Source organism: Trachurus japonicus, chromosome 21 (assembly GCF_045865225.1).
Source record: "Trachurus japonicus isolate A0001 chromosome 21, Traja_1.0".
Taxonomy (NCBI): domain Eukaryota; kingdom Metazoa; phylum Chordata; class Actinopteri; order Carangiformes; family Carangidae; genus Trachurus; species Trachurus japonicus.
This window is the reverse complement of record NC_140927.1, coordinates 13,086,143-13,230,321: the sequence shown is the minus strand read 5'-3', so window position 1 is coordinate 13,230,321 and position 144,179 is coordinate 13,086,143. Positions and strand designations below refer to the sequence as shown.

General features: G+C 41.5%; 1 protein-coding gene across 4 annotated transcripts; it reads left to right on the top strand.

Annotated features, from left to right (window-relative positions):
- The first annotated feature begins 31,915 nt into the window (after positions 1-31,915).
- epha3 (eph receptor A3) lies at positions 31,916-127,352 on the top strand. Of its 4 annotated transcripts, none has more exons than XM_085765895.1 (18): positions 31,916-32,056; positions 40,334-40,398; positions 49,040-49,700; positions 82,834-82,989; positions 85,586-85,936; positions 91,570-91,694; positions 98,410-98,572; positions 99,463-99,568; positions 100,051-100,115; positions 101,504-101,629; positions 105,041-105,226; positions 108,827-108,888; positions 110,931-111,140; positions 112,910-113,059; positions 113,519-113,712; positions 118,766-118,921; positions 123,062-123,179; positions 124,592-127,352. In XM_085765895.1, exons 1-17 carry the CDS (start codon positions 31,963-31,965, stop codon positions 123,141-123,143), a joined length of 2,952 nt encoding a protein of 983 aa, XP_085622021.1. In that variant the 5' UTR covers positions 31,916-31,962; the 3' UTR covers positions 123,144-123,179; positions 124,592-127,352. The 4 variants fall into 4 exon arrangements, with proteins under 4 accessions (XP_085622021.1, XP_085622022.1, XP_085622018.1 ...); XM_085765896.1 differs by having other exon boundaries at positions 123,065-123,179; positions 124,592-127,024; XM_085765892.1 differs by lacking the exon at positions 123,062-123,179.
- Positions 127,353-144,179: the final 16,827 nt, after the last annotated feature.

The window sequence follows — 144,179 nt, the reverse complement described above, 5'->3', positions numbered from 1 at the left end:
TCGTACTACGTGCTGGGACCCTGTGTGTACTATTGATGACATTTGGTGCAGTTCTGAGCATTATTTTGGGCAAATGGTGGCGTTTTGGTTGCGGTCAGACAGTGGATCCGGAGAGCGCCGTGTGTGGCGATATTGCGGTATTTGCTGAAGTTGGTGGATCTCGTGAATGTAGCGGTCGGGCAAATTGATCTCTCGAGGGGGGGTCTAACTCGGTGTTACGGTGTGTTTGACCATGGTTTACACTTACGCCGGAATTTCACTTTAACTGCCGGAGAAAACTTCTTTAATTGTACACTTGGAATACCATAATCAATAAATTTAAATTATATGAGGTAGGTGGGGAAAACAGATTTACATTTTAGGCTCTCAATTTAAAAATTAGAATATAAAAACTTTTAGAAATGCAAAGAGAATGCAATTAGGCACACCTGCACACCTCATCTAGACACACGCTCACTGTCTCTCTCTGATGCTAACCATATGATTACATGTTGTAGAACATGATCCAGCACAGTGTATGTGTGCAGACTATTGCTATGTGTATAGGGCAGAAGAAGAAAGCCTTGGCTTAGTGTTTTTAGCTGTGTGTTTGTGTGGCTCTAGGATACCATGTCCAAGCACAAGGCAAATAGGATTTTCTACCATCTTTCTCTCACTGTGTTTTTTGTGTGTGTATTTGTGAGTATGTGTGTCTGTGAGAGTGTAGAGCGAGAGTCTACTCTATATTGTAAGGCTTAGTTTCCCACTGTGGTCATCCAGATTGCCAGTCACCACAGCCTTGTGTACGACATGCTAGATAAATCCTGTTTGCACGCATACACACACACTCACACACACACACACACACAGGAGTGCGATGTAAGCCAAGAGATGTGGGCTAGTGGGTTCAGCTTAACCACAGTGAACTCTGGTTTGTCCAAAACAAACGAAGAAGGCCATGCAGGGATGGGGTTTTCAACAGGCTTTATCTGACTTACATATTCCATTGGTGTAGCATCATGCATTATCTTCCACCATTCATTTTGTTGTTGTAAAGGTTTCAACGTCTCCTTTTCTCTAGAAATAACATCAGACATGCATTGAGAAGAGGCATTTACATGAACTGAACAGAGCCCGCGCAGAATACACTGCACTATCCTTTTTTTTCCAAGCTGAACATCAACAATCAATTTACTCTTCTGGTTGCGAGTTCACATAATGCGTTCACAATCAGTGCCTCTCAGCTCCTGTGGCTTATTTAAAAAGTCGGATTGATTTATTTTGGAGTCAAGAGCTCCTCATATCAAAAAGACAATTAGCAGGCTCTTCTGTTGTTGCAGCAAACAAAGATCCTCGTCATTTTAATTTAATGAGCGAGGCCTGCCTCAGAACGAGAATCTCTGCTGGAATTTAATAATGGTTTCCACTTGGGTCTCGCTCTGAAGAAAAGGACTGAGGCTCCAGACTGATGTTGTCACAGTGTAAGGTAGCATCTGAGGATATTATGGGAAAACAGGCCCAGATAGACTCATTAGGAGATGCCCACACAGGCTGAGTTATGAGATTCATGACAATGCTAATACACAGACAGCGTGGCTAAAATTTCACTTGAATAATGGATGTTTTTGTTCTGAAGGGAGCGCATCACTGATGTATTTCTTTTTCACCGATCTCTATGACGCTGAAGTGTTTTGACTGATTCAGTTGTTCCAGTAAAAAGGGAGAAGCTCAGCATCCTCCCTCGAACAACAAAGAATAGGCACAGGCGTGATGCCCGTAATCCAGAACAGACGACTCTATTCTATCCCAACACACCAGTACATTTACACACACACACACACACACACACACACACACACACACACACACACACACACACACACACACACGTGATAATGGAATATAGGTGTCTTTGCATTATGTAAAAGGAGATGTGTGCTGCATGTGTTTGACATTTCCATTCTGATATGTCCTCAGTTGCACAGAACCAAAATGTGAATGGTGCTCACGCCATTGTTCATTCTGGTCTCATGGAAACCCATTCAAACAAACACATGTTGAGACTTAAAGAGTGGATTACTAACAGACTTCTGTGTGTGCTCCTGGCCTGCCTGCACAAGAAAAGCAGCCAGTTAGCATTTAAACTGAGAGCTATAGTATTGTGGCACTAATGGAGCATTAGATTGGGGTTAAGCGCCTGAATGGGGAGTGGCCCACTTGCTCTGGCCTGGGGCTACGCATACAGGGCCACCGCTTAGCATTAGCATAATTGCTGGACACCGGAGCACAGCAGAAGGTACTGAGAAATCCTCATTCCAGCTCACCTAATTCACTCTTATTGAGGTGGGAGGACTGGTGCTGAACTCAATGAAAGGCCCTGGGATGGGGAAAGAGGATGGATGGACCTTTTGGTAAAGCAGTTAGAGAGGATGCAGAGCTACAGGGATGAAGAGCATGGTGGTACTGCAGTGAATGAACACTTTCATTATTCACTGCTGGATAAAAATGAGTGAAAAGGGCAAATAAATAGGGCAACTGTAAAAGGAACAAGCACATGTCTTCTACTTATAATTATCCTCATAAAGACGCTTTACAACAAGTCTGACCCTCACTGCATCACATTGCTTGACGGAGAGAAAGACAAAGTGAGACTTCTCTATTTTATTTAAGTGACTGAGCACAATCGTTGCAATGGGCCTTTCTCTGTCCTTCTCCCCATCCCTTTTCCCTCCTACTCTGCGCATATTGGCTCCCCTTTTGAATTTGATCAAAAAAAGGGAGAAAAAGCGACACTGAATATGATTCAAATCGGACTCCAGAGAGTCCCAGAGCAATTTTTGTTGGACAATGGCAAAAACAAAACCAGAGATGTCTGCAGTACTGATGAATTGTAGGCAGATGGAGGAATAAAAGTGTGTTTGAGGAAGATGGCTGGAAAGGGACAAAAACACATTTTATCAGGAGAGTTTGGCCAGAACAATAGTTTGAGCAGTTTAGGAAAGCATGGCACTGTTGAAGGGGTTTGGATGAGTTTCTCCTTTGTCCTGGTTAGCCTGGTTCATCGTAAGCATGAGCAGAATAGATGTAAAATATTGAGACAAGGTGTTCAGATTTGATACGGAGGATTTTCCTGTGTGCTCCTGTTTTCTAGTTTCTTACTGTAATAAAAATGATTCACAACTTCTCTGAGTTTGCCCCAAGGCTCTTATGATCACAAGCTCTTCTCCTGCTTTGATGATGAATAAATGGGAGGTTAGCTGTGAAGTGGGATTGGTTTAACACCATGCCACCGAGCCCCATTTTCGCAGAGCGCCAGCCTCAAAGGTTCCTCGACTCAGGGCCAGTGCCCTCTACACAGCTCCTGTGAGGGTTCCCTGAACCCAGACAAGCATTGCCCCTCCCATCTAGCGCTATTGCTCCCCTCCCCTCGCCTTGGGTTCCTATTCAGGCTGTTTACCATGCCACCAGGCCTATTCAGAGCCCATTCGGCAGGTCTTCCAGAGCCTTACAGAGCCACTGAACTCTCCCTAACCTACTAATCAGACCTCTCCTCCCTTTCAGCCCTCGAACATAAAGCCCCATCTTGACCACCATTTTGTAGGTCAGCCAGTGTGGGCTTTGTGTAGGCCTTAGCACCACCAGAGAAAGATCCTCCTCCTATTGATGCATCTTGAGCAGCTAGCTGAGCCACCCAGACACCTCCTCCTGCAGATGGAGGCATCCAAAGACATCCAGTTTATTAAGCTGTCACTGTGCATCTAAATCTGTTCCCTATTGCAACGGTGCAGGCCTTTCTAGAGAGAGAGAAAGCCTTTGTGTGCCACCAAGGTATTCAAAGAGCTATAAAAAATCACACACACTAAAACTAATGCACACACACCGGTGAAATGAGATGCAAATCCAACGATTCACTTGGCAGTAAGAGTATGCTTTTCTTTGTGTTTATGTGTGCATCTTTGCGTGCGTGCAGGTGGCACTTGTAGTTGTTGTTGTGTGTGTGGGTGCGCGCGCACGTGTGTCTAATTCCGGTAGCATGGTCTCAATCTTCGCTGCCATAGCAGTGTCTGTACAGTTGAGCAGCCGTAACACAGTTGTTGGTAGGGGGGCATTGTGCAACAGTGGCAGGGAGAGAAATTACTTAAAGAGCCAGGACAGTGTCTGTGGTTAAACCAGGCTACAGTGAGGGGAGACACACACAAAGACGCCCACAGTGTAGGATGAGCCATACAGGGTTACAGAGAGAGAGAGAGAGAGGGGTAAAGAAAGGGTAAAGGCTGAACTGGATCTTGGTTAAGACTTCCAGCTTCTTTCTCTCCCTTAGACAATCAACACTCACAGATTGGATTTGCATGGCTAATGGGAGTTTAGGGCTGTTGTTTGTGCGAGGGGGCTTCAGATGGGGCTGACCCCTGGATTCCACAACTTCAAACTTAGCCCCAGCATTACAAGTGCAGTCATACTGTTTTAATCCCTGATAGAGCAAATGTATAGACATTAATTGCAGACAAGGGTCTTCCCATGTTCCTCCTAAATGTACATGCATTGTCCCCTGTGAATCCCTCGTGCACATGCTCGCCATCTGAATTGGCCCATAAATGGGGAAGGGGGCCCCTGCCACTGAAAATACCATCAACTACATATAGAGATAGAATACATTTAATTCCATAGCAAAATAAAGGCTACCTATAATTGGTTTCTAAAACTGTGTTTGATGTGATGAAGCTCCTCAGGGTCATAACTTTAACTTTAATTTACAGGGTGGCAGGGTGGCTCACTGGTTAAGAACTGCAAGGCTGGTTGAATTAATGGAGTCTAATCACATCTTCTCACTTACCATCTTTGAGAAAACTCCTTCCAGCCGAGAAAAATAATTTCTCTTTTGAGAAATGTATGAAATCATGAACTTATCATAACAATTAGCTCATGCTGTGGAACTGATAGCGTAGTAGTTATTTCTCTCTTTCTCTCCTTTCTCTCTCTCTGCATTTGGCTAAGGAGTGGAAATTAAAGGCTCAAGTGGTAAATGCTGGTCTTAGGAAGGGAAATGACCACTGAGATGTTCAATAACGCCCTCCCATCGTTAATGACCATTAACCAGGCTCAAGCATGGACGCAGTCTGACACACATGCACACACACACGTATGCACCTGAGTTAAAGCAACAGGAAGGGGAAATGAGCAAGTGATCCACTCCACCTTCTACTGTTCATTCCCACCAACATGTAAAGACTTTTCCAAACTCGAGGCTCATGTAAAGCTTGAGCAGGTTGTTTTGGACCAAAGTCGATCTTTTTCACCCCTAAACTTTGTGTGTGTGTGTCCGTGCATGTGCGCACAAGGGGAAGCCCCTACCTTGGCGAGCTGTAAGAAAAACATTTCACTCTGGTGTTTTTTAATATCATTAATGGACAGGTTTGTGCAAGTGTTGAAATACGACCCAATTAACAAGTGCTGCAGTTTTGTTATTATTTCTCCCTGAATTAATCTTATGGAAATAGGAGCTGAGAGTAAGGTAGATATTTCCCATGGCGTGGTTCTGTGAAATGGGTTACACATGTACACAGTCAGCCCACCGCTGCCCTCTCACGTTGGTGATCCGTTTCTCCATTAGCTCGCGCTCCTTTCTCATGTGGCTGCATGCTCGGTGCACAGAGAAGTGGCCGTGCTTGGTCACAGGCTAAACAAACAGTATTGCCTTTCTCCCTTGAATGTCTGTATTTGGTCTGGTAATAATTTCAGGTGAGGAGACTGAGAAAGCCTGTATGAGTGTTACAGATGGTATTATAACATGAAAATAGGCATAATTGCACTGTGCTTATAGTGCTGGTTAAGTAAACCTACAGTAAGGATCGGGTTGCGCTGCGTGGCCCTCCCATGTGCATCACTGAGTTAGTATGTGCTGTTTTAACTGAGACATAAGAGACTAAATACCTCATAATTACCTAGAAAGGAATTTGTTAAACTTCTGTGTGGTTGATGAGGATGACAAATTAGTTCTTTTGTCTCAGTTTATGTTTCATCAAATAGACAATCCACAGAGCTGCTCTTATTCAATCAAGCAAAATGAGTGAAACATAATAAGGCAAACTAATATCTTATATGAAACAGTTACTTATAATAAAAGCTGTTAATGTGTCCCTTTGAAAACACACATGAGAGAAATAATATGTGGTCATTAAACGTATACTGCAAGCACACAGCATTCAGAGAAACAATAACTTTAACGGCCAATTGTTTGTCGTTCTGAAAGATCTATTGCTGCTATGAATCACAGCAAGTTGGCTAATGTATTAGAAGTGCAAAAGAAATAGGCAAACAGCTCTGAGCTGCAAATACCAGACACATTAAAGGCTGGAACACTTCCAGTGAGATCTTTCAATTACACAGAGTGAATAACCACTCTGTTTCGAAGGGAAGATGGATAACTTGGAGAATGGGCTGTCAAAGAAGTAAACTACACTATAGATTTAATTAGAATAACACATCTGGGAGCAGTTGCTTGGACAAGGCTGCATTGTAACGGACAGGTGGACGGCAAATCAATGTTTCGACCAGGAAGAAGAGCTGTTTTTTATAAAAGCTGTGAGACAGAGACGGAGATGGAGGGACAAAGAGAAATGTGGATACTTTGAAAGTGGTCAGGGTCAGAGTCGGGGTTCTCGTTCTGCTTGAAGGCTCTATATCTAAAATCATTGCACTGGTCTATCACAAATGCAATGAGTTATTTGTATTTTCAAGCAACATTGACACCAGCACATTAAGCTTACTCACCATGGTTACATGTGTCCAAGGTTAAAAAACTTAAAAACTTAATCATTAAAAAAATTAATGAGCTGATGCTGGATTAGAAAATGAATACGTATTGCCTTAGTTTGTCACACTTGTTTCCTTTTGCTAACACACCTGACACTCTTGTTTATCTTAGATGGACAGATTCAGAAAACTGGACTAGGTATCAAGCTAAGGTAACAATATACCAAATATGGGCGGGGCTGCTCATTACTCCTTGACTACAGAGCCGGTTTGGACATTAAGACCTGAACCTTTGGTTTAGTCAGAATCAGTCAGGTATGATAAATCAACATACATGTAACAGATGAAATACAAAAATACATTTTTCTTTACACTTTTATTCAGCACTTCCTTGGTAATTGTGTGTCTGTGTGTGTGTATGCCTCTTCTTACAAACCCATCACGCCTTAGGAGTGACAGTATGCCCATCCATTGAAACAACTGTCAGGCACACTGAAGCACATAAACTCAAGGTGTAGGTGTGTTACATGTCGGTTTAATTGAATCAGGATGATCCAGACAGACGGAGAAAGCGGGTGAGTGTTTGTGTAGGTGTATGAGTGTGAGAGAAGCAGCATTGTCCAGGTTCTCATACATTGTGTTTTCATCTCTGCAGGGCTGGCGCTCCTCTTTAACAAGATTGCCAAATGTCAAGTGTATTAAATAACCACATCTCTCAATATCTTGGTAGATCTTTCCAAACTAAGATTGTCTGCCTCAGCCTTTTAGTCAGTGTGATGGTGTCCCTGCCAGGGCCTACAGCATCCTCTCCATGAAAGACCAGTCTGTCAGTGGATTCTGAAGCACTTTCTGCCAGACATGTGGTTCTTATTTTGCAGCCAGAGGAGCAGATTAACATAAAAGAGGGTGTGTAACAGTTCTCGCATTCAAAACCCCGCCTGGGGCAGGAGGAGGAGAGGCCGCTGCTGGATTACCTCATTTAGGATCCTTTAGAACGCTGTTTACCTTGCAAAGTGTGCATCTTAATGAGGTATTGCAGTGGCAGCAAGCGTAACAGGGTCAGTGGTATTAACAAACAGTCTCCACTGGCAGATAACCTAACTCGGCACATGGAGACAGGCTGATAGACGCAAACTGTATTTTACTGGGAATCACAAGGTATAAAGACTGTGACGGCATTTTCCCCTACGACCTTCAGGCTATAAAGCCACAATACAGTTAAAGACAAGTCATCTACAATATATCACAATATCTTCAAGACTGAATAGAAAGACAGACTTTCCGAGGCTGTAGCTGACAAAACGGTGTAATACTGATCTTTTCTGCTGTGAGCTTTTAAATATATCACATGATCTTTATCAGCAGGTGGAGTGTGCTTATTTCAAGCTCATTACTTTTATATTTGTCTGACATACTATGATGTGTTACCTGCGACCCTTATGATGTGCTGTTTCTGGCTTTGGGGACATTTAAATGTTTGCCAGTTGACCAAGCAGAACCTAAATGTTATCTTCCTATCCAGCCAGCTGCCTTGCTATGCTTCATGAAGGGATAGTGACACCAAAATATGACAGGTACTGTCCTCCCAAATAAAACAAAAATGTCAGTCACAATTCCCCACAGGCAATCCATCAGGAACAAAGGAGGAAGACTGGTTGTCGTTGAGCCAGGGTCAGGTTGGATGGCTATGATAGAGAAAAAAAACAAAACATGTAACTGATAGGTGGTTTCCCATTGCCTACCAACAATAAGTATACGTTTTTGGTGCGTGGCGCAGTGGTTAGAGCGGCCATGTAGAGGCTATAGTCCTCAACGCAGGCGTCCCTGGTTCGAATCCCGCGTTGGGCAGACATTTCCTGCATGTCATTCCCCCTCTCTCTGCCTCCCCCTTTCCTGTCTATCTCACTGTGCTATCAAATAAAGGCAAAAAGGCCAAAAAATATACTTAAAAAAAACCAATAAGTATGCGTTTTTGTGACTGTAACTGGAACCTAGTGGTTACTGTTTTAACCAAAGACAGCACAGGCTTTTTTGAACCATTTTTGTCATGGGACAGAGGCGGGAAACAGGAAAGTTAGGAGAACAAGAGAGAAGGGAATGACCTGCAGAAAAGGCCACAGGTCAGATTAGAACCCATGATCACTACAACTAGGGCCAAGCCTACATGGTACACACTCTACAGCGTGAGTCACCAGAGAGGTCCTCCAAGCTAAACAAAGTAGTGACAAATTACAAATTGGGTTAACATGACTAAGCCTAATCAAGAACTGTATCTATAACACAATTGATAACAAAAGTGATCTGATTTGTCACAAAATGTGGCCAAAGTAATCCTAGATAATCCAAAAAATTTTGGATTGTACTCATTTTATAATTTAGTTTGGAGGACCTGCTGCTACAAGTTATTATAAAAAAAAAATGAACACCTCCAACAGTGACAGGTTTGAAACATTGCTCTGTACTGATTGGATAGGGCCAAACAAAACACAATGGCAGACAGAATGACTGAAGTAAAACTAAACATCAATTAAGCGTAATTATCAGGCTAATTCTAATCTACTGCATGTCACTGACATCCACAAAATCTGTCAAATTAAAGTAAAACCAAGCAGTCATAGAAACTGTACTGGGACAAAGCACATTCACAGGTGAGACCCATTTTCCAGCTATTTCCCTCTGCTTGCCCTGCTGACCTGTGTAAGGAGCTACCGGCTAGCTAGGTTCATGTTCATGTCTATACATATCTAATGGAGCCTACGTCCATGTAGATGATTTAAAACAAAGCAGACATATGTAATTTACACAGTGTTTGCTGTTAAAAAACTGATTTCTGACCGCTGCTGGGTTTAGAAACATGGTATTAATAATGGAAAGCTGGAAGGGGTCTTTCTTTCTTACACGCATGTGGAGAATCAGATTTCAGGTTTAGGACTTCCTATACATCATGTTTTGATTCAATAATTAAATAGTCTAGATTCAATTATGCAAAGCCTCCTGTTGATGGTATTAAAAAGCTTCTGTCTGATTTGTAATGAAAGGCAGATACATCCCAATGATTAGGCAAAGGAATATTGGCTCAACTTTGGATATTAAAATCAGATCCTCTTTTTCTTTCTACTACCACTTCCATTTAAAGATCTCCATCCCTCCCTCCCTGTTGCAGGCCTTTACCTATCAGTACAGTAGTTTCTCGGTAACACCACTATGCTCATGCAGGCTCAAGTGGGAAAAGGCCAGATATGAAGGGGCCCTTTGTTGGAGAAAAATTAATATACTTTTGTGCAGTTTGATTAAATCATAATGCGGTAGGTAATGAATCTCCACCTTCGCTGTTTCATTACTCTGCGGCTTCATGTTATCAAGCCCTAAATATAGCCTCATTATAAATTCCATTTTTACCAGCCAAATTCAAAAAAAAAAAAGGAAGAAAGAAATGGTCCTTTCTGAACGTCAGGTGTATATTTCATTTTGCTGTTCATATAAGGGCCTCTCCCTCCCTCCTCTTCTTCTCTTCTCACTCGATCTGCCTGAGTTATAGCCACCACTCACATCTACCAACTCCAGATAAAGGGGGCCTTTGCAACTGGAATTGGAAATAGATGACAGAACCAGGTGAAGCACTTGGATGAAAGGTTCAATTATTTTGATGATTGGTCTCGGGAAATGTCTCACAATGACTCATTTAGTCCCAGTGGAGCCTTGTGGAGACTTATTTATTGCAAGCTGAAATGTCGTCCTCGCTGATATCAGCGGAGCCATACTGACGGTCTTTTTCCTTGAGTCTCCCTTAATTTGTTGAAATTTGATTTACTTACTTGAATCTGTAACTGTTAATCCATCTATACATGACCCATCCAATTAAACAAGGAAAATGTGTAATTAGGATGGTGCATAATGAACTTGACCCTCGAGGTGGGACAGATGATGTGCTAATCAGAGTCAATGAGCTAATCTATCTCGACAGAAGAGTCAAAGGTCACAGATGAGGCCGCGATAAGAGACAGACCTAATGAATAACAATAGGTGGATTAACAGGAAGCCAATCCCTGATAGAGAGGAGATTTGGACAATAATGTCCTAGAAATTTGCACAGTGAGAATGGAAGTTATTGTGTTCTGCAAACCGGACAATGTCACAGAATGTTCTCACAGGTTCATTTCCACTGTTTGGAACATTTTGATAGAATCTCATGGTTGACGGTTATTTCGTCCCACAGTTTACTGGTATTTTTGAAAGAGAACTATTGAAATAATTGTTAACTTGGTTGTTTACTTATTATCATTTACAAATTGACAATTCACTGTGCCATAATGACATAAAAAAAAGATTCAAAACTCAGTTTACTGCTGAATACTCTATCAACTAGACTGTTAGGCATTTACTGTATAAGAGGAAGATTACTGAATCAACCTCACTGTGTTGTCCATTTAATAGATAAAAAAAACTTCATAAGATAATGACAATAAGATACGTGCAAAGAATAGATACAATTTCTGAAAATGACAGAGTAGCAGTCATTGTTCATCTCTTCAGTAGTGATTCAGTGTAATAGGATGCAGCTGCAGGTGCAGAGGAGTTAAGTGTCTCAGCATGAGAAAACTATTTAATTTAGCTCTTGAGGGGAAGGCTGTGCGTGCATCCTCCAAAAGTCCAGACACTATTAGAGATACTTAGAGATAAATGTCTCAGAGATGATAACCAAGGTACTGTATTCTTGGTCAAAAATATATAAACTCAGTTCATATAAAAGGCCACAAATGATTGTCTTTACTATGAGTGTATGTTATTGTTCCATTTGCAATTTAACTAAATTGATTCAGATTAAAACAACCAAACATTTTCAATAGATGCTATGGGGTTATATGCATTTACATGTATAAGTTGCCAGGTATGTTTGTAGGACAACTTCTTTATAAATCATAATTACTCACTTATTTACAACTATGACTATCACTAAGTTTAGTATGTGTGTGCGTGTGTGTGGCTCTGTCCTGACTGGATATCCTCCCTGGGGGTTTCCCCTGCTAACCTCAACAAAGGTCATTGTGGGGGAGGCACACAGCCTGCTTTGACCCCAGGGGTCAGACGAGGCCTGTATGATGGAGATAGCTAGAGAGGGTCAGATAATAGAATGACAATATATGTGTTGTGTGTTATGAGCCTGTGAGCCTGTCTTGCATACATGCATGAGTCTCCCCATTCAACGTGTTTGCACACTGAGCATGCATGCAAGCATTTTGTGCACAAGTGCGTGTGCTGATGTGTCTGTGCTGTCTGTTGGCCTGTGTGTACTGCGCTGGTAATGGTCAGTCCACTATTAAAAGCTGAGCAGTTTGCCCGCGGCGAGGTGAATGTGCAGCAGATAACTGTGTTTGCATCTCTGTCTCCACACACACATGCAGGAGGAAATCCTTGTGTCCACAGCCCAAATATTACTTTCTGTTTACCCCCTGGATTATATACTACAGATAATTGGAGATAACAGGGTTGCACAGAGCGCCTGTCAGTGTTGCTTCCACCTGGCTGTAATTCCATTATCTATTCCATTTCAAATATCAATATTTGTTTTTGGACTTACACAAAAAGACCTCATGAAAGACTTAACAGATTTGAAAATGACCAGCAGCATTGTAAATAGATTATTTTAAGTATTCATTTTCAATTTTAGGTGCAGTGTTTGAGCTTAAATCCGTAAATGTAATGCAAATAGGAAAAGGAAACAGTTTCATACAATATGTTCTTCAGCTTTCTCTTTGGTTTGACCTGCTACAGACGCCTGATATGATACATAATTTATGTCCTGAAGAGTGAGATAAATGTAGTGTCTATAGAGGCAGACACAGTCAAGACACAGACACACACAACCACACGTACGAGGTAGAGGAAGTGTCTTGAAATAACTGAGAAATGTCAAATAAAACAAAGACGACAACGAGTGTGAAAGGGAAGACTGTGAAAGTGAACTGAAACAGTGTAATTATGATAAGTGGAGAGAAGCGAGGAGTAAATGAAAAACAGTTATAGAAAAATGAGCCTCATTTAACTTGATTAAATGTCTCGAAAAGCAATAACAGAAAAAAGAATAGCTACCTGCCACTGACATCAAGTTTGAGGTACATTGTGTTTTCTCACTGAATAACACCAAATCTCCCATTTTACTTTGTCAGGTTAGTGAGCCTCACTCTATTGTTCTCAGTCAGTGCTGTCATCAAAATTAAGTATTGTGGATTCTTTTAAAGAAGAAAGGGTCGTGCTCAGCTGCTTCTTTCCGTTTTGTTAAAAAGTTTCTTATTGTTAATTATTTACATAACACCATGTAAAGGCTAACTCACTTGTCATTAGCTGTGTTTCCTTTTCCCCCATTTTTCCCCATGTGCAGATTACATACTGTAGGTTTTCTTATTGTTTCCTATACAATAATCTCAGAAATAGGCCAACCACTGAGGATCTCATTGGCTCAGAATACCTTAGGCTATGTATGAAACCTGAGGGAAGAGCGGAGGCAGAGTCCTCTCCGGTCTGCAGGGCCCACCGAAAACTCTAGTCCCCAGTCGGCCAGAGGAGAAGCCTGAAGTTGTTGATGCGCATGAGTGTAATGATATTGCTGTATTAGACAGGGAACAGAGTGGAAATCTTGAAATGCTCCATATCCAGTGGTTAACTGGGCAGTGCAATGTGTGTGTGGGTGGGTGGGGGGGGGGGGATACAAGCAGAAACTGTTTGACTGGAGACCTGTCCTCAGTTTTGTCTTGCCTTTCACATGATGCACGCTGGGACAAACTCCATTTTATATTTGTGACACTGTTTGGATGTCATTACACTTGTCTTCCTGTTTGTCCTCAGGTGTCCACCTCCACAGTTTGCCCATCTCTATTGAACTATTTTATCTTCCAGTCCATCAGTCAATTTTCTACTTCCCTATACTCTACATGCCGTATCCTGTTCCTGGCTGGAGCCAGTCAGTTGAACCCTGGACAACCATTACACTCACATTCACAGTTTTGGTATAGTTTCCAACTCACCTAAAATTGTGAGGAGAAAAGTTCCAGAAAGGAAAAACTCACTGGCTTGAAGAGAAACACCCTGAGCCAGCTGGTAAATTCAAACTCATGACACTGAGTCACCTTTTTTTCCCTCCAAAAGTATTTAGCCTTACTAAGTAAAAAGTCTGTTCCTTAACTCTTCAGATAAAAGTCCTCTATTCTATCCTATTCTATCTCCATATGTTAATAGAAGCTTCTTGTATTTATGAGAACCATAATTTTTCCATATAGTTTTATGTCCAGAGTGAACAGATTTATTTAATGAGCATAAACTGAGGGCACTTTGTAAGTAGTAAGTAGCTAATATTTAATATGGATGTTGTGTCTCAGTTTTACTGTTGCATTAGTCACAAGATGTTTTGTCTGCTAAACAAAGATCAGCATTTTCCTTTGCCTCCCACTTCAAACACAGATACACATACAAACACAAATGTCGGACTCATGTTGGTCTAATTGCAGCACTGGAGCCCTGAATCATCTCTTAGACTGTTTTTCAGAAAACTTAATCGTGTGGACAGGCAGAGTGAACTAATTATCTGCACGCTGTTTTCCCAGCCAAAGCTGGTAATTTAGTAGCAATTGACCTCCTGCAGTTTGCCAGCGAATGAAAACATGTAGGCCAGTCTGCTAACGAGCGGCCGGGAGACCCCGGGGTTCGGCCGGGCTCTGCTCTGCACAGTGGACACAGAACCCCTCACTTCAGCTCCAATTTACCTCTTTACCACCTCCAGGGGAGACGCCATCGTCCTCTCACTGTGTAGTGACTTAATCTAACCACAGCAGAGGAAAGGCCTGTTGGGGGAACAACTCAATGCTGTGATTGTCTGAAAAACAGGATGTACTCCTTTCCAAGTTAGTTCACTGATGGCACGTGGCCTCAGAGCCTCCAGCTGGACTGTGCCTTTTAAAACTAAAGAGTAGCTCTACCATCCATTACATTTAATGCAACATTTCTGGTTGGGTTTGAAGTTATACAAATTTGGATTATGTTAAATACTTTTCATTGTTTGAGAATGGTACTCTTAGTGGGTTGAGAAATCCACCATTTACCACCATTTACAACATCATAGGACAGAACCTCTTCAGTGAAAACCAAACAGGTCAGCGGCTATGTCAGTGAACTGTGGCATCCTATGTACACTTCAACAAGTTGACCAGAAAACAGCAGGATAGGCCATCACATGTTTTGATTATCTAATTTGTCAAATACCTACATGTTTTTCATAGGCAAAAAAATCATAACCAAACAATACAAATACCAGTCACATGAACAAAAAAAAAAAATGTGCGAGAGGACCGTGCATATATCAGAGGAAGTGTTTTGTCTTGCTGCAGGTGGGTTGGAAGTAAGTGGAAGTGAGATAAGTTCAGATGTAGGACTATGCATAGACCTAAATGAAAATAGGACTAGGCCTACCAGGAGTGCAGCCTTGGATACAAATGTGGGAGGGAGAGGAGGGGGTTTGTTTTGACTAACGATGTAGAATGAACGGAGGAAATTGGCATGTGTGCATGCACGCGTGTGACTCTCCACGCTGTGCAGTCAGTGAGCCGATCCGTCACAGAGAGATTCCAAATCTTACCTTGTCTATACTGATACGTCTACTAATGCAGACATCATTGATAACAAGCAGTGATTACTTCTTTGACCAAATTTGTCATCTTGTTGCCATACTGTCACATTTGATGAAATTTCAAAATCCAAGGAGTAGAAATCAAGCTCAACAAACCTCAGATGGGATTTTTCTTTCCAGTGGCTTTATCCAAAACGGATGTAACATTTAAGTTTCCCACACCCACACTGTTGTCCCCTTAAGGATAATCATCATACAAAGTCTAAAATATAGAAAGCCACAGCATCCTTTCACGGCCTAAAATCCAGAATTAAGACGCCATAGGCTACATCAGCTAACAATGCTGCAGTTGCTATAGCAGTACAGCGGTTTGCCGCTCAGCAGATTTCTTGTGAAACGTGATCATTTGTTGTGATAATCAACCTTTTTTTAACATTCAGCTTTCACTGTGCAGCTTGTATTGCTAATTACACTGTATTACACAGTGTAGTGTGCAACCCAATAAACAACACCCTGCTGAACAGCCCGGTACTTTAGTATCTTGGCAGTGGCTCAGCCAGGTGAGTCCGTCTCTGCTCTTCTCAGCCTCCAGCTATATATCCTGTTTTCACATATTCTCTTTGGTCCGCTTTGTTGTAATCTTACAAGAGAAAATTTTGTAGATATATCCCCTGAAGTGATTCAAGTGTTAGAAAGTGTGTGTGTGTGTGTGTATACATGTGTGTAAGGGGAAAAAGAGATAAACACACAGGAATTTAAGTTAATTTCCTTTGTGCGGTTGCTTAAGTAAACATTGTTGCTTTATGAAGAGTGAGTAGCTGCACCGCCGTGATGTGTTAATGTGTATGTTTGTGTGTGTGTGAGAGAGAGAGCGAGGGGGAGAGAGTACATTCACCGCAGAGTTAATGGTACAGTTACTGTGACTATATTTTATTACCAGCAGTTTGCGATGCCAGTAACAGGCTGAGACAGAGGACATCTGTCGTCAACATGTTTGGAGCCCACTAACAATGAGGAAGGCTTAATGAATAACCTTCAGTTTAGAGAGAGACATTCATTCTGCTGCATTTCACTGGTCCCACTTAAATCATGTCTTAACACCTCCAGCTCCACAGGATACACCCAACCACAGATTTTCAGAGAAAAACATACACCCATACAGTATATGTTGCACCTCTGGTAACACTTAAAGGTCCCATATTAACTGATGCGTATATTTTCCATTCTTTTAATTAATTACAAAAAATACAGTGCACATTGCATCGTATAGTTTACTCCCTTAACTGTTAATCAAGTAGCATCTTGTAATCGCTTATCATTACTTTATACCTGAAATAGCTCATTTTTTGACCACTTGGGGGCAACAGAGACAATTTCTATACAGAATATTATTATTATCCCCTTTAAGTTGATATGTTGAACTTTTTTAGCAACTTTTTAGCTTCTATACTCATACAGCAGTCATAGAGCAATAAAGCATTCATTTGGAGTCATGTGTCTGGCCAGTCAAAGTTCAGTTTGGTTTGCCACCCAACTCCTGAGGGAAATCTGGTTCTTTAGCCAGTAGCTGCTAAATGCTCCACCATGTTCACCAGCTGGTCATAAACAGTCTCTGTCCGCTGTTGGGTGCAGGCCAGGTAGTTTAAAGTCGATTTAGGAGCTTTTTACTTAAATTCTGACAGTATGAGTGCAGTGACAATGAACCAAAGCAGTGGCATTGTGGATGGGACGTGCACAGAATGAGCTGAAGCTGAACAAAAAGCTTCATATACCTATTAGGAGAACTTTGGTGAAAATTTTCTGTAAGCTCATCCCTATATTTGACTTTGATACACTGTCCTTCGAAGTATATTGATCATAACCACTTTAAAAAGGACTCCTGAGATAGACCTTATAGTGAATTATACATACTTTACGGTATAATAGAAAACCTCTTATAAAAGCTTTAACTCCCTTGACAGTGCTTCCTCTCCACTGCTACCCCATAATCCCTTAATTACTTCCTCTGAGGTATTGTGACAGTATAATACAGCATTTATTTTTGGCCAGTAACCATGGTGCAAACACAATGTAAAGATGACATTATCTTTAAATACATCAGTGGTCAATAATCCACATGTTGCAGTTTGGACATGTCTGCTGTGTTTTGCACTGTAAGGATGGAACGAAGCTGCTGCTGCACAGCTTCAGCCAAAACACCGCCTGAGTGTTTCCAGCCAGTGTTTTCAATGTCAAAGTAAAACATTGTTCATCTATTTCCCATGAAAGTCATTGTTCACCGTGGGCTGCTCAAGGTAAACATTTGTACACTGAGCTGAGACTAACAGTGAAACAGATTGTATACAGTGTGTCAGGCTGCTATTGTAATCAGGATGTAGCTGCATCCTTGTCAACCTGCGGACATATTCCTTATGCTTGCCCAGCCTCTGCTGCATCGAGCTGCCGTTTCTGATTAGTTTTGATTGGTTTCATTTGTTCCTCTGTGTTTAGACATCAATCATTGCCTTCCTTGAGTTGATCTCTGCTGTGTCCCAGCTGGTTGTATTTTTTGTGTGTGTGTGTGTGTGTGTGTGTGTGTGTTTGTATATGTGTGTGGATGTGAGAGAGGGTTGCTGTCGGCCTGCTTGGTTTGTGAGCCTCGCAGGTGGGACGCTGTAAATCTATAGGTGATCAGACAGAAACAAACAGAACATAAATGGCCATGAGGTGTGATGGTGGGAGTCTGGATGTATCTTGTGTAAAACTGTCTCACTTTTGGCCCACTGTTCTGGCACTCTGCCTGTGTGTGTTTATGTAGCTGGTTTAGGCCAGCATATCAGCTTGCCAGTACATCAGGCTAAATTTACTTTTTAATAAAAACACCAGGCCTGCATGCTGCCATGTAGCCTACATGTGAGTTTATAGCTATGGAAATTACAGGGGTTGTGAAAACAGATTCATGAATGAAATTATGAGCACAATTATAAATGTCATTACAAGAGGTAGTAGCAATATATACCGGTAGTAAGATCTTGAGTTTCAAATGAGTTTTTTCATGTATTTCTATTCCAACCTAACAATGACAACAGGGCATGTTTTATGCACAGAACTATAAGAAAAAGCAAAGTCCGCACACCAACAAAAAGCTCCAGAGCAGTAATTTATTATCACCCAAAAGAGGAGTGACGTTTCTGGTTGAAAACCCTTCCTCAGATCATTATCATTTACTTGTTTTGTCCGGCACCCAGCATTTAGATTTAGGGATGTATGTGCTTTTTCTATTTTATTATGCACAGAACTACAAATGATGTTTTTACTTTGACTGACAGACTTAGTATTTATTTGAGGCCAGCAGAGGATAGCATAGTAACTCAGTATCCTCTGAATCCTTGAGCAGGCATCCCAGCTGTCAAGACTGCTGTGATTGCTGATAGGTATGACACAGGAAAGAACTGTACAGCCCTGCCCAGATTGTCCAAAACAGGATTTATTGCTCTTCTAAGAAGTAAAATAATCCATCTTGAAAACCTCTGCTACCCCTGTTTGGCATGATTGAGACGCAATGGAGGAGTGTTAGGATGCAGCTTCTGGCACAAAAAAAAGACAACTTTCCATGAAAGCCTGTGGGAGGATGAGGTGGAGGTTTGGCAGACAAAGAAGAAAGGGAGGGATAGTGTGTCAGGGTGAGATGTCTGACATGCGGCTGAGTTCTTCGCCCTGGCAGGGCCTGGAATGGCCTTGGCTCTGAAGTACAGAGAGCAGCAAGGGGGAGGGATGGAAAGGAAGACAGGAGAGATCATGTGTGGAAAAAGGAGGATGGTATCGCCCCTCCTCATTTAACCAGACAGGTCAATAGAGAACTTTTTTCTCTTTCTCAGTCGGCGCAATTACAGTGCTGTTCTCTCTGGAATTGCCCATGTGGTTCTGCCCCTGGCACTCACTCTACTATGGTTGGATAGATGGATGAAGAGGAGCAGAGGAGAGATGTGAGGACAGTGAAGTGTAAGCCTGGGTGGGTTGGCAAAGTGAGCAGAATCTAAGTGGTGCAGGGGCAGCCTGGCAGACAGCATGGCACCTCTAATCACATTCAATCAATCCTGTGTAGAAGTCCCAGGCCAACCTCAATACCAAACCCTATCAGTCTCTCACCTTTTTCATCCATCTCTCCACTTCTCTCAGCTTACCTTTCCCCCTGCCAGCTACACTACATACAAAACAGGAGGTGCTACACCACCAGTTGCACCAGCTGTTCTTAAAGAGGACATATTATGGAAATGTCACTTTTTGAAGGCTCTTTAACATATTATATATTTGGGTGTTTGTCTCGCCTTCAGGCCCCCAAAATGTGAGTATTGACAAAAAACGTAATGTGCAGGCTCGCTAGGTTGAAATCCATGTGGTTTTATGAGCTGTTCCCTCAGATGTCTTCCAGTGATGTAACTAGGACTCAAATTTGCATAATACCACCCTACCTGGGGCCGGTAGAAGGGACATTTAAAGGGACAGGCACTGAAACCAGCCGTTCTAAACAGGGCTGTTTTGAGAGGATGAAAAGAGCTGATGTTTGATCCTTTTGACCAAAGCATGTCACAGATATGTCTTTAAGACACCTGGGAACTATTTTAATTTGTGGAAAGGGGGGCATAATTTGTCTCCTTTAAAGGAACATGGGGCAGGATGTAGTATGCAGTATACTGTACAAACAAAAACAAAATCTGCACAGTACATGTCGTATTATCAACAATTATTCAAAATGTACAGACCGTTAACAATAGCGTGGATTGACGAGCCGCAACACGGGGTTTCAAAAAAAATATTGGCAAGGAAATGAAACTTGGGAATTCAGCTCTGCGCATGCGCAAAACCACAAAGTAGCAGTTCTCAACAAGTAGCAGAAATCGACAGAACATCGGCCCATGAGCTCAGCAGACGGGCTGCTGCCTCTGGGAAGCCCCGCTGCACGTTCACTGCTCATGGTGCCTCTTCACTTCTCTGAAAACAGCAAATCTTCTAACAGGCGTTATTTGGATAATCAGACCACAGGTGAACTGATCGATGTGGTGCTTTCTGTACATACAGAGCCCCGAGGTAGCGCTGCTCTTCTGTCCAATACACACCTAAGGCTTTACTTTTCATTTAAACAAACAAAGCGGCTGCCTAGCATTTATCTCCCCCAAAAAATTAACATATCTACCCCATAACAAAATGTTGTTTTATTACCATTAAACTGGTGCAATGTCCTTTTTATATTTTACAGAAACAATATAAAAAGTTTGGTTGGTTAAGTTAGCGTATTTACAGTACTAGCTTTGAAAAACAATTTGCTCTACTTGCATTCATGAATGAAGCAATATTATAATTGCATTTTGTAGATAAGTATCATAATGTTTTTTTGTAAGTTATGCTACAGCTTGTGAGGCTATTATTTGTTTATGTTCAGATCTCCTGATTTGGTAAAGTATTATTTTGTAATGTGTTCAAGGTATGGTCTAATTTATTTGCTGCTGAAGGCCAAACTTTATGAATGGTGTTTTGCAAATGAGAAGTCTACATCATGCTAAGAAAGTATTTTTCGCTCTGGCAACTTTGTAACACAGCCTCTCACTCTGCTGTGACAGATCAGCTGAGATGAAAGAAACTGTACAGTAAGTGTCCTTATTTGTGAATTCCACCCTTGGTTAGACACTCCACTGACCTGAGATAATCGCTTGAGAAGGGGCACAATAGTTATGTGCATTGTTGTACAGATTGTGAAAAGAATGAGCATGTTTGGCTCAAGGCCAGCCACGATGGGTGACAGCAAGACTTAAACTAAATTAGTTTTTTTTCCACCCAAGTTATGAATCATACTGTGTCTCTTACAGCATCTCACTCGACTGGACAACGCAAGGTTTCTCCGCTGCACTGGGTTCTGCTGTCCGCTGTTACTGGAAGGATCTGGAGAACAAATGGTCATGTGGAGGTAAGGGGGTAGGGTGATACTAAGTGTGTGTGTCAGTGAAATTGTGCCACTGGGCCTGTGTCACAACACTTTAGACCGCCTAACAAGCATGCGTGTATACGTTGGCTGGATTGTACACGCAAGCCGAGCACCCCCCAGGACAAATTGGCATATTGTGTGCTTATGTATAGTTTGTATGCATGATAATTGCAAGAACTGTGTGTGTTTCTCTCTATTCCTGCTTGACATTCTCTGCTTTTGCCCTCTTTGTCAACAATGACGCAACGTTCCACTTGTCGACTAATGTGAGCTATTTATACTTTTTGCAAGCAAGGTTCTTACTGTAGGCATCCCGCATTGTGGGTTTCCTATCCCTGTTCTTCTTTAAAGGGATATTTCAACATTTTGGCAAATTGGCCCATTGCCATAATCCCTATAGTCTTAGGGGTAGGTTCATTACCTTGCAAGCTGTCTTGAGATCCGCGGGGCAGACGTGAGCTCTGCATGGCGTGTGGTATTTCTGGGCCCTCGTCAAACTCATCAAATACACAATCCAACAACTCCAAGATAATAATGGAACGTTACAAGACTGAGTTGTTTTCGAGGTAAATACATAACCAGAACTACATCCCAGACACGGCTGCTTGGCAGAGTGACTTTAAAAGCGAAAGTACTGTACTGTAGTTCTGAGTATTTGCTTTATTATATATGTGTCGTAATGTTACAAAATTATATGTTATTATTTCATAGCGTGGTGAATGTGCAGGTCACAACTTGTCCACCAGAGCGTTTTGGAGTTGTTGGATTGTGTATTTAGTTTGATGAGGGAAACGTAGAAATACCATGAGCCTCCGTTGTGTTGGCTGAGCAGCTCAGGTCTCTGCCCAGCTGATCTCAAAACAGCTTGCACCGACAATTAAAGGTAACGAATCTACTCCTAAAACTATAGGGATTATGGCAATAGGCAAATTTGCCAAAATGTTTAAATATCCCTTTAAACAATAATGAGACAATTGGACGAGAGGAAGGATGGTGTTAACTACCTGAAGGCAGCACTCTGGTGCACACAGCAAGAGTAACCTTCAGCCTTCGGTTCACTGCTGAATTCATATAATCAATTAATATTGTGAAATTTCCACATATTCTTTAAATTTGTAGTAAAATTTTGGGCTGCACTGTGGACCTGAACCCTAGATGCGTTTCATGCTAACTGCTTACCTGAACAGGCAGCTAATCAACCATAGACCCACAGAAACTACAGAAAGCAACGCAAAAATATCCCCTAATTGGGCACAGTTGCTGTAATTTTCGTGTTTGTTTGTGCCTTGCAATTAGGAGCATTTCAGCTGCCAGTTGGACTGTATAGGATGTTTTTGAGGATGAGTGCAAGCTTCATAATTTGAATCGCAGTGTATCGCAATCATCCATATATTAGAATGGATCAAACAACCTCTCCTCCCTCGTAGTTCAGATGTGTGAGGATAACTTGTTTCTGAATTCATCTGAAAGAGCTAAAAAGTCAAAAATACTCCTTCATACGCAGCTATTGCTCTCATAAGTGGCGATGGGGAAATTGTGTGGTGGTTCTTTTCATGGAAATGTTTGCTGCGCCATAGGAGGTTGGTGCCAGAATTATGCTTGTTGATAAATTCCTATGATGAGATTCAGAAACAGCTGGCTGCTCAGAGTAATTTTCTGGGCCGTTGTTTCCTCGATGCTCCCTGCACTCTCAGTATGTGCGCACACAGAGATAGAAGACGGAGGAGAAGAGTCACGCGAGTCAAGGTGAAGTTCATCTCTGAAATCCCCCCCATTACTGGAACACGCGTACACACTGCTCTGTAGATTCCTTCAGCGGTTTAGTCTACAGCTATCTTAGCAATTACAGCAGTTTCCCACGGGCTCCAGCAAAGGGTCTGTTAGCTAATATGCTAATGAAGACAAATGGAGGTGATCTCTCTGTTCTCAGGATGCAGAGGAAGAAAGTTAGAGAGACACAGAGAGAGGTGCTGACAGTTAAAAGACAGCCAGAGGATAACATGGGTTTACCCAGAGCTTCTCTGCTTTTTTTTTTTTTGCCACGTCATAACCCCACCTTCGCCATCAAGTCAGACAGATAAAAGCCTGACACAAAAACACTGAGCCTTACACCGCTCAGGCCCTGTGCCTGCTTGTCAGTAAAAGCATGTTAAGCCTTCACCAGAATGCAGCGTCTGAAACAGGGCAGGAAGAGCATCAGACACTCTTCACATGAAAGACAGCCCCTGACGACTGATGACTGTTTTACCGTTCAGTATTACAGTGTTTTAGTCGGATGTGGTACAAACTCTGTGCCATTTAGAAGACTGTGTGTGTGTCATAAAGAGAAGCATACATAATGACACGGGCCCATTACACATGGTATTTAGAGATTAGACTAACACTGTGGTTTTGTGGTTGGAGTCGTGTTGATGGTAACCATGTGTGGTGGAGGATACACATACTGGGACTGCACTGACAAATAATGGGATAATGGATGCCAACATACCTGGTCCATGATGAAGTGCTGGCTTTTACGGGAACAAGGTTGGTTATGATGAGCAACGATGGAGTCATATTGGGTTTGAGCAGCACTGTTGCTTTCATTTATTCATAAACTATAATGTAGAGCATGCATTATATTAGTTAGGTTGGTTAGGCAAGGTTGGTTTATTTGTATAACCAGTAGTCACTCTACTCAAGTCATAACACGCCATCTAACAACCAAACTAGTTTGAACTCCCAGAGTGGAAAAGTAAAGTAGATAAGTGATGCTTTCAAGAGCTCCTGTTACTATAACAGACTCAGATGGAACAGCACTAGCTATAAGGTGTCATTGTGTTGCTTGAAGCATGTGGACACATATGGCAGACTCACTGTGGGCAATAAAAAGTTGACACTGTGTCTTATTTCATACGTGGGTTTTTTTTTGTCTCGGTGTGCAAATTTATTTGATGAGCATGCGATTTGGGCATTGTCTGCAATGTGTAATCACTAATGTGACAACCTCTGATTATGAGTTGATGTGATTATTTTCAACCGAGCAAACATAATCATTCCCAGTCCAAAAAGCACACATAATTGTTCACTTGCGCGCATCAGCAGCAGCAGCTCGACATCACTTTCCTGTGACATTTGGTTTTCTTATACATGAATACAGTCAAGTGAACTCGGAGCAGTTTCTATAAAGCTTTTTAATGCTCTATAAGCTCCTTGTAAATACTTGTTTATTACTGCACTCGAGGCGGGAACCTGATATGTACTGTAAAAATATGGGTTTAATACTTTTTTTGGCCATAGCTGTCTTTGAGGATGATAGTTCACCTAACAAGTCGTGTCGCAGTTGTTACGAGAAAAAGTTTTTTTCTCTGCTTGTAATTTGCCTTTTTAAACACATTGCATATTGACGGAAGCATTTCTTGACACAGTGGTTAAAATGCCTTGTGGTTGAGATGTTAGTCTCGTGATGTTTGACTAATGAATAGCTATATTGTAAGAAAGAAATGTTTTGCTATTTTTCCAGTTGGCTGGTAATCTGCATATTATGCATCATAGCACACTTAAGGAGTGTTGCCACAAACAAAACGACATTCCACTGAGGCTTCCAGTGAGGATTTATCCAGCTCGCTCTGATGTTTCAACAGAAGGTCTTACAAATGCTGTTGGGATTATGTTTGTAGATGTGTGCCACACCCGTAGCCTTGGTTTTCACCAAGCTTGCCAAACTGTTCAGCTCCACAGGCGAGGCCAGAAGCAGAAGAGAGAAACACAGAAATCCACATTAGGGTGGTTTACAGTAGGAGACAAAGACATTACTATTAAGATGTTTGTGTTCCATTCAGTTCTGTTTTAGTTTTGGCTTGAAACTGGTCAATCTCAAAGCAACACGTTTTACCTCATCCATCTGCAGGGCACATTAATCCTCATGTCGTTCTGTGTCAAAGCCCCATGTGTTTTTCCTGCACAAATAAATCAGCCACATACCCCTGATGACAATGCTGTGTGTAGGCCGAGAAAGTGTAATAAAATGAGTAGGCGCTGACATAATCATATTAATGTAATATAATTAGCACGTATGCTCGGCTGTTCAGTGTCACTCGTCGCTTCAGCTGCATTTTCTCTCCTGCCCGACTGCTCGACTGTCACTCAGATAACCTTAGGTAACAGCCATGATTAATGAAAAAGGAACACCTCATTTAATAGCTTTGGCAGGGAGTAGGCAACAAGTGTGTCTCTGTGTGTGTGTGTGTGTGTGTGTGTGTGTGTTTACTGTGTATGTGTGCGTTCATGCCTCCTAATTCCACAGTGTCTTCCATTTTGTCTCGTCTTCCTATCCCGCAGCACCAGAAGTAAACACCAGTCTGTCACAGTATGGTGAGTGGCTGCTTGTGCACTCCTGTCTACGTTTGTGTGTGTTTGCATGTTTGCATACGTGTCTATTCCATAATGTGCAGAATGGATACATATACACACATGCTGTACACAAAATATGAAAATATAAATATGTAACATCAAGAAAAAGGTGCGGCACACAGATGTACCCAATGAGAGTGGGAGACAGGGAAACATGATGCTAATTAGATGCTATTATGAAAGCTGTGAGATACTGTCTCTCTCTCTCTCTCACACACACACACACACAACTTCAGGGCCTGTACTCCATCATCTGTATAATTAAGGTGCTTTTCTCCTGAATATTTTAGTTAAATGTCTCTGCAACAGTGCAGCAACAGACCTGACCGTCTTTGCGATGCAGACTGCTGCTCCTCTCTCACTCACTCACACACACATTGTTACAGTGACTGATATCACATCATGCCATGAACTTCATGTTTTCTCATTTGGGGCTATTATTGCTTCATCATTTTTTGAGTTTTGACCAAATAATACATATAAAACATACATATCCTCTTAAAATGAGTCAACATTCCCATGTTTTTACACCATTTATTTAATTAATTAATTAATTTTTTTTAACATTTTTTTTTTGCAACGGGTCACATTATGTTCATATGAAAGTTTATGAAAAAAAAGCAAACACTAGATTAGATTTGTTAACGGAAGTCAAGTGCATCTATGCCAAGTTCTTATTTGGCACACATTGTTGTAAAACCCAGGCTTGTGTATGTGTGTGTGCGTGCGTGCATGCATGCATGCGTGCGTGAATGTCCAGGAATCTAATCCTAAAGCAGATGGAGGAGGAATAGTATCCAAGACAACATTGGCAGAAGGGATAGCTGAGGCAGTGAGATGGGGCGGTGGGCGGTGGGGGGTTAAGTCACTGTCCTTCAAAGATTGATGAGCACTGATTCCATGACGGAGGTCTTCCTGTATTAAGACAGAGTTCCTTCACAGACAACACAGTACATTCATTCACTTCATCTGATCACCTCAGGCCTTAACTTGGCTCTGACGCTCATGTTGCAACACTATGAAATGCATTCATTATTACAGTCAAACAGGAGATCAAGTATTCTGCTCCCAACAGTTATTTTTCACAGTTAAAATAATTAATTGTTTTGCATTCAAAGGCAGAAAATGACGACCGATTTCAACTCTACAGAGGGAGGGAGAGAGTTTCTTTCTACTTGTTTGCATTTTTGTGTGTCTCTTTGTGACAAAACCTCAGTGGCAGCCATCAAGGAGACCAAATGTTGTTTCCTCCCTCTCTAATTACCAGCTCTTATGGTTTAGCCATGTTTAGTTGTCCTCCAGTAAATAAACCCTCATGTCAGACTGTTTTGTTTCAGGACTTTCCCCAGCCTGCGGCCTCAGGGGCTAAATGTGTTCCCCAGGTAGGACGGTGTTGTACATTTCTTACAGGGATAATCAGAAACATATTCACATATATTAAAATGTGTGTTACTCTATTCTCTGTCGCTGACTGTAGATGTAGGAAAGTAGAGGTGGAACCTTTAACCACCTTATGACTTCTTTGTTCTGGTCAGTGTTTCCCAGGAAAAGCCTCATGCATGTGGGATGTGGGGAAGTTCCGTGTTTTGCTGGTTAACTAGTTTGAACTGGTGGGTGAGCGTGAGCAACGATGTCCACCCTGGCTGAACAAGAACAAAGAAAAGAGCAGCATCTGTGCTGATTAACTAGGTAGGGATCTTGATCATGTGTAACAGAACCAATTGAGCAATAAATTCCTTATACAAAGATGGAGGAATGTGAAGATGATCACTTTGAGGCAGATGCTTTTCATTTTTATGTTGATATTGGAATCTGCTCAGCTTTTACGTAACATTTTTAACACAGTAACAAGCTGCTTTTACTTTAGTATAAAGGATTTAAATTGTACCTACGACTCAGTTTTGCTGTGCTGTTGCTGCTTTTCCCAGGGAATAACACAGCTATGCGCTTACACCGCTGTCACTCACACAGACACGTGTGTGACCAAAGATTTGACCAATGTTCTTGTGGGGGCGGAGGAAAAAAAATTGAAGAAAAAACATTTTAAACCACAAATCACAGGAAACAAGGAATTTAAATTAAAGGCATGTTGTTTTTTCCATGTTCTATTGAGTAAAATCATTTAAATAGAGGGGTGTGGTCCATTCTTTCAATAGTGGGCGATAATCCCATCTTTTGTATGGAAAAAAAGGCCATAACAAAAAAGAAATCTACGCCCAGTCTACTTCATACTCCCCCCTACCAGCCAGTCTCTTCCCACTGCACCAGCAGCATGATGGGACATGATCGTGGCTGAATGTGGAAAGAGAGAGAGAGTTGTTCATAGTGGGAGGGAGGCCCAGCTCCGTCTCACAGGACCCTGTTATGGCAGGTCAGTCCATCCTATCAGAGCAGCCTCCCACTTGCCTCTCTGAGGGTGAGAGGGAGACTTCGCCACATGGACCATAACCCAATTAATCACTGGTGCAAATACAAGATATATAGAGCCACTTGATTTCTCTGTTTAAACAGACTCAGTCAACTAGGCACATTCTTCATGAGATAAGAATAAACACTTCTTGTGTGATGATGATGATTTTAGCATCTGTTTCAAACTCGGTCCCGTCTGCCCTGATGATGAATCGCAAAACTTGGGCCTGAAATCGGTTGCAACTGTGCGGAGAAAAAGGCTCTGACTTTACTTTAACTGCTTTCAATCTATTTGACAATATCACTGAATTCCTGAAGGGAGATAAGCACAACTGTCCCTCCTGAATGTTGCTGAATATATTGTGCGGAGCAGTGTGGTGCTTCCAACAGACCCAAATAAACACTGTATGTTTATTCAGTTTCTCCGAACAAAAAGAACAAATGGTTCTGTCTGACAAATATTAGTGTGATAAGAATTATGATTATTCTCGCTGAATAAACATTAAGAAATTGTTAGAGTTTAGTTATAATACACAGGGGTGTGCTGAAAATATAAAAAATAGTTCTATAATTGTGCAGAAATGAGAACAGTGAACAGGGCAGTGCAGTTTTCTTCAGCTTTAGAATCCCCTGTAGTGCTGTAAGAAAATAAAAGGACAAGGGAAAAGGCTGAAGAGCAGTGGTGCTGGCAATGGTAAGAAAGCGTCTCTGGTATGATGTTTGGTGTGGGGGGATAGAGTTACATGCCAGCAGCCCGCTGACTTCTCCTCCTTCTGTATGCTGCGAATATGGAGGAATGTGCCGTTTCAGAACCACAGGGAGGAAGAGGGTACTGACAGCATGCAGTAAACACAGTCAGCCTATCTGTTTGTTTGTTTGTTTGTGTGTGTTACGGTGTAAGGAGGCCAGGCCTTGGCAGTTTCAAAGCTGCTCCTAAACAACATCTGTTCTGTGAGTTTGGAGCTCCACACAGCCATGTCAGGATACATCATGACTTACAATTGCAGCTCTAAATCAATATTTTCCTCCATCTCATACTGGATTGTTCCACTGGCCCAAGTTCAAGAATGGACAAGCGCTCATTGAGAAGAGGGGAAAAATGTTGGAGTGGATAGACAGGAGGGACCCGTCGCATTTTTCCAATTCACCACAATCAGAAACAGATTTTTAGCAATTAGTCTGAACCAACTTGCAGGTTTATTGACTAAAAAATGGTGACAGTGCCTCTCAGACAACCAAATGAAAACAATTACTACTGATTATATATGATTGTCAGCATGAAGTTCCTTTACAGACCATATTATAATCACATTCAGCAATACTGTCTTATCCAGGATGCATGTAATCACTTTTTTTTTCTTTGTTGACTGTCATTTTTCTTTACTGTATTGCTGCAAATATTTTAATTTTGGAACATTTAGTTTCAATTTAACCTCAATTTTCAGCTCATAATTGTTTCAGTTTTTCTTAGAAAAAACAAGTAAAGCATAATATTATTCAAATTAAAATCAAATGAGGCACATAAATAATTCCTGAATGCCTGATTTCATTTCAAAATCTGGCTTATAGCCTACACAAGTCTATCAGTTCCCAATGAATATGCTGCACAGTGTGTTTTATAATCAAATTTAAAAAAACAAAAAACAAAAAAACATCCATTTGTTTGCTTTGAAAGGGCCCTACTGAAACTAAATCCTCACAGATACATACTGCGAGTCCAGAACAACCAGCCTTTGAATTGATTGTTAGCCATGGGCCAATCTATTTCACAATGTAATAAGTGAATTAGTGGGATGTAGAAGATGATGTACGATGGAGGCTGGCACGTCTGAAATCTGCTGTAAATCCACACGCCACTGCCACTTAATAATGTGGCCGGAGACCTCCTGGCATCATTATTCACTGTATGCACTGACAACCTGAAACTCATAAATCTCTCCGCATTAAGACGCTGCTCTGAGTTTGCTGTTAAGTCATTTGTTCTAAAATATCTGCATTAGATGCACTGTAAAAAATGCCTCAGTTAATTTTAAAAGGACTTCTGAGCACACTGCCGGCTGCATAGTATACGGAGCATGACAAATAATAAAAGAAAAGACTTTCTTCTGAAATAGCAGTAGCGTGACCAAGCAAAGAAGCACACGTGTAGCAATTTTTCAAAATGTACTATATAATTTGCATAGTCGTAGAAACATTTCCACAAATTAAGCCATGCTTCCTATTTCTTAATGGTCTGAAAAAAAGTTCATTATGTAACTTAGTAAGAGCATAACATAAGCAGTAGTTAAACAATTCTACTATGACTTCTGGCAACACACATTGTTTTTAAAAGATATGGAAATATGCCAAGTATTGAAATACGCAAATAAGTTACAATTTACAACGAGGGCTTATTATAATGCAAGAGAGACTAGTCTTACTGAGACCTCCTGCTGCAGCTTATCGTAAATTACGTTCAGGAAATTCAAAAGTAATTTGAATGTCTTTACAGCTCCTACAAATGCATGTGTAGCTGTGCTGTTGGCCTCGGTGTCTGCCGTGTTGTTTAACTTTTTCACATACGTCAGATGCCTTCCCAAACTCCAGCCTCCAACCCCCCACCACAACAGCTGGCATCTCAGAGACGGCCCTGACGTTACACTGCCACCCCAGCCTTTCAGCGTGGATCAAGTATTGTGGTGTCCGGGGCCCCTAATGGCCTGCACAGAAAAATGCACACCCAATGCAAACACATCATGTATGTCCATTCACACACCAATGGACTTTGTGTTTCGGTTGGCAGTCATTACAACATGGAAATCAGCAATATGTATTTTTTTTTCTCTCTTTCAAGTTATTGGTCCTATCTTGTACTTTGATGTGAATTATATGTGAAATGGTAACAAAAAGGAGAAGAAAATAAACCAAAAACAAAAGTTAAGTGGAACAGCTAATAAGGGGGGAAAAAAACTATTATTGTCATACGTTATATTTTCCTGTATGCTTTTCAAAAAAAACCATCGTGAAATAAAACAACTAGGTTCTATTGAATCCAAAATAAGCTTCTAAACATGCCCCCTCCTGGCTCTTCCAAAATCAACATTACACATGACAGGATCCTGCTGGCTGATCCAGGTTTTAGATTTAAAGCAAATGGGCAGTATTAGTTGTTCCAAATAAAACCAAGTTGTTCCTTATGCATGAACAAAAATCACAGGCTACTTTTGGCTGTCTTATTAAAAACATCAGGTTCTGTTTGACTGTTCTACAGTGTTGGTTGAAAAAATAAATTAAAGAAAGTACATTTGATTTACACTCCCTTGTCGGAGGAAAGGCCTTTATACTGGATTCATCTGCTGCAGGCTACTTTGACTGGGCCAAATAAAGCCGGACTCATTCTCTGATATAACAGCATATTTCCCACACCATACCACTTTTTTTTTATTTCACTAACTTCCTGGGAGAATAAAGCAGAGAAATACAGTAAGTGGAGAGAGAGCACTGTAGGTAAATGTGATTGAATTATTACAGTAGGAGGTCACAGGAGCATATGGTATTACCCTTTGTTCCCAGATACATTTCTAATAGTTCTCTTCTGTTTTCTATTTTGGATTGACCCAGGCCGTAAAATATGCTGAATAGCCAAGTTTGTCATTCACGTCAAGAAGACGCCCGTGGTAGAGGAATTAAACTGACCTGTGGTGAACTTGCGGGCTGTGTTTGTGTGCTGTCTGTCAGACTCTGTAGGACCCAGCGGAAAACTGCTCCAACCGGAGGGAGACGGAGCAAGAGAGAGGGAGAAAGCTGAGTGGAGAGAGGACGCTCTCAGATCAGTCAGTGGCTTCATGGAGTTATGTACCTCTGATCCGCCGCCATGGATTGCAATCCGCGATCACTCCTCTTCATTTTACCTCTTTTATTGCCCTGTGTTATTCCTGCGTTTGCCATCATCTATCCCCCAAATGAAGGTAAGGAAACTCTCCGGCTGCGGAAATGTGTGTGTTTACGTGCGTGTGTATGTTAGTTTCTATGCACGCTCTCGCGTGTATGTGTGTGTGTGTATATGCGTGTGTGAACGGTGCGCTACGGTATACACATCGAGCCCGGTGCCGTGCGCTCGCCGCGGACTTGCTACTTGTCCAAATTCTACAGTGATAACAATAACAAGCTGATCCAAAGCGCATGGCGGTGCCACTGCGGATCACAGAGCCGGCGTCTGATCACTACACTACACAAATTAGATACTGAACTTGGAAATGGGTCCAAACAAGGCAGACGAGGCAGCCTAATTTGGGGGTAACATCGCTCACGGTGGGTTAAGAGTTGTTTAAATTAGAATGAATAAAACGGCGGCGGCATGTCCTGAACGCGCCTGTGTTGGAGTTATTACGCGGCGGACTGATGGAAAGAAACTCCGCTGTCTTGTGTCTCCACGAGGGGCTCGTGTTGATGTGTTTTATCCCAGAACCCTTTTGGGGTAGACGCCCCAGTTAGTGCTCGCAGTCGCACCGACTTAAAGGCAATAAATAGAAGATGAGCACAATAGAAGATGACCTGAATAAAAACCAAAGCAGTTGACTCGTGTGCCACTGAGGGGGATTTCGTAAACTGTCCATCTCACAAGTCGTGTCATGTCTGCGTTTTATAGCCTGAAAGATACATTCAGATCCAATGTTTTGGGTTAAACGAATGAATAAAGGGGCGGCGGTGTTGAAGAGATAAATTCACTTATTTCCAGTGCAAGTTTTACTTGTTTATTTTCAAATCGGGCAGAATGAGGCAGAGCGGTCCTCTCCCTGCACACTCACTTCAGGAACATGTGAATCTGCGCTGGAAGCAACTTCAACACTCTCCCCCTTTACTTAATCATTTGTTTAGCTCCCTTATTGTTACTTTATTTTTTTATAATATTGCCACTTTTTCGCACTGTAAATCATGACAGAGGTTAAAGTATTTTTAGTGGCGGGCTCAAAGTAAAAAAAAAATGAAGCAGGCTGCTCTGAGGTTAAAACTACACACAAAATACACTTGAGTTAAGATTTGGGTCACACTGTCCAAAGGGACATAGTGTGAGACATCACAATATCCTCTGTAAAAAAGAATATTTAACGAATAAATAAAATAAAAGTCTGTGCTCAGTATTGTATGATATTTAGCTAAATTAGTCCGATAGACCCTCACAGATGTGAATGGTTTAAAGAGTAATGCCTATAAAGTGATTAAATGAATCAGAGCGATCCTTCGTGGCGCCTAATCTACTCTACAGTAATTAAATGTGTGCGCACACACACAAGTGAGGTTTTTGGTCGTCTTGCGGCCGGAACAGTGAGAAAGAAAAGTCACAGGTCAGTCATGGTGATGGACGATGAGTTTGGAAAGTTTGGGTGTACAGGCCCGGGCAGAGGAGCAGCCCATGTCTGATAGAAACCACCCTGAGTGTTGCGGCCGTTGAGTTTATTTATCTAATCCACACTGATGAGGACTCCTGTAACTGATAGACAGAAAACCAGGCATCTGAAGGCTGTTTTATTTTCTTTTATTGTGTCACAGTCAATCTAAACCCGATTTCCTCCTAAACCCAGATTGTTTTGCCAAGAACATTTCTTTGAAAACTTTTTTATTCATATTTCTTTCTGAACGGCTGGCTGGTTTGCTGTACGTAGACCACTCATCCAATATTGAAAAATAACGACTGTTGAAGTTTTGTCTTGTACAATGTAGCCTGTGGCCTGTAGTCCTGCTTTTTTTGTCTATTAAGTTCCTGCTGTGCCAGAGATCAATGGGTTTAATTTGCGATAGCCTATGAAGCCTATTAATCGGAAGTCAGGATAAAATGTGCCATTCTGTGGAAATAAAGTCAGCCAAGGTCAACCAGGCCTACTGCAAATCTTTCCTCTGCCCCCAGAAACTTTGGGATTACGTAACTGAGAGGATGAGAGTAGTTTATTGAAATAAAAGTCTGATGGACACAGAGCATCAGCGCGCTCAGCTCCGAGGAAGAAACAGGAGCACATAGAAAACACATTATCCTAACAAAATACACCGCTACGAGTGTGTGCGCTGGAGAGTGGATCAGAGACGGAGAGGGGAGTTTGTGTATGTGTGTGTGTGTGTGTGTGTGTGTGTGTGTGTGTGTGTGTGTGACAGGGGGAGAGAGGAAGAGAGCGTAGAGAGATGAGTCATCTCACCGTTGCGACGTATCAATAAGAAAAAAGACAATCGGATATTTCAGTTCACCTTTCCCAGACATACATCTACCAGAGAGTGTCAGTATCGAGTCGCTGCGTCTCTACATTATAGACGAACTCATAGTTCCTCTCTCACACTCACACACACATACACACACTTAGGCACACACAATAAGGATATCCGGGAGCACACATCACAGTTTGAACTTTAGATCTGATCTGGTTACACACCTAACAACAGTGGGTTTAGGCTCCAGTCTCCAGCCACAGTCAGAAAGGTCCTGATGTTAATGTGCACCCACGGAGAAGCGGCGGAGTGGAACATGAAGATCCAAACTCAGTCATGGATCAAAGTAAATAAAGGGACACTGTAACCTGTAGTTGTATCTAGACCAGTTGTCTGATGTGGTTCTTGAGTTGAGAAAAAAAGTGCAATCAGCAGACTTTGATTATGGGAAAGTACCAGATCTTGGATTGATTAACTATATGGACATGCGCTCCCTTTGAAAATTATATTCATGTTTAGAATTAGTCACGGTGGCGAACAAATCAAGGAACCTCACTCATTTTTCTCTTTTTTCTTACCTCACCCGGATCGGTTTGCCTGTGCTGCACTGTAGGTCAGAGTTCACATGAGTTAAAAATAAATTAAATCTGTTTTTTTTTTTTATATTTATATATTATTTTCATATGGCCAGGCTGCTGGGGATCAGGTCCAGCCTGCAGGCGCGCAGCAGATCAGGAGTGGCTCTTTGTAAACTTTCAAATCGATGGTCATAAACTGATGTGTTGTAAATTCGGGTGGAGAGTTTCCATGAAAGCTATCAGCGAATTAGGAAATGAATCAAATGCCTCATTAACCACAGACTTGCAGGGTGATAAATGCATCCATCACTTACTAAGTGAAGAGAATATTTTTTTCATGGAAAACAAACCTCAACTACGACAGCAAACTTTCGTAAGTATTTTATTATCTTCCTCCGCATTTATAAGGAGACCAGAAGTCTAGTTATAGTTCCTTCAGTCCCCCCCCCCCGCCCTCCCAACAGTCGGCTGTGTGCCTCCACCATCATTTTTTTTTTAATAATAGCATTTCTGCTGTGTGGCTTTCATTAGGGCGCAATGATCCTGTGTAAAACTTTTGGGAACAGTTGGTGGAAATACAGAGAAAATCCCCGAAAATATTAGTGGCGAGGATTCATTTCAGCTTTGGGCACATATGAGATATGAGAGATTGTTTGTTTTCTCCATATTGAATCGAAAAAACAAAAGGACAAAGTTGTTCGCTGCGTTTTGCTGTGGTGAATGTGCCCCGCTGCCTGGAGTGACGTTGGCCCTCCGCGGGGCGTCCGGAGGCCTCTGGTATTTTTAGCCGGCGGTCGGGAGGCTTGGCCCGGACAGCCCGGCGCAGCGCTCCCACTGGGACGAATGGGCGTTCGTGAGCGATGGTACCTTCCAAAGGTGCTTGAAATGTGCTTAGACATGACCCACCTTTAAAAATACAACCCACACACCTCCGCTATGTACATACACTGTAGGCCTATATTTATTTGTGTGCCTTGACCAAACAGTGAGCTGAGGATCGAGAGTGGCATCCTCAGTTGAGCAGCGGGTGGGCCAGGCTCCAGAGTTCTGATTAAGGTGTTTTGTGTGCCGCTGTGTGAAGGTTTATACGTAGAGATATAAGATTATAGAGTAACCTTTGTGTGCTGGAGTGCTCTATGGTTATGTGAGTGTTACAGTGTTGAAGTGTGCTTATACAAAACATAAGTATAAGGTAGGTAGAAAGAAAGAAAGAAAGAAAGAAAGAAAGAAAGAAAGAATGGGGGCAGAGGGGTTGGGCAAGCAGCAGCAACATCAGACAGAGCGACTCTGCACTTGAATAATTCATAATGGGAGGTGAACACTTCACCCTTTAACACAGACACAAGTCGCCTTGCTTTGCCTGCACTGCGGCCTGCCAGCCTTCACATGCTCAGAGCCAGGCTGCAAAGACAAAGCCCTATCCACTTTGTTCACTGGTGGAAGATATCAGAGGAGCATGCCCATGCTTCTATTCTATTCTATTCTATTCTATTCTATTCTATTCTATTCTGTTCTGTTCCATTCTATTCTACCTCAGCATATCCGACTGACAGCTTCTCCCTCCACTCATCTCTGGCTGAGGATTAAATTTCCATGTGCATCTGCTGGGAACCAGTTTCTTTCATCATATTTTACTGGGGGCGTGTTAGTGAGTGCCAGGCAGTGAGGGAAAATTATGAGTAGTATTGATTTAAACTTTGCCCAGATACTCATAATGGTGAACTTAGCCGTTAAATCATGAGAACAGAGACATCAGAATTGGCACCCTGTGGATCTTTGCTCTAGTGTTTCATGTTAATATTTCAACATATGCTGTGCCAGGCGATACTAGGTCACTAGCAAATGATAAAATGAGAATTAATGCCACATGGCAGCGGTCTTAAACTGTGTTTGCAAGGTGCTCATTGCGTTTACTGGCTGGATGGTGCAGTATCGGATAATTTCATTATAGAAACTTGCAGGACATCCCGGTGGCGATGTGTCACCTATTGTTTTGTAGGTGGTGGTTTACGTGTGTGGGATGGCAGCTTAGTATGTGGCATATTATTGATTCACCTGTTTCTACCTCTGATGTTTTGCTCCCTCCCAGACAGGCTGGCTTGGTTTGCTATTAATACTCCTAGTTCCCGTTTAGAGGCACTCCCTGATGGGGCAGGGGCTATATGCTTGGCTGACGCTAGCTTGCTAACTGACTGTGTGTGTGTGTGTGTGTGAGAGAGAGAGAGAGGGAGACGGGGAGTGCGAAAGACTGTCAGCAAATGTTTGTGTTTGCTCTTATTTCGTCCCTGCTTCATTGCGCATGTGCAGGAACATGTGAATGTTTTTTGTGAGCATCTCAAGTGTGCATGCATACAGTATGTGATATATGTGGGTGCAAGCATATAGCCTACTGTGTGTGCGTGCGTCTGTGTGTGTGTGTGTGTGAGAGAGAGAGAGAGAGAGTGTGTTTTTCCTTTGTGTGAATCATTTTTGTGTATATGGATATGTGTTTACCCGACTTTGTTTCTTGGACAAGGCTACATCCTTGAGTGTGACTCTGTCTTTTTCTTTGTAGAAGCACAAAGAGTGTTTATGCATGTACAATATTTGTGCGTATGTGTGTGCTGGCGTGCGTGTGTGCTGATTTCCCCAGCCAACTGCAGCTGGAGGGGGCTTTTTCCTCCTGCGATATGAGAGCCATCTAATTTTCTGCTCTCAAATTCCCCCGCTCGGCTCAATTTGAGTGGTGGGCTCGGCTCGTTGAGAAATGTAAATTGGAAGCAATGGCCCTGGATGCTGAGCTGCTATTATCTGACATGAACAGATAGCTTCATTAGACTCTAATAGGAATGTGTCTACTGCCACTCAACTGGCTGAGTGCCTTAGCACAGCTACAGCTCAGGTGAGCCTCAATTTAGTGGCTTTTTGAGGCTGGAATTTGATAATAAGCCTGTACGTGTCTGTGTGTGTATGTCTACGTCTTTCTTTCCTTCTTTGCTTCCCTTTTAGGCTTTTTTTTTTCTTGCCACGCTGGCTGATAGTTATCAGACATGCCTGAAGAAATTGGTGATTTCCATCTCAGCCTTTATTCTAGTGTAAAACAATGAGTTCACAGAGCAGTGAAATCACTTCTCCGCTAATAGAGTTTGTGCTGCTCGTGAGGAGTAAAATATCGTGACTAAAACAGTTTTCACAGAGCCACATCGGCCCTTCGTTGCCCACAAGTCCTCTCAGTGACTGTCATCGGACATGTGTACATACTTGCCCATGACTGGGCTTTGAATGGGAGAATAAAGGGAGGTTTTATTCTTCATATTTCCACAGTGAATAGAGTTACAGCTGCAGGGCCGTACTGCACTGCTGCTCCATTTTGCTGTGAATGTGTGTGTGCTTTCTTGCATATGTGTGTGTGTGTGTGTGTGTGTGTGTTCGTGTGTGTGTGTGTACTAGTCTGTGTGAGTCTTGAGCTGTGGACTGATTTGCTCTCAGCAGGATGAGAAGAAAGAGGCTGAGTCAGATTCAGGTTTTAACTAAAAGGGAACCAGTGAAACTTTATTGCTCTATATCCAATTTGTCTTCTCTGATTTATCCCCTTTGCTCATGCAGATCACTGTGTGTGTGTGTTTATAATTTTAACCTGCATTTATTTTATTTTTATTTATTTTATTTTATTTTTGGGGGGTGATACCAAAATCATAATGGGTCACCCTGAACATCAATTAATTATTTAAAATTTAAGGACCCAGAGAGGCTTTGGAAAATTATGTTTTCAGAAAGATTTTTTTTTTTAATCTCTTTTTTTTTTTTGGCTTAATAAAAAAAGCCATATTAAAGCTTTATTAAAAGAAAAAGGCAAAATAATAAAATAAAATAAATAAAATAAACAATACATATTTACAATGCTTGTATCACTTTTTAAAAAAAAAATTTAACCCATTGGTTTTTTCTGTTCATTGACACAACAAAAACAAGAAAATCACATTGGACATTCATCTTAAAATTATTTCGAGTAATAAATATTTTCAAGCGATTTCCATCACTTTAATGACGCTTTTGTCTTCCGACGGTGAAGGCTGTGAATGTTTTTCTACCTTCCAACCCTGTCCTAGCCGACTGCTTTTGCACGACTAATCTGGGGAGATACATTCCCTCCTCTCACGGTACTTCCAGACCAAAATGCTAGCAGGTTTTCGTTTTTTTTGTGTGTGTGTGTTTTTTTTAATGCAGTGGCCCCCCAACAAGCAGTGCCTCTACGTGGCACTCACATTTTGAAATTATGGAAAGTGGTTGGGGACCTTTACGGCCCTTAATGTCTCTCACTTAGACAAACTAAAGCAAACACACAATTCGGACACAAATTTAATTTGGTGGCGTACCATTTTAATTTTATTTTGACTTGGACTTTACCACTTTCTTACCGCAGAGGCTGAAAGCCTTAACGCCCAAAGTACCGGAACCATTCTCACAAGCCACTGCAGAAGAGGAGAAGAATCTATCGAGCATAAGGCTGCCTCCACATTCCCCAGTCATGGCCCATCTGTCAGTATGTCATGGCCTGTGCTGACAGGTGTACTCGATGACAATAATTCACACTAGAGCCATGTGTATACACTAAGAATAGAAAAGATTGTATCCTATTTTTCTGTGCTTGAGGAAGATTCTGTACGTCAATGTTGATTTCGCAGACATGTTCGCATTCACAGGTCAGTCAGAGGAATTTGCACAAAATGTCACCCATGGCACCGTAAAGTTCACTATTCTGAAACCTTTTTGACTAACTGGATGTGTCAACTCGCACCATCATGCTAATGGAGCTCCTTGTCTTGTTTGTTCTCTGTCAAACTCCTTTTATACGACATGAATCTCCCTCTCGGCTGCTGGGTTTCTGTTTGAGAAGAGTGAATTCTTGGCAGGACACACAAATAAAATTGTATTTCCATTCATTATAAATGGATTTAGATTTTGTTCTCAGAGTGGCCAATTTCTGACCACCTCTGAATCTGGCAGTTGCAACTGAATTTAGATTTGATCCCTTTTTTGTTTCACCTGGGTGCTGTCCAGTCACCATGGGTGGATGTGTGGCTACATGGGATGGCGGGGAGGGGTCAAATGGGTCAAAAGCATAAGCCTTAGAAAATAAACACTTCCTGTTGTGGTTTTGTGAAAGGTTAGCTCTATTTTAGATCTGTACCTCTTCAGGATGTCTGTGTGTTGTAGCCAGTTTGACCAGCCAACTTCTGCTTTGATGCTTCTCACGGCAGGACAAGACAGCCAGCCTTCTCTTCTGTTAGTTAACATAGGATATGCAGTGTGTGTGTCTGTGTGTCTGTACGCCTGTGTGTGTGGCAGCTGAGTAAATAGAGTCATGATCAGTGCTTGAGGTTGGTGATCCCTCCTGTGGGATTAGATAAGGGCTAATTGGGGCTAACAAGAACTAGACACTCATATGTTCTCTTTGTTTTCCCTCTCTCTCTCCCTCTCTTCTCACCACAGTCAACCTGTTAGACTCTAAAGCAAGCCAGGGGGAGTTAGGATGGATTTCCTACCCATCGCATGGGGTGAGTATTTTCTATGTCTTTATTTACCCACGTAGCGTTTTCATTTGCATTACATTTTGGGAGACAGACGTGAACCGACATGAACTGGGTGCGGACTTCATCCCCCGCACCACATGAAATCAGGATTTTCAAACTCCTGCGGTTCCCACTATGTCATGTTGACTCAATGAGCCAAGTGCAGATTAACCCACTTTTCTTTAGACATTTTTTTGTCCATTCTCCCTCTCGCAGGTTAAAGGTTAAGCATTCGGAGCTTGCCATATGGTCAAGACGCTTAAAGGAAATGTACTGCATGCAGGCGTTTCAGTATTTGACTGTGCGTGTGTTTAAAGAAAGATTAAGGCATTAAAGGATTTTATGTTGTAGGCACAAAAGCATCCACATAAGAATGTTGATAGGCTGAGCCCCCTTTTTAATATCACATCAACAACAGACATATCATTTTACAGCTGTTGCATGTAAACATTGTAATTTCATTTTTTTTATTTTTCACTTATTTCATTTTTTTTGCTCCACTTCGTTCTGTCACATACACTTTAACATAGTTATTACTCTTTTAACATAAACAACTTCAGCTATTACACTCTGTAATTCCAAAGATCTATGCATAACAATAGTTTCTGCTGCACTTCTCTAACTTTTTCCCAACCATGGGAGTTATACAGCTTTAATAAAAACAAACCAGCAATGTTGCAGCAGCGTCATGCCATACTTCTCTCTGCAGCCCCATTTATCAGCTTCTCTGTGCTACCAATGTCCCTCTAGTGAGCTCTCACTCAGTGTTTATTTGCTTAACTAGTTAGACTACTGTGCCTCGGGGCTGGTCCACTGACATGGACGCACACACACACATACGTGCACACACAGCACACTTCCTCGTTTTTCCTTTATTAAGTGTTAGAATTACTCCTTGGCAGTGGCTTAAGGTAATCCAGTCATTTGTTCCGTGGAGCTGCCAAACCTTGTTTCCCTCGGCCATGTAAAGCACTGGCACCGTCAAAACGCTCAGAGTTTCTCCATGAGGTTGAACCACAACGAAAAAAATGGCTCAAAGGAAAAACTGGAAGCATTTTTAAAAATGCATTTAGTCCAAAGACAATTGCAGGCTACAGGACAATTGCGTGATCAATTGAAGGGAGAGATTTATGTTGTGCTGATAGAAGTTATTCACGTGTGAGCAAGTAGGAAAATGCACACCGATATCGGGGACTTGATCCAGCGCTGGACATTGGAATGTGTGTCGGAGGTTTTGCAGTGTGTGCAGCGAGGTCTGCTTTATTTCAAGTTACTTTCTTTGACCAAGTTCACAGAAGAAAAGCATGCGATTGTACAGTAAATGCTGCAGGAATGGCAGCCAATGTCATTTTTAAATGAGAATGACTCCAGAGAAAAGGAGAGGAGAGGATAGAGGAAGATCAAAAAGAGGAAGAGGGAGAAAGGCAAAAGGGATAAAGAGAGAGAGGGGGAGAGGAAGAAAGAGAGAGGAGGGAGGGAAGGACAGGAGAGGATGAGAAAGAGACAGAGAGAAAGAGAGAGAGAGCTAGAGCGAGCAAGAGAGATTGCTGATGATCAAGTCCTCAAGGTGAATCATCTGTAATTACTCACGTCATCCACTGACTGCGCTCCGATAAGCAGTCTGCCCTGGGAGACTGCTGCTCACAAATGATTTCTCATAATGTGGCAGTGGCACTGAGCCTCCTTACACACACACACACACACACACACACACACACACACACACAAGCACAGACACAAACAGTCATTCACATTGATGGAGAGGCCGCTGCTGCTGGCCTACCGAGACACAACGTGCTCCGGTCAGAACAAATTAAGAGCTTAGCCTCCCCAGGATGTTCACTCTGGAGCTATACTGACCGACCAGTTTGTGTGTGTATCTGTGTTTATGTTTGTGTGTGTGTGTGTGTGTGTGTGTGTGTGTGTTTGAGTGCGTGTGATCCAGATATACTTTTATCTGTCTGGGAGGCAGGCTGATTGCCGAGCAGTGTCCAGGGGGCTTAGCCCTTCACAAGACTAAAGAGTGTTAAAGATTACATTCTTGCGTGCTTTGAAAGCATTCTTCAGTAACAAACCAACACCCCAGACGCTGGCTCTGCATACAAAATAGAATTAATGGGCACATTCAAAGTGAAGTCCATTTTTCATAGGAACCAACAGGGGATATAACAGCATTCCTGATTTTGTCAGAGCTGATGTGTATCGCCTTGATTGTTTTGTTTTGTTTTGTTTTGTTTTAATTAAAGTTTTTGCCTACACATGGAAAAAATTAGCAATTTGATCTGTTCAGCTGAAATGCTGAAATCTAAGATATTTCACATGTTGACAATTGGCCAATGAAAATCACAAATTCGCTGAAGTTCGGCAAACACTTCTACAGTTTCAACAGCATTTCTTTTTGGCACTTGATTTAAAATAGGTTAAGTCAATCATATTTTATAAAACAAGGGCAAAGGGAAAATTTATTGATGCATTAATTATAAGAAATCAATGCAACTGCTGAATTAGCAAAAGGAAAATGAAAGATTCTGTTGCATGTGTATTGCAATGTCTTCCTTGTAATTGTTTTTTTCTTCTTCTTACATGTCAAAGCCTATACCCTCCACAGGAGACTTATATAAGTCTATTATAGGCTAAGTAACAAAGGCATTGACTGAACTTTTGTGTCACAATGAAGAAGCTTGACAACTATAGAAAACGGCCAGTGGTCACAGTGAGTGCACTCTGCATTTACTGTCAGGAATAATGAGAAATATTTCACACACACACACGCACAAGCACACATGCACACACACACACACACACACACACACACACACACACACTCACATCTCACATTCCAATTCTCAGGTCTGGAGGAGGAGGGTGGGGGCATGTGTAATGGCATGGCTTTTTATATTTTGGACGGGGTCCACCATTTCAGTCAGCCAGCCTTTCTTTTTCTTTTTTTTTTCTTTTGCTCTTAGAGTAGAGACTGCTGTTTCAACTTCTTCAGTCACCCAAGGGCTCTTAAAGCCCCCCGTGCTCTGCTGCCATCCCATCTGTGAAATCAGCCTTACCAGCATACACTGCCCCCACACTCCCCCCACCCCAACCCACAGAAAGTGGGAGAGTAGAGAATAGTCCATCCATAAACGAGGATTAACAGGGCGAGGCAAGGGACCAGAGAAGAGGAAGATGAGGAGGAAGTATAGTTTGTTATAGCTTCTTCCTTAAGATCAGCTAATGCTAACCTACAGTATAATCATATCACACACACTCTGTAGTACAAGGAATACATCCCAGTTGTATTAATAATACCCAACAAAAATGTTCGTCCTCAATATTATGGAATACACTGAGCAAATATACAGATATTATCCTGTTGTTTTTATTGATGTAAATTACACGTGGTTCTTTGGAGACAGTTGAAAATACACAGATTAAATGAATAATAATAGACAAACATTGGTGGCCTTAAAAATCATTTAATAACATTTGCAACCAGACAGTCCACATCCTTCTTATCCCTCTTATTTCCATTATCCTTCAGCAATTGCTGTTGATGTGTCCTTGGGCAAAGCATATATGAGGATTAGCACGGCCAGGCTTGGGGCTCATTCAAAAATGGGGGGATTGAGGAAGATGAGGTGGTATGAAGAGTGTATTCAGGTTTCCCTTTGGTAAGACCGGCTGATGAAATGTCCTCTGACTGATATGCTGCAGTTGTCGTGTCTGTGACCCCTTTGACCTCTATGGTTCCCAAAACGTAAGCTGGCTCCACACTTGTTGTAGACACTCCAGTTTTTAGATCAGGAAGTAACAGACACATGTGAAAGTATAAGCTCAGCTTCCCCTGTGATTTTTTATTATTAAACCCCATTTAGTAATTAAAAACAAACAAACAATAAAATCACATTGCATATGTTTCTTTCACATATATGAATGAAGGTTGGTTAAAAAAATAAAAAAGATACAAATGTATGTGTATAACCTATAATATAAATTGTGGTGCTGTAATTTAATTTAATTTATTTGTACTTTATTTTGGGAAATTGGATATGAGACTAATAATTATTGTTACACTGCAGATTGCAGATTCCTATTAGAAAGGACATATCATTTGGAATAGAGGATAATTTCAATCTTGTTTCCTGCATCACAGCTAGTCTTGGGCTAAATGCATTGTTACCCTACACTGGTCCATTTACTGGTCCATTAACTCCCATTGACCTCCATGCCTTTGAAGTGGGTGAACTGGCATGCTGACTACGTGATTCTGAGACATGCCTGTTGCAGTAGTTTTAATGTCTTGAGAGGATCAAGTTACCACACTCCATTTTACTGTCCCTTTAGCTGCCACACCTACCTACAGCACAGATCAGAGAAAACCAGGGGCAAGATCACACCAAACCGTGCCCCGGCTGTGACCATCAGGGCTCGGGGGAGGTCGGAGGTCGCAAGGACTGCTGTAGGGTCCTAGTGTTGTTATATATCAATTAGAGGGCAGGGAGAGGTGAGTTACGCCCCCCTGCAGAGAAACAAGGGGGTTGCTGCTTACTTTAGACCTGTATTTATTCTGGTTGACACAGACAGCTCCAAACACTCTCAGTGGGAGCTGTCTCTGATGGTGGCACAGCTTTCAGATCCTGCTCTGGCTGGTGGCTCTGGATTTTTTTTTTTAAACAAGCCATTCAATTTAATCTGGAGTTTAGCAGAATTGAACACCGTTGCTCTTGTCTGGCGATATGATTTTTCATAAAATAAGTGCAAGAGCAGTAATCTTGTGTCTGTAGTTGGTCAGGGCCTCCCAGAGGTGGCTCCTGAGACTCGTCCAGAGAACCATGGAGCATGTCACACTCTCTGCACTAATCCACTGCCAGATCTGGTGATAGATGCTAAGACATTCTCTCCTTATTTCCTCACTCCCTCTTGCTCCTTGTCAAGTGAAGGACAGATAAAGCAAGCCTTGGCTAACTAACCCGGGACGTGATTCAAGGTTGGAGGACTTCATTTCTTATGATGTAATCTTTAGGGATGGGGATGAGGAGGTAACTCCATGTAATAGATGCTATCCTCTAGAGTGGGATCTTCACATCATAGCGGAGGTCTTGTTTACTTTGGCAGAGACTGGTTCAAATCGAGTCATCTTCTCTGGAATAGGATATAGTATACCTAACACAAACACACACACACGCACACACACATACACACCTGGGTTTGATTCTGATCCCTGTATGTGTTTAACTTCAGCCCCCCCAGCCCCACCCCACCCTTCAGCCCAGTTTGCATCATTGTGCTTGACATGAAAGGACATAAAGGAATATGACATGAAGGCTGCAGCTCACAAAGACATCTGCATACAAAGACGGAGTTGTCCTCACTCACACACACACACACACACACAAATGTAAATGCACAACATGTTCATGAAAATAAGAAAATTAATGGAACAAATACGCACACATTTGTTTACACAGTATACTGCATGTAGGTATATATGTAAAGCATACATACTTGTATTACGATGAAATATTGCAGCAATTTGTTCACTAAGTAGAAAAGCTCTTGGAGTGAGACAGAGCAGACACGATCCAGAGCCGATACTCAAGTCTGCTCCACTTAGTACACAAACTCCATCGTTTTCATTAGACCGTAGATCATGGAGGGGTAGATAAGAGGCCCCAAAGACAACTTTAACAGCTACCATGTTGAATTACATGACCAAACTACTATCTAAATGTGTGGAGGAGCAGTAACCTTGTAATGTTCTTAAACATTTTTCACAGAGAGCAAAAAAGTATCCTGACAAGAAACATGTCTCAGATGTTACATTCATTAAGATGATTTTGCTTTACTTTACCTTTAAAGAACACTTATGTAATTTTTTGTTCTTGGCAGTGATATGGTACATCCTTAAACAAAATGCAAAACAAAATTTACTCAAGCTTAACCCACCAAAAAAAATGTCCAATTAAGTTAGGGAACAGATTGTGTCTTTGGTTAAATATAGAAGGAAATATGTCAGGGAGACTTCATCAGTATCTAAACAAGATCAAAATTGTCTTTGTCTTTAGTTCAGTTCACAAATATAACCATGAAAATGTCCATTGTGCTTTATGCTACAAGGCCACAAACATTTATTATAGGACAAACAAAGGAATGACAATGAATAACTTTACAGAGACGTTCTTATAATATGCTGTATGTTTCTCATTGTGTTCATAAATTATATATAATTTCAATGATACATACTTGCAACAACATAATGTGCTCTAATATTATAAACACTTTTCAGCTTTGTGTGGTAAGGTTTTAAGTATCAACACCCTCATTGACATAAGTGGCCTATTTTCATATATTTTTGGACCAAATGTGAACCCTTCTATTTCTGTATATACAGTATACTGAGTATTTTTAGCAGGTAACATTTCCAATGTGTATTTTTAATCAAACAGCACTGACAGATCACATCTGCACCGCAAAAGCTAGATCCCCGGTTGTGCTGCTTCTAATCCTAGAAAAAGAAGCCGTTAACCTCTGACAAAGAGAAATGTATAGAAAGCTGAAGCAGTGAGTGAGTTATAGGCTTTTCATTATATTCAAGTGAGGGTGTTGTCTTATCAAACTTAATGTCAACGGACCCACTAATCTTAGTGGCTCAGTGCCTTTCTGTTGTGTCACAGTCTCTCAGCGTACCTTTTTACATGTCATCACTTCATTTTTACACGTACATTTAAAGTCAAGCTGTTACACTTGTGAGTGAAGTGAGGTGAAATCTTAAGTTCAAGCTTTACCTCTCTATATTTAGTCCCACTCAATTCTGTCCACTTACCCATGTTATTGTTAGGCCTATAGAGAGCTCAGACTACACTCTGATGAATGAGGTGACGCCAAGGAAAGCAAGACGGGGGAGACTAAACACCAATGGAATCTCTCCCCTTAGGTTTTCTCTCCCTTCTTCTGCTTCTTCTTCCTCCTTTGGCTGTTTTCTCCCTCTCTCCCTCATCCTCTCCGCCTCTCAGGGATGTTTCATTAACTTTACTGTGAGATGAAAAACAAGTGGCCATCCTTCAGCCTGAGAGCTCCTTAAACACTACGCTCATAGATGTGCTTTACTCCCCCACACACACACACAATCTCACACACACCCGCTCACACACACATACACACACATGGGCACACAAAAACATGTAATAGAGAACCTACACTTTCTTAGCTCGTCATTAATTTCTGTGTTCGGGCTGAAAGCACCTGCTGTGTCCGCCTGCTTTGGGACTTTAAACACTTCACATGAGCCTTATGTGAGTGTATGTGAGTGTGTGTGTGTGGGTTTATGTTTCCATCAGTTCTTGTGTGAAAGGAGCGTTAATTCAGTCTCCTCTTACCCACAAAGTCTCTCTCTCTCTCTCTCTCTGAAGAAAGCACCGCTCATTCAAACATACGTCCATTCTGAATTTCACAGAGACCAAAGAAATAGGAAAACGCATCCATTTACACATTTACGCCCATTCCTTCTAATGACTGTCATTTTAACCACAATGAGCCCAGTGTTTCAGGTGTTTGCTCATTCATCATTGCTCTGATTCAGTGTTGATCTGCCCGGACAGCGAAGCCAAAGCGTATGATCAATGAGTCTTCCCGCTGTGTTGAATTCAAAAAGGAATGACCCCCGCTTTCTTTTTCTCCTCTCCTCTCTCATTGCTTTCTCCCAGTGGAGGGAAAATGTAAGATAGACACGAACGTTCCTGGTATACACTCACATCTGTCTATACTTCGTAGTTTCTTTTGTTTCATAGTGGATTGAGCACGTTTCCTTTAGTAGCAGTAGTACTGTGATGCAAATAACCAAGACTGCAGCTTGAAAGTCCTCACTTGTAGAGAAAAACATGTTAGTATAAGGGTGGAAGAGAACGCTATGAGATTTTGTTAATATTTAACAGCAATTAAGCAGCTTCCCACAATTTCAGTAAGATTGAGACGGGGAATCACGCTCGGTGGTTTTTTTCTCTGAGATATTTTCACAGAGCCCTAATCTAGAAAATTTGGCTAAGGCAGCAAGTTTGCTTTTAATTAATTTGAGTAATTTACACGAGATCTGGTAGCGTGATTTTTCACCCTTAAGTGTTTATTAGATGCTTAGTATTCAGCAAGAGTGACTCAGAATCTAAATAATTCATCTGTGAATGCTTACAGGGTGGATATAACTTTATTTTTCTCTCTGTTATCTTCCCCCCTTTTCCTTGTATTCCCTCCTTTCTATTCCCCTGTTCCTCTGCTACTCTCCTCAACTTTCTTTACTCACCTTTCTTGTCACTCAAAATATTCTAATTTTTCATTCTCTTGCTTTCTGCTTCATCCCTCTTTCCTCTCTTTACTACTTTCTTCACATCTTTTCACTAATTTCCCTTCCCTACCCTTTCATTCTTTCTTTACCTTCACCCTCTTACCATTTCTTAAAATTCCTATCTTGCTCTTAAAACGCTGCCTGCTTCTGTGACAACCCCTTGCTGTACCTCTTGCCTTTCTATTTCTATTTCTATTTTTTTCTATTTTCCCTTTAATCTGCCCTCTTTATTTCTCCTGTATTTGGTTCTCTCTCTCCTACCCTCTCTCTCTCTCTCCTCCACCTCTCCTTCTTTTTCAGTGGGAAGAGATCAGTGGCGTGGATGAGCATTACACTCCCATCAGGACCTTCCAGGTCTGCAACGTGATGGAGTACAGCCAGAACAACTGGCTTCGCACCAACTGGATCCCCCGCCAGTCAGCCCAGAAGATCTACGTGGAGCTGAAGTTCACCCTGAGGGACTGCAACTCCATCCCGCTGGTCCTGGGCACCTGCAAGGAGACCTTCAACCTCCTCTACCTGGAGACAGACGATGACCAGGGCAGCCACTTCAGAGAGCACCAGTTCTCCAAGATCGACACCATCGCTGCCGACGAGAGTTTCACCCAAATGGACCTTGGCGATCGCATCCTCAAGCTCAACACTGAGGTGCGTGAAGTGGGTCCTATGACCAAGAAGGGCTTCTACCTGGCGTTCCAGGACGTGGGCGCCTGCGTAGCTTTAGTTTCAGTGAGGGTTTACTTTAAGAAGTGCCCGTACACTGTGAGGAATCTGGCCTCCTTCCCCGACACGGTGCCCATGGACTCCCAGTCGCTGGTGGAGGTCAAAGGCTCTTGTGTCAATCACTCCAAAGAGGAGGAGCCTCCACGAATGTACTGCAGCACAGAGGGGGAGTGGCTGGTGCCCATTGGAAAGTGTCTATGTAACCCAGGGTACGAAGAGAGAAGCAACACCTGCCAAAGTAAGAAGCATATTCTTTCAATATCATTTTATCTCTCAAGCCTTTCCTCATTCTCTCTGTTGTATGTCTTTCTTCCCCTGTAAAATCTAATTTCTCCTTTGCATCTATTTCTCAGTAGAAACTACAGCCTGAATTCTTGCCCTTATTTCTAACACTGTTTGATACAATGCAAAGTTTGGCAAGGCTGCAGAAGTGGAGTGTTTGATGTGAAGACTCTGACACTTCATATCTGTCATCGCAGAACCTTTGATGTCAAATGGCCAACCTTGATGTATGCATGTGTGTATGTGGATGTTTGTGCGTGCGTGAGCTTTCTGTATGCGTGCTGCCTTCAAACAAATTCAAAAATCCCAAGAGTGTTGGTGGATAAATCTGCAGTCCCACGTTTCTATTTCCACGCACGTGTGTGCTGCGTTATCCAGGTCTTTGAGCAATAGGTCTCAGTGTTCAGTATAGTTCAACAGTAATTTTCTCTGTGACACTTCATTAGCTATGGGAAGAGAAGCAAGGATGGGACTGATAATGCAGAAGAAAGGAGTGGGCCCAGAGTGGATGGTGAATAATGGCATAGCTGTGGTGATGGTTGTGGGTGTTGGTGGAGGCATGAGTTGGTAGAAACTTGAGTCTGGAGATACTCGATCTCGCCCCAAACTCTGTTGTCGCCTTGGGGGTGGTTGAAAAAAGTCAGAAAGTACAGTACCCGTCTGTCTGCCTTTAATTTTCAGTCCATCCTGACTGTTGACTTTCTTTCCATGTGCTATATCATCATCACACATGGTTTTCAGGGGATTTGGGGTTTCGCCAGTCGGTTGTCAGAGAGAATCAAAATGTCAAAACCATTGAAGTCACTGAAGAATTCTCAGCATGAGTCCTGGTGCTGCAGAGTCGTGTACTGACACATTGATCTGTGTCTGCGTTTTAACCTGCAGAAAAGTTGTTTATTGCTTTTATCCTTTGTCCTCGTTTCTCCTCGTATCATTTCACCTAAGCTATTTAAGCTTAAATAATAAGTTAATGATATCCCTATGACAACTGTTATTCCCTTTGGGATTGGGCAAACAGCAGGTTCAGGGGTTAAATGTCATAATGAAACTACATCCCAGTCTGTTTTAAAATCGCTCTAGTTGATTATAAACTTCTATAAAGGCTCTATATTTTCCACCAGAGTATTAATGTGACACATTTTAATACCTCTTTTTTTTCATATAAAGGGATGCATATACTGTATGAGCATAGACAAAACACAGCTGGACCATTTAAGGAAAAACTTAAATTTCCTGTGTGTGGTTTCTGTGTCTGGTGTAACAGCTTTCATCAATTACACTTAACACTATTTCATTTGTGATTCTCTGCAATAGGAATGTTTGGCATCTGCACAGTAGCTTGTTCCACGCAGCAGGTTTTCAAAGTGCCCTGTATTTTTATATAAAGTGAAATTTACATTCATTTCATTTTTGACGAACTTAATGCAAACACTACATAGAGCGGCGGTACATGCAGTGTATATATATTTGCTTACTTCATTCTCCTCTGTTTTGCATTTCTGTACATTTGGTTTGGCCAAAAGAAAGCTGCTCCCAGAGGCTTTGGCAAAGGAGACAGAAGCACCAGCTGCATGTGCCATGAAACCTCACTTTCTCTTTGTTGTGGCAGGATGCTGTGGTCCATGTCCTTCTATATGTGCTGCTCTTTTCTCAGTTTCAGAGAGCTCCTCGCTCTGCGCACGTACCCAGCCACATCATCTGTTTGAAAGCAGCCACCTCTGCACTGCGGCTGTTCTACAATGACTTCAAGTTAAAACTGTGTCTGAGTTTCAAAAGAAAGAATTAAAAAAAAAAGACAACACTCTGACTAACTATTATAGCTGCTCCCAAATGCCTCCATGTTCATCAGCTCCCTCCTCTACTGATCCGAGCCCAGTGTTAATTAAAGATCAAAGGCTGTCTCCCAGGTCAAGCCCCTGCTGTCAGGGCCAAGGGAAGCTCTTTTTCTGGGGGGCTGTGGACTCCAGATGAGCCTGACTCTCTACCCAGATGCGAGTAGAAAGTTAGACACAGCTGTCGGGTGAAAAGCTTGTATGTACAAAATATAAACAGGTTAAGTGAGATGTAAAATCATAGGGATAAAATTACAACCATGAATGAAAACCATGGATTAGAATGCGATATAAAACAACAGACACTGGGCCTGGAACAACGACCTCTGGATTTTTTGATTGATTGAAGATATTAAGCTTCATTAGAATAATCATAGATTTAAAAGATTACCTGAATCCAAATTATATTGATAAATTAAAATGGCAAATAAATTATTTTTAATGCGTTTTAACTCTACATTAATTCAAAAGTGTTGCCAGCTTTCATCCTAAAATGTTGCCTTTACCTCCTTAGTTTGACTGAGGAAAAAGTTGGAGATACAAGGATGGGACATTATGTAGACAAATGGCAGACCCCTGTCCCCCTTCCTACCGCCCTCCTTTCACTTCCTGTCCCTCTGTGAATTGTGTGAATGTTTGGATGTATTTGACAATCTCTTATTAGTTTCAGAGAGGTCTAATGGACTCTAATAAGGTCTTATGTTACCCTGGAGTGAGACAGCTGCACCAACAGGCCCCCTCTGTCCCCGCGTGCAGCCGTCGGGGCCCCAGCGCGCAGCTCGCTCTGCAGGCCCTCTGTGTTAACAGATAGATGACTGCATGGGGTTAGGTCACCGTACAGACAGATAGCGAGAAAAGATGAAAACATATTTACAGTGCAGCAGCCAGCTAAAACAGATAGAAACAGATGTCGAAACTGTGGTTTCTCTCGTCATTACATGTCACACACACATACTGGGCCCCAAAACCCATTTGGTAAGATTTTTCCTGATGACTTCATACACAAGGAGATTGGTTGTTGTTGATCTGTTAGTTAATGGACTGTCAATTCTAGGAGCTGCTTCAGTGACTCCTTGGTGTCCTGGAAATAAAATAATTGTCCACGGTGTTGTTTCACTTAAATAAACACCTCAAAATTCAGCCAAAAAATATTGAATTGATAAAACACTGAGGTAAATTGAGGAGGCAGAGAGCAATGAGAGAGGTGTTGGGGCTGAGCGTTGACTCGCAGCTCTGAGTCAGATGTAGATGGAACACCTTTGCTGAATATTTCATACTTTGTTTTTTTGACAAGACGCCTTGATGCAGCATTTTCAACTTAGCCGAGTCTCTGTTCTATATATATGTGTGTGTGCGTGTGTGTGTGTGAGAGAGAGAGAGAGAGAGACAGAGAGAGAGAGAGAGAGTACATAAGAGCAGTTGTCTTTGTTTATACAGACTCCGAAGTGTGTTTAAGGGCTTTAGTAGAGTACACTCCAGTATTAGACTGTCATTATCTTGCTGGGTTGTGTATTTGTGTATGTGTGTATTTGTGTGTATAGCCAGAAATGTTTGTGAGAGGGAGGATGTTTTTTTTTTCCAATGGCGCCTTCAAACGAGTGCATGAATTCTGTCTGGCTACAGCAGTGGGTCACTATATGCGTGAGCTGTCCTTATCGGTGTGTGTGTGTGTGTGTGGGGGGGGGGGGGGGTGGAGTGTCCGTGTGTGTTTGATGGCCGCAGTGTGTATGTGTCATTACACATTTCACAGGATGCAGCGAATATTGCTGTGAACATATTTTGATATTCCATCATCGTTATCGGAGCAGGAGGTGTCATCGGATCTTTTGTCAGAGCGGGAGGGCAGTGAGTGGACCGGGAGGTTTTCACACCGTACGACATGAATTCGCACGTCAGTCATCGTCAGGATTATTGTATGTTTTGTGAGCGGGCTTCGGCCTTTCCACAGAGAATGTGAGGCCAGATCTAATCTCGCTAAGTCAGTCTTTCATCTGTCATTAGAACAGACTGGAGCAGGTGAACTAACTCCTATCTACCATCGGTGTGAAATTCCTGCAACCCTAATTTGATCCTAAAACAGCAAACGGATGTCTGTCTGTGGAGTTTGCATGCGTGCATGTGTGTGTGTGTGTGTTCGCGTGTGTTGCAACTGCAAGCAGCTGTTCTGTTGTGTGTTCAAGGAGAGACCCAGGTTTACATTCTTGCTGGACACACAATCGTCAAACTTGCCGGCAGCATAACGTTTATTACAGTCACACATATGCATTGAATCAATACACACCAACACGGACACACACACTTAAAACTGAATTGCAGGTTTTGCTTATATTCCTTAACTTGCTTTAATTAAGTGGAAGATGAGAGACGAAACACAGTTTTGAAAATGGCATAAAACTTTAAAGCAATACAAAGAAAATGGAATTGTAATGATTTTGTTCTAAAATCATTTATTTTTAATGACAGCGTTGACCGCAGTATTTCCAAATAAGACTGGCTTTTTCTCCTTGTTTACTTCTTCCACCCCCTACCCCCCTTCTCGACTCACCCCAGTGGCTGATGGTCTTGGCCGCCAGTTCAAAGCCCGCCGTCCATTTCGTGTCGAATGTTTTATATCACTCTCCACTCTCGCTTAAGTGATTTAGCTGCCGCCCTCATGCACAGAGATGCTTAGCTTTCAAGCAGACATGCCGTACTCACATTATACATCTTTCATTGACTTTGTCACGCAAGCCTACATCAACCTGACCAATCAAACACTTAGCCCTCTGAGAAAGACTCCGCATCATTTGAATTGAGGGAACGCTCTATTCAGCCTAAACAATGAATCTCTATAATGCCATTAGGGTTTGCCTGCTCTGCCAATCCTGCTCAACCTCTATCTCTATCTCATCTTATTGTTTTGGTTCACTGGTTCCCGGGGTGGATGTGAAATGGTGGAGATTCAACATGGCGGGCGAACAGACTTGTTTAACATTTAGATCTCCAAAAGGAACACACATACTTGGTTAGACCACACCAACGCTAAAATGCCAGTGAATATTGGACTGTTGTTCATTACTGAGGGCTTCAGTGTGGCTGCTGGTGTTGCCATGTTTCTACAGTAGAGTTTCACAATACTTGTTTATCACGAGAGAGACTGCTGCTGTTCAGTACAAACCTAGATGTGTAAAAGTTGATCCTCACCTGGTCAAGATCTGCAGCCTTTTGCTGTGTGTCATCCCTCCTCTCTCCCTGACTTCCCTGTCTCACTCAACTGTCCTATTGAAAAAGAATCCCAAGAAATAACTTAAATCTAAACAACTTATCACAGTATTTTTTTTTTCTTTAATACATTTAGATAGATATGTGTTTTTTAAAGAGGTCCAACATGGTTCTGTGCAATTTACAGAAAATGACATGTAGGCTCTTTTCCTGATAAGATTTATCAGCATCAGTGTTCAACACTTCAGTTTTGTGCCAGCTAGGAATATTTATTGGTCAAATACTGATAAGATCAGAAGCGTTTCAGTCCCACAGTCATGCTTTTTTTTCTCATCATCCATATTGTTTTATGTGCTGTGTTTTTTTGTATATTTATCTGCCAGTCTGTTGAGGTTGAGTGCTGTGAATTCATGGGGCTATTGGCTCCCCTCCCGTCCCTTGGAAGGACTCTGTTTGTTTGTGTTAGCCATTATATAACGACCCGCTCTCCACAAGAACATGTCAGTTCTAGACACACACGCACGCTCACAAACACATCAAAATCCATACATGCACAGACACAAATACAGCACACACGCAAAACAGGGCCACGTTCCCAAAACCGGTATTTCTAATCCAGCAACAGGCTAATAAATCCCACTGCTTCCGCTGTTGTCTTCTTTTGGTCTTCAAATATGTGTTTACATGCCCTATGTGTGTGTATGTGTGCGCTTGTCCGTGTGCGAATCTCTTTTTTGCAGCCTTTTATTTATCCAGTTCACTGCATCCTCTGTGCCATTGTTCCTTGTTACAGCTGCACCCTGCTACACATCATATACTAGACTTTCACACATTTACAATGGGAGCTGCACAGTTCAGCAGAGTGTAACAATAGCCTGTTAGGATTGGGCACCTTCATAGAGCAGGTGTTATTCATACATTTCTGCCACACATGCACATTTTCAAAAAAACCAATCCAAAGATGAGTTCTTGCTAACCTGTGTGTGTTTGTTTGGGTGAATGAAGTGTTATACTGTACATGGCTCTGCTCTAATGCTGCGGTTCCATTGCGTCAGTCTCCTCCTCTCCTGTCAGTTTAGCTTAGTGTGGAGGCTTTTTCTGCTGCAGCCTTTTGGCTGTGTGCTGCCTGCATCGAGCCTTTTTGGAGCCAAGAAGGAGCCAAGAGGTTGGAAGGGAGGACCAGGCCTGGAATGAGTGCTCCAGTGAGGAAGGTCTTGATTTAACACTATACAAAATTTGCCAAATCTAAAAAAAAAAGAGAGAAATACAAGCTTTTTCTTTTCCTTTCCCTGAATTCACATTACAGCTGGCAACTGGGCTCCCTCTCCAGAGAGAGTTGATGGATTTCTTGTGACACCAGTCCACACCTCAGACATCACCTCATATGTGTCCAGTTTTGTTAGTTCTTGTGCTGTTTACCTTCTTTTATTGACTTCAACTGTGTTGTGGCTGAAGATGAGGGGAAATCAAACAGTAATGTGTGACCTTCTGTGTTTAGAGGTGCATCTTCGATTCGGATAGACATGTTTGTTTTTTGTTTTTATGTTCATTTTCATACTGTTTCCGTTGCTGCCCACATTCTGAGCACCTCCAGTACTGTTTAACTTTTTAGGAACTTCCATAACCTTGATGTGAAAAATAAAACAGAGCTAATTAAAGCATGCTGAGAAGCCCACAGCAATCATACTGACTCCCACACCACACCACACCACAACACCAGGCAGCCAGGAGGGAAATCTGACTGGAGGGAGGGAGAGGGAGAGGGAAAAAGAAAGAGAGAGAGAGGGGGAGGGAGGGAGAAGAGAGATGATGAGCATAGCATTAATTAGAGACACTATTATGCCGTAGTCTAAAGGCAGAAATTACTCACTAAACAAGGGAAGTCATTGATGATCTTGTATATGCTTATACAGTGTATAGTATACACACAGCTGCTGAGAGAAAGTTTGCACATTTATATGCTTGCCCATCATCACTTTACACAAGAAGAGTGAAATATCGCATCCACATACTTCATGTTTGAGTCTTAGTCCCTATTAAATCAGGGTCAACTTCTTTATCTCTGTGTGCACTCATACAACTCATACTGATGTGGTTTTTCTGTTGGTGTGTGTTGTGCGAGGCCAAGGAGGAGGGACTAGTGAAGGATGGAGGAAAGGTTTGTTCATTTGGGGTATTATTGCCTGTTTGCTTTTCTCTTTATGGGCCATCCAGCGCAGGCTGGGGGTGGCGGGTAAGCCCATCACCCCGGGGCCCTGGTGCTGTTGGGACTTCAAAGCTGTTGGTAACCACAGGCTCAGGAATTCAACTTAACACACACAGAAACAAGGCCCAGTTGTGTGTGTGTGTGTGTGCGTGCACCAAAACAGAAATGGAGGGATAAATAGACGGGGTGTTTATTTGTTGGAGAGGCCCCCAACCACTTCACAGTGGTCAGTCTTTCTGTTAGATAGTGTGTGTTTGTGTGTGTATGCGTATGTGTATGTGTGCGGACTGTACTCTGAGACTTGGTGTGCATACAGAACATAAGCACAAGAGAAGAGCTCATGCAATTCATCTGTATATGTAGATGTGTGCATACATATGTTTATGTGCTTCTGTTCACATCCAGACTCAACCTATGGGCGTAGCTTCAAACTGATGGATGATCACTGTGGAGCTACTAACGTTACTGCTACCGGATTTGTGTGTGCATGTGTGCGAGGGTGCGCGTCAGTGGACAGACAAGGACGGAGGGGATGGTGGACACAGTGGGAAACATCCTGTTTGACAGACACAGTGGATGTTTGGATACACATGTAATGTAACAGGGGAGGAAAATGGAGGAGTTGAACGGGGGAGTCACTCCATCATTCCTGATGGATGAGAGGGAGCGAGCTGGAGGAGGGTGGAGGAAGGAGAGGAGGGGGTTGAGAGGAAGAAAAGCAAGCTGTCACTGGGATGTAGACCCCCTGATGGAGAGTTTTTTGTCACAGAATGTTTTGTCATTTCACAGAATGTTTTGTCATTTGTGACGTCACCGCTATCAACATCCTCAGAGGCCGACGTGTTCTTTTTTTTTTCCAGTATCTCTCCACAAATCATTTTCTTGTGCACTGCTTTCAAAATTCCAGAAAGTTAGTGCTCTTGCTGATCTACAGGATAATGTGCAGCTCATTTGCATTTTTTTTCTTTCTACACTACTTCCTATCATTTCTGTCACCACCGTCCATTACACTTTTGAGAGTTTCACCTCAAAATTCTCTTTTGTTTTTTAATGCGCTTTGTCCTGATGTCCACCTGTCAGCAATCATAGCCAGTCAAATAACCTGACTGTAATACCACTTCATAACACGTCTACTAAGATAATATCATATTTGAAACAGGCCTTTTCCTATAAACCTATGTTGTGTGATGTCTGCTGTCCTTGGTGCTGAATATGTGGCAGCGCCCTCAGCTGCAGCCTCGCTCAGATTTGGGGCTGTGGCTGTCAAGTGTCTCACTTATCTAAACACGTCCTGTAGGCATGCGTCGTGAGCCCGTGAGTAGTTGTCAGACGCATCATCTCATTGTACAGCTGCGATGCGTTCAGTGAAGGGGCCTCTCAGTGTCATTTCGTTTCGAAACACCCAAGCGTCACCGCATAAATGTCTGTCTTCCAGCAGCTGTCTGATCTCGCCGTGTTGCTACATCACAGATGTCAGCATAACAACCTTTCCATTTCAGCAAACACTGCACTCTTTAATGACAGCCAAGCAAAGACACCAAAGTCTAACACTTTGGAGAGTCAAGGCACATGCATGAAGATCTAGTGGCAATTCTGCAGTGATGCTACGTCTCAGCCATATAGACAGTTACTGCTGATGTAATGACGTGGTACGGTTGCTGCACTCAACTGTCCAACAGCTTTGGCTTTTTCTGCCTCACAGAAAACTCACAAACACACTTATTTGGGGGGGATGCACAGTTTCCATTGACAGCACTAAGACTTCTTTCTTATGGTAAATTTTGTGACACATATAAGTACAACAGAATCAAGCCCAGACTGTCATACACAAACTTAACAAGCTGAGAGACTGACAGGCAGAGGAGCAGGGCAGGGTGGTAAAAATATAATTCCTCAGTCATTTATTTCTGTTTTTAGTTTTGTTTTTTGTTTTTTTCCAGATTTTTTTCACTTATTAAAATAATCAGAGTCTTGACCAGCTATCAGCCTGCTAAAAGCAGCCCACATTGAGAGTTGAGTTATATTGTATACAACTGAGTAGCCACCTGCTCTCCACACTGTCCATTCTAAATAATGGATAATAAATATATGTGCAGTAACTGTAGGGAAACATGTTACTAATAATCATATTGGTCACAGAGCTTCAGGAGGTTTGAACAATGAATAAACAAAAAAGCTGAAGATTAATCTGCACCCTCACCTACACTGTGTTTTTGAATGTGTTGATTTCCTTGTACCTGTGTGTGTCTACTTGTGAGTTGCTGACCTTGCTATGGTAACCTTGGTGTTTTTATTGTTCGTGTCTTCCATCTTAATCAGGTCCGCAGGAAGTGAGGCATCACAGCTCCTCTGGGATCTGTGTGTGTCTATGTGTGTGAGAGGGAGGGGATGAGTGCACAGCATAAGTGTGAGAGACATGTCTGTCAATATATACAGGTCATTAGTAAACCAAAAGTGAGCAGAGGTGAAGAGAGGAAGACAAAGTGCTTACCGCAGCAGAAACCACTTCTGACTGACACACACACACACACACACACACACACACACACACACACACACAATTTAAAAATGGTTTAACTCGCTCTCTGCATTTTTACCTTTCAAACCACTGTTTTAATGATTTTTTCAAAATATCATGCGTTCAAACATCCCTCTGTTTATATTCATAGATTAAGACATCAATTTTCCGCATCTTCAAAATGCATATACATTTTTCACAGCCTTGGGATGCACTGGCTGCCTCTCAAGAGTCTTTCTCTGCTTTTGCTCTGAGCACAGTGGAACAGATCAAAGGAACCTGGTCAGAAGTGAGCTGTAAAAAGTTGTGCATTTCCAGTTTTAGAATGAAAGGCTTTGAAAAGGCGTCACTCGAGTTTTTAGGTACAGTTTCTATTGAACTCTTTTTATTCAAAGTGTGACTGAGTTTGCCCAGGCATCCTGTACGAGGCACTTCGGCAGTATAAGGTTGTTACAATCTATTTGGCCTTTATACAGTGAATGTAGCTGGCTTCAAGTGGGGTTTGTTTAAGGTGAGAGTCAGACTGAAGCCTTGTGCCTTCCTCTTGGACCTATTCAGTTAAGGATGTCACGTAGAAATCTGAAAAGCTGTGGTCAGCTTTAAAGATTCTCTCCAGGAAAGACACTGGACTGCCACACTCTGGTGAAGCACCTGATATCGTAGCTGGAGGTTATATGTTTAAATTGTGTTCATAAGTGTTGGTTAAAGAGATAACCCAAGGCTATATCGGGCCACTACAGTAAAGAGAGAGTCGAGCTGCAAAGCCGCAAAAGCTCTTTGAGTTACAAGTCAATTTTTGTTGTGACCCTCAAATACGACCTCAGCCACTAGAATAAGCTTCAGCTAGTGCTTGGAAAAATGACTCTGTGGAGACAAGCAGCTGGAGTAACCTTTCTTTTAATGGATGTCGGCCTCACTCTCAGTGACAGAGGTCAGCATGGAGAATTTTAGAGTAATACTGAGAAGAGGTGGTTTAGGAGGTGGAAAACCTGGTAAAGATCTCTCATGGACCCAGGGGAGAGCTGAGTGGGCGGGACACCAGAGAAGATGAGAGCTAAAACTTGGGTTTTCCATGAATGATGCAGAATCTGCAAAGAAATTTAACATTCCCATTCAAGTGGATTCTACTATCCCATACATGAACGCACACAAAATATAGTGACTTATCTCAAGTTATTTTTCACCTTGGACGCCTGTTGAAGAGTCACTGATGTGCCAGACAGTCTTGTCTTTTTCAAATGATCCATTGACTAGACTCCATGCATCCCTGACTCCCCCTACTTCAGCATTTGATAGAGATAAAGGAAAAGGTCCCTGCACTCACTTACTGCAAACTCTATCCATCCCTATCCACGCGCAGCAAGCAGCAAGATGAGTGGTGACATTTTACCTTCAGCCATGGCGGTTGACTTAGAAATGTTGTCAGATGGAAAATGACGTGCCCTCTGGTGTGTGTATGCGTGTGAATATGTACATCAATGAGAGAGGAGGAGAGAGGGTGGTGGGGGGGGGGGGGTGATTTGCGTGTGAGATGTGTTGTGTATGCATAAGAGTGTGTGTCAGTTTGGGCGTGCTGATTAAAGACGGTCAGGCCTCAGTGATCAGGCCTTTAGCTGTCCCTGCACACTGAATGCCAAGCACAACAGAGCATGCCCAGAGCAACCAAGCATGGAGACTGCAACGCTAAACCGCACTGGACAACCTTAAAGGCCTGCAGCTGTGTATACGTTTGCGTGTGTGTGTTTTTTGCACATCTTCGTGTGAGTCTTTATTGACCATGCCAAGCAATCTAGATAAAGACCATTTTCACTGAATACACTTGTTTTTTATCTCCTACTGCCAATTTACAGCTTCTAAACTGAACACCACTGGTCCTGGGAGCCAAACTGATTGTGTTTGTTTTTACTGTTGCAAATGAGTCAGTCTCATTTAAATCATTTGTATCTACAACAAAAACTATATAATGAATCACAGATGTTTAGATGTCTTAATCAGGATATTCATAATAACTTCTGTAGAATGGATCTGAATCTGTAGAAATATGAAAAACATTTTGTCCATATCCAGTGTGGCAGGAAAAAAAAGTAGATTTGATTAATTTGTAAATGTCACTAAGTGACAAAGTTGGACCAGTGGTCTGAGTGTTAGAGAGCCTCCATTGCTCCTTGCCCTTAAATTACCTTTTTTGTCTTTTTTTTTCCAGAAAAGCAACTAGTGACAGATCTAGTGACTCGCTTCGATCCCTGTGATCATTTTCTAACAAACAGCTCAAATTTAGAGCAAGCTCTGTTTTTACTTAATTTGATGGGTGATTTTGTCAGACAATACAGCGGTTGTAAAATCAGGACTTTAGCGGCAGCTTGGAAGCGACTGCTCATAACATGTGGTCTCAATCTTCTCACTGTCACTGTCACACACATGCTTGTTTCATCGTCTGACAAGAGAAACAGAAAAAAAACATGTAAATGAGAGCAGCTTTTTTGGAAATTCAGCTTTATGAGCTTTGTGTGAACACAGATAGTAGGAGAAAAGCCAACATAGTGCTCAAATATACATTTCTGGGTTAGGGTAAGGTATTGATTGTAATCAATTCTTTATTAATTCCCAATCAATCTACAATTATATGATACACAAATCTTATTGTCTGTGTTTCACCCAAATTTTTTCTTTCATTATACCTTATTGTGAGTTCTGTTTGCACCTCTCCAGCTCACCAGTGTGAATTTACTGCACCTATTGTAAAGGAGAGGTATTTTCTTTTTATTGTACCTTTTTTTTTAATCTGTTGCCACTCGCCTGTAAATAGTTGGTTGTGTTTTGAGACTGTTTAGTCTCAAAAGTGAAATTAAATTCAGTGGGTGTGAAATAAGGTAATATTGTTCGTAGTGGTAAACTGTGATAATAGTCAATTTTAGTACTTAAAGCTCATTAAGTCAACACCGTTGCAGTGGTGTATTTTTTGTAAACTTCTTCATTTTAGCTCCATAGCACCGACTTCATTGATACAGTAGCTGTATGTCAACAAGTTGTTCTGTCAAAATGTTTAATGCTACAGTACCTCTCTCTTTCAAACCCGAAGCCTCTCTTCTCCTGTAGATGCTGGAATAAAGTGTCACTTATACCAGGACAAAGGATTCAACCTTTAAAGGTTGAGGGATACTGCAGAGATGAGCACTGACCTTTCTTACAAATTACACACACTACACACATATTCCCTCTCTCTCTTCCATACACACACACACACACACACACACACAAATATGCATGGGACGTTGTACGCAGTGTGAAGATGAGCAGAGAAAAATGGCAGACAGCAGTGTCCAACAAGATTACTGTACTCATCATCCACAGATTTCCCACCTCCTTCGATTCATTTCCCTTCATCTCTGCCTGTTCAAATGGATGGCACCAAGCATTTGTCAAGGTGAAGGTAGCACAGCCCACGCCTCGTGATACAACCGACCAATTTTTCCATTTCTTACGCTCTGCTAGTCTTTTGCTATTAAATGTTCAATTTCAGCACCTGGAGGCGATGCCAAAGTGCAAAGCCTCAAGGAGTGTTAGAGAAATCTTACTGATTAATTCAAGACCTCCTCACTGACTCCTGCATGACTCCCTGCTTTCCTGGCTGCCTTTGTATATAGCTGTTGGTGCCAACAGCTATATCGATATGTGGGGGCTGATACTGACCCTCCAATAAAAGCTGAAGATCAGTTTCTGACCTCCACATCGGATATGTTTTTTGTTTTTTTTCATCTAGTTAAAACAAAACACATAACACAGGAAAGCAGTAAGGTTTAATCTGGATAATTTGAGGGATTCTTCAACCTCGGAGCCATTGAATCCACCAATCTAATGGAGGAATGGCTAAATGCTGCAATGGACATTTAGACATTTTGTCACTTGTGGTTGGGTAATATAATAAATTGGGAGTTAACAGCTATTTTTAAAGAATCAAACCACAGTTAATTAGTGTTACAAAAGTAGAAAATGAAGAATTTGTGTGATAAATTGACACATGAGGTGGTGGATCACAAGTTCACAATCACCAGCCCTTGTGTTCACTGATTCTGGTGTGTGGGGGTGAGTGGGTAGGAGATGACAGCTCAATAATAGGGGTAATTGAGGTGGGTGGTATTGATGAGACCCCAACTCTAATAAGCTTTAGCCAATTAATCCATTGATTTATATGTAAATGGCTCCTGAAAGGTTACTGGCTGTGACTGACATCTGCATGTACTTGCCATGCTAATGTCGTTCTGAGTGACACGAGCACCCTCGACATGCATGTAGATATTTAAAGGCCGAGAGACAGAAAGTGTGAGAGAGCGAGACATGAGTACGTGATCGCTGAATAATTGCACTGCATCCCATTATCAAAATAAGGTGTTAATTGCAGTGTCATACATTAAGCAATAATGAAGCTAACAACTTTCATCTGGTCTGTCAATCTCCTCAAACTTCCCTTGAAATCAGTGTGTACGGAAGAAAAAATGTATATTTATATCACCGTCTGTTGTTTTGTTTGTGCATTTATCTACCAACATTATATCACAAAGATGTTGGTGAAATCTGTGAAATACAGGCCTGTAGTTGAAAATGAAGTAAATATTTGGGATTTCTGTCCGTTTTCACATAGAAAAGCAACGTTATAATGATTTAAAAACCACAATAAGCAACCTGATTCCAAATCCTAAGGAATTAGCCTATTTGAAGCACCGTGTACATTAGTTCAGCAATCAATAGTGGAATTGTGTCTTTGGGTCCAACGGGGGAGTTGAAGGGTTGTTCGGTACAGCACTCTTTAAGGGCCTCTTGTTTTACAGTAATGACTCTTTCTCTCCACGTGAATTTGAAGTTCTCCCTCTACTGTGAGGATGCTGCTGTGAATAATGGCTCATTCTGGTTTGTAGAAAATGGGCCCTGTAAAGTCTTTTCACGTAAAACAATGCAGTATTGCAGAGTTGTGCTATCAGCCAGCTAACTGACTGGGACTCGGTGTTAATTACCACTGCGCTCAGCTTAACTGAGATACTCAGTAAATTGTCCCCAGGTGCGGAAAGAATAGGCTCTATCTTCATTTCTCATAGCTGCAGTTGAGCTAATTATGATGGTGTGTGTGTGTAACTGAATTGTGCTTGAAAGGTTTTTTTTCCCTTTCTTTGTGTGTGTGTGTGAGTTTATTGGCCACTTCAGTGTATGAGCTTCTGGATGTGTTGTGTGTGCGTGATTTGGTGTTTGTACAGAATGTGATACTTAGCCCATTGGTCCAGATTGCATCTACTTGTGTGAAAATGTCTATTTAGAGCGTGTGCATGTGTGAATGTGGTGCTTCAGAGAGCGTTGTTCGCCTCTCTACTTTGTTTTTCCGTGTGTGTGTGTGTACTGTACATGTGTCTGTGTACATTTGTGCGTTCAAGGAAGGCGAGGCTGGAGTTGGCACATGGTAAAACATGCAACTTCCAAAGCCAACAGTACTGTTAAGTGAGATGTGCTGCGTTATAATGATGCCATCTATCACTCCCTTCATCTTTCCATTCCTTTATCCCCTTGCTCCTCCATCACCGTCTCTGTGGCCTCATTAATTTAGCCTGGACTATTTATGGGCCTATAAAAACAATAAGGAAAGAGAAGAAGGGTTTTACTGGCACGACAGACGCTTCCAGTGCATGGGAAAGATGGGGAAGCCTGTTGAGTTAGATGGAGCATACCACATCACTTTCACTTAATTGCACTAGATTCTTGACATCTGGTTAACATTGGACAATGTTTTCACAAACGCACTATGTTTTTTGATATTTCAGAACTTAAGTTAAAATTAAGTCTATCTATACAGACAATCTTTTAGGAATGCAATAACACAATACAATCTTATAATTTGAGATTAGAAATTACAGGTATTGATGTCTTGTCATTTGACTGTTGTGGTCAGTTGAAAAAGGTAACTCAGTATGGCAGAGTGTGTAACAGACACCTGAAAGTACATCGTCTGACTCCCTTCAAAGCCGCCTGACAGCCCAGGTTCAATTCTTTGAAATGTTACAGCCAAATTCAGTTTGAACAGTCACAGGTTAAAAGATACATTTGGGATTTTTGAGTTTGGGCTATAACACTATTTCCCTGTGTTTTTTGGTCCAAATGGTTGACGGGGACAAAAATCTTTGGAAATGGTGCAGTATTGACTGAGGACGGTACCCGGCAACCAGCAAACAGCTGCTGCAGTGTAAACAACGAAGCAGCTGTCCAAACTGAAGTACATCTACTGAAGAGCTTGGGGTTTTTTTGTTGTTTTTCATGCCACTGACCGACTCAGATGGTTACTGTAAGTGTCTGACAACATTATGGATAGGATTCCTGTAGAGGTAGACCACTCTGTTAATGAGCTGCTTAACAAGCCGTCATATGGCTACCAGACTCCATGGACAAGAACAGTCATTTTACACTGGAGTTGCTGGTCTGGATCGGTTAGTTTGTGTGTTATTGTGATCTGCTTCTCGCTCCAAGTCACACAATAACAAACTACCTGATGGACCTGTAGCTCTACAGGAAATTGATGTCCTGTTGCCTAGCAGCAACAGGATGCTTTTTCAAAACCATGATCAAAATCAGTGCTTCAGGGGGGGAACAAATGTGACTGGTCTTTTTGTGGAATCTATTGGAGATGAAGCAGGATCTATTCAGTTTATATCAGCATTATTATTATTATTTTTTTTTTTCATTGACCTTATTTCAATGTATTAGGAAGGCCACTCATAACCTTTCTGTATGAGCTGGCAGGTAGGAGTCTTTGGGTTATCATTCCCACCAAGGAGGACACTAAAGGCCAGTGTGTGAGGTTGTAACATGCTCCTGTTGGTTCCTTTGTGGCTTAACTCATGAGGCCACATGAGGCTATAAGGCTCAGAGTCCTCTCCAATAGGAGGCCACTCACGCATGTGTACTGTTGCTAAAAGGGATGGAAGGCTCTATACTCTGTGTGGGGAAATGAAAGTTAAGTAGCTGTTTTTGTACAGGTGTTCACTTGTGTTCGTGGATCTGTATTTCACTTCTTTGTCATCATAAAGAGCCTGGGAGCATCATCATGACTGTGAAACATTTCATACAATAGAATAGGTCAGTAATCTAAAAAGTGTGCACGCACATACTTGGCGGACTCAAAGGGGAGTCTGTGAGGATCATGAACTGTGTGCATCTTTTTGCATAATGCAGTGTTCTGCATTTCCATGCATTGAGAACTCTTTCCCAGGTTTCTTTTTAATGATGGACTGTTCTGGGTGGCTGTTATTGGTGAGAGTGGGGGTTATCACCCTGCTGCAGAGTGAAATACCATGTGTGCGCCCAGCGGGAGAACATTCTTGCTGGCCCCATGATTTCCTTAGGTCATTCATGAAGTCCTCATCCCCACTGTAATGGCATTGTCCTGGGGCTCAGCTGCCCTGCCAGGCCCCCCACGCTTCAGCCTTTGGCCTCCCTGACAGCACTGCCCCTTAGCTGCCTGTCAACCACGCCGCGCCATGGGGTGGTTGATTGGAGAGTGGGAGGTTTTAAGAGGATGAGGCCGCAGCTGGGGATCACTCTGCTTTCAGGTTACATGAAAATGATGGTGAATGTGATAAAAAATGCACTTGTATGCTGAAATCACCTTCATCCGTGTTTGGTGAAAGCTGAATTTTTCATTCAAGGTTGTTTTTACATTTTTGGTTCTCTTTCATGCAGTGTGTTTATCTCCAATAGATGCTGAATATTAAAACAAGCTAGCTGAATTGAAATTCTTGAACTTTGTGTCTTCTACGGGAGCTTTGCTTTTGAATACCAGCATATTTTTTTTCCACTCCTGGAGAGCGGAGAGCGTGTTTCAGCATTCACAGCATCCGCCTGAGTTCTGCAGTATATGTATTTCTATCTCTGCTTTCTGTGCAGTTCCTATACTAAAGTGGAAGTTGCAGCACAAAACAGTTACTCTTTCTAGCACGCTGAGCTAAATGAGGATGTCGTCGTCTGTTGTCACTTTATTTTGTTGTTCGGTCAACATACACGGATGAGAACGTGTGAGCCAAGCAGAAAAAAACACAGCGGTGTGTAGCTTGTGAGGAGCGCCTGTGCTGCATTGACCCAGTGGATGTATGGAATGAAAGCAGAGGAGGAGGGACGGCATCTGCCACTACTTATGAATGCAACAAAGAGTGTGCGACGGACATCTTTTCTCCAAGCGTCTCCCTCTAGCTGAATTCTCTGTGTGAGTAAAATAGGCTGTTCATCATTATTCAAGGACGGGGCTGATTAAAGGTGATTAAGCCCTGCCCATCCATCACTCTCGCCTTTCAACCTGTCACTGGCCTCAGTATTAAGGGGGACACCAGTGTGTGTATGTGTGTGTGTGTATGTGTGTGACTGTGTGAGGGGGAAAAAGGACTGTCCAGCCAGCTTTGTGTTTTTCCAAATAGTCACCATTACACTAATTGCGAATAATTTCTCAAATAGAAAGAAACAATATACTTGGCTTCTTAATAATGCTGCTTAATACTGGAATAATACACAAAGGCATTAAAATTGTGGCTTGAGCTTAAATGGGCCGTGGCGGGGCCATTCATTACAGGATGCTTTAGTAACCCTATGATGAATGTCCACTTTCTCCCTTGACGAATGACAGCAGCAAGAGCCTTTCTTCCTCTTGCCATTTCTCCTAACATTACCCAACAGTAAAGCTAACCAATGATGCTAAGAAGAACAGAGGGAGACCTCCGGAGCAAGAGTTAATTGATTGGTTTTGCTGGTGTCCTGTTCTTGTGGGGAGTTAGATACTCGGACTTTCATCACAATGTAGACTGTGGGAAAAGAAGCCTTTGACTGAGACATTTTAAGATGTTTTCTAAAGCTTCTAGTGGCTGAAAGCTTATTATTTCTAGTGAAAATTAAAATAGAAATCCAATACTTCCACTGAATGTGGCTTTTCTCGGGGCCAGTAAAGCTTCTGAAAGAGCATTCGGACCATCATGGGTCACTATAACTCCGTAGAGTTTTAAGATGGGCTGAGGCGGGTTTCATTGCAGGTTTTACAGAGTGTTGAGTTCAGTTTCACTAGCTGTGGTCAGGGAGGGAAATGTGGATGACACACACTGGTCAGTATCTGATTTCTAATAAAAGACCTATATTCACTTGACAATGTGCGTCAGCTTTGGGTTTTGCTGCCCAAAAGAAGTGTTGCTTGATTGATGGCCTGGTGTATGTGTGTGTGTATGTTGACAGAGCAAGTGAAAGTGGTGTTTACCTCCACTTATTATGCTGCCTTAGTTCTCAGGAAGTGGCTCCACCAGTATGACTAAATCTGACAAATACACATCCTGCTCTACAAACAATCCAAGAATAATAATGATAGATAAGGTGATGTGGGAGGTGAATAGTTGTCAATATGTGCGCTTCAGTGTGTCAGTTTGGGCATCGTGTGTGTGTGAGAGAGAGAGAGAGAACATGTAAGGCTGAGAACAGAGGGTACTGTATCAGCAGCTCCACTGAAGCCTGTGAGAAGTGCTTTGGGCAGATGATGACCAGAATCTGGTTATTTAACTGTTGTTTCCCACTGCGATGAGCTGGGGCTGCACAGACTCCCACTAACATCAGCTCAGCAGGACGCCACGCTGGAATTACACTTCTGCTGAACCTGCACTTCTTCAAGTGTCTCAACCCCACCACCACTACTAAACACCTCCATGTCACAGAAATGAGAGTTTAGAAAGTTGTGACTGAGTCATTCCTGAACAAAGGTAACACATGACACATTTGTGGTGTTTTGTATGGGTAGACGGGTATCAGGTGCTAAAAGAAATAATTCCATTCTTCTCTTCATTATTTTCTCTCTTTATCTGTCTACATACAACACTGAGTCGACTCAGCTTGTTTCCATTTACAATACAGTATAGTGGCTGCAGCTTTTTTTTATCTACATGAATTGCTCAGTCTCTCATCATAAATAATCTTAATATTCTTTGTTGAAGTCATTTTTTTTTTATTCTTAATTGGTCTCCAGTGTGTTGCCTTATACATGGAGCTCTAATGGATCTCCACAACAGAGTGTCTGCGTGTGTGTTCGTGTTCTAAGATTAGTACAGGAAGTTTGTTTTGAATGGACCCATGTGGATATTATCACTGCTTGTGACCTCGGTGATGACTCATCATTGCTCAGGCACTGTACACTCAACATGTTGTTTACAATCAGTGTTTCGGCCTGTGCATACTGTAGCATGTGAGTGAAATACACGTCCACAACATACAGTATGTAACATACAGCAACACATGCCTATACTTGTGAAATGACCAATTATTTTATTTATGATATAATTGATATTAACTGTGAGCATAAATAGGTGTTTGCATCCGTGAACGTGTGTGTGTGTGTGTAACACATACACTCCAGCAGCTGAGGATGATGGGAGAGGGAGCAAAGCAGCCAGAGGAGACTTGGGGGGGAGGAGGAGGAGGAGGAGGAGGGTGGGTAAGGCGAGAGTATTGATGTGCACTTGGATCGTGCCAGGATGTCTGGCCCTGTCTGTAGCTCACCTGCGCTGGTCTGTCACACACACATACACACACATTCATACACTCTCTCTCTCACACACACATACACACACATACTGGAATGAATCCACATTCATGTGATAACACACAAACACACTTTCAAGGGCAGAGTATGTATACTACGTACATTCTCTCACATGCACAACAGCTAAATCATAAGATGCTGATTTATAGAGAGCTCTCTCTCTCTCTCTCTTTCTCTCTCTCTGTCTGTCTCTCTCTCTCGCTCTCTGACCCAGTAACCACCCCTGAGTCTCTTACTCCCTCTTTCTCTCAGTCTCAGCAGTAACACATGGCGGGACACCCTGTGGAGAGGTGTGTCAGTTGAGGAGTGATTTAGTGCTGCTCTGCCCCAACCACTGCTGAGACACCTGCCCCAGGAATCCTACTGCACACACACACACACACAGAGACACACATACATATTTCTAGGGATACACACAGATGCATGCACATGACGGGCACAGATACACAGTAGTTTAGCTCTACCCGAACCTCCTGATGCACAAAATAGTTCCTGTTGCCTGAGGAGACCCCATTGTGCCATTTCCGCAAAGCGTTGCATACCAGCCCCTCAGTCAACTAAGAAGTTCAGTTATGAATTCCTGAATTATCTCTAACCGCTTAATATTTTCCAGAGGGACCCAAGACTGGACACTGTCCCAGTTTGCATTGGAGATTCAAAGGAGGGAAACACCCCTAATAGTTCAACACACACACGCACAAATGACCACACTCTTATCAAACCAATACTAGAGCTGGTATCAGCCAATAGACCCAATCAGCATCACACTCTGGCTAAAGCTATAAGACAAGAACCTCAGGGTAAGGACAGCAACTTAGTGTAAACCAATGTCTTGTCCACACTAGGTGTTTATTACTGTAACCATGTCAACAGATGTGTGGTACACCTGTGGCTGCAGGGGTTCTGTTTGAGGAGATGCTCCTATGGGTTGTATCAGAGGGTTGGGATAAACCAGCTATGTGGTCGTTCAGGTTGGACGACTTCCACAGGGAGGCCACTGATATTTTTTCCATGTGTGGACAGTACAGAGGAGGCATAAAGTTCAAATATGTAGCCTCTTCCATGGCAACGCACTTCACATTTTTCTTTCCAGCAGATGTGTCTTTCCATGACAACTATATAAAACAGTTATTGGCTGTTACCCCAAAGAACACTCCAAAAAATAACAAATCATTATCCGCAGCAGTTCAATAAATAGCTTCCAGGCTCATTTTGATTTACTGTTTTTGGTTGACGATAAAAAGAAATAACAGACACTCTGAGAACAGCTTCCTACTTTCACTTTGAAGGGAGGCGCCACTTATTTCTAGACCCCTCTGTACAAACCCTGCTGAACAATATACAGTTGAGACATACATAGGACATGTATGTAGCGATATCCCTGTCTGTAACTGCCCGTATCTGATTTTTGCTTCACATTCTTCTCTTCTCTTTTTTTTTTATGTATTTACTCTTACAAAAGAGTGTCACAGGTTAATAATTTCACCAGGGAAAATAACAGAGCATCAAATGAGATCGGACTAATTTGAATGCGCCACACTGCAAATGGACGGGGTAGCAACACTGGCATGAAGCTGTGAATGTGATTATTATTTTGTTATATGAAACCTTGATCAAATTGCCTCTCATTTTATCCCCTGCGGCATGCAGGAGAATCTTATTAGCCGCCTTGGGCGTAGACCACACAGAGGAATTCTCAGACCTTAGCAAATAGATTGTGACCTTCCCACCTCTGTCAGAGATTCATGGGGTGATTTTCACTTTCAAGGTGAGAACTAATGACTACAAGTGAAATATTTGGTTATGTGTGATTTAATGAGGTAAAGTGTATTATTTAGCAAAAAGGCATACTATAATTGTTAAACGAGCTGGCCTTGGAAGGATTATCCACCTTTAGCTGAAGTATCAGCCTTAGGTTCTGTAGTATATGACATCAATGCACCTCCAATCTTCTGATTACTGCTGCCCAGATCAGTTTTCTATTGAATTTTGAAGACATTTTAATCTAAGAAAAAAATATTTCAAACGATATTATTATTATTAACGATAATATTTTGATCATATTCATATTCAGAACATGTGGAAATATCAAACTGGAGAACTGTCAAGCTGTAGTGATGCTGTTATTTGTGTCTGAATGAGAAATCTAGCCTATTGTCCGCACAATATGCAATATGTGGTAATCCACTAATAATAATGCTGAGGAAGCACTAGAAATCAACAATCGGGAGTTATAAGTTCTGTTTTCTTTTGCATACCCAGTTTGTCCTATCTCCGTTCTCCTCTCTGGGTTGTGCAGATCCCAGTGAGAGTAACACTGTGGGCAGTATGAAAGCCAGAATGTCATGTTGTCTGAAGTGAGAGGAGCCCGGGGGCTCCTTAGCATATGGCAGCAGCCACGTTCTGAGGCTTGTGTGCAGGTGTCTGTCAGCATATGCATATCCATGTGCGTGTTTATGTGTGTGTATGTGTCCTTCAGCCGTCCTCAGGTGCTCCAGCAGTGAAAGTGGTCTTCCCTAGTGGGCTTTACTACAAATCTCCACCTAGAGCTCAGCAGGCAGACTAGCTTCTCCCTGACTGTGGCTCAATGTCAGCAACCATATGGACGCCTATTAATTTGAATTACAAGACACAATGAGCGACCTCAAACCGGAGTTGGAACAAAGAGGTCATATTTATAAGAGATAAAATAAGTCTGTTCATTCAAAAATGATGGAAAATAGAGATTTGCTGCATACTAAGTGACATGTAGCTTATGGTTATATGTAATGTATTTTAAACCAAATTGAAAACATATGGAAGAATTAATATATAGACATAATAGTGGAAAACCTTCTGAGGCAGCATTGCCATAATGCTGTATGTAATAAAAATGAAAAGTATGATAAAATTAAATTGATTTATCTTTTGTCAAAAAATGTAATCTTATGCCCTTTATGTTTAGATTTTCTGATAGCGATATCACGGTATTTATGAATTTAATTATAAATTCTATTTGCATTAAAACATATTTAATATAATCAGTAAAATTGGGAAGGGGGGTCGGATTAGATTGAAATATGGATGTAAACTGTGTCAGTGGGATTATAAAAGTGCCTAACATCAGTTTCTTTAAGTATTGCCGATTGAGCTTGGTGAACAAAGTGGGTCACCATCATTGAGTGTGTGTGTGTGTGTGCGTGTCCAGTAGCATTGTAGATGACCTATTTTCTCTTTTAAAGTAGAGTGTGTCCTGTCTGGTTCTGGTCAATGAAACTGCTCTGATGTTGCTTGTCTCCTAGAGACAGGGACTGTGCACATCCACACACTGGAATAACTGCCTATAGCTCTTGTATGTTTGTATTTAATTAAGTCAATATATTTGCAAATAATGAACAACTTTTGTCTGCTACTAAAATATATAAAGAATAATAGCAACACTAAATTCTTGTCTTTGTCTAAATTGAAAAAAAAAAGTAATCCAAACTGGAGCATACTTTACAAACTTTGACTTTACTGTAACAATATGACGTTATAGGACATGTAACAGAAAGTAAATCTAGTATAAGCAATAGACTACTTAAAACTATAAAGACTTTCCTTTTAGTAATGAAACCTGGCTAAATCTCCTACTTACTGACTGTAATCTGGTCAAAGGATGGGAATCTGTGTGAGTTCCACATCCCTACATTTTCCCATATCAGCAAGGACATGACAACATGGTTGCCACTGGCTACTATTGTCACACATGGGATTATGACACAATGGCGTGGCCAGCTAAATCACCGAGATGACGACAGCCAGTGTGTCTGTGTAAATGTGTGTGTTGGTGTACATGGCTGGTTATCTGTGTTATTCAAAGCAGCACAATAGTCCTGTAAAGGATGAGTAGAGGCAAATTGGTTTAAAGCCCAGTTAGGATGTTGTGCAGTGTGTGTTTCCGGGGAATGTAACAGTGGTATGTGCATGTGTGTGTGTGTATCTGTTTGTGCAAGTGAGAGGGCATTGGGAGGTCAGCGTCATCCTCAAACATAACACAATGCCAGGCATACACACATACAGACATACACATACACTGGGTGCATTGGGTTTGTGAAAATGTAAACAGTAGTGGTGGCACTGTGTGTGATCGGTCAAGGCAAATAGATTTGTTGTGGGTGCGTGGGTTTGTGTGCATGGTTATTGTTTGTGTGTGGGAATGTGCTCAAATGACTGAGAACTGTGGGTGCATGTGTGTGTTTAAACGAGAGACAGACGCAAACACACACAAAGACAGAGAGAGAAACAGACAACTCATTATATTCCTATAAAATGTTCTCATGCTCTCTCTCTATTTCTGTCCATCTCGCTCTGTTCCTCCCTCTCAATGTACCCCACTCTCCACCTCCTCTTTCACTCATCTCTCTCTGTTTCACACACATAAGTGTATGTGTGTTTCGAGAGTGTTGCGCTGGCGTACTGGTTGTCCTGGATTTTCTTACTGACCTGGCTAATCTCTGGAGTGTGGAGGGTGTAGGAAACCGTTATCCTTGATGGATACAGCAGGGAGTTGATCCATGCCTCTGCGTGTGTGGGGCTTGTACAGCACTTGCCCTGTTTTGCCCCAGTTTATTGTCCTTCTCATAACAGCAGCTTCTCTCACACACCCTCACAGACACACACAGATGCACTATTGTAACAGAGATGCTATTGCTCTCCCATGCTCCATTTATTTAGAATTAAGAAAGGGCACCGCATGTGGTGTACTTCAATACTGTCATAATTAAGTTTTATAATGTTGTGGCTGATTGGTTTTTTAATACAGACGTGTGAGTACATTTTAAAGTGACTTTCACTGAGTTATTCATGATAACATTGTGAAAATGTGTCATTTCAAACCTTTCTTAACACAAATATGCACAAATATCTCAAGAATGACTCGTGCAGGGCGGTGTTTAGCTCAGTTGGTAGAGCACCCGCCCTATGTGTTGAGGCTATAGTCCTCACTGCAGGCGGCCCCGGTTCGAATCCCACGTCGGACAGCCCTATCCTGCGTGTCATTCTCCCCTCTCTGCCTCCTGTTTCCTGTCACACTCTCAACTGTCATATCTAATAAAGGCATGAAAAGCCAAAAAATATACTTAAAAAAAAAAAAAAAGAATGAGTCGTGTCTAATACGCTCCTCAGTGTTTTTATGAGATTGAAAGGATCTGCTTACAGCAGCTCCGAAAACAAATGCTTTTTACGTAATAAACATATGATAACATCCCCTTGAACTACTGTAAGAAAGGGGTTCTATGAACATGAAAGAGAGAGGGAATTAAAATAGGGAAGAGTTAAGTCTCTTGTTGTTTCAATCTCAAGGCTAGACTGATGTATGAAGGCCAATATTTGCTGCTATTAAAATCTAATTTAGTGCAGTCAGCATACTTTGGCTGGGCTGCTGCTGTAATTACATAACATTATCACTAATTGACTGGACATAATTTTGAACAGAAATTAAGGTGAAGTAGTTTTTTTGGGAGGGGGGCAGTGGGAAAGATGTATCATTTCACAGTTCACAAACTCAGTATCAGGTTTCTCAGGGTGTAATAACTTGTAATAAGCACACACACACACACGCAATATTTGGTTTATTAGTACGATAATGTGCCTGTGTGGTTAGGAGTGTTTCTCCTTGCAACAATATTTTTCCTGTCTGCCTTCCTCCCAGCGTCGTACCACAATTGTACACCTCCCTCACCTTGTGCCTCTTTCTTTTCTTCCTCTTCCTTCTCCTCCTCCTCCTTTCTTTCACTTGACCCCATCCTCCTCCTCTACCTCCCTTCATCTTCTTCAACTTCCTTTCGTCCTTCCTCTTATCCCCCTCATCAGGCTGCTTTATTATGCAAATAAGTGTTGGATCAAATCACTTAATTAAGCTTTACTGTGCCAGTTTGTGTGTGCACTCACACTCGCACGGCAACTTTCTTTCACACTGACAGAAACTGCTGTTGGTTGTGCGGTTTAATGATTAGTATTCTGGACTCACACGTGCACACACACACACACCACACACACACTAAGCATCTAAGCAGCAGAAGAGTCTCCTTAAGTGCGTATAGATAAACAGACTTGAATAGCAGGGTCTCTCCAGGCCATTAGCCTGCAGTTAGCATCACAAACTCCAATCTGGCCTCTACGGCTCAACTTATGAAGCCAAGTGCTTCATTTGTATGGCTGCTGAAATGCAGCTTATGAGGCCATGGTGGTGATTAAAAATGAATATACAGGGCAGAAACTGATCTTGTGGCCCATTTCTAGGTGTTAGTGAAACCCTGATCATCACAGTTGCTTCCTGTCATTTTTTGTTCTTTTTTTTTTGTTCTTTTTATATTTACATTTGACGAAGACAAAGTAAAATTAAAACAATTAACCTAAACCATCTGGAATCATAGGATCAGTAATACGACATTGATACAGTTTAAGCCATGTCATTACACAGATTTGGGTATCTTAGATGATCGAAAAAAAATAAGCTATTGTATTTTTGCAGAAGCTGGCGGGAAATGTGATGGGCAATTCCATTTTCAAACACGACAGTGATGAGCTCATTCAATGAAACAGTGCAAAGATTTCTCTGAGATTACTGCCTTTTATCTCCTTTATTGTTTCCCCTTGATCCAGACTATGTCCATTCCACTTTATTCCAGCTTAAAGATGAATTCATGTCATCACTGCAAACTCCACAGACATATAAACATATCTGTCAGAGATCACAAAGAAACCACCAAATGATGCCAAATTGTCTGGTTTATCCCACCTGATCCTTTCTCTATGCAGCAACCACAATATGTAACCATCAGCAATTACGACCTTAAGAGCTAAGGGCCTGTTCGCAGGCCTTTGTTATATTCTGATTAGCTTTGGCAGCTCTCATCATACAGGCCTAAACTGAATTACTTGAAAGGTTTAGTTTGGACAGTTAATGTGTCATCCAGTTGATGGATAGTGGCTCTGGAGGCTCTGGAGGCTTACTGATGTACCAACGGACTTCTCTGCTCAGACAGGCAGACTAAAGCACATTGGTGCACCATGCTGACACATGAATAAACTCCAATAGGTTGCCAATGTGATTATCATGGCAAATGACACAATAATTGGACATAAGAAAGATGGAATGTGAAGCAATTTGCCTCAAGACGCAACCTATCAATTCTGATGATTACTTTCATTTATATTTCTGACAAAAATGAGTCTATTTTATCAGGTTAAGACATATTAGCTTCAACAAATTGATTGTAATTCTTCATAATGGATATCTGTGTCACTTTGTGCGTAAGAGTAACACAGTCAGTCATGAATTAGAGCCTTCAGTGTCTCAGCGTGTCTCTATCTATGAAGAATGTGCCTGTAGCTGTGCTTAATTCTCTGTTTTTTGTGGAAGATAATACAGATGATGATATTTTGTATATCGTAGGAGTGTTTTGTTCCACAATTTAGTGTAAATGTCAGCTTGAAATATGTCAGTATGCAGTAAACTCTCCACTGGTAACCAGATATATGGTAGAAAAGATCGCTTTAATTGAATTGTTGAAAATGTAGCTATATTTACATTTTTATACCTTTACTTTTGTCAATAATGTGTCTTTAGAAAATGTCATGGACTTGAGTACTTCTCAACAAAGTATACCATGGTTTCATGAAAGACTTTGACCTTTTTAAAATGTATGTAACTTGTTACTGGTTTGGCCCAAAGGGAGATTGCATGGCAGGGGGCAAGATGTTTACTGTTGCCATGTTTCCAGTAACATTACAAGTGGCTCCGGATAAGACCGCCAGCCAAATGCCTGAGCTGTCAAAGTGAATAACTTTTCCATTTCAAAGAGAGCTATTCCAATTAAAGAAAGAAGGATGGAGCAACAGAAAGAGAAGGGGAAAGCCACAGAAAAGAACTGGAGAAGGGAGGGCAGGATGACATGGAGGTGGAGAAAGAGGGAGATGGAAGGGGAGGAGAGAGGGAGTGAAAGTCATTGCGATCTTTTCGGATTTAGAAAGAAAGGAGGCGGAGGTGGTATGGAAACAGGAAATCAATTGTGAGGTTGTTCTGCTTTGGCTGTGTCCGTAGTAAGACTGAAACTTAGAAGTTGTGTGTGTGTGTGTGTGTGTGTGTGTGTGTGTGTGTGTGTGTGTGTGTGTGTGTGTGTGTGTGTGTGTGTGTGTGTGTGTGTGTGTGTGTGTGTGTGTGTGTGTGTGTGTGTGTGTGTGTGTGTGTGTGTGTGTGTGTGTGTGAAAGAGAGAAAGGAGAGAGAGTCTTGAGTTTTAAATAATCATTTATTCACATAAAATGATTGAACAGTCATCAATAACAAAACAAAAGCAAATTAAATCACCACATCAACAAAAGTTATTTCCAATTCATTTAAAGAAAAAAAAGCACCTTCATAATCCCACACATTTCGAAAAGTTTCCACACCCGCCATCTTTACATAATATTAACAATAATCATGCTCTAACCAAACTCTTTTAATTTAATAAACAATCACACCTTTGTCATCTGCCCAATTTTTCTTTAGATGAATTGCCAACTTTGCTTGACCAAAAAGGAAATCCAATAGTCGACCTTTACTCTTATTGTTTTTACCATAAGAGAATCCAAAACATTTGAAGATGGTCTCTGACTGAACAAAACGAGAGAGAGGGACTGAGTGAGAAACAGCATATCCTGAGCCTCAGATTAGGCCAATGCAAAGATGGGGGTCAAGGGCAGAGGTACTTTCCCACTTCCCCTATGTGACACCAATCAATTTGCAAGTTACGGATGAGGTCAGGGGTCAAGAGGATGTGAGTCATGTGAGAGGTGAGGCTGCTGAGTTTAATCTGTGTGGTCACATTTTTCTGATGACGAAAAGAATATTCTAATGAAGGATTATCTATGCCTCTAATTAGATTATATCCTTGTAATATATTTCAGATTCTAAAGTTGCAGTCATTTCCTCACACAGTGACCATGGGTTCGTTGCACTTTATGACTGATGAATTGAAAGTATTGAGCTGCCGGTCACAAATGGATTTCCACGTTCCATAAAAAACAAAACAGTGAAAATCTGTTTTTCAGAATCACCTCTTTAAACATTATATTCTCCTTGTTGTCTTAAAATACTATGAAACCAATTCCTTTTTAAAGATGCACAGGAATGAAATCTAGTCCCACAAGGGTCAGGTCAGGTCCCAAGTCCAGTAATATGTGTTGAAAAGAGGGATTGCATGTGACCACTACCATCCAGCTGTCACGTTAATTATTGATGAGGGTGTCCTATGACCTAGACTATTGATTGAACAAATTGCAGCCCCACTTATTTTACAGCCAGCGTATCATGTGGCGGCTGCAGTCGTATATTTGCACACATGCATCTCTGTGCATGTGAGTGTAAATGTTAATGTGTTAGTGCTCTTTAAAAGTGAGTGATGAGATTATGTTTCAGCCATCTTCATTGTTCTGTAAAGACAGCAAAGTGTTGAAGCCCTTTGAGTGTGCAATATTTTGCAAAAAAGTCTGTGTCACAAAAGACTACTTGCATTGACAGTGGTACAGTCCTCACATGGTGTTTTTGGTTTGAGAATAAATAAAAAAAATGATTCATGGCCAATAAACTTCATATTTTTCTCTTCTACAAATATTGGATTTTCTTTCTATTTCTCAAGGCAGTGATGCTTGTGTGAAAGAGTGTGGCTCTCTACAGAATGTGTTTTTTTACACACACATATACACACATACACACACACACGTGCACATGTACACACATTTCCTAATTAATCACACATACTCTGTCATCTGAAGAAGTGCCGTGTTTCCTCTCCTGGGGAACATGCACACTCAAACACCACCACACACGTTATCATAAGATCCACTCATGCCCCCGCACACACGTACACCGCTGGTGAATGTCGGTGTAACACATCCCACTTCTCCTCCAGATGAGGAGTTAACCTCCTGCAAGCCAAATCTGATTTTACCATCAGCCTCTGTCAGAGCTGCTTTTTGTCCTGGCAGACACACGGGAAAGAAACGGGACCTTTATTATCCATTTCCAGCTGTTATAAAAATATTTTTAGGGTTGTGGTCATGAAAATACAACATATCACTAACTGTCATATGAAAAGCTCATACCGTAAGTGCAGCTTTGGTTATTAATTTTTACACTGGAAGTTTATGAGATCTACTCTGTGCCTAATAAGTTTCACGGCTGTGTTATGCACTGAAAAGTCCCTGTATATTTTTAACTTCCAAGGGGAAATATGGCTGTTTTTCTTACATTTGGGGAGTGTTGATTTGCTAGAGTCATTCATCCAAGGGCAGTGAGATGTTTTGTTCATGCAGCAGTTGCAGAGGGTCAAGCTTACAGGATTTTCCCCTAATATGTACAAATTGATCCTGCTAAAAAATATTTTTCACATAGTCAAACCCTGACACAGCTCCTTCCTGTGAAAACATATCACTTGGCCATGCTGTTGCACAACGTGTTCCTTCATTACAATGAACACATGCCGTGTCATTTAACTTTAGCCAATCACACACACACACTCTTGGTGTCATAAATAAACACAACTGCTTTAAATGTGTGTTAAGCTGCATTTGAAAATAGTCATACAGTAGCTCGATTTCTTATGTGTGAGTAACACTGACTTAAGGCAAACAAATTGTTCAAATGTTATGTATTTATGACCCATTTACAGTTTGTCATCAGTACCAGCCAATGGGCTTGTGGCTAAGAGGTCTATGTACAAGCATATTTGTGAGATCCAAACTTGCAATTGCACATTCTTGCTAAATGTGTCTTCATAACGCTAATCCTGCCTAACGGAACAAAAAAATCAAACTAAAGTAAAAAATGTCTCTGAAATATAAATATGACCAAAAATGACTCTTGCCAACAACTTTTCATTTGAATTTAATTATATATCTCCATAATTGATTAGTTTTTAATCTACAGTGAGAACGCTGCCAGGAGCCAGTACATACAGTAGCTAAACAGTTGGACTTGAGCCCAGCAGCTCAATGAACTCAGTGAATACAGTGACAGCAGCTTTGCTTGGCGTTATCCAGGGGCAAACTGTTGTGTGCTCTGTCAAAGGTTATGAGATTAATTCTTTTTAACGTTCATCTGTTAGTCCACACTTCTGTTTTATGTTCCCAGTGCATTTCTGCTGACCTAGCGCGCCTCCGTTACCTGATTGGCTAGGGGCACTGGCTGTCAAGTCTGATTTCCTGGTGCGTCTTCCAATCAGGGTGGTCTGTTTTGTGTGTGTCAGCAAGTGTTGTGCTTGTCATTCCATCAGTAGGATCATATTGGGCTGTTTAAACCCGCATCACATTCTGTTACTCGCACGCACACACTCACACATGCTGTAGCCGGGAGGTAGTGCAGTATTTAGTGTAGCGTGGGGACCTTGGTGTGCCAGTGTCAGTGATGGATATGGCAGTAGTATCAGCAGTGTTGGCTTTTGCAGGCGCGTGTTGTCCACCACTGGGATCTGTCAGACCTGTTCTGCTGAGCCCACACATTCTGCTGGCTTGCTGCTGTTGCTGCTAGCCATTTTTTAAATCTGGTGTGGTGTGGTGTGAGTGTGTGTGTCTGTGTGTGTGCGAGGGCACATGTCTATCTCTGTGTTTGTGTTTGTGTGTGTGTGTGTGTGTGTGTGTGTGAGAGAGAGAGAGAGAGAGAGAGAGACTGTTTGTTTGAATATCTGTGCAACAGTGTCAGATTAAATTCTGTTTTTTTCATTTTAATAAAAAAGAAGGTCCAGCCAATCAATGTCATCCATGTCCTATTTACAGTGGTAAATACAATTCAGTTTTAGACGATTGGCTAATTACTGGTATATTGTATAATTAATCAACACTAGCCTGTTCATGTCTGTGGGAAGCATTTAATTTGAAGTGATCTAAATGCAGTATTTTACCCACACACAGTTTCCCCTAGTGGCTTTAAATGCTGCTTCAGGCACAAAAGCAGTCATGGTTTAAAGATCCTGAATTTCTGCCATATTAGTAAATTACTGGTAGAATGCAGCATTAATCCTGTGGCCTGTGTTATTTAAATTTACTGTTAAATAAATCCAGTGATTAATTGATGTTAATAGTGTGTGGCCAGTAAAATGTCCTTATTAGCGAAGCTTACAGTAAATGCTTTGTATCCCAATGGCAATGTCTAAACCTGTGACAAAGCTGAAGAAAAAAGTTCAGAGTAAAAGAGTGCATTGGAACTAAATAGACAAAAAAAACATAAATAGAAGTCTTTTATTTCCCACATCCCCTCTCCTTGATCTTCCTTCCTACACACACAGACACACTTGCATTAAACTTTACACAGGTGGTGTGTCACCTAACTTGCACAGATTGCAACAGATTTGTGGTGAGTAGGAGTTAAAAGACCTGCTGAGTGCTGATTTAGTACCACAGATATTTAAAGAGAACAGTCCTTTTATCTGAGGGGACAATTTGCATTATTAATGCTGAGCCTTCTGAGAGATGGCGAGAGAGAGAAATAGAGACAAAGGCATTTCAGAGAATTATTGTTTTTTACTGGCAGTCAATGGATTCTTGTTACATGAGTAGCAGATTTACATTCAGTCCTCTTCCCACTGTGTGTGTGTGTGCATTAAATACTCCCCATCTTTCATTTCTCACTTGCTCTCATTGTAGGTGCTGTGAAGAAAAATGCAGCTATTAGATAGCTGCCGATGTGCTGGTTCAGCATGACGCTCATGTATCCGTCTGTGTTCCTTTGTCTCCAGTGTGCAGGGCGGGCTTCTACAAGTCTACGCTGGGGAACATGGAGTGTGCAAAGTGTCCGCCTCACAGCTTCTCCCACCACGAGGGGTCGTTGCACTGTAGCTGTGAGAAGAACTACTTCCGTGCTGAGGGAGACCCCGCCTCCATGGCGTGTACCCGTAAGTGTGTGTGCATGCGCCCTTTGTGCGATTAGCTTAAGGTTTTTGGGTTATACGTTACACGAGGAGTCGGTGGCGCCCTCATACGATGACCTCAGCTGCATGTTATTTTTCTATCAGATATCTGACCAGAGGAACCCTCCTATGTGGTGAGGGAGGATTTTTCTCATTAGCCCATAAAACAAGCAGTGAAACCTGTCTTAACCTCAACGAGCCGCTTATCCACTTACACTCTATTGCTTTCAGATGCTTTTTTTTTTGGAAATATTGCCCTTGTGATAAACTACAACATTAAGGTGTTGTAAACATGTACAGATAAAATCAGTGAAGATGACAGTAAAGATACACTATCTACCTGTTATTAAATCCAGACACATTGGATCTGTAAAAAAAAAAAGTAAATTTTTTTCTTACACTGTGGAATTCCACACATAAAGAATGATGATTCCTCTTAGTGTGCAATTTCCTGATTCGCCTGTGAAATAGCTTACCGATAGACAAAGAGGGTTATGATTCCTGATTTGTTTAAAGGTCACCGAAGCCTCGGCTGCCCAACTGCTCTTTATCACCTTTTCTGCTCCCTACATGGTTCTCTTTTGTTTCCAACTGATGCAAATGGATTGCAGATGCAGATGCCTCCTGCAAGCCTTCCAAACTGCATTCCCCCATAAAACTATAAATCACTGCATTCCCTGATGTCAGATTATGGATACATCCGTACTAAAGGGGCTTGGGAGAGAGAAAAAAAAAATTAAAAAAGAAGCTTTCACCGTGTGGAGAACAGTAGAAAATACAAATTGACGCCCACAGCCATAGACAGAATCCTAATTAGAAAGACAGTCACGACAGGACCCTGTTGTGTTTATCTCAACGGCATCTTGTCAACGAGGCAAATTCCACCTCATCGGGACAGATTGAGCGACGCAAGGGCTGCAAATGAATAGATAAGTTGTTGGAAGATAATGATCATGATTATCCCAGAATAGGAGGGCTTACTGTTAGCAATGTGACAGAGGTTGTTTAGAGTTGACTCTGTACGTTTGAAGATGTTGGCAGAAACCTCTGCTTTTAACCGCAAGGTATTTCCAGCTGTATTCATCATGAGATGTTTCTGTAACAGCTGTCTTAACAGCAGATAAAGTATAGTTTGTCTACTCCCAAGAATTCAGTTCCAGCAATTAAAAGTGCATCAATGCTTTCCCTTTACATCCCACAGCACCGCTTCCAAATGAGCTCCAAAAGAGCCTGTCCACCTCGCTCCTCATCACCATTACTGACTGTACCTCGCTGGAAGATCCTGTGCAATCACTTATTCCAAAATGTAAAGCTGTAGCATCTGCAGTGATAAGTAGGAGGCTGGAAAGAGCCCACAATCGAGATTACAGATGCGTCATAACTCATGTGACATGTTAATCTCAATGTCCACGTATTATTTTGACATTTGGAATTAGTGAATGATCGCCTGCGTGTACGTATGTGAATGGCTGTGCAGGTGCAGGTGGGAGGTAAATGTAAAGGCGAGTCAGAGGACTGTCAGGGAGAGATTACTAGAAAAGAGAATACCATTCACTTTTAAGAATTCACATACACACACAGATACGTGTTTTTAGTAAACAGATTGCATTCTCTACAGAAGGTGTCTCTGAAATATGAACGATAAGAAACAATAACTTTGATCTGGAGTACTGAGTTATTGATAAAAAATGATATGATTTCCAGGAGGTGAATTGTCTGTGTAAATCAGATGCTCTCAAGCTAATACCATTGTTTGTAACAGGATGTCACATTCATCATCAAAAGCCTCATCAATTGTCAAATTAAGGGAAATGAACAGTATCTAGAGATTATCTTGTAATTCCAGCCTTTTCCTCTCCCACACGTCATAATATGTTTGATCCATGCATATGCACGTAAGCATATATAACTAATATATATAACTATGTCAAATTAGTTTTATTTCCACTATATTCTTCATTGAACAGTGTCAGTGCCAGAGCATGGTTATCTGTTTCCTTAACTGGTCTCTGGAGCCTATCTTTACTCAAGAAAGGACAGTTTGGGACTGAAATAAATTCTTGTCAAGTCAAACAAAGCCCTATATCTCAAGACACAATCCACAAAGCCTGTTTCACTCTCTTTCCCTCCTTCTCCTCCTGCCCGAGTTCTCGACGGAGTTATTTGGCAGTTTTTGTCCTGGCCTCTGTGTAATTACAGTCATAGCTTTGATATAAAAATCTGGAAATATTCAGAGTAATCTGTTTGTAATAAGATGTTTGTACTTTTATATGTTGGTCTAACTTTGAGCCTTTCTTTTCTTGAAAAAGTCATGAACTCTTCTCTTTCTGATCCAAACACACAGACAGGAAACAGACAGATCTTATAACACCGTTCATACGCAGACTCACATTGACTGAAGCCTGATATTATCATAATGAAACTTCAATGGTGGAGGTTGTGTGCAGTCTCAGCATTCATTATGACATTTTATATGCACATCTAATGTCCCCTTAAATGGACACTTATTTCTACCTTTTTCCTTCTCTCTCATGACCTTCTTATTTTCTCCCCTCCACCTCCTTTCATTTTCCTCCACCAGGTCCTCCATCAGCTCCTAGAAACGTGATCTCCTCCATCAACGAGACCTCGGTTATCCTGGACTGGAGCTGGCCGGAGGATGCCGGCGGCCGCAGGGACATCACCTTCACTGTGCTCTGCAAACGCTGCCGCGGCGTCACCGGCAACGGCAGCGCTCAGCGTTGTGAGCCTTGTAGGAGCAACGTTCGCTTCCTGCCAAGAGCCACGGGCCTCCACAACACCACGGTGACGGTGGGCGACCTGCTAGCTCACACCAACTACACGTTTGAGATTGAGGCTCTGAACGGCGTCTCGGACCTAGCACCCAAGATGAGGCAGTACGCCGCTGTCACCATCACCACCAACCAAGCTGGTAAGATGTCACAGCAGAATGACTACATGGCATGAACTCAGACAATCAGGCCGACATATATTTTTATTCTTTTTCAATAGACAAACCGCAATCCAACCTTGTTGTTACAAGACGTGATCCACAATGGCCCCAGTCTAACTCTGGCTGAGATCCTCTCTCTGTCTCTCTCTCTCTCTCTCTACTCACTTCTCTTGTCTGATATTGAGTTCAAGGCTTTTATATTTCTGCTGGTCATTAACATATTCATATCACACAAGAGGGAAAGTGCCTGGTAGCGATATGAACATTACTGTACTGTCTGTATGATAAGCTTGAGCTGTGAAGAGAATCCCCTCTCAAAACCAATCAGCAAGCCCAGCTCTCTCTGACGCTGTAGATATATGACTATGACTTTGATGGCCATGACACAGTCTTTGACTTACAGAAGTCAGAGAACAGATGAAGTTGATTGTTGGCAGCCACAGATTGTACATAGTATATTAAGGTCTAGCAATATGCAATTATTGACAGGTTATACACATATTTTTATCTCTGCATCTCCTGGTTAAAATTAGAATTTGAGTTGATGAGTTGCATCACCATCTCGTCTGAACCCTCCTCTAAATTCATTGATTGAAGCCCAAACACAATATGGTTTCATGAAGAAAACTTCTGTCTCCAGCTCCATCTAACTTTCCTTTTCATTTCATACACCAGCTTATGGTTTATGTGCTCAAACATATGCACTTCAACCATCAGCCCTCGACATTTACAAGGCAATCCCAGACCACTATTCTCCTGTTTAACGACCAGGATCGAATATCTTCCTCCTTCACCATGAAAAAAAAACTCATTCTTTTAGCAGACACTCTTACCGTAAGGATGGACTCCTAAAACTCCCATCAATCTTTTATACAAATATCTCTCCACGCATCCCGTCCTTAGAAGAATCAGAAGGCAAGGGGAAGTGGTGTTGTGAAATTCCAAGAGTAAAATAAATCTAGCTGCAGTAGAAAAAGCCAAACCTCAGAAATCCCTGACTCTAGCAAGGAATGCACAAACGTCTGTCTGTAGTTCATCAGTTTATTCCCTCTCCCTTCATGTTCTCTTACACAGTTTGCCTTTGTTCGTATTTTTGTTTTGGCAGCTCAGCATTTTCTTGTGCTTTCTTCTCAATCATTATCTCTGTCTTTGGTCCTCCTTTCCTTTTCTATCTACACATGGACAGAGGACCCATTATTTCTACCTGTCACTGTCCAAAACCAACCAACGCCCAGCGATTCTCTCCTTCTTTATGTGTTTCCACATTTCACTGTGGGACGTTTTGATCCAAAATCCTGGAGTGTGATTTAGCGCTCAGAGAATATTTTTTGAGCAGAGTTAACAGATGGGAGTTTTCTCTCATGAGTTGTCGTACAGCAAGGTCAGGCTTACACAATCCATCATATCAATGATGATGGGCAGGCGGCAGGAGTCTGAATTTAAACTGCTCAGAGTGGGGATACATTGAATTGGACTGTAGTTTAGAGGTTACTATGGGAGCATTGGCTCTTTTCAGATGAAATCAGTGAGGCTGGACAATGGATTATCGGAAATCAAAGGCATATCAAGACAGCTGAACATTAAAAAGTGACACAAGTCAAGTTAACTGAATGTTAAGACGTGTCACAGAAGTATTCAGCCATCAGAGTAAACTCATACGTTCACTGGGTGTGCTCAACACAAGTATTCTGGCAAGGAGAGGGGAGTGGGGATTAAAGTCTCTTTTTTCTGTTGTGGTATTTCCAAAGAAAAAGTACTGTACACTGGCCCTGAGAGTTCTATGCACCACAACTTAAGAAAATAGTCACAATAGACAAAGGCACTGGCAAATTCTGAAAACTTCTTCATCAATTTGACAACACATGCGCTGCAAAGCAAGCAAAAAGAAAAATCACAAAGTGCACTGAGCTCTCAGGGCCACTGTAAAAAAAGGGGGGGGTGGGATTTATACTGTGTAGACCAAGCAGCTGCAGCAGCACAGGTCTGATACCTGATGATCTGTAGTTCCTCTGTTACCAAAAGGTTACTGAAGCATCTATTCATTCATAGACAAAGACATTTGACATTGTGTTTTGCATATACATATGTCATCAGTTGTCTTGTTGCACTAATTTAGTGAAAGACTGATGATGTCCTTGAATTGTTGGAAATTCTTGCTCTGTGCTTAGTAGGGATCACAGTCGCCTTATACTAAAACTTTTACTGCTATAAGAGAAAAACTAAATGGTAAAAACAGACATACAGTATACATGCAGTGTAAAGAAGAATAGATTTGATCATACATATATGCAAACTTTCTAAAGAAGAAAGTTGTGTGTGTGACTTAAATGTAAATGTGAAAGGTTGTGTTGTGTACACACAATGCACACAGACAGATGTCTGCTGTGTTTGCTCTGTGTTGTCACAGCCGGCCTGTATTAAAAGTGACAGGGGCCAGACGTGACCTCTTTAAAGTGACAAGATGGGAATGAGTAGTCAATATGGATTTTGTGTTTGTGTGTGTTTGTGTGTGTTCACATACTTTACAAACACACATCTTGGCTGAAGATGAATCCGGACTCAAGTCACTTTTTTGTTATGAGGAGAGGGATTAACAGCTCCACATTTGTAAGTAAAGACAATCCAAATGACAGAGGAGTTTACAAAGCCTTGGCGTCTCCTCCTTGTAAGCATTGTAATCTGTGTGTGGTTAGTCTCTGTGATCTGAATATATATTATATTAGAGAGCTCATCCACACTAAGAAGCCAGTGTGTGCTCAGAATATTGAAATCCATCTTAAATGCTTGAGTGATCATAACAAGAGATAGATTTTGGTGTTTTTATATCACAGATCAAGTCCACACATGCAAGAACATTTACACACATACACTAAACACACACCTTGACACTATACCCACCTTTGTCACCACACACACTCAGTCCTCTTTCGCTCTCTGACAAATATCTCAGCCTGCAGCTGCACACCCTCCATCAGCCCTGAGAGTTTACAAGGATTAGGTATGTCAGTGCACTAGCTCCACCCGTCTAGGCACTTTCTCTCTCTCACACACACACACACACACACACACGTACAGATGCCAAAATTGTTAAAAGCTGGATTAAGTGTTTCCCTGGGAAGGAGCAGTGTGTCCTGGCTGTGCTGTCAAGGTGCTGTCAGACAGCGCTTCTCCTCTCTCCTCCTTTGCCCTCCACTTATTGTCATAACTATGCTAACAACAGACGAACTGTGATCCACATGTAGGGTATTGTAATATCAACAGTCTGAACTGCGGCTGAACTTGGCACGGCGGGTTTGGTAGGAGGAAACAGGTTTGTACAGTGAAAACAGAGGCAAATCCCTTGGTTTTTACCTGCTTAACGATGTGATTGTAGAGATTTGCCAACCATGTATCGATAGAGACATTCTTTCAGTTTCTGCCACCTCGTCAATATTTCATATTAAAACCTGTTTGCATATCAATAATGCATTCCAACGAAGTCTGGAGGCAGTGGTGGTCAATACTTGTGCCGTACAAGAGAATGTACAAACAAAATTGTAAGACGGGAAAAAAGGAGAGAGAGAGTAGAAATTGAGTTTGGGCTATAATTAATGTGTTTTTTCAGCAGAGTCTGTGATTCAATTTGCATTTTAAATGTATCATGTATTACTATTACCTTTTCATGGGGTGTAAATTAATTTCAGCAATAAACTACGACCGCTTCCAATAATCCACCAAGGTTGCGCTGAATAAATAGATGTGTTCCAACAGCTGTATCATGTCCCTGACATCACAGGTGAATGATGCTGAAGGCCAGTTTTTAAGGCCATTATGGGCCTGGTGCGCTGTATCAGTTTTACACCACAGATAGAAAGAGAGAGTGACAGAAAATTAAGTGCCTGGCAATAGACATTCAGCGAGAGAGAGAGCGAGGGAAAGAGAGGGAGGCAAGAAGAGGGAAAGGGAGGAGGAGAGGAACTTGAAGCTGCCTCCTAGCAGCCCAGACACAGTAAATCATTACCACCATAAACCACAGAGCCAATAAAAAGCATAGCCTCACCCGGCTATAAGAACCAGAGGGAGAGGAGGAGAGGAGGAGCAGGGGGTATAGAAACAGATTCTCCCCATCTGGATTCATTACAGGAGAAAAAATAACTTCCCGCGGAAATACACACGAGTATATGCACAAAAAGACACAAACACACGTACACAAACACACACACACACACAGATGCACTATGCAGCCATATAATCACAATCAAGAAAGGCTCGAACATTTCAAAGACAAACATGTTTTTTCCTGTGGTCTAATAAAATTAAAAGTCGATGCCTCAGATGCCGGGCTGGCCCCGGAGCTGCCTGGCAATTAGAGAGCAGTAAAAAAGGGAAATGAGAAAAAGAGTGAAGAGAACGGGAGAGAGAGAGAGAGAGAAAGACCGAGGGAGGGGTGCAGGGCTTGATAGAGGGAGGGATGTGCTGAATTACTAGATTGGGACCATGTGAACTCCCTGAGGCTAGGCGATGCATGGATGAAGAATTGGCGAGGAAGATTGGCGAGGGAGAAAGCACCAAACCGAAAGGGATGGGGACAAGCGGGGAGAGAAAAGGAAAGAGGCGGTTTAAAGGGTTTTGAATTGAAAATACAACACTTGCTCAAAATGCAGTGGAACGCTATAGACTTCAGTAAACCAAAGCAACGTACAATGGTGAGAATTTCCGACTTTGGCAAAGCAGGAACTAATGTAATGTTTTTGTGTGAAACCTAGTAAGTGATTGAACAGCACTTTTAACATTCTCACCAGCTGCAGCCTAATGTGGTAACCAAACATAGCCTTGTTTTTCTTTATTTTGATAGAATTGGCCAGGGATTCCTCCCAGAGATTGCCTCTTAAATTTAAACTGGCAGACTTTTCTGTCTGCTCAGCAATGGTAGTTATTGCTGCTCAGAGTAACTAGTCTATTTCCCTGCGTTTCTCCTGCAGAAAAACATCATTGTTTTTTGTTTTTTATTATGTTGATGTAAGAAGAAAATATGAGCACTTAGGTGAGGTTAGCTTTAATCTTTGAGGGTCTGTCAGGAAATCAGTGAATATTAGTATTAGTCTATGAGAGGAAAAAGATGGAGAGTGTGGAGGCACCAGTGTTGCTACAGCTGACAGTTTTTTACTGCCACATTCAATATGAAAAACATTATAAAACCATATAGAACTACTGGATTCACCCATGGAAGTTTCATTCAAATAGAAAGTTTTTCTTTTTCATTATTTTTTCTTTCACTTCACAGCTGAATATTTTGGCCTAAGCACTTTTTTACTGTATTGCTCTGACAGTGGTTAAATGCAAATGTCTCTGACTGTGAATATTGTATGCATTTTAAGCCTGTGTGTGCTTGGTGTATACAGTCTAGGCCCCACACTGTCTCATTACAACCAGCAACCCTGGGCCACAGCCTTAAATGTGGCCCCACTGGGCTCCGGTAAACTGAATTAGGCTAACAGGAACCATAGACAATTGCCAGGATGCAACACCGGGGACTGAACTTCCACTGAACCTCAATATGAAGGCGCTCACTCTCTCTCTCTCTCTTTTTCACTGTGTGTGTGTGTGTGTGTGTGTGTGTGTCTTCTATCCAGCTCCCTCTCCGGTAACAGTGATCAAAAAGGAGAAGACATCTCGAAACAGCGTCTCTCTGTCCTGGCAGGAACCAGAAAGGCCCAACGGCATTATCCTGGACTATGAGATCAAGTACTACGAAAAGGTCAGTGGAGAATATATCACTGTTAAAGCTTTGCCACATGTGCCTTTGAGCAAGGCAGCACCATAAGCTCCACTTCTTAGAAGAATTGTTTAACATTTAGAAGAAGAAATACCCTTATTCGCGGTTTGATGGGAATGATAAGGCTGGTAAATCTAAGGTTGCAGCCAGTACATAATCACATGTAATGTGATAATTAGTGAGAGGTATAGTTGTTGGATTTTGTTATTCACACAGAGTCAGACAAGCTGTGTCGTCCGTGGGAATATAAAGAAAAACTGAATACCACATTCAAAGATAGTTCCACATTCATTACCATGAAAGCTGCTCTCACTGGGCACATAAGCCAAAACAGTCTCCACAGGCTTCCTCACACATTTCTCTGTGTTTGGGCCCAAAGGGTGTGTGTCACAACAGTCCTCCGCCAGCTGAGCAGGGAGTGAGTGTGCACATCCAACACAAGATTTACATTTCTTCAACTTTCTTGGTAAAAAAAAAAGAAAGAAACAGAGAACATTTCTTAAGTGACAAACAACTGCACAGTTTGCTTGGTTGTTTTTGTTCCTCACAGATTAGAATGTGTTTGAAGCCAAAGAAATGTTGTTCAGAAAGATCATATTACCCTTAATGCAAGTAGTTTAGATTAGATTTGATTACAGTAGTTTGAATCCTGATTCCCTTATACACAGAGAAGACCCAGGTTTGACTAAGTATTTGAATGAAAATGCGGTTTTATACATTTGTGTTCACATTTAAAAATGCCTTAAGGCTCTAAGTGTGGAGACTTTCTTCATTATGAATGAGACTGAATCAAAGCAGTTGAAAACAGTCTTATCTGCAGATTTGAGTATCCCAGTTATGTTTGTTTCAAAGGTATTGCATCATTTTTTTGGTCTAGCTGTTTGTTTGTTGTTTCACTTGAATTCTTGTCATACAAAAGTTATGAACACTCACTGCAAACATGGCGTGAACACAGTGTTGTCCAGGATCTCTAACTATAACAAGCCAAAAACAGTCTCATGGTTCTTATTGTTTTTATGTTTGTTTTTTGTTTTATCATCCTGTATCCTCTCCTCCCTTCTCTAATTCCATCCACCCTCACAACTCCTCCTCTTTCCTCTCATTCTTCACTCTATCTTCTCCTCTTCCTCCTCTTGTTTTTCTTTCGTTGTCATTCCTCTGCTCCCCTGTCTGCCCCTCTCTCTCTTTACTTTTTACCTCTTATCTCCCCTTTCCATCGCTCCTTCTATCTCTCATTCTGTCCTCCTCTCCGCTCCTCTCCTTAATGGAGACAAGTTTTATGGCAGACAGTAAATGCGTCTGTGGGGTCGCTCATTCCTCTGTGAGGGAAATTAGTGCAGAACGAATTACACTGGCTTTCAGCGCCAATGCTGTGCTATGGCTGACATTTGATGGTGAAATTAACCGTGGATGCAAGTTTAATCACTCTGGCAGATTCAGTGTGTGTGTCTGTGTGTGTGTGTATGTGTGTGTCCCAGATCACAGTTTGCTTGAATGCCAACAGTGGCCCCTAATCTCTTGATTAGTAGGCCGACAGAAGCTGCTTCCTCTCTAAACTCTTCCCTGCTCAGCCATCCTTACCTAAGATGTTAAAACAAGGCCGGGAAACAGCGAGAGGAAAAGTTAATGACTGATACTGGGTCAGAGCTCAGTGCAGGTCTGATTCTCAACTGTGGTTTTTCCAAACGCACGTACATGCTCACTCAACACAAATGCATATTCATACAAAGGAAGGAGGAAAAAGTAGGAGGGGAGTGTAAAGAAGAGTCTGTGTGACAAACTCTCTGGGCATTTGTACTGATCCCAGTTAATCACATCGTCTCTCAGGAATTACCGGAGACACCACTGGGACAGACACACACAAACACAAACACATACACACATCGCGCACACAGCATACACACACAGCCGAGTTCCCAGAAGATTCTCCACAGCAGCCATACACACCCAGGCAATTCAAACCCCAAACAAAAGGCTCTCCCATGCAGAAGAATAAACTGGGACAACCAGGGGAGACCCCCATAACAACCCGGGACAGAGGCCTCTCGCTGTGGCAGGCAGAGGGACGCCGACGACCTCTAGCATGCCAAAGATCAAGGCCACAGGAGGACAAGAGTTGGAGCACAAAGCACCCACACCAAGACCACACCATGACTCAGTTGTGAGGCAGACAGAGGCTCACATACACACGCAGACATAATTGCATGCACACATAAACAGGATGGTGAAACAGAACACACAAACAGATGGACAGAGATTAAAAGAGAGAGCTTTTAGCAAGAAGAAGAAGAAGATGTTCAGATCTGCAGCACAAGACGGACTCTGCTTCTCTGTGTTTGTGGTTTTCTCGGTCTGTATTTACACAAGTTTAAAACAGACGTACACAGTGTACATTATCGTGTAATCCAATAGCAATTTACCAATGACTCGAGCTTCCCTTATAGTAGAGAAGTGAAGATTTTGCCAACAACCACACAACATCTCCTCAAAGCAAAGTGCTTTCATGGAAAAGATGGAAAAGTCAATGGAACTGATTTTTCAGTGGTGGCCAGCAAAGTCATGCAGATACGTCTCTGCTTTGGTTTAGAAGCAGTTTGAAAGTTGAGATATGTCATCGGCAGAATGTAAATCAACAAGTGGCTTTCTCTGCTTTGAGTGCTGATATGAGGCAGAACAAAAATATGATTCATATCACAATAAATTCTACGCTCTAATTTGACTTCTCATGCTTTCCTGCCAGCTGTTGAAAACACAGACCTCAAACTCACCCATGGGTACCTAATAGATCATTTTAACCAAGGGATAGTTCACCCAAAATTCAAATTTCACTCATTATCTACTCACCCTCATGTCGACTAAGGGCTGGGAGAAGTTTCAGAGTCTTCCATGCCTTCTCGGAGCTACAGGGGGGGTCTGCGCAGCACTGCATGTCCATATGACGGTTGCGAACAGAGCTCACTTTTCTTCGTCCAAAAAGACACACCAAAAAACATCCAAATTCCTCCATAGTGCTCGTAGGAAGAGCAGTGCTGGGAGCTTCCGCTACAAACAAGCTTAAAACATAGACTTATTTAATTTTTTTCAGAACAATTTCTCATGTTGGGGCTTCAATACAAGAGGGACATTACAGAGGAGCACTATGGAGGTATTTGGATGTTTTTTGGTGTGTCTTTTTGGACGAAGAAAAGTGAGCTCCGTTCGCAACCGTCTTATGGACATGCAGTGCTGCGCAGACCCCCCCTGTAGCTCCGAGAAGGCACGGAGGACTCTGAAACTTCTCCCAACCCTTAGTCGACATGAGGGTGAGTAGATAATGAGTGAAATTTGAATTTTGGGTGAACTATCCCTTTAATGTCCCTGCATTATTAGAAGCCCACTGACAATGTCAGAGCTACAAAAGCAATAACAATCCATCATCATAAATAACTTTCAATAATCAATAACAGCTATTGTTTCCAAGATATTTAATATTACACTGATCAGTGAACCAGTGATTTAAAAACTGAAAAAGCTTTTAAACTTTCTGTCCAAAGTAGGAAGTTGTTGTAATTTGTCATAGAAGTCTCTGTGAGCGTAAATGAAATGAGAAATACTTTGCAACTGGAGTTATCACATTAGCATCACCACATTTGTAACAAATTAAAAGGAAAAGCGCTTGGAACTTGTGCTCTGACAATCCCAATAATTTTATACTCATCCCAGATGATGTTTTCGCAAGCTCACTGTTGAGTGCAATGAAATAAAACTGGTTACAATGAATGCCGCCAACCTACTGTATATACCGAGCTGATGACAGAGAAATGTCAGTTATTGTAGGAATATTTTAGATAAGAATGTAAAGTGTTTTACATTTGACTCAATGTATAAGCACCAAATGTCTCTATTTGATATAAAAGACAAATATAAAATAAGATTATATAAAAATCAGGAGCAGGATAGGAATACATTTATTTTTTGATAATTCAGTAGTTACTAATAACACCAGCTCTCTATACTTTATTTTTTCATGTAGCCATGTTAGGAATGCATCTGTGCTGTTTTCATTACACAAATACAACTAGGTATGGTTGACAGCAAATTTAATATTTAGGCTAGTTGTTAAATAAACAATCCAAGAATCACCCATTTGGCCGTGTTTTTTTTTTTTCTTTGGAGGCTGTTGGATGTGGTGAACTGAAATTCTGCAGATCTTAAAATAATGCTACTGTAAACTTTTAAGAGGTTTGCAATATTAGTAGCTGGCATGGGACATGCCAGAAAAACCTTTGTAGCTCATTATTTTTAATCAAATCCACCTAACCAGTGTTTTGCCTCTGGCTTTGCCCACGCAGCTCTTTCCACCAGCACCAACCACCACGTCACACGATCATGAAACCAAAGGCCCGAGACTGTCTATAGAGTTAGTGCTGCATATGTCTTATGTGTCCTATATATGGGAATTTCTTTGGGAATGTTTGATGATGTTCTTGGGAATTCCTAACCAGACAGCTTCCCAGAAGACGAGAGGTGTTTCATCTTTGGAAATCCCAGGCCAACTGTATGAGCTGTCACTTTAACAGGCTAGAGGGTGCTCTGCAGCCGATAAGGCATTTTCAAGTGCACTTTGTGAAAATAGAATTTGTGGGAATACACTTCGCTGATTGTTTTTGCATGTTTTATCATCATCATCTAAAGAGCAGAGATAGAGCTTCAAATCCACTTTAATTTGGGCTGTTTATTTAGTTTTAGGTCAAAGGAATGCTGGAAGTCTGAAACACTATTTACAAGACTCCCGCTGTACATCTCCTGTTTTTGAGTCTGTATGCATCTGCATCTGTGTGTGTGTGTGTGTGTGTGTGTGTGTGTGTGTGTGTGTGTGTGTGTGTGTGTGTGTGTGTGTGTGTGTGTGTGTCTGTGTGTGTGTCAGCGTTATACAAGCTATAATTTGCTACAGCTTTGTTTACACTATCAAAGCAGAACGTAACACAGAGGCCATTCTGGTGAGACACACACAGACCAACACACACACAAGGGGAATATCCACAATCACACCACTTGGCTGCAGTACGCATACAGGAGAGGTGTCTGACCTGAGTGTCCTCTCTCTCTCTCTCTCTCTCTCTCTCTCTCTCTCTCTCTCTCTCTCTCTCTCTCTCTCACGCACACATACAAAGGTGCCTGAGCGACACACCTGTGTATGATTATCAGGGATCACGTGCCGTCCTGAGCGCTGACCGATGACAAGCTGCGAGTAGATTTATAGTTTCGATGAAGAGCTGTCTCAGTGCAGGTCTGGTGTATCGGTTACCTCCTCCCACACATACCAGTTTAAAAAGCTTTGTGCACCATAAAACTCTGATCCACTCCATTAATGGGCGTGAAGTTTCTCTTGGACGCGGCTGCTTGTGCATGTGTGTGTGTGTTTCTGTGAGTATTTATGCCGCAGAGTCCCTGTTAATAACTGGGTCTCGAATGAGAAGGATCTGACTCCGAACAAGTTTTTCGCCTTGAATGATTTTTATGAGCTCGGCTGTGTTGCAAAACATGTAGCTCATTTTTAGGATTGTTGAAGTCATCACTAATAGGTTGTCATTAAGATTTAGGATGAGCTTTGTCCTATTTTTCTCCCATCGAACTTTTGTTTCATGGCACCGAGCATGGTAATGATATAATTGCACGCCTGTCTAGGGCATCAACGGCCTCAGCAATTTTCACTCTGGACAATTTAAATGGACGACGACGAAGCACAGACAGAGAAACATGACATTTGTTGACAACCGTTTTTGTTCAAGCCATAATTTAGCCTCCCTAAATGTCTAGTTTAGCCCTCCTGCAGATTTCCATGCCAGTCAGTTTGAAACAAACACTTCCACAGTGACAGTGTCACCACTTTGTGTCATTTGAATATTTCTTAATTTATTATGTCATATGTTGAGGTTAGCTCCAGGATTGTTGCACTGGTGTTGCCTTCTGTTTAGTGTCCTACACATCTCCTTGGTACTGACAGGCTGCCTAATGTAATTTAATGTAGCCTCAGTATTGCATTAGTCATTGATATTGATTTTATGTCATCTTTGTTAAAAGCGGTTTTAATCACCCATTATTTAATAGTCATTTTATGATGATTGTTGTTTAATCTGTTAACTACATCTCCCTCTTGATGCCTGTGTTTGATCCAGCAACTATGAAGGATGCACAAAAACTCTTAGAAAACTCTGACAGCTTCAGTGGACTGGCTCCTCCCATTATTCTACCTGTGAAAATGTCACTGCAAAGGGCTACTTTCTGTCTTTTCTCTTCTGTGTCTATCTGCCACCCTCTCATCTTCTCTCTTTCACTTTTCCTTCCTCTCACATCTGGAAACAATATGCCAAACGCAAACCTGGCGTGTAAATCCTCCTGTTGTTTTATCAGTGAAGATCAATAGGAGAGAAGTCATAAAATATAAAGGGCATAATTCATCAGATTGGGAAGAAAGCTGACAAACTGTCTGGGAAATATGTGTGTGTGTTTGTGTATGTGTGAAAATTTGCAAAAACCCGTATATTATGTTGTACTGCACCAAATTGTATTACGTATGTTGTATTCATTAGCTGGTTGAACCCGGACTAAATTGTTTTTCTTTTTTCTTTTTTTCTCAAGCGTTGCCAGCAGCTGTCTCACAAATATTTCATTCCTCTCACAATCCTTCTTTTCTTCTGTCCTTCTTGTCTTACAGGAGGAGCAGGAGACCAGCTACACTATCCTCCGTGCCCGGGGTTGTAATGTGACTCTGAATGGTTTGAAGCCCAACACTGCCTACCTGCTGCAGATCAGAGCTCGCACCGCCGCTGGATACGGAGCCAGCAGCCCCAGCTTCCAGTTTGAGACCAGCCCTGACTGTAAGCGCAGTGCAGAGAGGAGGCTTCACAGTTACTGCTTTACTGCTGCAGTAGAATAGAGCTAGACTGAAATGTTGGGATTGACGGTCAGACACAAGGCCAACACTGGCCCTTTATATAAGATAACTGATAATGAATAGTGAGGATTTATTACTGCTCTTCTGATCGCAAACCACAGATGTTTTTTTGGGTTTTTTTTGTGCTGCAGAGTTTTCAAAGAGTCTTTGTGTCCAGCGGTCTAACATTGTGACTTATTGCTGTTGTAAGAACAGTCTTTCATTGTAGGGAACATTTTTTCCATGAAACTGACCAACAACACAACAAAACCTTCTCAACAGTTCTTATATTCAGTCCCATGGTACATGAACTTTGTTGGAAAGGTCAACAAGAGTTAAAACAACCTTTCATGTGCCTGTGCATATAAGCTAACCCTTTTTTAAATATCTGTATATTAATATATAATATACATTTTTTTGTTTTTGTCTTAATGTTCAGTTTATTTATTGCTCATATGAAGAGTTCATTTGCAAAAGCAGATAAACGCCATTTTGAAAAAAAATGAGCTGACGCTTGTGAATTATTCTTTGCATAGTGTTGTTTTCAATAAAGCTTTATTTTTTTGAGATACGTCTGTTTTGTTACATCTCATCTCTTTGGTCAAAGCCACTCAACTTTGGTTTGACTGAAATCATCTGGTGTAAATAATCATTTTTAAAAAATTGAAATTTTTTGTTATCTGCTTTTGAAAATTAACTCTTCATATGTTCTTCATGGAACATATTGTATCTTGCATTTAATTACTATTTATTGATTATATTTCATAGACAGTGCAGGTGGTATTTTATTTTTTTATTTTTTGTCGCTTATACTTTTCCGTCTCCGTCTTTCAGCAGCCTTCTCTATCTCCAGTGAGAGCAGCCAGGTTGTTCTCATCGCCATCTCCTCTGCCGTGGCCATCATCCTCCTCACCGTGCTGCTCTACGTCCTGATTGGCAGGTCTGTCTGACTTGACTCTAAATCGTAGGGCGACCTCTTCAATCACAGGTCTCCTTTTGCCTGCTACCATGAGTGACACAAAACAACACACTGTAAATGTTGTTGCCCCCCCCCCTCCCTAGTTTTCCCCTGTATGACTGCAGTTCCCATAAAACACATTGTAACAGTTGTATTTAGGTGTGTCAGTATGTTCATTGGAGAGAGCGAAGAAATGTGTGCATATGTGTGTGTGTGTGTCCTTTGTGTGTGGCTAAAGTTGGCAGTCACTACTGTTCAGAGAGAGTATAAATCCATGGCTCATTATAAGACTTACTGATCCTCTCTTGGCTTATAAGAGCTGGGATTACACTCACACTCACACATACACACACGTACACACGTACACACACACACACACACGTCTCTCGCTAGCCTCCAGGCTGGGCCACATCTTATTGGAAGATGTGGCACTATTTCTGACCTTTCTCTGTTTGGATTGGCAGGTTTTGTTGCCGCAGCAAATCCAAACATCCTGATGAGAAACGACTGCACTTTGGCAACGGCCACTGTAAGTACTGGACTCAGTTTCCCCTTCAAGCATGGTTCGATCCATCCCCTCTGCTCTTTACTGTACATTCGGCTCACAGAGGTAGATGTAGTTACATTATTGGTAGTGTCATAGTTTCGTTTGAAGGAACGTCTTTCTCAGAGCATTTTCACACCGCTAAACCAGTGGTGGTTGTTTTAGAGCAGATACTTCCATGCTTTAAGTGGTTTCCCCTTTACTTCGGTTCGTTTGGTCATATGAGAAGACAGTAATCGGACCGAGACCATATTGAGAAGGAGGTTTCTCGGTCCATTTGCAAACCAATCCCGAAGGCTTTATTCGGAAAGGGAACAAGTTCAGACCGTTCCTGTGGCCAGATCCAGCAAGGACTGAGAATTAAGCTTTAAACTAGCCCTAATTATAGTGTTTACTCCTGAGAAAAGGCCTTTCCATTGATACATATTTGACCAGTGATGAAAAAGCCTCACCCACGTCATTATTATAGTAAACATTGTGTGTAAAAGACAAGGTTAAAAGATTTTAAAAAGATCCTCACACTTAACTCTCATTTTCTCTACAGCATCCTTCCAACTTCTGTTTAATTTATATATGATATGTTATTTACAGTATTAGGAGTACTCCTGTCTTTAATCTTGACCCAGGCATTGGCCCCAGAGCTGAACTGAACAGCATCTGTCTGCTCCTTCATGAGTAGTTAAGGTGGTTCAGATGCAGTGTGTAAAAAGACCCCAGTGTGAGCAATAAAATACAACTTTATTACTAAAAAATACAGGTTCACACAATCACATTTTTCATGTCTGTCCTAAAACAATACTCATAAGCACATGTGCCCGATACACAGTGGTCATGAAACAACAAAATCCAGAATCTTCTTTCTTTTTGCATGCGTACACAATTCAAGTGGGTTGAGCTGCTGAGTTTCTTATGTCTGTATGGTAAATCTGCTGCATGTTAATAACTGTGTGTTTATCTTGCTAGGAGTTTTCCTAAGTGAGATTTATTTGAACATATAAAAGCAGTTTTCCTTGGAGACACGCCATATTGGTTAACTTAGCAGCATCTGAGAGCCACTGTTATTCTAACATACAATTTACTGTTTAACTGCCCCCTGTTGAAAGCTCATCCTGACCTGTTCACCAGAACTCATTTACTGACACACAGAGGACTATGGCATCTTTAAAGTTTTATTTAGTATACACAGCAGACACCAGTATTTTCAGAACCCCTGATTTATATTATATAGCTGAACACTGCTAAGGAGTAAAGTCCTTAGAAAGTTTAAAGTCATTAACACAAGTAGAGGATATATGGATGTGAACACACACACACACAAAGAGGGACAGAGTTTTTAAATAGTCATTAATTGAAGTTGTTCTCTGCTGCTGCAGTGCGTCTGCCGGGTATCAGGACCTACGTGGACCCCCACACATACGAGGACCCCAGCCAGGCTGTGCATGAGTTTGCCAAAGAGCTGGATGCCTCCTGTATCGCCATCGATAAAGTGGTGGGAGCAGGTGAGAAATCGTGGTCATCATTCTTTGAGATCATTTCACGCAGGCAAAATGCAAAATCCATTTAATTAAATTCATAATGTAGACGTTTTTGAAAATGTGCTTCTTCCACTCACTTTCCATGTGTTGAACTTAGCTCTTGTATGAATTCTCTCTGAATTGTGTGAAGTTTCACCAGTTAGCTGTCACCTTATTGAATGAAATAAGGACATAAATTAAGATACCTTGGCTCAGTACAAGAGCGAGTCAATGCAAAAAAAAGTTGCCAGTGCAGAAAAAAGGGACTGAGCGGTCGGTCCAGATAAAAAGAAAAAAAGAGTATGGAAATAGAAAATAGATTTAGGGAAATAAATGATTTCTTCCTCTCCCAGGCCTCCTCTTTCCCACTTTCACCTCAGAGTCCTTCCTTTGCTATCTTACTCTTTCATGCTCTATTAAAGTGACAAAGACACACCAAGTGCATAAGCACTCCCAGAAAAAATGACGCGCGTGTACCATTCCTATATATCCTCATTTTCATAGCAGCAGGCTAGTTTAACTGTGCCATATACCACACAGCTGGGAAAGAGAAAGCATTTAATGCCACAGCTGGACGTCCCTTCTTTCCAGTCCCACACTATAATGGAGGGAAAGACGGGGAAATGATAAGTTTGTTTCTCCCTTTCCTTTTTTCTTACCTTACCATTTTTTGCCTGATGCTCTAGTCCTAAATTCTAATGATGGCAACAGTAAAACAAACTATCCTCCTCTCCTCTCCTTTCCTCTCTTCTCATCTCCTCTCCTCTCTTTTTCACTGTACTCCTTGATAAGTTGAGCAGGAGTGCAGACGGGAAGGTAAAGCATTGTGATTCATGTGGAGTGCAGGCAGAATAGATGGAGACTAAACCACACAGCGCATAACAGCAGGCTGGTCTCCAGAGTCCCAGCAGATCTCCACACTGTAAAGCTGTCAGGACGGCCTGAGAGTTTAATACCTGACTCCACACTGGACTCCTCTACACTCCACAATGCATATTTCATAGTATATATCAGAGACAAAGCATATTTATCTCTATGGAGGTGGAGTGGGTAGCAATTGATTTTTTTTTAAATAGAAATCAAATATGGGCAAGTCAGTATCGTCCACTTCTCATATGAAGTATTGGTGTTCAATTTTTATTCGCTGTAGAATCTGTCAATACTTACACAATGCTGGTTTTCTGTGGGAAATCCTTCTCCTGATTTCACACGGCATTAATCTGCCAGACAAGTTACACGGAAATGTTCATAGATTACGCTGAATGGTTACATAATGCTACATAATGCTATTGCTGTAGGCTGCTGTTTGTTTTTAAATATGGGACATTTTTCTGTCTAACTTTAAAGCTTGTTAGAAATAAGAAGAAAAAGAAAAAGGATGTGTTAATATACTGTACAGTGTCCCTGTATAAATAAAAATGGAATTAATTCAAATGTCATATATTTAATACCCTTAGTTGAAAAGTATCTGTATCATCTTTCTAAAACCAACAGCAGCTGAACCCTCACACACACAGTTGCAGAAGTTATTCAGCAATGCATTGTGTAATGAGTCTACTTTATATAAGATGCAAAGCTACTGTGTTATCACCTTATGCCTGTCTTGGTAACAAGCAATTGGCTTGTTTTCACTGGCATTATTGGAGCGACTTGAGGCAACTGTTTTGAATTGTCCAGTGCTGACATTCATTATAGAAATTACACCTTTTCACTTCAGCAAAGACAAACTAATGATAATTGTATTAGCATTCAACAGCTACAGCTCCCTTGAGGCTATGGCACTAATTGCTAACACTCCAGGGAGAGAGATTAGCCAGGAACAGGAGTGGGTCTTGAACGCTTTAATTCTATTTTAGCACAAGAAAATTTGACTTGAACAATATGATGTAAACATACTGTCCATCAGCACTGAATGCAGGGTACCACCCCTCTGTGTGATTTTTATGAACAATATACAACATGCTTCTTATTTCCCCTGCCTCAATCCCCATCTGTCTTCATTAAACATGTTAACAACACTTTGATCCTCTTGCCAATCGGTGATTGTGTGTTAAAAGACAGATCACATGCTCCACTCTGCTTACATGGGTCAGACGTTGACATCAAAGTTGAATACCTACCCTGCTCGCAACAGGAAAGGAGTGAGCGTCCCTAATCAAGCCTTATTAGACCGTGATCTTCTTTCCCGGAGTGACCACATAAAAAAAAAAAAGTTGCGTTGGTCTGGCATGTCTGTCCACTGCTGAGGGCCAGAAGCACGGAGCAGAGCAGGAAAGGACAGGCATGCTCTTGGTATTTGAATTTGGTTGTAATTATTCTGGCTAAGTTCTTCCAGATCCTGTTGCTTAAAGTCCAAGGTCTGACCCATGCTCTCTGATCCAGAGCTGCTATGGGAAATGATTGTACAAGACAGAGAGAGATCTGCACATGTCTTAGCACTGACATCACCACGCATGAGCGCACTCAATATGCATATACATTATGGAATAACACACACACACACACACACACACACAAACATATAGGCACAGCTCCACACTCTCCACTCATCTTGTACAGTCCAAGCCAAATCCCTGTCACCAGCTGTAACATGGCCGGCTGCCTTTGAAGTGGCCAGCCTGCCTACACGGCTTACTGTACCTTGTGAACACATACACACACGCATGAGGGCTGACATAAACACACACATCCCCTCACTGGCAAGGAATGCTAATTGATCTCTCCCAGAGTTGGGGATGTTGAGTCATGCAGAGTTTTAATTTGACATAGAAAGAGTTGAAAGGTCGTTGTGCTCTCTGTTCAGCTTGGGTTTGTTATCTGGACTGTGGAGTTTGGTTGATCAATCTCAGAATTTATTATGACTGCTGTCATTGCTATTTTATAAAGTTAGCGTTTGAATTATTTCTTGACCACTTTTAATCAGTAAAAGTATTTATTCATTTTGGAAATAAATTACTCCATGATTAAGATCCTTTTTGATCTTCAGTTTTGGCACCAAACGTTCCTTATTTCCTTTTTCTTTGTTTCCCAATTATCAGCAACAGAGGCGATGAGTGTAGAGTTAGCACGACCCATGAGAAGAAGACCCAGATTGGAGAGGTTTCCGTACAGTTTATTGCTTTTGCGTTTCCATAATTTATTAATTACTGATGAAAAAGTTCTATGAAGAAATCAATTATAAATCTTTCCTTAAAGCACAATGCAGCTTAATTTCTCATACGCATGGAGGAACATTTGGACCATTTCTTTCCCCAAGGCTTTTATGGTGATACAGTAGCTATAAGTCATTATTCGGAGAACTGACATCTAGCCTATACTTGTGTACAGTATCATCAAAATTAAAAAAAAAAAATGTTTTGTTACATCTTCCATGATTGTATATTTTTCTTTCTTTAGGTGAGTTTGGCGAGGTATGCAGCGGTCGCCTGAAGCTGCCCAGCAAGAAGGAGATCTGCGTGGCCATCAAGACTCTCAAAGGAGGATACACAGATAAACAGAGGCGGGACTTCCTCGCTGAGGCGTCAATCATGGGACAATTTGACCACCCTAATATCATCAGGCTGGAGGGGGTGGTGACACGCAGTAAGTGCATTCATACACTCATGACTGTAAGGCAAGCTGGATAGATTTCCCACGGTAACTCAGTCTTGCTTAAAGTTCATCAAATTATTAAAATTATTTATTTTGGGTTAAAATACATTTCAGTAAAGTCCTTCAAATGTAATAGAATGAGATGTTATCAGGAACATAAACACCTCACTGCTTCTGTGGAAATAGTGCACTACTAAAATAAAAATGCTGAATGTGTATTGGAACAAAAACTGATATTTTACAGAAGAAATGTGGACACATTCATTGATTTAATTAAGACAGTCATTAATACTGTGGGCCCACCAAAAAATGTGTTTTTGGTGATATAACAAGGTGCAATGAATGATGGGTAATCTGATGACCCTTAATCAATTCTTCCCCACAGTTTCAAATTTTACTTAAAATAGCTGCGTGACATGATCCGTCCACTTCACAGGGAACAACTCCAGGCGATCAGAACGCAGCCATAATTTGCATTCACATTGCATCGCAGATCCAACATCTCCAGGGAGTATTTTTTACTGATTCCGGATTTGTTATTGTCTTTGACAAATGGCTCTAAAGTGCCTGACACTTCTGTGAAAGAACGCAGGAGTTTTATTGAGTTGCCGTGGTGTAAATCTCTGCAGATCAATGTGCTCTGATCAAAGCCTGTGTCCAAAGCGGGCATAAATCCATAAATCCATATCTCTGACTCGCTCCCCTCTGGGCCTCTTTATAAGACTATCATTAGCACACAGAAGGCCTCTTTAAAAAGGAATGACTGCAGAAAAACGGGAAATAATGAGTCTGAACTTTGTCGCTGAGAAACGGGCCTGGCCTCTATCTCTCCCTGCGGCACCGGGCTTGTTAAGTAGTTCTGCCAGTATGGTTATTCTAAAGAGTAGAATAAAATACCTGGAGAAATTTGCCTCATTTTATTGTCCTCGATTTTCAGTTCTACATATTTTTTCCTCATTTGTTTTGGTTTTTTTTCATCTCCCCCTCTGTAGTGTAATCTCAGAACTTTAATTGCTTCCTGCCTCTTAAATTTGCATTCACTGACTTATTGGCGTGACTTCTTTTAATCACAATCACCAAGATTTCAAAGTGTGCTGTCCAAATGGCCACAGATGGATGATCCAATCATGTTGTTTTAATCAATTAATTAGAGGTATTTTTTCACTGTTTCACTTGTGGAAATAGTACGTTCTATATCCGCCCTCTTTGGTGCAAAAACAAACAACATAAATACTTGCAAGTGGTCTTCAGTTGAGTCTTCTTTAAATTTTAAATGAGATTTTTTTTGGGGGGAGGGTTAGCAAAACAACTTTTATAGTGAATAAACCAAAACTTGTGAAGGACACCAGAGGTAAAATCCCTCTTTAAAAGATTTTACAAAGAACGTTCATACACTCAGAAGTCTGAGCCTTGCTCCGAGGTCTTTGTTATTCAGCCTTGAACACAATCTTGAAAGTGAACGAGAGCTGTTTGTATGTGTGTGTAATCTTTCATCCACAAGACTGTTTGTGTAATACATCTTACACCACTCTTCCTATTAATGTCCAGCCAGTGAGATATGCTGCAGTAACACAGGATTGCTGCTTTTAGACTAATAGGTGGAGCCTCAGTAAACTCAGTTCTGTGTGTGTATGTGTGTGTATGTGTGTGTGTGTGCGTGTGCATGTGTGTGTGTGTGTGTGTGTGTGTGTGTGTGTGTGCATGTGTGTGTATGTACATGACATTTGGAGGGATACCCTGAACACATGTGCGTGAGGTACAGCAGTAAGAGTTCAGGACATAGTTTAGGGAGCACCATTTGATATTCTCTTTTTCTCCCTCTCTCACACACACACACACACACACACACACACACACACACAAACACACACACACACACACGTACAGTGCTGTAGGGTGATTTATTAAGCTGCTCCTGTTAATTCTTAATAATCCTGAGACTTTCACACCCCATTTACCTTGCTGCTGCTTTTGGCTGATCCACAGGCTGCATATTTGTGAGCATACACACACACGCACACACACAGGCATGTACTCTTTTTTTTCCTGCACTGCACTCGTACACACAGATCCACATTTACACACACTCACGTTCATGGAATAAAGGGGCTGTGGGGCCTTTATCTATGCTGCCAATGTTGGGAATAGAGAGACAGAGGGAAGGGAAGTGGACAGAGGACAGCGGGGAGGACCGTGTGTGTGTGTGAGTTCCCGTCTGTGACTATAAAAACCGCCCGCTGGTAAACGGAGCGATTCATCACAGCCAACTGGATCGGTGACTGTGTTTAAAGGCTGGGGGAATTTTTACTGTAATTGTGAGAGAGTGGAGGCGCTCCGTGCCTTTGGAGGAGTGATATCTCCTTGTTGACAGTGGTTAAAAACCGGAAAACATAACAGTATTAATTTACTTTTGGTGAAAACTGTAAAGTCAAGCCAAGAACAAAATTGTCTAAATTGTGAGCTGTTTACTTGTTGATGTTGACAAACTGGAAGTAATAGTAATGTTTTTTAATTCCAACAATACTGACTTCATTTACGAAAAACAAACTCTCCTGAGTAATTTTCTGTACCTGTTTGCAGAGACAAATTAACTTTTTTCTTTCTTTCTTTTGGCATCTGATTGACTTATGAGGACATTTCGAAATTGTAATTCACACCAGATCTGGTTTCATCAAAGATAATGAGTCAGCCAGCTTCGATCGTTGTTAATGGAAAGTTTATGTTTTTTCCAATGAGAGTAATAGACTTGTTTCTTTTAACAACCGATTCCATCACCCTCTCCACTCAGCTGGTGTCATTCCCCTCCCGTCTCGCCAGATGTGGGGAGGGTTTGCGATGCATGCAAGCTGAATACAAGGAAATGGGGTGGGCGGGGTGATGGGGGGAAAGACACGTATGGATGACAGAGTAAAGGTAGGTCAAGAATGAAAGTAGAAAAGGGGAGGTACAAAGGGGATGGGAGGACACATTAATCTGAATAAAACGGAGAAGAAGCATACGGCTGGTGGTAAGTCAAGAGTGAGGCCCATCTGGGACACAAACAAGTCCTGACACAGACACTGTTCATTTAACAATGGCTGATTTAAAGGTTTCTTAAAGAGACTTTTTTTCCTTTTTTTTCCCCAGTAATAAACCTTGTGTTGGCCGTAGTCTGATCAGGTACAGATGATAGCAGGCAGCGTGGATTTACAGCCAGATCTTCCACAGAAATAAAGATGTCACACGTTGACAGCTGACCTGCTGGGGCCTTAAACTATGACTAAGATCATTTCATTCTGCTGTGCACATGGGTGTGTGTGTGTGTGTGTGTGTGTGTGTGTGTGTGACAGACAGGAGAGAGAATAAGTTCAGCCTGGTCCCCATCAGGGCCCATGAACATCTAGATCTGCTTTAAGTCAGTTTCCAGCCCTCCCTGTTTACTCCCTCTGACTTCCAGAGAATAAATCATAGATCAGCGTGATATGTGAGCATGAGAGACTTTTTCTTTGTTCTGTGTTCCTGTTGCGCCGCAAACAGAAGCATTGCACTCATTACTGAGTAAAACATCTAACATGATGTGACCACAAACTGAAATCTTGTGTTCTGTCACAGGTAAACCCGTCATGATTGTCACGGAATACATGGAGAACGGATCCCTGGACAGTTTCCTAAGAGTATGTAACAACAAACACACACACACTTTGTACATTGCACTGAATGGATCATACAAGTACACACCCTGAGGCAGCTAGGGGAGCACATACATGGCCAGACAAACCAGAGCAACCACCACAGTGTGGTAAAAAGAAAAAAAAAGGAAGAAAGTCTGCACCTGCACAACACTCAGTTCAGAGTTCAGTTCAAACATCACGCATCAGGTCACTCTTTCTGGAGAGCAGCTCAGTAAATCTTTGCTTTTACATTTTAAGAATGCCATCTGTCTATACAGGTTTCATCTATCAAATGTGCAACCATGACATTTGGTTCAAACGGCTGTTAAATGCTGAAAAGTCCAGCTATTCACCATGAAGTGCAGTAGTCTATGAAAACATGGAGTAGCGGAGTTGGAGAAATAGCTGTACAGATAAATCTGAACTCAATAAATTTAAATGCTTCCTCTGGGTTCTGTCAAGTAGTAGATGTGGCCAAAAATAATAATAATAGTAAAAATACCTAGAATCCGAGAGAAACTGATTCTGACTGTCTCTGCTGTGCTGTCCATATAGGGCTCATCAGATTATACAGTTTTATGAACTGTATCCTCACTCCTCATTCTGAAGTGAATTTTCTTCTTGTCATGCCAATTTGTCTCTTAAAGAGGGAGAGACCTGCCTCACTGAAATTAGCCAAAGCAGCACAACAGCCAAGCCGCAACACTGGCATGAAAGCATGCATACTGATGCCTGTTTTAGCTCTTTTCCACGTGTCTGCACAGCATCCAGACACATACAGCAGGAGTAGCTCTTGTTTCCTGACATTTTCCCAGAGGCCTGCACTTTATCATTGAGAATGTGTCATCTGCGCAAACACACTCGAGCAAATTCATAGCATATGCATTATAGCTTATGTCCGTGTTCTGAATCTGCAAAGCTTTGAAGTGACTAAGCCAGGTGGTCTGGCCACTAATTGCTCAGAGTGAAATGGGAGGTGAGGGAGGACGCGGTTGGTTTTCACAGGGAAAACACACTCATCATGCCATCATCTTGTAAATGCGGTGGTATGTGAGCAGCAAAGGAGGTAAATGCAGGGAGCAGCAGACCAACTGTACTGGCAAAAGTATGGAAGATGTAGACAGCAACAAGTATTCAATCACCTTGAGCTTTTCATCCCTTCTCTCTTTATATGTCTTTCACATCCAGGCAGCAGCAGAGCATCATCGAACATAGAGACCCATACTCATAATAAACACTTGCCAGTGTAAATTCTCCTGCTTGCCAATGCAAACAGAAAAAAAAACAGTTTCATGGCCACTCTGTGTTTGAATGTTGCATCATCTAACCCCTTTGCAAACAGTTTTTAGAGCTATCAAAATAGACCGGATAAAGGAAATGAGGCTGTCAGTATTTGAATCATAAACAGATTTCTCAACAATTTGATATGCTGTTGTAGAAAGACAAAACATCAGTTGGATATCCTTCTGGAAATGTCCATGTCCATAGGTTTTACAAAGCCCTCTGGCTTTTTCTTTATATCCTTTGAATTGAACAGTTGTGTGTATGTATTGTGTGTTATGTGTTCATTTAAGCATTTTCTCTATTCTTTCTTCCCCTAAGAACAGTACTGAAAAAATCCAAGGGGAATCCAAACAAAATGTCACAGAAATCTGTCCAGTTAATGCAAGATAAATAGTTCTCATTGATTGTGACGCTAACCACTATACAATAAATATGTATTATATAGCTTCATATAAGTAGTGAAAAGTAACTGTACTATGAAAAAGAAAAAACACGTATCGTTCTGATCCTAATTTCCATACATTACTGTGTCTTTGGGATTTCACAGTTTAGTTGAAGATGAGGTGCAGAATGTCAAAGGTGGTTTTTAAAGGTTAATGAAAATGCTGTGGATACTAATGTAGAGAGACTTCACTTTATGCAAATAGTGAGAAAGGTCAGACTCCCTCTGTGTTCCATAGAATATACTTTACATTAAAAACCGTGGCATTAACGGTGCAAATCTTCCTTCATTTCATTTCTCCTTCCTCTCTGTCTTGTAGAAACATGACGCCCAGTTTACAGGGATCCAGTTGGTGGGCATGCTGCGTGGCATCGCCTCGGGCATGAAGTACCTGTCAGACATGGGCTACGTTCACAGAGACCTGGCAGCTCGAAACATCCTGGTCAACAGCAACTTGGTGTGTAAAGTGTCAGACTTCGGCCTGTCTCGAGTGCTGGAGGACGACCCGGAGGCGGCCTACACCACCAGGGTTAGCTGTCACACACACACCAAGGACATGAATAACAACATGAACAAATATGTTTTGCAACGTTCTGGGGAGCATTCCTCACACACACACCCTACTGAAGATATCTAACTAGACTCACTACATCCCCCTGCTATGGCAAGAGTTGTTACAAGAGTTGTGATAAGACCAACATCAAACCAAAAGCTTTGCCTCCCTAGATCACAGAAACGACAAACAGCATAAACAAATTGAGACCAATTCAAGCACTGAGTGCCCTGAAGGGATGCATGACATCAATGAGAAGTTGTGTGTGTTTGTGCGGTCAAGTACTTTGCTGTCCTTCGAGATCCACACAAATACTTACTTCAAATTGCATTTTGAAGCTCCTTGGAGTTTGTTAAAGATCACCACACCCTTACAACGTACTGTATAACACAACAGGCAAAGAACAAAATCGCTTCAGGTTGTCAGCCAGTGATGCTAGATACAGTAATGTAAGGTGACAGCTGACGTACAGTTAAAAGAGAAAAAGAGTTGTTTTTTTCTAGTACTTGATGCTCATGTCACAAAATAAACATGCCACGCCATTTGTATGAAGGTTTTACAGCGTTTGTGTGTGTGTGGTCATTTTCATCATCGGACATTTGGTCTAGACTATGCGTGCAGCCCCTTTAAACACAGTATAATTTGCTGGCTGAGAATTGCTTGTCAAATAAACAGTTAGTAGGCCTTTTGCCTTTCTCCCAGAAATACATAATCTAAAATAATAAGACAGAATAATAAGCTCTGGCATGTTACAGTAACTGACACATGCCTGCAGAGTCTCAGCTTTTTTGCTCACTTCTATTTGGATGCGTGTCCACTGTGTGCTTTCACATCTTACACTTTAACCTCTTAGTGTAGCAGGTAGGCACAATATCAATGTAAGGGGGCAGGCAGTGTGTGTGTGTGTGTGTGTGTGTGTGTGTGTATGACTGCACAGCACCGGGCAAGAGCTGAGTGAGTTGGCAAGTGTCTGTGTTAGCTTTGGCTGCCATCAGCCTACTTTCCTCAGCTCTGTTTTCTTCACTTGTCCCGATGCTCTGCTGAAATGACAAATGTAGCCGACACTACTGTGAGAGGAAAAGTTGGATTATGCTTTGATTAATAAGGTTTTCTTGAAGGTTGATATCAATACTTTTTGATGAACCATGAGCTCAACTAATATTTTTGTTACAGCTAGGTTGAATGTTTCCTTACATGACATTTCAAATAAAAAAATATGTCTGACCCATACATTTCTGTTGGAATGTTAATACTCGACAGTGTGGGAGAGAAAATTAATGAAGTGGACGCTGAAGTCTTCCATAGCAAGTCAAACCTAACAAACACTAGTAGCTCCTTCACGCAACGTGAAGCGAGTTTCACTGCAGGTCCTCCTCACCACACTGGAAATAATAACAATAATCCTTCAGATAACTGTTTCAGCTCTGGATCTGAGGTTAAGATCACTGCGCTCAGTCCAGACCACAGAGCCCCATGGAGTTAACAGGTTTCAGAGCAGCTTGTTTCATGTCACTGGACTACATATGATATTACATACGGTGCATCATGTAGCTGTTTTGCAGGAACATTTTAGCTGATTCATCATTTTTCATTGTCTTTAGCCAATGTGCTGGGAGCTATAGTTTTTAAAGATATTATTTTATGTCTCATACTATATTTGTACTTTCCTGCTGAATAATACTGAATTGATTGATAAACTGAATGACTGGTCACTGATTCATTTTCCTCTACTTTCGATCTCTCAGGGAGGTAAGATCCCTATTCGGTGGACAGCGCCAGAGGCGATTGCCTACAGGAAGTTTACATCAGCCAGTGATGCTTGGAGTTATGGCATTGTGCTTTGGGAAGTGATGTCATACGGGGAACGGCCATACTGGGAGATGTCCAATCAGGATGTAAGTACTGCCAAGTTGCCAAATTGATTTCCTTTAGCAGGCAACGTCTGTGTGCCGCACCCACCATTGCAACAGTGCTGCCAGCTTGGCACATGTGACAAGTTTCATTCTTAGGATGTAATTGAGGGTACCAGCAAGTTTAGATTAGAAGTTCAGAGTTGTGTGAATGTATGTATGGCACGTAAGTGGGAAACCTTGTCTCACATGAAGTGGGACACACCAGGCTCCCTAGACAGAAAATACTTGTAGCACCAAGAAGTCAGTATTTCAGTGTTTTTGAAAGGATCTAAAACATGTAACATTAAGATTGTTGACAATGACATTTTCAAAATACTTCATTATAAGTATAACCCCTATAGTAAAAACACCAAATAATGGAGTTGTTTTAATTCTGTATAATAATTATGGTATTTATTCTATTCTATATCTCATCCATTATTTTCTCCTTAATAAATGAAGGTAATAAAGGCTGTAGATGAGGGTTACCGCCTCCCCCCACCAATGGACTGCCCAGCTACCCTCTACCAGCTGATGCTGGACTGTTGGCAGAAGGAGAGGAACAACCGGCCCAAGTTTGAACAGATAGTCAGCATCCTGGATAAACTCATCCGCAACCCTGGTAGCCTCAAAATCACGGCCAACACCACATCCAGGTAAACCTCACACAAAACTTTTATTTGTTTTGCCCCCCAGACTTTGTTGAGTTCCACAGCAGAAACGATACATCCATCCTAGCTGTTCTTCTCCTCATTGCCTTTCTCTGCTTGGCTTCCCATATAGCTTACAGTACCTGACTTACAGAAAGCTGGCTCCAGAAAGTGCTAGAAAGTTTTCACACACAATGTTATTGCAGAGCATAGCACTTGCTGCTCTGCCATCGTAATGCACTAGGGTAACAATGACTGTTGCAGTTTCATTTCCATAAACGGAGCACTCATTATTCATGTAATGGACAATAATAAAAAAAAGGGATACAGAAAAGTGATTTTAGATTTACATTTGCTTCTCCCCTGGTGCACGGCTGTTTGTTTTTGGAACCAGGCAGCACAGAAGCACAGCATAAACACTGCCTTCCTGCTTCTTGTGTTTGCATGGTGTTCTGTGGAAATTAGCTCCACTTAATCACCACCCTCCTCCCCTTCTATTTACAATTTCAGTTCATATTTATTTTTTCTTTTGCAGTATTCTCCCTTACTTTTCCCTCGTTTTTACTTCCCCTCTTGGACTTCTGTCCTTTGTTGGGACCACCGTTATCTCCCAGGGGGCCATGGGGAACCAGAACAACCCATGTACAGTTGTCAGTTCTGGGTAGGGAGGAGGGGAAGGGGCTGGGTCTGCAGCAGACGGTCACGGTATTATGGAGACGTCAGAGCTCATAACATTGACTAATGATTTCTTAAGAAAGTGAAAATAGGTCCCTTGGAGTTTGCATGTAATTTTCTTGATTGGCTTTTAACACTGGGCGAGCACAGGCTGGCCGACGGAGGCGGCTGTAGTGATTTATGAGAATGGTGCGTGCATGTGTGTGTGTGGTGGAGCACAGTTGCACAGCAGGAGCAGCTGCACTCAGCTCCACACACCTCGTTTGTTTCAGGGCTGTCCTGACTGGCTAATGGAGTTCCCCCTCCTCCACAAAGCCCAGACCAAAGCCTGGGATTGGGGTAGAGCATCTGGAGACTTTAGGGGTAGGACCTGGTCAGAGTTTAGTGTCCCTGCATGTGGATGAAGAGGGACTGGAGTCCGTAGGCCAAGGTTGGCCACCAGAGACTAATTATGGGGCCAAAAGGAGTCAAGTCAGGGTTAAAGGCCGCTGTCTGTCCCATTGGCTTTACGGGGTGTCTAAAACATATGAGATCACAGGTCATCCTGTTTTAAGGCTGAAAACCTGTCTGTATATGTGATTAACAAAGCACAGCCTGGCGGTACTAAAGCACAACTGGGCCTAGAGCTCATTCTAAATAGATGTCAACCAGCGTTAATATGCTGTGGTCAATAATGTGCTGCTACAGATGTAGCCAGTTTGGACTTCTTACATAATTAACTTTCTCTCCATGCAAGACAAAATGAATGGTGACAAGCCTCTGTGAACATGTAACAACAAATCAAATTTATAATATTACTCTTCTACTTCATTTTCAAACAAACTCTGTCCAGGGGATAAGAGGCTTTGGATCATTTTCAGTAGTTAGGTCTGTGCTGGAAATGAGGTTGGAGCTGAAACAAGAGCTAACCAGCTTCCTGGTAACGGGCTTGGGAGAAAGTAACAGGGACCGGAGCCAGGAGCTTCACAAGGAATTCAGCTGAGATCTACAGTATGTATCTTGGCCTGTAGGGTATGGCTGGGACTGGGAATGGAAATTAGGTTTCTGATGGTGAAAGCAAATCAGGTAAGGGTACTGAAGAGCACCAACATTAATGCAGAGATATGAATATATAAGAAGATACAACACATTGCAGATACAGCACATTGAAGGCCAGTATAATTTGATTAAAGTAGCCGATAACTAACATTATGTCTGTTTCATATGCAAATAAAGCTCATACTGTATACACAAAGTCAAAAACTCTTGAACAATGGTAAAATTCTACAGTCAGACTTTGGCCAGTGATATAAATACAGCAGACCACCTGAGTAGTATTGATTAAAACTACATCATATTCATCATATCCAGCAGAGGCAGATGAAACCTCATCACCATCTATCAAAATTTCAATTAAAAGGGCTGACACTGGCCCTGCACATCAGTCTAACCCCTTCTAAGGACACCATGGGAATAGTCCCAGTAACACAGTGAGAGGTGAATTCCTCCCACACTGTCCTACCCACATGAATCTGTTCATGCTCGACTCCTCATCCACCTCATGCCTCCCTTGAGAGCTCTAAAACAAGAGACTACACTGCTCTGGTTATTTAGAGGTCAAAAGAATGAGATATTGAGCAAAAGAGGGGAAGGGAAATGAAAATAAGAAGAGGGGGGTGATTTTTTTACTCTCTCTGTGGTGATCTTCTACTTCCTTCTGTTTGAGCAGGTCTGTTGTGCGATGCTATATGCTGTTAAGTCCAGAAGGGGATTTGAAACCCTCCTCTGCCATGAGACAGATGCTTTCTTTTCTCTTTATTTTCCCCTTCATCACATCCCTCTGTTTCTCTGTTTCCTTTCGCATCATCTTGTCTCCTGAGCTGCTGTGAGAAGTTGCCGAAAATGTAACAACAAAGGAAAGAAAGAAAACGATAAGGGAGGGGAAACAGGGTCATTTGCAGTTTACCTCTCGGAGGAGACAGGAGAAGTGGAAAGAAAGCAAAGGATGAAGGACATGAGATCAGAGGAGAAAAAGAAGAGAGGGGGTACAGAAGAGGAGAGGATCAATAATCTGAACATCCGCATCACAACATCCCAAAACATACAATATAAAACTGTCGGACATTTTTGAATTTGTGTCCCAACTTCTTTTTCAGCAAATGTAAATCAGTCACACCCATCATAATCACTCCTTTATGCCCCATTAACACAATATAATGGTAACTAACATTGCTGCATTTTGTTTCTCATTAGAATAATATTACTGTCCTCTCTGGGAGATTTACAGACTTCCTTCTTTTCCCCTAATGCAAACCACCCCCACCGTCAAGCCCTCAATTCCCCTCCTCTTTCCTACAAACCAGTCTCTCCAGGGGGTCCTCGGGGACCCTCAGCATTTTGACAGGCCTCTGATCTGGCAGGAAAAGACTCAATCTTTGTAACAACACCCACTTCACTGCCTCAAATGCATCGCTTTTTCCTTCCCATTTTTTCTTCCTTTTTTCCTGCCTCTGTTGGAGATGTCATCTCACTTTTGTTGGCTCAGTGTGCTGTTTCTGACATTGCTGCTGGATGGAAGCTTGATGATCTGTTGTAACGTGTTTTGATTTTGATCCTTTGAATCAAAATATATCATATCAACATGAAAAGAGAATAATTTGTACCACTGCAACAAGGTGCATCACATCCCTAACCTCAAGGATGATCATCAATAAAAAAAACTGAGAAGACTTTTGCACTTTTACAAAATGCTTTCTTAAAAAGATGAAATAATATTAATATCTATGTACATCAGTCATACACATATACTTGCTAAACCTTTTTTAGGTTTTTTAATGCCTTAATGAATTAAATACTCCTTATTCCATGAAGGTGTCCTAACCTAAGTAATATCTCCCAGATATTCCACACACATAAATGCACACAGTGGCGCCAAACCTTCCTGCCAATCCAAGTCAGTCAGGCGGAGGTGGACTTCCTGGTATTCTAACCAATTTATTTACAAAGCTATGAATAGCGTTCTCTCAGGGAGAAATGCACTTTTTCTGTTCAGTCCTGTCCTGCCTTTTTCTCAAAGCTCTATTCCCCTGTGTATGTGCATGTGTGTTTGTGCTTCTTCTGACGCAGGTGCCTTTGTCTAATCTGCAAGACAGGTGCAGCACGTCCTTAGAAAAAAAACAAAAAAAAACAGAGTGGCCTTGCAACCCAGTTTTAAATGCCGCTCACAAACACAGCAGTAACCATACAAAAGTGACTGAGCCTACCTGTTATTTGGGCATTTTTTAATTGATCATTGTGTTTTAGTTCCTGTTTGACCTAATGTGCTTTGACCTAGTTTATCATTTCTTGCCTTGATGTGATTACGTTTCACAATAGAATCAACCACATATGAGTAAAGTACAGCATCAGTGGTAACATCAGAGATTACTGATAAAGTAGTCTTCAGCTTCCCACACACTCTCCAGCTCTTGCTCCTGTATGTCTGTCTACCTCTCTCGTCCTTCCTCTTCCCCTATCTTCAGCAAACATCAATCAGAGCGACCAGAGTCAGAATCAAAGTGATTCCTTTACCCTCTACTGTTGACTGAGCACACTAAAGCCCAACGCAGTGCATTTGATTTGATTTGATCCAATTGAAACCATCAAGTCTAATCAAATCTAATACAGCATTTTGCCTCATGGTACAGGAAACCATAATGAAATTAGACAGAAACGAATGCCGCTTTTGTTAGTAATCGTATTCTTGATGTTAAAAATATTATTGAAATGTTTTGTGTGACTGTTTGATTTCCCTCCCCGTACTCAAAGCCCAAAGGCACCGTGCAGATTTGTGTGTGTATGTGTGTGTGTGGGTGTGTGTGAAACACAGAGAGAGAGAGAGAGATGCCCTATCAGATAAATAATTGTTTCTCTTCATAGGACACTATGCACTGTATATTAAAATGCACAAACCATTAATTCAAGTAGAAGCAAATATAATTAGTCCTCATTCTTATTGTCACATCTTCTTTACTCCTCTGCTATGTCTTCTGCCAAGTTGAATTTATTAAGGCTAATACACAGGCTGCTGCTGCTCACATTGCATTACATAAACCCTGTTTTTCCAACCTAGTGTCCACCTGCAGACTCTGACTCATATTGAAGGGTGGGGGTATTTTTGTCCCCATTCTGTTCTATGCTTTCTTTGTGCATGCTTCAGGGGATGAGGTCTGTGCCCAGACAGTAACTATCACCTCTATGACAACAGCAGCTGCAGTGGCAGTACGGTTAAAGTGTCAAGTGGAGTGACCTTCCTTTTCTGAAACTATGTTGTTTTACTAGATGACAACATTACAGGTCATTGCTCGAAGAAATTAGTCTTTGGACATTAGTCGATGTTATTCCTTCCTCTCTCTCTCTTCTTAAGGCCGGCCAACTTGTTGCTGGACAGGAGCAGTTCAGAGGCCCCCTCCATGGGGACGATGGGTGACTGGATGGATGGAATGAGGACCTTACCCTGCAAGGAGGCCTTCTCGGGGGTCAGCTACAGCTCCTGCGACACCCTGGCCAAGACCTCCACAGAGTAAGGCAACAACACACGCAGACACACACATTCTGTCTATTCATGTCACTACAGGGACCCAGTACCCGTGGCAAGGCCCAGGAACTCGAAGAGGCTCTTGGTGAAGTACACACACACACACACACACACACACACACACACACACACACACACATACTCTTGTTCTCAGCAAGTAGAAAGTAGAAAGAAATCTATACAACCATTACTAAAAGTGTCCAGATGAGACTCATGGTAACTCATAATGACAGGGCTTTAGCCACGCTCTCAGTGTTGCAAGCACAGTGACCACAGTGGGAGAAGGTGAGAGCATGAAAAGAAAGAGAGATAAATAGAGAGACAAGACACTAAAAGAGAGAGAGCCTGGGCTGCCTGTGGGATCCATGAGGGAATGAGAGAGAAGCTATTGCGGTGGGAATAAGAAGCGAGATTTGACAAGATAAAAGAGTGGAGTGAGAGAGAGAGAGAGACCATGGAAAGACAAACAATTTTGTAGCTGTCAACTAGGTATGCAAAAATATGTCACTCTCCAGGAATCACATTTGGAGAGCTCACTCAGCAACTCACAACTCAATGTTCTGTCCAGGTTGAGTATACTGACCTGGGTCACACTGAGTATATGATAACATACTATAATGTCACGCTGACCATATGGTAACATCAGTCATTGTTCCATCAATCCCCAGATATAATACTCATTTGAGCATATCTTCTAAAATATACACACATATAAAGCTAATTTTCTATGGTCTATATTTTGTGTAAAAAAAGAAGAAAGCAGTGCCCCACTGATTTAGATGAGTGGTGGCTTTAAGACAAATGAATTTCAAATATCTGTATTACTGTTCCCCCTAAAACATCTTAAACATCTGCTCCTGTCAACCAAAGCATGGTTGATATTTTCATGGTTTGATTTAAGCAGCTCTGGTTTCCTAAACATAACAATGTGATGGTTTTGTGTAACGTCAACACTGATTTTACGTACAAGTCGAGGCATGTTCACACATCCTGGATGTCAGAATTGTTGACAATGTATTTTGTGGAACAAATTATTTCTGTACAAAGGTTTTTTGTTTTGTTTTGTTTTGTTTTTTGTGGTTGTGTATAGATTTTGGAGGGAAAAACAAAGATGCAAGGTATTTGTCACATCATAGGGTTCACTCTGAGACGAAGCAGAGGTATGTGAGCCTGTTGACAGGATCCTCAGTCTGAAAAAAAAAAGGTTCTGACATAGTGGATCAGGTTTTGGCCAGAGTCCTGTACTGGCAGGCTTAAAGGAATTTTGAATCCCAAGCACAGTGATAACAGACTTGGACATTATAATTACGAGCAAACCTTCAGATTTACAGTTCAGAGTGCAGCAACTTGAGAAATATCAAGGATACCGGGCTAGTTTTAATCTTTTTGTTCTTTTTTTCTTTTGTGTGAATTTAAAGTGCAGAAACCTCCCTCTCTTTGTCTCTCTCTCCCTGCCTCTCTTGCTCTGTTGGCTCACTGCTGTTTTAATTGATGTGGAATGTGACCGGGTAAATAATTGGACATTTCTAATTAATGTGATCAAAGGCAGCCATTCACTGTGGTGATAGCAGCAGCTGGGGCAGTTGGGAAAGGGTGGTCAGTACTGCAGCTATAGCTCTGCTGTCTATAACTTACCAAACCACACATCAGCAGCAATGTCAGGCTGAAGGTGTTAGAAAGAAGGTGGAGGACACTTGTCTGGAGTTCAAGCTTTGATTTCTTTCTTAACTTATTTTCTGTGTTTAAGTTTCATTCTACATTTCTGTCTGTCTGGGCTACAGCACAGTAGATGCATAGTTTTTCCTCCATGCATTCCTTGTGCAATTTAATCAACAAATAACTCCAATCAATGGAACTTTCTCCTCTGTCAACGTGTTACAAAAGAAAATAGCTCACACTGCAGAAATGGAACAAATCCACATTTGGTATTTGCAAAATGCATTAGAGATGCACTGCAGCAGTGTAACCTCATATTGGAGAAATCATATTGACCTACAATGCTTTTTCTGTGGTTAGGTGCTAAATTGGATCACAGTGGTATTAATCCACTGAAGATAGAGGCTAAGGCAGCCAAGGCTAGCTCAGCTACAAGGCTAGCCTTGGCTGACACCATGCATTGCTCAATACAGATTGCTCTATTGATTTGTACAGTCTTAATCTAGTTCTTGATATTCAGCACAAGGCTTGGCAATGCTGTGACCTCTGAGGAGCAGTAATCATACTTGGCTGTAGCGTGCTGACTCATCTGCTGGAGTAATTGAAGTCCTTTTTCAAGACGGGACGGGATAGACAGACCAGGAAATACCCCATCATTAGGACTATTTCCTTCATCTGCGCAGGGTGCATGAAAGGTTCATTTCCATTATTTGATAGAGGAAGTGATGACTAACTTGACTTATCTGCTGAACAAAGAAAAGAAGTCTAAAGTGTTCAAACCAGCAGAATTTCTTGTATAACACCACCCTTGGCTGGTATCAGTTGTCATCATTCACATAATAATGCTTAAAGAGAAGTAAACTGTATACAGAAACCAAGAAAATGCATATCGCTGACACTATTATAGTATATACTACTAGTATTAGGTTTTATAATTAGATAACCTCTATTTGCCACAGTATCAACAGAAGCAAAAGTCTGGCGAAGTTGGTAACATCATCTGACTTCCAAATGGCCAGCTGTTCATACTAAGTACTTATTTTGATTTATTTAGTTTAAATCTGGTATGCTCCACTTTTTATCTTTGTAACCATAATGACACAATGCCCACAATCCAGCACAAGATAAGAGCCCACTGAGGCAACAAGGAGAACCCCCCCTAACTCACATGTTTATGGTCCGGATGGCAACTGATAACAGGCAAGTAATGGGGTGATAAAATTTGATGCGGGTGGTATGTACGTTTCAGGGTCTATACAATGGCTTTGCGCTTCTCTGCTAATCATGACAGGGCCAACAACCCTTTGTGGTACAGGCTGTGAAAACACGCAGCATCCCCTTCCTTTCAGCAGATCAAAAAGTGACATTACAAATGAGACAGTTACTTGTGCCCATGTGTATTTGTAAGTTGACACAGTGGTTGTGTTTATTTGCTTTCTGTTCATGGCAAACTGATTTACAGCAGGGTTCAGTGCTAACCAAACTGCAGAAAAAAACCCCAGTAGAGGTATTGCTGTGGGATGATGGGAATTGTTAAGTCAACGATGTGACACGCTGTAGAGGGAAACTTTCAACTGCTAATCCGTCTCGTGTGATGCTGTGTGTGTATTTCTATATGTTGACGACGTATCCCTGGTTCTGATTTATAATCATGTCTCATGTGTTTCATGTTGTACTCGTTAATTGTAGCTTATTGTTTTTTCATCATGACTGTCTCTTCTTGAGATGATTCATGCAGTTTTCCTGACAGAAAAACGTCCCGTCTGATTAAGATGTGGAAAAAAAATAATTTATGCTCATCACTACTCATGCCATAAGGAGAGTAAAGTGGCTTAACATTGTGAAACACAGTTTTTGAAAAGATGTCAACACAACTGCTTTGACTCTAAATAGGACTGCACTGAGGCTCAGCTGGCATTAATTATTTGTATGTCAGTGTTTCAGATGTAGCTTTAAATTAATCGTATAAGTATAGCTGTAATAATGCTGGAACAGTGTGTTGCACACTTTTTGGCCAAGTTTAAGAACATCTTTAGTGACTGTAATTTCAAGTTTATCCCCCTGTTGTATAATATCACATTGTCTGCAACTCAACACTGTTTTCTCATCACATCGGATTATTATATAAAAAATGTGTTGTTCGCAATCTTTTGAGCTGTATTACTTTCAACGTATTGTGTATCATATACTATTATTTGTCAGATTAATGGTAGATTGTTATTCTTTTGGATAAGGGCTCTCCATCAGGACCAATAAATATGGGATTTTCTTTATATTTCATGGTCATAAAAGTATTGCGTTTGTTTTTTATGAGCATCTTCCCTTCTAAAGTATACTGGAAGGGAAATCCAAATGATTTAGCCTGAATTATTACAGCTTTAGTGTGCTTTAGATATCCTCCTAGTGATAAAAAACATTGATGATTTCCAGTTTCATGTGTTAACGTTGCCGGGCCTGGCTCTGTCTCAGTAGAGTGGTTCTGACGGAGGTCCACGTCACACCCGCCACTTGCCCAGAATGGGAGCCATCCATGGGGATCACCACTCTCTAACGCCCAGCTCCTCTCCGCCTCCTCGGGCTCTGGATGGTGGGTGGAGTCTGAGGGTCAAGGCCCCACACCAGGGAGCAGTACCCGACCTCCAGAATCACTGCTAGGCTTTCACTTGTCTGATATGTAAAGGGATAGTTACTTTATATAAACTCACAATATTTCATGGTACCAGCATGCAAAGGAACATTTCAAACAAGCAGAGTAAAGAGTGAGCGGTGATATTATTTTGTAAATGTGTTAATCGAGTATTATTGGTAATTACATACAAAAAAATATGGCATTGTTAATGCATGGATGGAATCTGAGCTTTGAAAAAACTACTTATTGGGAAATACACACTAAATTGTACTGGTTACTTTTGTGGTAACTATCCCTTTGTCTTGTAACAAAAAGTGAAAGTCTGTGATTTTCTGGGCGGTTGAAAACTTTCTAAACGGCTTTCCTTTTCTAAATGTGTTTTGGCTGCTTTGGCAAACTAAATCTTTTGCTTGCAGATAATAAAACTCTATCTGTGATGTATTTCAATAACACCTACAGAACTGTTATCTGTTGTACTGTAGAAATATCACAACTCCAACTGCACCTCCACTGCTTCTACTAATGCAATATTTTTACTAGACAAGCAGAAGAGATGAGTCTCTATGTGCTTTGACTTCTTGTTTACTGTAATGTACAATAATGCTGTGTGTTGCTCTGTATGTAAAACACATTTAAAGGTTCCTGCTGTATCTTTCAAATGTGCTTCTGTTTGAATTAAGCTGACTAACTACTGTGTGCATTTGATATGTATGATACAAGTGTGAAACTGACTCTATAGCTCTAAATGATTTAAACTAGTCTCATAAACAAATGTGTTTTGTTACACTTGAATGCATGTAGTAACTAATAATCTCTGAAGAGTTTTTCAGACTATTAACAAGTTAACAGACACACCTGAATCAAAGTGTTATATCCTGCACCAGATCCAGTGCTGCTCCTCTCCACATACACCTGCCCTGTCAAAGAAATCCAGATCAGCCCAGGAAAACTAGGTCTTCTTCTCTACCACTGTGGCTCATGCATGCAATTGTTTCCTCCGCTGACAGGGTCATAATAGCAGCTGTCAGTGTAGCCCCACAGGCCCACCTCCATGTTTGTTAGTGATGGAGAGTGGAGGCGGTACAGCAGCTCATGCCCACACACACATATCTCCTTCAGAGATGTGGCAGCCCAGTGGTCTTCTGGGAAATGCGGTCCTTTGTGAGTGACAGCTGCATGGGAAGGTGGAAGGAGCAGCACTGTGAGTGCGTCATTAAAGCCATGTGTGTCACATCCTCTATTGCTAACACACATTTTTTTCTCTCCCCATTTTCCCCCGCTGTCATGTCTTTCACTCTTTTGCTGTGTCCCATTTTCAACCCCGGCCCCCTTTCTTCTCTCTCTCTCTCTCTCTCTCCTTCACAAACCAGGGATCTTAAAAAGGTTGGAGTGACTATCGTAGGACCGCAGAAGAAGATCGTGAGCAGCCTCAAAGCCCTAGATTCCCACACCAAGAATGGCCCAGTACCTGTTTAAAAATTGAACCTGTCTTTCCGTCTGTGTTAACAGACTGTGGTTGTTAATTGCACTCTAACACAGTGGCTGCGTATCCAAGCTAGAAACAGATGGAAATGGGGGGGGGGGGGGATGTATGATTCAGATGAGGGCTTTCATTGTTTCGTTGAAAGACGATATCAAGTCCTGAGAGAGAAACAGGAAGAGTTCAGTGCAGATCTGCCAGCTGGTTAATTGGCTGACTCTTCAATCCTCCATCCCTCCATGCCCAAGATGAGATGCCTTACAGACTAATAGGAGGGTAGAGAGAGCAGAGGAGAGCCAAGGAGGTCCACGAGACCTGGTCGGTGATTCAAACTGGGACTGGACTGGGATACGGGGCAAGGACTGGACTAACATAAAAGCCGGAGCTCTCCATTATTGGCTAAGCTGGATAGCTCAGTCTTCCCTTTACAGCTAATAATGGACGGGCATGCTCACAGTCTCCTCCCACCAGCCTGTGGAATGAGGCGGTGAAATGGATGAGATGCCTTGTGTAGACAAGCATGGCAGACAACAGCAGCTCACCTGGATGTGGGCCCTTCCTGGACTAATGAAGTCTGAGGCGTGAGATTTTCTTGTAGCTACCTGCATTTCCTGTCTCTATCCATGAGAGAGCTGAGCTGGTATGAACACACCAAGACAATAACCGAGCCATTTTTCTCTACTGTAGCTCTAACCTATAGCATTTGCATTCAGTAGACATGTCACATAAAAGCAATAATTATGATAATCAGTTAAATAGTCTGTAGTAAGGAAGCCATGAGTCTGTCACATAATCTAACGAACGCTGTGCTCTGATGGTACAGGGGCCATAATGCACTTCACACACACAGAATTTTCCTTTATGGTGACATCTATGTTTCTATGTGCTTAAGAGCAGATATTGTAGTTTTAGTGCTGTTCCCTCAACCCAATGCCCTTTGTGTGAAATCTCAGGATGTATATGTTCACTCTATTTTCTCTAAGAAGGAGAAACAGATAGAGAGATGGAGCAGATCCAGGAACTGAGAGAGCAGTTTAAGATAGACGAGTGTGAGAGAAAGCGGGAAGCGCCAAGAGAGAAATTAGAGAGCGGAAAGATAACTATATTGAAGCAGTGTTATTCAGGCCTCTGTTTCAGATGTTGTGTTGAGGAAGTGTTTTGAACTAGTCGTGAGTTTGTACTTGAGTTTCTTCTTCCAATAGGGCAGGTTAGAATCATGAAACCCACACAACACCAGGTATAATTTACTTTTCCAAGCAGTGGATATATTCTCTGTTCAGCCTTTTTAGATTATCACACTGCTTCTCCATAACCTATAGTCTGTTTTGGTCTGAATCCATAACTTATTAACAAAAGCTACATGCGATCTGTCATTTTCTACTTTTGAATTTGAAAATTTGCTGTAAAAAGAGTTTGATCTAGTTTAAAAATTTGCTCTTAATCCATAATCCTGGTGTGTTAAATGCAAAAAGTAGAGTGCCTCCTGTAGCTTGTGTGTTGGGTTGGTTCATGGTGGGATCACCAAGCAAAACACTCCAAGTTTTACTTGTTTTCAACCTTCAGCCTTGGTCTTGTTTTTCTGTGTTCTCATCAGGGTATGGGGGTTTACCATCACTGCCCAAAGAGTGCAAATGCCCTGAAAGAGATGCAACACTTGCAAGAGATGATTGCTTTCTGATATATCATTCGTCCAGGATGGGATTTCCTAAAGGCACCATTAGAACTTAGATGACTTTTGTACAATTAAGTACATATTAAAGATGCTACTCTCCTGCTTTGATGTCACCCAGTCAATCCGTCAGTGCAACACATACCCAGTATTTCTACACTGGCACTTTGGTACTTTGTGCTGTTGGATGGGTTATATTTAACCACGAGGATACATATCTTTAAGCTTGTTCTCAGCACTTAGTACAGAATATTTGAGCACTTTGAATGGAAATGTTATTGCCTTGGCTATAGACCTATGGACAGGGTTGATTTTTGGTGCTTTTGGGAAACCCAGCCCTGTTCAGTGTATCAGTTGGTCCTTTGTTACTTGGTCTACCTGTGGATGCTGCTGTTGCTGCTATGTGTTCTAGTTAGCATGTACATAATGTAAACCATCGTAATGATAGCAACTAGCGCTACAGATCCCACTATATGTACATGGCCATCCCTCTTTGTAAAAATGTTTGTATGTATAAAAGAACAAATAAAAAAAAATTGTGCAACATTTTAATTAAAAAAAGAGACAAAAATCATCTGTATTATATTTTATCTTATTTTGAATTATAATTGTCAGCTTTGTTTGTTTTTTTCTACAATAAAAAGACAATTATGATTACGTTATTATTTATTTGTTAACATTATACAGCGCAATGTTGATGTCTTTTTTGTAGCGTACAGTAAATTATGTGTCAATGCTATCTGTGTTTTGGTTTTTGACTTACTTTATAAACCTGGGACATCTGAGAGAGCAATACTGTTATGCACCCTATATCCAGATCCCTCATTTTCTGTCTCAAGACTGACCTGTGTGTCTGTGTGAGAGTTTACGTGTGCAAATGTAGATGGCCTTGTCTACTAATTGTAAAATGATTTGTAGTGGAAACATTTATATTTTTATAATAAATATTCGCAAAATATTTTCCAAAAAATGGATGATGATAGACCTGCTCCTGTGTTTTCATTTTAACAGATGATGATGTGACAGACCCGACACTAAATGTTGGCTTTTCTTTTAACTGTAATTGTGTTCCCATGTGTTTATAAGATCAGAAGTGGAAGTGAAACACTCATAACTCAGATGCCATATTTTTTTATTTTAGACTCCATAGATCAGTCTGCTGGCACATCTTGCCTCCAGGATAAAAGATGAAGAAAAACTGGAATGTATAACATACAGGACAGGTGTTTCAAATAACAGAGGAGGAGTCCATAGAAAGGTCATCTATAGCCAGGGAGGGTCTAAATCTCTACACAGTATACTATACTGTAGATATTTTAGTTTTCACAGTTTCTTAAATCAATGTGTAAAAAATAAAGGTATAAAATTATCATCTTTAAAGTTGTGGTTGAATTACCGTTATGTCGAGACTTTTCATTTTCCAACAACTACTTGAAATGTCAACCTGATCTGTGGTTTTGCTCGGTGGCTTTGACAAATTTTTATAAAAGAGGCTGATGTGACTTCTTCCCTTATGAGAAAAGAACATGAATGTAACATGTCAAATCAAGTCAGATTTTATTTGTAAAGTGCCGATTCACAGCTGAAGTTATCACAAAGCACTTTTCAAACAGAGGTCTAGAGCCTTTCTTTGTAATAGTATTCACAGAGAGACCATAATTCCCACCAAGAGCAAGCAATTAGTGACAGTGGCAAGGGAAAAACAAAACTTACTTTTGAAACACAAACGAATAAACCAAACAAACCAACAAAAATGTTTTTTCTTGTGTGTTTTTTCAAGAGGCTGAAACCTTGAGAAGCAGAATTGGGTGGCAGCAACTATAAGTTTTATCCACCATGTACACACAAATGGAAGATGAAGCTGTATAATTAGATCAAATTATTATGTCTACTTTGTCAGGACTCCCACAGACATTTTTCCCCTTTCTTGTGTGTTCGTGTCTTTCATTTCCCTATGCATAAATATGTTTCAATATCAATGTTCTGTCTTGTCACAAGATGTGTTCTCACTACCTTTGATTCCACGTGTTAGGACCTACTACACTTTGTCCACAAGTCTTCCCACATCTGTGAACCAGCCTCCAACCAAACCACTTCAGTCTCTGTTTCTAATCCTGTCCACCATGCTGCCAGCTCCCTATTTCCTCGGCCACATCTAATAAAGCATCTTGTTTCCGAACACGCATAGTTAGTGGATTTGTTGTATGATTTAAATGTGGAAGATCTGCCTTTTCTCTCTGTTTGCCAACTGGGAGGGGTTGAGATGTGTCAGAGAGGGGAAAGAGTGATGGTCACTCTGCTCAATGCTGAAAGGCAGACACTATCCAGATGCTCTGAGGCAGATGTGCACATAGAGAAAACATGACATTGCCTTCCCCAAGTCAGGAAACAATGAACACAGTCTATGCTTGACAAAGCCACCAATTCAGCCTTGTTTCTTTTTTTATCTATGAAACCTCAATCTAAATCCACCAAAAACAGAACGAGGGTGGAAGTGGGGGAGGGAAAAAGAGTGAAAGTTGAGATGAAACCTTAGAGAGGAGGATAGAAGGCAGGTGTGCTGGAGGTGCAAAGCCTGTCAGTTCTGTCCAACTAGATAAGAACTTTGCCAACAATGGCATACGATAACACAATAACGCAGGAGAAGTTTAACCACCATTCATCATCCTGCTTGTCAGCGCGTTTTTGAAATGCGCTCCCCTAGCTGCTGCAGATAAAGGAAGCGCAGTTCCACTTGGAGAGTAATGATAATGAGAAAACAAAGTCTTGATGTGTAAAATAGATTTCCTACTTTGAACAGTGGTAATATGCCATCAGTAGAAATACAGCTCTGCAATAAGACATTACTCCTCTTACCACATTTTTGACAACACTTGTTTCTATACTGTGCTGGGTGTCACAGAATCATCACTGACATTGGTCTTCAACTTGAATTTTATTTGCATGAGGCCTAACCATCTCTTTAACCCTCTGCAGGAAGGAGGAAAGGAAAAAGAACACAGGAAAATAAGTACATGTCATTTAAAAAATATTGACTCAATCTCTAAACAGTGTATACCAGGGGTCATCAACTATATTTGTTGAAGGGCCAGAATCTTTCTCAACAGACACCTTGGGGGCCGGATATTCAAATAGGCCGAGATTTAAATTAAATTTAACTTTTTGCCTAATAATTTATTTGTTTATATTCTATTTTACCTGTAACCTCATAATTTTCATTTATACATATCTTTGGTGTTTGGTATGATATAAAATGAAAAATCTTGACAGCTGGACTTTCAGATCCTCCCACATGCTGGAGCTTTACACTGCTGACTTGCCCTGTGATTTTCAGCCTAAATATGAAAGGAGGCTGACAATCGGTTCTGATGATACAAGTCAGTGGTCCTGAGTAGTCAGTAGTGTTTCTCTTCTATTCTACATCTCGGAGGCGACGTTTTTCCACACATGGACAGAGCTCAGTGGGAGAGACGCAGGCCGAGGGGGAACCGGGACAATTGCCAAAAGTTTTTTTAATTGAATTGAATTGAACATCGGAGGGAGAAGCAGGTCCGTGCAGTTGTGCGCCACGGACGTGCACAAAAAAACAACAACAGAGTGGCATCAAACATGCGCCGCTACCGCATCGTTTTTGGGTTGTGAGCGCGCATGACGCACATCTACACTGAATGGGTTTGAGTGCGCAAAAGACGCTACATCTGAACCCGCCCGTGCACACCCGGTTTAACCAAGGCGGCGGACAAACTCACCCAGGCAGCTCGGCTCTGCAGACAGGCAGGGAAAACCCTGCAGTCCAGTCGGCTCCCTAAACTTTCATGCACGGTGCTTTGGGTACCGCGGCATTTCCTAATCCCAGTGCAGGGACTCACAGGCACACACAAACAATTTTTGAGCGTGTTTGCGTGTCTCCGTGTCCCAGCGCATTGACTGACAGGCGCACACAACGAGAGACCGAGAAATATAATACTTTATTATTATTATTATATTATAAACTATTAGAACTCGCGGGCCGGATTGGAAGGTTCGGCGGGCCGGATTCGGCCCGCGGGCCGCCAGTTGATGATCACTGGTGTATACAGACCAAAAACAATGTTCCTATTTGTTCCTTCTTTTTTTTAGTCTGTTTTTTATTACCAAAACGCCTTGAAAAAAAAGGGCTAAAAAATAAATTTCACAAGTTGTTAGAACCATATGAGAATTTATTTTTCTCCATTTTCTCCATAGCGTTTCCAAATCAGCCAATTAGTTATCTCCTTTATTCATTCATTTTATGTATTTATTTATTTTTAATTAAAACCTATTTTATTTATTTATTTTTAATTATATTTTATTTATTTATTTTTCATTAGCTATAAAGCGACCTTGGGTTTCTTGAAAGGCGCTATATAAATTGAAGTCATTATTATTATTCTCGTAAGTTTTACCTAGGCTACCTGTTTTTTTTTCTCTTCAACTTTATTGAACATTGCAATAATTTTTACCTACCTGGCTAGCCAGCAGCCATGCTGGTGTGACGTCACTGTGTACGTATCGCGGTTAGTTGGTAGGCTACCATTGGTCTGTTTCTGTGGACACTGGACAGTGAAACACTCCTACACCTGGTGGCTGCAGGTCAGTGTCCAAATGGTGCGTGAAACACGCCGTGCAGCGACCCATATAGGCCTACAGTAGCTACAGGTGGAAGAAGTCACGCAGTGACGCAGTCCACTACTCAGCATAATCAGAAGACAGGTGTGCAGCGCGGTTCCTGGAGAGACGGTCGGCAGTTTGAGAATTAGGCTACATATTCGTCCAAAAAATTGGTATTGTTCCAAAAGTAAATTATCTTCCCCACAGTAGGCCCATAATATTTTTTGACGCATGTCTGAAGGATTTAGGCTACTGTTGTCAGGACATGTGAAGCTAAAGCTAGCTAAAAACTTTTCTGTGGATGGATGCGACTGGATGCAACAAGAGGACAGCGAGGGAGGGACATGATGGAAATGGGGATAACATCAGTGGACTATCTACAGTACCTGTCCTATTGGAGAGCTGCTGGATGACTGCTACTGATTGACTGTTTTAGGAGGATACCAGGAGTCAAGGTAAGACATTATTTCCTTGAAATCTTGGAGGTTTGCATCAGCTGTGGCCTCTCGCTGAGGACTGTGTGTTGACTCACTGAGATTAGTTTTAGGGCAAACAATTGTGGCTCACTAACACAGGGCCGGCTCTAGCCATTTTGGTGTCCTAGCCCCCCCATAATAATAATGATCATAACGATAACATAGCAGTGTATAGGCCTATGTCCCCTCTGACCCTGCGATACACAAAGTGCACAACTAACTGGGTGAAGACATGAAAAAAAGATAGCCTCTGTACAGTCATGAGAACAAACTGTTTTTTTTTTCTTTCCCATTTGTGGCCATGGGCTATTGCAGATCTTCAGTTAAAGTCCCACTCCCGCGACCCTTTTCGGCCATTTTAAAACCAGCTCATTAGCCATGCACATTAGCAATGCACCTCTGGAGGGTGGGCGGAGACTGCGCTGCTCTGCACCCGCCCAGCCACCTCCTCGCACCCCACCCCCCGCTTGCTGACAGCTGGACATTGTACAATTACAGATTCAGCGCGTTTAGCATAAAACTCCACACTGGGATTCAATCCCAGACTGGAGCATAGTCCTTGCTCACAATGCCAGCTGCTCTACCAGGTGAGCTATACCTGTTATACCTTGACAGCTACACTGAGCTGTCAAGCCTTTCACCTCTGAGCCAGATGCAAGCAGGGCGGGAGCTTGTAGCACTAGTGCCCTCCCCTGGAGCTGTGACACCCTCAACTCCAGTCTCCCTGAAACTGCCAGTTTGCGTCTGCCATTGGTTCACAGCAGTTTGAAGGCAGAAAAACTCAGAAATGCAATTTTGCACTTCCTTTTCTGCTGATATGTGCTCTAACACAAGAAAAATGCCACAGGAACATGTGAAAAGCTCAAAAAACACGATTTTCACAGGAGTGGGTCTTTAAACGAGTTGTGTACTACAATTATGCCGTGGATGCTGTCTGATTGTCCAGGTGAGGTCAGACAGGCGTGGTCATAGTGAGAGAGAAACTGGTCAACTTTATTGCAGTCAATGCTGATGTTAACATCAGACCTAATTTGCGTAGCCTAACTACTTTAAACCCTTCCCTTCATCATGATTATGGGTCCAGAGTTTGTTTATCTGAGTTTTGACTTGTTCAGTCATTTATACCAGAGCACTGTGTGAATTTATCCAGTTCTTGAGAAACATTTTTACACTTTTTTGCTGTTTGTATTTTAAAAAGCATGTTTAGTTACTTAAATAGAGATGATGGAAGAATTCCCGATGGACCACTGCTTGTATCCACATCTTTCTATCACCTTTGTCTCCTGTTTCCTGTTAAAAACTGCCCTCCAGCTGTGTGCAGCTGCTTTGAAAGACCCTGCTCATAATGCTCAGCTCAGCCTCACTGTCTGTTGTGAGGCTGTTACCCTCATGAGCTCACTAACTGAGTTCATAGGTCACTGATAAAGGGCCACGATGTCATGTGTTAATTACCATCGTTGCGCACCATGTTTATCTGTCTGCAGAAGTGGACTGCGGAAGAATTAATGTGTTGACCTCCAGAGATGTACAGAATGTGCATAAATAACAGCGCTGACAGTAAGTGGGTGTACATATGCATTATATCGCAGGGAGCACAAAGCTGTCACAGCTGCACTGTCCAAAAATGAACAAACTGATCTTTAACACTAGCATTTTTCAGGGTTTGCACTGTTATGTAGTGCTTTGAATATGCCTTCACTCTGAAGGCTTCCATGACAAAAGATTTCACCTTCTCACCGCTGCCTGACTTCTATATATATTAAACTGCCAGTCATATAAATAGCTGCATTACAATCTTAAATACTGTTTCAAACTCACCTGAGTGCTATTTGACAAGGTTTAGCATTAAGCAGTGCAAGTTGTGACCAACTGACATGCTCTTCCCTTTGATGACACTGTTCATTATCACATAGCCATACAATCCCATATGTTCAGTGTTGCTGCTGCTGCTGTTGGTATGAGCTCTTCAACATACTGTCTCTCCCTCGGCACTTCCTACAGTACATAGAGAATGCCAAAGAGATAGTTTGTGAGCTTTGGGCCTCACTATATTCATTCATGTATAACTTTCTCCTGTGGATATAACCTCTGATTCCTGTTGTCTGTGACCCCTGGTGAGACTCACTGCTGTTTTTTATAAGGTTATACAACTTTTTGGTCCTGCTAGTGTTAAAATTAATCTTCTGCATCTTCAGATTGTTAATCCTCTGTACATGTTTTTACTTACAAATCATGTTAGTATGTCCCACACTCTTGTGGCATGATTGGTGTGTGACACAAAATACTGGAAATACCCCAAAATCAAAGGGACAGTAATACTCAGAATACTGTCTCCATCACAAACAGAAAAGACAGGTGGATGTTGGTTGTTGGCTTTGTACTGTCTGTGCTCTCAGTGGAACCTAAGCACACAGTGACTCTTCAATCATTTTATTACCAAAGTAACATGCAATGTTATCATCACGGCACACACACACACACACATACACATACATACACATAGGTCCCAGGACTGTGAGTGCTACGACCACTTCTGTCACTTTGACAAATGATGCCATCACAAAGGGAAGTGAAGCTAACACTGCTGCTTCCTCCTCACCACTGGTGATATGGTGAAGAGACAAACTGGATTTATTTTCTTAAATGAAACAGGTTTCCAGGTGTCTCAAGTGAGATGAACACACACAGAAAACAATGTCGTAAATGTTTGTGCCACAAGTTCATCAGAAGAGCAAAACCTCCACAAGGGTCTTTCTATGTCAACAATAGGTTACCGTGTTTGCACTTATTCCACTGTGCCTCACGTGGAGCATCATTATGCTAGGCATTGGTGGTTTATCAATTTATTGTCTATCCTAGATTAATTGAATCATAGTTATTTAATATAATAGGTGTTTTGCCCCTATTGATGGAATATCCATAATTAAAATATTGACATCAGTACTTCATTCATCAGAATATAGTGACAGTTCCAGCAAATATTACTGAACAATTTTTACCAACTGAAGCTTTAACCTAGTTTATTCACAGTAGCAGTTTCACATGTGGGGTTGGTTTTCTTAAACTCTGAACCATGTGAGCTCTGGCAAACACAAATATCTTACACAGGTGCAAAGGATTCTGTAGCCAAACAGAAACTTGTAAAAAATCACAAAAAAAGAGAGAGGAAACCTTTCTTCTAGGATTAAGCTCAAATTTCCTTTAAAACAAATGAAAATGGCTTTTACACACATCCATGGTTGATATTATCCTGCAAAAACGTTTTTATTGCTCAATTAAGAGATTAGAACTTTACAGTGTAAGTAAACACACACACACATATTTCTGACCATACATGAACACACATTTTGATGGTATTTTGTGGTTGTATTTAATCATAGTACATTTTATTGCATTTTGTGTTTACCTTTACATTCCCATGAATTCACCTCTAAAAACTTGTATATCCTGTTAAGCCTCCACAAACCCCATTAAAGTGTGTGGAGCACAGCCCAGAACCCAGTATGAGAATGAGAGTGACTGTAATGATACCTGAGGAGGCAGCACTATTACTGCTCTGTCTCTTAATCTTAATGGCTGAGGCGAAGCTATAGAGCTGCTGGTGCTGCTGCTTGCTGTTGACACCGTCGTCCATACCGGGGAGAATTGATTTTTCATGAAAGCCAAGTGATGTGGAGGGACCGCTGGCCCTCTGATGCAGCACTCTGTCATCTCTCTCTCTCTCTCTCTCTCTCTCTCTCTCTCTCTCTCTCTACATCTTCACCCTCATTCTCTGTTCTCTTTTGTCTCCAGTGTTTTTTTCCTCTTCATCCCTCCTCTTTCCTCCTTTCTTCCTTTCTTCTTTTAAGTGCCTTTCTGTCTTTTCTAATCTTCTCGTCCCCTTCCCTCTTCCTCCTTCAAGTCAGTTCTGCTTTATTGGCAACACATATTCATTGAGATCATTTTATATTCATTAGCAGCTTATTAGTAATAATTAAACAGAAGTAAATGTCTTGCTCTATTTCTCCCCACCTCTCTCTCCTTCCACAGCAGCAGGCTGGAGGATTACATGATGAGATCATGATGCTAAATAAGAGCCTGATTTCCTCTGCTGTCACAGCCTTTGCATCATTCACATGAGTGAATTTCACACAGTTGAGTGTGATAATCTTTGTTTCTCGAACAACATGGCTTTTGTTTACTTCATACCCAGCTCTCACTTTTTTTTTGCCAAATGTTGATGGGATTTAAAGGTGAATGTGGGAAACGGAGCAAGTTAATTTACAGACCTCCTCTTTATGTCTCTTGCATTTCTCCACAAATACAGTAGGTGTATACAGGGAAAGGCTTTGTGTGTGTGTGTGTGTGCACTGACACACATACACGGCAATAGAAAATGGGTTTGTTGTTGCACGTCAGCATTTGTGATTTGGGGTCAGTTTCTTGACATGCAAATCACAATGGTAATATAATGCTAATAATTTCATATACATTGGAGTTAAAAAAAATTGTTATATTTAAGTATTTACCCCTTATGTAAATGTACCCAACATTATGTGGTTTGTATGTTGGACTTGCATCCTGTTTCTGTATAGACAATGCGCCTAACAGAGACACATAATTATAATGAATTCTAGAAAAAATTGCTATTCTACAGTAAATGATAATTGATAAATACAAAGAAATGTGTTGGTAAATAAATTGACTACCACCACTTGCTGACCACCTGAAACACTATTGTGAAAGTTATGATTATATGTTGTGTCTCATTGCCATATTATGTGAAAAAAACAAAAGACAGAAATCTATTAGGGTTTAATTTAATCTGGCTGACTTTGTTTAGATCATTTATACACTCAAAAATACCCCCACCCGCGCACCCACCTTCTTTGTCTCTCTTTCACCCCCTCTTTTTGTCTTTCTCTCTGTTGCCCCATCTTTCCATCCACATATTACAGCCATATATCACCAGGATCAAACCCAGTGTGTCAGAGCCAGTGACAAGCTGATTTACTGGTGGGTTTCCTCAGTGTCTGTGAGTTTTATGATTGAGGTCGAGGGCCATGGGCACAGGGATACATTTCTGACAAGGTCTCTTTTTGACTACTGGTGTTTCTCACTTTTTTCAAGCCTCCTCGCTCAGCTTGACCCCTGTGAATTGCAAGGCCACATGTTAATGCCACTTTGACATAAACAGCTGAGTTCTAGAAGATGTCACAGCAGCTGCTGCAGAGGTTAACGAACAGCCGTATTTATTCCCGTGTGGGTTGGCGTTTTTTTGTGAAAAGATCTGCAGCACGTTTTGACTAGAGTGGCCAAATTCAAGGAAACAAGCTGCACAGCAGTTGCATAAAAGGAAATGCAGCTCCTGTGGGAAATTTTAGGGTTAGGGTTATTTCAGATTGAGTACTTAATTTGCTGGATTTGCTGTCACATTGGTTTGAATGTGAGGTTGTCACATGACACAAGTTAACACTGAAGCCTCATAAAGGCATGATTAACACTAAGCCGGTGCATATTCTCATTTGCCCAGGTCATAGTATTTCAAAGGACCAGGCTGGGACTGGGAATGGACCAGTCCCAGCCTGGTCAGTTGCGTACATGAACTGATGAAGCCTCTTGGATGAGAGGTGAAACGTCTTCCTAGACAAATAACTAAGTCCAGTTGCTTTTGATTTAAACCTCCTTTAAAAAAAAAAAAAAAGCATGATTAACACCTGAGATTAACATGTGTGAATGAGTCAACCTTGCCATGAGTCAGCACCTGTTGTTCTTTAATTTGCCTCACATCATAATTCAACACCCTGGAAGTCTTTGAAGAATAACCATGATAGACTCAGATTAAAGAGATATGACTCATCATCACACAGCATCTGTAAATAGTAAGAGAACCAGCAGGTCTCAACATTCAAGAATAATTTCTTTCTTATTGCTTCTTACATGGCATTAGAACTTGTAAGAAGAATACACCTCACTGCCACAGGCCATATCTCCACTACTATATAAATCATCAAAATGCTGCCTTTGTGTTTAGTTCAGTGCTTTGTTGGATGTTTTAAAGTAAGTGCTCTGCAGAAGATTCTGTTTGTGTTGTATCCTATCTTTATATCCTGCTCCAATCACCTTGTTCCCTCTATTTCAGTAGCAGGATAATACAGTTCAGTTCAGTTCAACTCTAAAAGCTTCATTAGTCAATTTAAGGCTAAAGGTTTTCACTCATATTGGAGCATTTACAGTGGCTGTTCGTAGGTTTTAATGCTGCTAAACATGGTTTCTTGCCTCTGGCAGATCGTCAACAAGGTCTTCAGCCATTGTTGCAGGGCAGATTGGAGGTTGCATTGAGTCAACTATCGTAATATGACAAGATGGGCCAAGCAGCGAGCCTCCTTCTATTTGTTTTACATCAAGAAAATATCAATTACAGTCCTGATGGCATTCATGCCAAAGAGGACATCTGGGGTTAAGCGTGTAGACTTATCTAAGTTTTCTGCTGATCCTCAGTTTTGTTCTCGAACTGAAGTGATGACATGAGTCTGAGCACAGCGTGTAGAAATTCTTGTTCTCTGAATGTTGCAGATGGAGCTGCTGTGTGGGCAGCTCTTCCCAGAACAATCATAATCCATACGCACTCCAGAAGGACCCAGTCCAGGAACCATGACATAACTAGTGAACACAACAACAGATCTGTGCCTGCTCACATAAATACAGAGCACTGGGCAACTGGGACCAAACACAGCAAATGACACAAGCTCGATGTAGCACTGAAGCCATAAGACATACATGCATGAATGCATCCACATAGTGCATAAAGCTAGATTTCTATCTCTCTCACATTTTCTCTCTGATTTTTCTCTCCCTCTCTTTCTCCCCCCTCTTTTGTTCCTCTGTCCTCTTGTGTGTTTCCATGTCAGGCAAGGAGACATGACAAGTTCTTTCCGGCCTTTCCCCCCAAGTATCCCAGTTCAGACTTTACCACAGTCCGTCTGTCAGACATCCAACCCGTCAGTCAGTCATACCACACTAGTCCTGCAGGAATGTAGAGGAAGAGTCCAGCACCGGGTTAGTCCTTTCATCGTCAGTCATTTCATTTGCAATGTGATCACGCTGAAGAGGAGAATGTGGAAAAATACATACGAATGTAATGGCACGGTTAATGTGTCCTGTTGAAAAGCCATAAATGTTACATGGTTCACATATGCGTAATCTGTTTATAAAGTCAGAATGTATAATTTGATGCTTTGAGCATGGATCATATTTCCTTTAAGATCAAAATTACACAGAATATGTGCTATGTAGCAAGCTGATGACTGACTTGTGTAAGGCTCTGCTGTAATGTTTCCCCCGTTTTCCCTCTCATATACACACATAAGGAAAGTTAAGCTATTTATTTTTATGTTAATTCTGCCTGACATTTACAATTACCGCTGTGTTTGGTTGCAGTGGGGCCTGTTTTAATGGGGCTGTTGACTGTCAAACTCGGTTAAGTCTCTTTAGATCTCAGCCCTCCTTTCATGGGGACCTTATTGTTTGTGTGTGAATGTGCAAGTGTGTGCAGGGGAGGGAGGTACTGCATGTGTGTGGAAATCCTTGCTCCCACATGTGCCGTTCTTTTGTACGTTTCAAAATTAACGTGAGTGTGTGCAGAAGTAAGCGTGCCAAAGCTTGGGCTGGCATCAATAGGACTTTTCTGTAGGACTCTTTTTATTCGTGTGAACATATGCACCTGTGTGCGTCTGCGGAGACTTTTGCAGGCCCAGTGAGGGCCTTCAGGAAACGGATGGAGCTTATTGCTACAATGAGAAATGATAAAACCTTCCTACTTCCGATGATTGTCAGAAGAGGCAAAACGACATTAACAAGCCAGGCAGCATCGGCTGGATTTTCATGCTCTCTGGTTCTGACTTCCTCTCTAGTTACAGCCGTCCAAACAGTTCAGGGAAGTGGCTGCAGTAATTCACTAATGACATGAACAGTTAGCAGGGGACAGATAGACAGACAGACAGACTTGTGGGGACCGTCAGACATGTCGGTATTGATTTGGTAAGATGACACGTTGTCCTAATGGAGGCATTATGCTGTTAATACAATATCATGGCAGGCATGGCCACTGGAGAAACAAACCTAACATTCAAACGTTATAAAAGCCTTTTTTGCTTTATTGATTAGGTCTGACTACATGTATACTTACATATGTACTGTAGGGAGAGTTTAAGTCATGAAAGATGCTTTGCAGTGATTTACAATTATGAGGGTTTAGAAATGACTGATAAAATGATTGATTCCTATAGTGACTGATTCAGTTTCTAATAATCTGATCTGGAATCCCACACAGTGTTAGCTTTACATTTATAATGACATACAGTGTTGCTTTGTATAAGATCAGTCTATGAACAACTCCACTGGGTTTGCTTGAGAAGAAAAATCTTAAAGGGATAGTTCACCCTAGAATGATATTTCGCTCATTATCTACTCACCCTCATGTTGACTAAGGGCTGGAAGAAGTTTCAGATTCCTCCGTGGCTTCTCTGAGTTACAGGGGGTCTCGGCATAGCAGTGCATGTCCATATAACGGTTGCAAAGGGACACCGGAGCTCTTCGTAAAAAAACACACACAAAAAAACATCCAAATACCTCCATGATGCTCGTATGTAATGTCCGTCTTGTGCTGAAGCCCCAAATTGCGTAATTGTCCCGAAAAAAATTAAATAAGTCTATATTTTAAGCTTGTTTGTAGCGGAAGCTTCTCGAAGCTCCTCTTCCTGGTCCGTCCAAATCTCGCGTGATTTGCGCCGGCGTCAGCATGCGTCAGTGCGGTTACTGCGAATCACGCGAGATTTGGCTTCCGCTACAAACAAGCTTAAAATATAGACTTATTTAATTTTTTTCGGGACAATTACGCAATTTGGGGCTTCAGCACAAGACGGACATTACATACGAGCATCATGGAGGTATTTGGATGTTTTTTTGTGTGTGTTTTTTTACGAAGAGCTCCGGTGTCCCTTTGCAACCGTTATATGGACATGCACTGCTATGCCGAGACCCCCTGTAACTCAGAGAAGCCACGGAAGAATCTGAAACTTCTTCCAGCCCTTAGTCAACATGAGGGTGAGTAGATAATGAGCGAAATATCATTCTAGGGTGAACTATCCCTTTAATGAGAAACTTTTTCACAGTGATGTTTGTGCTAACTTTTTGTCACACAGCACATTATTATTAATGTAATTATCAGCATCATGCTTTGGAGAGAGCAAACGGTAACACACAGCACAGGACAATACACTGTGACAACATGTGGTTATATAAAAGTGAAATTAAAGCAGAAAATGACAAGAAACAATATGGGAACAATCACACACCTTGTGTTATCCTTATCCCCTTTGAATGAGGCTCACATTCATTATTTTTGTATAACTAAAACACTTGGGGGTTACTTAGTGCACATTTATTGTCATCTACACTCTGATATATGTGCTGATATATTTTGCCAAAAAGTCAATTTCAATATAACAGATGTGTGCAGGCTTGTCGAATCGAATTTTGATCTATCCCACTTGTTGCTGTGCAAAGACACTTTTGGATTAGAATTAAGAAACTGCTAACCAAAATATTAGACAGTAACAACAGTATCAACAGTATCAGGGTGTCAAAATAGAGCAGATTTAGTACAAACAAATCACACCGAGTACAAACAGTGTGCTTTGAATTATTTGCCTGAGAAAGAGCCAGAGACACAGTTAAAGCGAGGGAGCAAGAGAACAGCTTGAAAATATAAATGCAAGACAAATGTTAAGATGATGACAAAATCTTACATTTCAGCTTGGACCACAACTTGGCAAACTGGGAGGCTGAAAACTGCCCGTTGAGACACAGACAGAAACACACTAACGCACACGCGCGCGCACACACAGGGCACCTTGCCTACTTTCCCTTATAACAGAGGTATGGCTATCAAAGCCCTTGTAATGATGTGATGGTCTGCTAGCGCCTCAGCCTCTTTGGATGGAAAATGTGAGGAGAGATCCTAGTAAAGGTCCAGTTTGATCAAATGCAATCCACACAAACCTTCCACCACCAACCCTTGCCCTCCGCCTCCCGCTCTCTTCCATCTAGAAAAGCAAGGTGGAGAGATCGGGAGGAGTATTTTTATTGTATTAAGCAGCTTCATTAGGATGCTCTGGTCCTCGTCAAGCTCGGAATCACCAAGAGCAGAATACCTAAAGGGATGATCACTTCATCCCACTTGGAAAGTCCTTCTTCCCCCCTCATCCCTTGTCCAGAGAATATGACTGTTCTCAAACTGACATCATGAGATGGAAGAATATCGTCAGTGTGTGAGGAATGTGAGGGAAGGTGGACAGTGTGAGAAAAGGTCATGGATATTTGGCTCTCACTGAGACCAGGCCCTGCTCGCTGTGTGAGCAACCAGTTGTTACAAAGAGGAGAATAATGACCTAATAGTCCTTAGCTTTGGCGATGACGCTGTCATTTAGGCCAAAACTGAGCTACATTCATGAATGGGAGTTACAATTCTGACAAATGGTGACAATACGATTTCATGTGTTTTTAACTGCTCTCTGTTTTTAACCTCTTTGCAATAACTTTTAGTAGAATGTGAAAATTACCCTTAAATAACCCTTAAGAGGTTAGTGAGGCCTCAAGATGTCCACTTGTTATTTAAAATGCAAATGCCATTTGGGAGCCATTTGCATTGGGGAGCTGAATCATTTTCTTTAGTGTTGGCATTTAGTGTTTCCATCATTTTGTGTACAGTTTGTTTTAGTATCATAGCATTTATTTTAGTCCATTAAATTACTTTGAGTTTCCAGTTTTCTTTTTTTTTTTCAGGAAACTGTAGAATTATTTTGAACAGTTTTTGTTTTAGCTACTGACTAAATAAAAAAGTCCCAACTCCTCTTTCTTTTCAACCATCTTCATTCAGCTGCTGGACATTTTGAATCTGAAGATACATGGTAGATCCAAAGTGTCCACTTCACATGCGCAGCAGAGTTTGCTACATTAGAGCTTGTCACTCTTTACACAGTTCAGTTGTGATTATCTAAATAGAACTTCTCCAAGGAAATCGGACCTGGCCCTTTATTTACACTTCGCATATTTCAAACCATTTCAGTGGTCTCACCTCTGTAGAGCTTGGAAATCTCATCTGACAGTCTGGATCCCTATCTGGGTGAGATCAGGAACTAGTCATCAGAGCCGAGACCATCTGTTTACACCAAGACAAGCCGCAGAGCTCTGACTCAGGGTTACCTAACACCGCCAGACGGGGCAGCTGACTCCCAGTGAAAAAGCAGGCCTTGTGGGGTAGCAGCCCCGGCTCTTCACGACCGTTCAGATCTGTGATAGTCTAAACAATAGGAACGGACTGGAGTGCGTAGGAATGTATGAGCTGTAACTGCCAAAAATCAGAACTCAGCATTTTCCATTTTATGCTTGTAATAAATTTTATAAAAATGTAGGCCTTCAGCTTTTTAGATAATAATATAATATAATCATAATTATATAGTTTAAAGAAATATGACAGGAGTTCAACAGAAGAAAGATGAGAATAAATCAAGAGCCAATGGATTTAGTGTTGGGAAATGTGTGTATTTTGTGTGGCTCTCTGTATTGTTGTAGGACAGTGTGCAGAACACCCACCAGGAAAGCTTTTACAACTATGATATTATAACTGTGTGAAACTCAGCTGGAAATATCGTCACAGTCAAACATTTATGTCTGGTAGAAAGAGTTATTGTTCTCTTTGTTGTTGGGTCTCACCCAAAGGTGCTTCAGGAAATTCTGGAAATCGAGTTAAGTCACAAAGAAAGATGTTCTTGGAGTGTATTGTCTGAAATAACAGCCCTTTTATTTATTATTTGTCTTTTTGCTATAGTCTTGGCAGCACCAAATAACAGAGTCTCTCTTTTTGTGGAACTCCCTCAGATAAGTTTTATCTGCTTTAAAAATAAATTATAATTAAAGGCTGGTCACTAAAATTGGCTGATAAAATAAAAACAGTGGTCTCTTTGTGTATCTCTGATCAGACTGATTTGCATTTATTGTCATAAAATGTATTTCTCCTATCAGTTTCTAATTTCAAAGTGACAGATAACATGACTTTAGAAGATAGAATCTGGAAGTTATCTTACTGTAGTTAGTTTTTCAGAGGTATTATGATTTCTCATTATATCCATTGACGGGGAAATAAAGTGTTAATCAATTTTCCAGGGTTGATCAAACTTGTTTAAAAAGTTAGAAATTGATATGTGCGTTCCTAAACTAAAAAAAGTGTATTGATCCTGGATTTAGAAATAAATTCACGCCAAGCAGTGCAAGTAACAGTGATGAGACCATGTTTACATTCTGATGCACTGAAATCACCAGCAGAAACAACAGCAGCAGTATCACACATCACTAGTGCATCTTCCAAGTTCTGTGAAAGCGCTTTTCAAACAAACAACAGGCTCAGAAATCAACCACTCTGCCTTCTTAGTAAGTCATCAACTAAGTTAATCTATCTTTCACCACTGTGGATGAAAACAACGTGTAGAAAGAACAGATCTCAGCGTTAACTTGCTTTTTACACCTATGAAAAGCTCTCGGTTCAGTAAACCTTCCACGTCACTAATTGAATGAAAATACTTTTTTTTTCATGAATATCTGTCACATGATTTACTGCAGATGCTGCCTGTCTGAATATAAAACCTTATAATAAACAAATTTCCAGT

Coding starts and splice junctions, on each gene's coding strand:
- epha3 (XM_085765892.1), top strand. CDS start 31,963: ATGGATTGCAATCCGCGATCACTCCTCTTCATTTTACCTCTTTTATTG. Junction 108,889..110,930: donor CCCTGGACAGTTTCCTAAGA/GTATGTAACAAC, acceptor TCTGTCTTGTAG/AAACATGACGCCCAGTTTAC. Junction 113,713..118,765: donor ACGGCCAACACCACATCCAG/GTAAACCTCACA, acceptor TCTCTTCTTAAG/GCCGGCCAACTTGTTGCTGG.